At 39.9% G+C, this 115,780-nt stretch overlaps 3 protein-coding genes and 1 pseudogene across 4 annotated transcripts; 3 read left to right on the top strand and 1 right to left on the bottom strand.

The window, feature by feature from the left end:
* The first annotated feature begins 4,871 nt into the window (after positions 1 to 4,871).
* On the top strand, positions 4,872 to 51,130 carry TSTD3 (thiosulfate sulfurtransferase like domain containing 3). Its single transcript, XM_030928709.1, has 3 exons — positions 4,872 to 4,974; positions 15,650 to 15,809; positions 51,081 to 51,130. The coding sequence occupies exons 1-3, from the start codon at positions 4,902 to 4,904 to the stop codon at positions 51,118 to 51,120; spliced, it is 273 nt and encodes a 90-aa protein (XP_030784569.1). The 5' UTR covers positions 4,872 to 4,901; the 3' UTR covers positions 51,121 to 51,130.
* On the bottom strand, positions 26,446 to 52,952 carry CCNC (cyclin C). 2 transcript variants are annotated; one of them, XM_030928708.1, is made up of 13 exons: positions 52,613 to 52,952; positions 46,907 to 47,013; positions 45,667 to 45,751; positions 45,428 to 45,497; positions 42,590 to 42,641; positions 35,941 to 35,996; positions 35,115 to 35,150; positions 34,338 to 34,429; positions 33,633 to 33,700; positions 30,457 to 30,536; positions 29,184 to 29,302; positions 28,228 to 28,322; positions 26,446 to 27,671 (listed from the first exon to the last, which is right to left on the bottom strand). In XM_030928708.1, exons 1-12 carry the CDS (start codon positions 52,642 to 52,644, stop codon positions 28,271 to 28,273), a joined length of 849 nt encoding a protein of 282 aa, XP_030784568.1. In that variant the 5' UTR covers positions 52,645 to 52,952; the 3' UTR covers positions 26,446 to 27,671; positions 28,228 to 28,270. The 2 variants fall into 2 exon arrangements, with proteins under 2 accessions (XP_030784568.1, XP_010365990.1); XM_010367688.1 differs by lacking the exon at positions 28,228 to 28,322.
* A 6,253-nt stretch (positions 52,953 to 59,205) lies between these two features.
* Positions 59,206 to 59,932, top strand: LOC104665780 (annotated as a pseudogene).
* A 27,260-nt stretch (positions 59,933 to 87,192) lies between these two features.
* PRDM13 (PR/SET domain 13) lies at positions 87,193 to 96,106 on the top strand. Its single transcript, XM_010367691.1, has 4 exons — positions 87,193 to 87,597; positions 89,187 to 89,318; positions 89,632 to 89,752; positions 93,571 to 96,106. The coding sequence occupies exons 1-4, from the start codon at positions 87,454 to 87,456 to the stop codon at positions 95,295 to 95,297; spliced, it is 2,124 nt and encodes a 707-aa protein (XP_010365993.1). The 5' UTR covers positions 87,193 to 87,453; the 3' UTR covers positions 95,298 to 96,106.
* The last annotated feature ends 19,674 nt before the right edge of the window (positions 96,107 to 115,780 follow it).

The following is a 115,780-nucleotide window of genomic DNA, read 5'->3' as shown; positions in this document are numbered from 1 at the left end:
TTAAATACTAAATTTTGCTTTAAAAACTCTTTTTTTATAACAGTATTTACCTGTGGAGAATTTGGCAAAGAAGGTTGGTATTTGCTTATATCGTACTTACAAGGACCATTCATTTAACAAATATAATTGAGCACAGATATGCCAGGTGCTGTTATAGGTATAGAGGTACACTATCATTTGGGGGGTTAGGATAATTTTTTTCCCTAGGGAAAAAGAAAATATTCCTCAAATAAGAATAGGTTGTGTGGTGTAATTTTGAAGGCAAAAGTGTCTACTTCATAAATCAAAAGCTTTCATATATTTTATCATTGAATTTGATCTAGAACTTGGAGGAATAAGAACAAGCAAACTTGAGTAAATCTAAATAATTTGCATCTTAATTGTGTCACTGTAAAAGATTTTTTAAAATGTATTATATGTGGAAACCCAGTTTATGGTTGATTTTTTAAAAGGGATTGAATTAGATTATGAAAATTTAGGTTATTTTCTTCATAAGAAAAAATTTAGAAATTATCAAATACCATACAATACTTAAATTTTCTTGGGAACGACAAATTTCAAATATTGATTTCCAGTGGATGTACCCTTAGCATAACCAAAATCTCCAGAGATTTCAACCTTTGTTTCAAAACTTGGCATAAATTAAGGAAAATTCTGTAACACTTAAGTTTTTATTTCTGATGTTCCTCATTTATCTTTTCACTTAATTGAATGTAAAATTTACTACTTGATGGATTATTCAAAGAAAGGAAATTATTTTTAAATGTTAGACAGTAAGTATGTTTTAGTGCTATTACAATGACGTTATAAGAAAACATCAAATAAAAATATAGATTACCTTAAGATTATCTAACCATGTATTTTCCAAATAATGCTAAATATCTTAAATTTACCGTCATGTTCTGTTTGGAAATATGTGGAATACTTTGTTAAGATGTAGGCTATATATATTCCTCTTATATTTCTATCAAGTGTATTTTTTTCATTTTTTTCTTTTTTTGAGACAGATTCTCTCTCTGTTGTCCAGGCTGGAGTGCAGTGGCATGGTTTTGGTTCACTGCAACCTCCACCTCCTGGGTTCAAGCAATTCTGCCTCAGCCTCCCTAGTAGCTGGGATTACAAACGCCTGCCACCATGCCTAGCTAATTTTTTTTTTTTGTATTTTAGTAGAGACAAGGTTTCATCATGTTGGCCAGGCTGGTCTTGAACTCCTGACCTCAAGCAATACATTTGCCTCGGCCTCCCGAAGTTCTGGGATTACAGGCGTGAGCCACTGCGCCCAGCTCCTTTTTATCAAACACCAAATTGAACCAGATATCAAGTATATTTAAGATACACTCTTTATTGTCAAAGTAATGCCTGCTAGTTTCTCATCTTCCTCCCCTCCTTCCCACACTCCCATTTCCTCCTCTGTTTGCTGTTTTCTGATATATAGTTTTAGGCACTGTCTTTGTGTGTACACCATGCATTTGTACCATGTTTTTATGTGACTGCCTTTATGCTAAAAGATAACACAGCTTAGATTACAGTCTACATTCTCTTCTATTACTTGAATTTTTCACTTAACAGTATATGGCAGACATATTTTCATATTAACCTCATTTTTTTTTTTTTTTTTTGAGACAGAGTCTTGCTCTGTCACCCAGGCTAGAATACAGTGGCACGATCTCGGCTCACTGCAACCTCTGCCTCCCGGGTGCAAGCGATTCTCCTGCCTCAGCATCCCGAGTAGCTGGGGCAATGGGCATGTGCTGCCACACTCGGCTAATTTTTGTATTTTTAGTAGAGACAGGGTTTCACCATGTTCGCCAGTCTGGTCTTGAACTCCTGACCTCAGGTGATCTGCCTGCCTCGGCCTCCCAAAGTGCTGGGATTACAGGCGTGAACTACCGTGCTGGGCCATATTAGTCTCATTTTTTTGACCAGTTGCTTAAGTCTCTTGTGAATGAATGTATCTATTTTTTCATCAGTCTCTTGTTAGTGTACATTTGTCTTTGCTTATTAACGCAAATATTCTCAGTAAATAAACTATTCACTGTAGAAATGCGGAGTCAACAGATGTTCATTTAAAGTTTTGATAGAAATTCTTAAAAAAACAGACTCACATGAAAGGCCATATATTTCCTAATTTTTCATTTTATTATGTTAGTCTATTATATGGGGACTTAAAGTTGATTTTAAAAGAAATGGGTGTGAAATGACTTTATTGGTCAAAAATAAAAGAAAAAGAAATGGGAAAAATCCCAAGTCTCTTAAAAATTGTCTTCTTTCTGCCAGGTGTGGTGGCTCATGCCTGTAATCCCAGCACTTTGAGAGGCCGAGGCGGGTGGATCACTTGAGATCAGGAGTTCAAGACCAGCCTGGCCAACATGGTGAAACCCCGTCTCTTTTTTTTTTTTTTTTTTTTTTTTTTTTTGAGACGGAGTCTTGCTCTGCCGCCCAGGCTGGAGTGCAGTGGCCGGCTCTCAGCTCACTGCAAGCTCCACCTCCCGGGTTCACGCCATTCTCCTGTCTCAGCCTCCCGAGTAGCTGGGACTACAGGAGCCCGCCTCGTCGCCCGGCTAGTTTTTTGTTTTTTTTAGTAGAGACGGGGTTTCACCGTATTAGCCAGGATGGTCTCGATCTCCTGACCTCATGATCCGCCCGTCTCGGCCTCCCAAAGTGCTGGGATTACAGGCTTGAGCCACCGCGCCCGGCCCCCCGTCTCTACTAAAAACATAAAAATTAGCCAGGTGTGGTGGCTACTGGGGAGGCTGAGGCAGGAGAATCGCTTGAACTGGGAGCCAGAGGTTGCAGTGAGCTGAGATCGTGTCAGCGTACTCCAGCCTGGGCAACGGAGTGAGACTCTGCCTCAAAAAAAAAAAAAAAAGTCTTCTTTCCAATTCTTTCCAATAGCCTTTCACTAACACATGAGTAACAACAAAAAATTAAATTAGTTGTTTGGGAATTAATGATTCATATCAACTCAGCACTAGTAAATCTTTTTCAGAAAAGTTAACCTATTTCTCCACCTCTTATCCCATTTTAAGTCTTGCTTGAGTTATTCCTTAACAATGATGGAATAACTTGGACACAATGATCAAGATCACTAGGAACAACAATCAAGAATCTCTTTTGACAAGATCTTTTTGCTGCAAGGACTCTTAAATAAACTAAGTTTAGCAGTGTGCTATATATGGAAAGACATACTTGTCTCCTCAGAAAAAAAGTCCTACGTAAAAATATTTTTAAAATAATAATTAGTCATGAGCCCTAAAAGAATAAGTGTTTAGTATTACTTCTCCTGCAAAAGCAGAAATCAGGTTAAATATGATTCACTGAGGCCAAGTACATTGTTTCCCTATCTTGTGTTCATACTACCTGTGATTTATGATGTATATTTAGAATGGGGATGTCACAGAGACTATATGAATCTACAGTATATAGTGATATCTTAGTTCAAAGTGAATCCACAAAGTAAATTACACAGAGACTATGATTAAGCTCCAAATTATTTGGAAAATAATTATAAATGATGTCATTGGTCTAGAAATCTGAAATGGCTTATAGCTTATTAAATTATTAATAACTGAATTTTAAAAATGCTTAATGAAATGATTCCTTGGACAGACACTTTAATAATGCCATTTAAACATGAATATTTTAATTTTTTTTTGAGATGGGGTCTCACTAAGTCACCCAGGCTGATCATAGTGCACTATAGCCTCATACTCCTGAGCTCAGGTACTCTCCTGCCTTAGCCTGCTGGTAACTGGGACTACAGGTTGGTGCCACAGCACCTGGCCAAATATTTTAATTTTTAACTGTAAATCTATTTGCAGTTAAATATAGCTTTTATTATGCTTGGGAACCAACCTGAGAATAAATAAAAAATAAGATAATGAGAAACTTTGTGTGGTAGGCTTAATAATGACCTCCTGCCCCAAAGATGTTCGTGTTCTACAAACCTGAAACTTGTGAATATGTTACCTTAACTGGCAAAAGGGACTTCGAAGATGTGATTAAACTAAGTGTCTTGGGTTGAGAAGATTATCATGGATTATCTCTGTGGTCTGAATGTAAAGGTCCTTATAAAAGAGAGGCAGCAGAGTCAGAGGAAGAGAGGGAGATGTGATAACAGAAGCAGGAGTCAGAATCAGGGATTTGAAGCTCAAAGCTGTTGGCTTTGAAGATGGAGGAGGAGGCCATGAGAGCCAAGGAATGCAGGCAACCACTATAAGATAGAAAAGACAAGTCAAGAAATTCTACTCTGGAGCTCAGAAGAAACACAGGCTTGCTGACACTTTGATTTTAGCCAAGTGAGACTTCTAATCTACAGAACTGTAGATAATAAACTTGTGTTGTTTTAAGCTAGTAAATTTGGGGTAATTTGTTACGGTAGCAATAGGAAACTGACACATATTATACAATAGTTGGATGTAACCCTGACAAACCTATAGTCAAATATCATCAGTTCGTGGAGGAACGATGACAATATGACCTTATTTTAATGCCTACATCAGTTGAACCAGCTATTAGAGTTAAGAACAATTCTTAGAAAAGTTATCCATGTAGTCAGTCTGTTTTAAACAAATCCAATGTATGAAAATCATGTTATTAAGGTAAATTGGAAAAGTTTATTTACTTTAAATCTTAAATAATGTGTCACATTTTCTGCTTTCTATTTTTAAACTTTGTGTCTCCTAAAAAATAATAAAAGCAAAAAAAGTAAGCATAACCTTTACTTTCTTTCCAAATGCCTTTAAGTTTTAAAGCAGTAATTACATCTTGCGTCACTACCCGGTTCGGCCGGTGCCTGGCTGGAGGGCGCCGGAGAGCCTGGAGCAGCGCGCCCGGAGGCGGGAGCAGGAGGAGGAAGAGGAGCGGGAGGTGGTCAGTAGCGCGGCGGCCGCCAGCCGGCAATGGTGCTAACCTGGTTGCTGCTCCGGGCTGAGCGCAGGGCTGTCCTCGGGTCCGCGGAGGCTGCGCTCTGCGGTGAGCTTGGTGGTCACTGGGAAAAGGGAGAGGGCCTAACTTTGGATTTCAGGCAAGGGTTAACATTGGTGGGGGTGCTCGCTTCTTTAGACTTCCAGTTAAAAGTCAGACCCATCACTCTTGGCACCTGGGAATGTAACACCCACTAGCAGTTCTTGTTCGAAGATCTCGGGCTACCCGAACCTGTGGGCGCCCTGGGGAAGCAGGGACAGAAGTAAACATTGCTCCAGCCGGGTCGTATGGGGAGGGCGTTTATATTGGTAGTGGTGCTGGACTGAGCAATACATGAAGGCCAATTTTGCAACTCAGGAGCGAGCAAGATGGCCAGTCCCTGCCCGCGAGAGTCGTAATGCCGAGCCCAGCCTTGCGAGTTACATTTGTGACCCGCTAGAGAGCAGCGCTTCGCGCTTCATGAAACAGCCACCTAGAACTATAACGTGTTAGAACTATAAAAATACCACCCCTCATTTTACCGATGAGCCAGCAGAAGCCAGAGAAGTGAAGGTGGTTACCGGAGGCGTTGGGTCTAGAACTCGAAGCGGTCCCTTCTTTTCGCTTTGCATGCTGCCTCTCCAGCACCAACTTTTATCTGTGGATGCAGCTACAGGGACCCAGCATTAACACAGCTTCCCCCCAGCCCCACCTATCTATTTTAACTGTTGGTAAGTCCTCTGTGGTTTAAGAGGTGCTTTTGTATGCATTTTTTTTTTTTCTTTTCTTCCTCTCCCTCTCACTCTCTCTCTCCTTTTCTTTTGTTTTGTTTTTGTAGAGATAGGGTTTTAACTGTGTTTCTCAGACTGGTCTTGAACTCCTGGCCTCAAGTGATCCTCCTGCCTTGGCCTCCCACAGTGTTGGAATTACAGGTGTGAGCTACTGCTCCTGGCCACAGACTGTTTCCTTTCACCTTTATTAAAGAATCATTTGGTGGGGCGCGGTGGCTTTTGCCTGTAATCCTAGCACTGGGAGGCTGAGCTTTTTGAGCTCAGAAGTTCAAGACCAGCCTGGCCAACATGGTGAAACCCTGTCTGTAGAAAAAATTAGCTACTTATGGTGGCACACACCTGTAGTCCCAGCTACTTGGGGGGGCTGAGGCAGGAGGATCACTTGAGCCCAGGAGGTCGAGGCTGCAGTGAGCTGAGATCACATCACTGCACTCCACCCCAGGTGACAAAGTGAGACCCTGTCTTAAAAAAAAAAAAAAAAAGAGAATCATTTATTGAGCTCTGGGACTGGCGTAGTGGCTCACACCTATAATCTCAGCATTTTGGGAAGCCAAGGCAGGAGGACTGCTTGAGCCCAGGGATTCAAGACCAGCCTGGGCAACATAGTGATACCCCATCTCTACTGAAAAAGAAAAAAAAAAAAAAAAACCAGCATGGTAGCACACACATGTAGTCCTGGCTACTGGTGAGGCTTAGGTGGGAGAACTTAACTCAAGTCTGGGAGGTCTAGGATTCAGTGTGTCACGATTGCATCACTGCACTCCAGCCTGGGCCACAGAGCAAGACTCTGTCTCAAACATGAAAAATCAACCATTTATTGAGCTCCTAAACTGCCAGGCTTCCTGCTGATGATACGGCCTCTGTAGCTCAGTTCACCCATTTTTAGGGAAGGCAGACACAATCACCACACACAGCCCAGTCAAGTGACATTGCAGTGGAAAGAACAACTGACTCTGAGTTCTAGAAAGTATTAGAAAAAGGTACCTTTTTCTTTTTTTTTTTTTTTTTTTTTGAGACGGAGTCTTGCTCTGTCACCCAGGCTGGAGTGCAGTGGCCAGATCTCAGCTCACTGCAAGCTCCGCCTCCCGGGTTTAGGCCATTCTCCTGCCTCAGCCTCCCGAGTAGCTGGGACTACAGGCGCCCGCCACCTCACCCAGCTAGTTTTTTGTATTTTTTTTTAGTAGAGACGGGGTTTCACCATGTTAGCCAGGATGGTCTCGATCTCCTGACCTCATGATCCGCCCATCTCAGCCTTCCAAAGTGCTGGGATTACAGGCTTGAGCCACCGTGCCCGGCCGAAAAAGGTACCTTTTTCATTTAAATAATTATGCTGTAATACAAAAATTAGCCAAGCTCTTGTAGTCCCAGCTACTAAGGAGGCTTAGGTGGAAGGATTACTTGAGCCTGGGAGATCATGCCACTTCACTTCAGTCCAGTCGCCAGAGTGAGACCCTGCCTCAAAATAAATAAATAACATATAAAATTATGCTAGTGGTTGGGCACAGTGGCTCACGCCTGTAATCCCAGCACTTTGGGAGGCCGAGGTGGGTGGATCACCTTATGTCAGGAGGTTCAAGACCAGCGTGGCCAACATGGTGAAACCCTACCACTACTAAAAATACAAAAATTAGCCAGGTGTGGTAGCACGTGCCTGTAATCCCAGTTACTCGGGAGGCTGAGGCAGGAGAATTGCTTGAACCTGGGAGGTAGAGGTTGCAGTGAGCCGAGATCGCACTGTTGTACTCCAGCCTGGGTGACAGAAGAAGACACCATCTAAAAAAAAAAAAAAAAAAAAATGCTAGTATTAAATGATTCTATCCTCATATTAAAACAAAACACAACATGTGGCTCCTTTATATATCCTCCCCCTCCCACTCTTCTCCCCAGACATGGCTTGATACACACCCTTCTAAACACTTGTCTATGAATATACATAAATAAAAGTACGTAAAAATACTGTATATACAAATGTGATCTGTGCATACTTTTCTGCAATTTTTTCTTAGGTATTCAGAAGCCTTCCATGGCGGCACATGTAACACTCTTAACTGCCACATATATTCTACCATTTCACCAGTCACCTATTGATGAACACTTTGATTTCCAATTTTTTTGCTATGATAAAGTTGTTCAGTAATTATCATTGTACATACCACTTTGTGTATTTGTACAAATATTTTACTAAAATAGATATCTAGATGCGCAATTGTTAGATTAAAGGGGAGGTGGCAAGGGACATTTAACTGGGCCTTAAAGCAGAGTAAGAGTGTTCCATGGAGAGATGAGGGAGAAAGATATTTCTTTGAGAATGAGCACTATGTATAAATCACGAAGGAAAGGCAGAAATAGATATTGATTGATTGCACTGTATATACATTACCTTACTTAAAGCTCATAGGTTTAAATGATAATAATATTCCTATTTTACAAATAACAAACTACATCCTAAAAATTTTAAGTAATTTCTGTAGGGTTACAGGGGTAAGTGGGTAAGCCAGAATGTGAATCTAGGTTTATCTGAGTCTAAAATCCCTCCTGTTTTCATTATAAAACTGTATTTAGAGTACACATATACTTTTTTGGGGGGGGGAGATGGAGTCTTGCTCTGTTACCCAGGCTGGAGTGCAGTGGTGCAATCTCCATTCACTGCAACCTCTGCCTCATGGGTTCAGTTCTCCTGCCTCAGCCTCCTGAGTAGCTGGGAATACAGGCACGTGCCACCACGCCCAGCTAATTTTTGTATTTTTAGTAGAGACGGGGGTTTCACCATGTTGGTCAGGCTGGTCTCAAACTCCTGACCTCGTGATCCGCCCTCCTTGGCCTCCCGAAGTGCTGGGATTACAGGCATGAGCCACTACGCCCGACCAGGAGCACACATATACTTTTGATGTAGCTGGAGGATAGGGCAATTGGGGCCTAAGAGGAGAAATGGGGGGAGGAGTGGATTTGGTAAACTGCTGGTAAGGGGTTGTTGAAAGGCATTAAGGAACACACTAAGGAGCTTGGATTCTATCCTGTGTTGTAATGCCGCAGTGAATATCCAGGTGATGTTAGGTTTACTAATGTGGAAACTGCAAAACTGGAGGTTATTCAAAGGTTAGGCTGAAAATGTGAAAATCAGGTGCAGTCTGTATTACTCTTGAAAATCCCTCTAGAGATCCACACATCATCTCTCAGTAAATCCTAAATAGCCAGTTTTTCTTCAGTATAGGAACAGATTAGTGTTTCTTTGAGCACAAGATCAAGTGGTTGATTTGCAAGTGGAGCACATGCTGTACATAAAAACACGCACTATTGGCTTTAAATAATTAGTGTGGAATAGAGGCTCATATCATGAGAGGCTTGAGGGAGCTGAAACTCATCAAACAAATAGGCTTGCTTCAGGCTTTTGCTCACTGAGTGGAAGGGCAAGAAATCTAGTGTTCACTGGTTATTTCCCCTATCCTCCACCTCCCAATAGGAGTATAATTGAATTATAGAAAGTTAAATATCAGTTAGATGACTACAAGAAAAACATAACTATCTTTGATCCAGTTAAAGAAGTTACTTGCTGTCACTATCTTTCACAGTGGCTAAGAGCCAGAATCTTGAGTTTAACATAAATTATAAAATTACCATAGTTTTCCAGTTCCTAACAATGAGAAGCAGTAATGAGCATTATTAATTCAGCCTGCTGGCTCTTTATATTCTGGGAATTCAGAAAACAGCTAGCTGGATGAGAAATAGTTTGATTCCAGGTTAAGATCTAATCTTGTAGACACAGTGAATCAACTTTTCAGATCTGAAGGGGGTGAGGAAACCTGTATTTTTAAGTTTTGTTTATTGTGGTAAAATATGTATAAAATGTGATTTTAACTATTTTGGATGTACAATTTAGTAGCATTAATTATATTCACAGTATTGTGCAACCATCGACACTTTTTATTTCAGTACAAAAATTTTCATCACCCCAAACAGAAACTCACCATTCCTCCTCCCTCCAACTCCTGACAACCTCTAACCTACTTTCTGTCTCTATGAATTTGCCTATTCTAAATATTTCATATAAATGGAATCATATAATATTTGTCCTTTTGTGTCTGGCTTATTTAACTCAACATGTTTTCAAGATGCATCCGTATTGTAGCACGTGTCAGTACTTCATTCATTTTTATGACTAACATTCCATTTTATGTATACATCACATTTTATTTATCCATAATCTGTTGATGAACACTTGGGTCGTTTCCACCTTTTGGTTATTGTGAATACATATGAGCATTAGTGTACAAGTATTTGTTTGAGCCCCTGTTTTCATTTGAGCATATACATGGGAGTGGAATAGCTGGAAACCTGTTCGTTTAAACCTTTATAGCTATTTGTCCATTTTTATGTTACTTTGCTAGCCATGAAAATGACAGATGAAAATAGAAAAGTATGGCTGGTCTGAAGGTAGTGAGTTACCTCAATTCATTGTCCAGTCAGTTACAGATCGAACTTGTTCTACTCTTTCCCTCCTTTTCACTACTGCACTTGACTAGTCTTAAAAAAAAAAAAAAGAAATAAAACAAAAGAGTGTCTATTTTTTATAAGAAGATATGTTTTTTTTGTAACTTACTTTTGGCTTTTCTTAACTACTTAATACATGGAACTGCTGTTCATTTCTTTTGGCCTATGAGCCCTGCAAAAAATTACCAAGGCATTAAAAGCATTGTAAACCCAGAACGTTTGGGAACCTTAGGTTTATACACAATGTTCAACAACTAGTTTTTTAAATTCAATACTATTTTGGACAACTTACATTAAATGATGCATATCCCATTGTATAAATGTACCACTTATAACAGTTGCCTTATTGAACTTCCAGCTTATCATAGTTTTCCAATGTTACAAAGAATGCTACCCACAAACATAGTTACACATATATATATATACATCTGTATTAACTCATACTAAGATTCCTGTAGGATAGATTCCTAAAACTAAAATTGTGAGGTAAAAAGGATATGCATACTTACAATGTTATTACAGCTAAATTTCCCTTCAAAAGTTTGTAACATTATACACTACCAGCAATGTAGGAAAGTACCCGTTTCCTCTTTCCCTCACCAATATTTGATATTATAAATTCTTCTAATTTTTACAAACCTGACAAAATAACAAAATTTTGTTTAGATCTTGTATTTCCTTAATTAGTAGTAGATCGGGCACCTTTTCACATTTTATTGGCTATTTATATTTCTCATGTCAATTCCATGTTCATATATTTTGACCATTTTTCTATGGGGATTTTTTTCTTTTTCCTAGTTATTTGTATGAACTCTATTTTATTAACACTAACCCTTTGGTTTTTTTCTGTCACAAGAATTTTCTTCCTACCTGTTACTTGTATTCAAAGTGTTCATTGTTCTTTTTCCATATATAAATTTAGCATTTTTATGAGATCAAACCTTTATGATTTCTGAGTTTTGTCATGTTTAGAATAGCCTTCATATCCTAAGACTGAAATTATCTGCTCATGTTTTCTATGAGTACTTTTAGGATATTAGATTTTAGGGCTGGGTGCTGTGGCTCACACCTGTGGCTCACACCAAGGTGGGCAGATCACGAGGTCAGGAGATTAAGACCATCTCGGCTAACATACATAAAATTAGCTGGCCATGGTGGCAGGTGCCTGTAGTCCCAGCTACTTGGGAGGCTGAGGCAGGAGAATGGCCTGAACCCGGGAGGCACAGCTTGCCGTGAGCCAAGGTTGTGCCACTGCACTCCAGCCTGGGCGACAGAGAGATTCCATCTCAAAAAAAAAAAAAAAGAAAATAGATTTTAGGTTTATATTTGGAATTTAAGCATAAGGAATGAGGTAACAGCCTACTTAGTGTTTTCTCCTACTTAGTTGGCCTGTTTATTGAACATAATGTCATTTCCTTATTAATTTACAGTGTTACTGTTAACAGATACTAAATTCTCGTATAAAGTATACTGTAAGTCTGTTTTCTGGACTCAGACTTTTAAACCTTTTCTTATACCAGCTCTACACTACTTAAATCAATTTTACTATATTTAATACTTTAAACAAAATTTGAAGCATACCTGTATAATGTACCTTTTCTGTTTTTTTTTTTTTTTTTTTTTTTTTTTTTTTTTTTTTTTGAAACAAAGTCTCACTCTGTCACTTAGGCTGGTGGAGTACAGTGGTACCATCACAGCCCCACTGCAGCCTCCACCTCGTGGGCTCAAACGATCGTCCTGCCTCAGCTTCCCTAGTACTGGGACTACAGGCTTGTGCCATCACATCTGGCTAATTTTTTTTAAAAACTTTTAGTAGAGATGGAGTCTCACTGTGTTGCCCAGGCTGTCTCCAACTCCTGGACTCAGGTGATCCTCCCACCTCAGCCTCCCAAAGTGTTGGGATTACAGGCATGAGCCACTGTGCCTGGCCTTATTTACCTTTCTTACAGTGGTCATTTTGTTGTGAAATACGAACATTATTACTTTTTTTGTTATTTTAAAAATCTTTTGGATATTCTTTTTAAAAAATAATTTTAGACCTGTAGAAAAGTTGCAAAAGTAAAACAGTTTCCTTTATTCTTACCAACTTCACATAGTATGACCATCTTACGTAGTGCAATTATTGAAATCAGGAAATTAGTATTGATATAATACTGTTAACTAATCTGCAGACTTTAATCTTTCTTGACATTGACACTTTTAAAAAGGGTACTAGTTATTTTGTAGATTTTTTTGTCTGAGATTTTCTTCTAATTAGATTCAGGACATGAATTTTTTTGCAAGAATACTAAGGAAGTGATATTGTGTGCTCTTCTCAGGGCCTCATATCAGGAGGCACATGTTGTCAACATGTCTTATTACTAGTGAAGTTATATTTGAATAACTAGTTAAAGTGTTATCTTTCAGGTTTCTCCCTTTGTAATTAGTATCTCATGGAAAGATATTATCTCATTTCTCATCACACTTTCACCCACTAGATCTATATTTATCAATGGTTTTTATCTGCAACAATTATTACTGGAGTGTTTGCCTAATGATTTTCTGTTCCCATCATTCCTTCTATATTTATTAGTTGAAAATTCCCATATAAGGAAGATAATCCCTTCTCCCAATTTATTTATTCAATTATATCCTTATATCAGTATGGACCCATGGATTTATTTTATTTTATGGGTTCCAATACCATATTATGTTACAATTGTTATATTATGTTACAATATTATATTACAATACCATATTATGTAACAATATGTTGGCACTCTGTATCTGCAGGTTTAACACCAGAGGATTCAAGTCAACTAGAGAGAAAATATTCAGGAAGAAAAACCCAAAATAACAATACAACAACAACAACAACAATAAAAACCCCAAAAATACAATATAACTACTTACATAGCATTTACATTGTACTAAGGATTATAAGTAAACGAGATGATTTAAAGTACACAGGAGATGAGCATAAGTTATATGCAAATGCTATGCCATTTTATATAAGGGACTTGAGCATCCACAGACTTTGGTATCCAAAGGAGTACTGGAACCAATCCCCTTCAGATACCAAAAGGTGACTATATTTAAGAGATAGAAACAGTGCCAGGCGGGGTGCAGTGTAATCCCAGCACTTTGGGAGGCTAAGGCAGCAGATCGCGAGGTCAAGAGATCAAGACCATCCTGACCAACATGGTGAAACCCCGTCTCTACTAAAAATACAAAAATTAGCTGGGCATGGTGGCACACACCTGTAGTCCCAGCTACTCAGGAGGCTGAGGCAGGAGAATTGCTTGAACCCGAGAGGTGGAGGTTGTAGTGAGCCGAGATTGTGCCATTGCACTCCAGCCTGGTGACAGAGCCAGACTCCATCTCAAAAAAAAAAAAAGAAAGAAAGAATGCCATTAAGTACTTACAATTGTAGTATAAAATGTAAGGTCCCCACATCTAATCTATGTCTTAATATCTTTGCTTGCAAGGGGAAATGAAATAAAAATTTTCTTAATATTGTAACTTAGATTAAGATTTACAAATTATTTCCATAATTCAGTTACCAGATGCTGAATGTGTATTTACAAGCTCCCACCAATTAAGGGGCTTGGAAAGAGCAGAATATGGAACTGACACAAGGCCAATATCAAACATTCAGGGCAGCACAGGCTGCATCCTGATGCTCACAGTCAGGGGATACATGCATACATGGAAAAACTCCTCCTTTTTTTTGAGACAGAGTTTTGCTGTTGTCACCCAGGCTGGAGTGCAATGGCATGATCTTGGCTCACTGCAACCTCCGCCTCCCAGGTTCAAGCAATTCTCCTGCCTCAGTCTCCCAAGTAGCTGGGATTCTAGGCACCTGCCACCACGCCTAATTTTTGTATTTTTAGTGGAGACGGGGTTTCACCATGTTGGTCAGGCTGGTCTTGAACTCCTGACCTCAGGTGATCCACCCCCCTCGGCCTCCCAAAATGCTGGGATTACAGGCATGAGCCACCGCACCTGGCCTTTTTTTTTTTTTTTTTTTTTGAGATAGGTTCTCACTGTGTCCTCCAGACTGGAGTGCAGTGACGTGATCTCAGTTCACTGCAACCCCACCTCCCGGGCTGAAGAGATCCTTCTACCTCGGCCTCCCAAAGTGCTGGGATGACAGGCATAAGCCACCATGCCTGGCTGAAAAATTCTTTTCTATACTCTCACAACACTTTTGATATCAGATGTGTGGGAGATGTGTGGGTTTTCCAAAACCAAGTAATTCTCCAATTCTCTATGGACACTAACTGGATGTTCTAAAATTTTATTTTGAACTAACTACCCAGAGTTAGCACAGACCCCAAAGGCTAAGGGTTCAGTCCCATAAGACTGCCCCTACCTCAGATGCCAGTCACAAGTCCAGGCCTCCCACTCTTCTGACCAACTAGCTGTAAATTGGGGGTTCCCTTGACCCCTTCCTTGGGTTTGATACTTTGCTAGAACTGCTCAAAGAAGTCAGAGAAACAAGTTTATCGATTTATTTGAAAGAATATAATAAAAAATACAGATAAACAGCCAGATGAAGAGGTACACAGTGGGAAGTCTAGAAGGGTCCCATGCACAGGAGCTTCTGTCCCTATGGAGTTGGGGTGTGTTATCCTCCCAGCACTTGAATGTGTTCACCAACCAGAAGCTTTCCGAACCCCATTAGAGATATTTATGGAAACTTCATCATGTAGTCATCAGTTATTAACTCAGTCTCCAGCTGCTCTTACCTCCTGGAGGATGAGAACGGGGCTGAGTTCCAAGCTTCTAATCACAGTTGGGTCTTTCTGGTGACCAGCCCCCATCCTGAAGCTATCCATGAACCTACCAAGAGTCACTTCATTAGAACAAAAGAATCTATCACCCAGGAAATTCCAAGGGATTTGGGAGCTCTGGGTCAGGAAGTGGAGTACAAAACGAAATACATTAAAACAAAAGATGGTCCCAGCACCCCCCCACCACCATCACTCAGGAAATTATAAGGGTTTTAGGAGCTCTTGTATCAGGAACCAGGAGCAGAGACCAAATATATATTTATTATGTCACTGTGCAAAATACATACCTAGAATACATCGTTTATTAAAGCAAAAAAATTGACGATAGTTAACTGACGAACAGGGGGGAAATTCGTTTAACCTATTATTTCCAGCTATTAATAGTGATATCACTTTGAAGTTGCCTAAATTGTTTATTTTTTCCAGGTTTGAAGTAAATAACGGGAAACCACCACAATTTTTATACTGCTATTTCTAATGATGTCACTTATAAGGAACTTGAAAACCTGTTGAATTCTAAAAATATTATGTTAATTGATGTTACAGAGACATGGGGAATTCTGGAGTATTGAAAAATCCCTGGGTCTATCAATATACCATGTAAATGACATGTGTCTTAAATTATTAAAAAACATATAAATAATTTACTATATCTAAAATCTAATTGAAATTCTTAACATTTTCTTTCAGTGGATGAGGTAGGCGAAGCTCTACAGATGAACCCAAGAGACTTCAAAGAGAAGTACAATGAAGTAAAGCCCTCCAAATCTGACCACCTAGTGTTTTCTTGTTTAGCCGGAGTGAAAAGCAAGAAGGCCCTGCACACAGCAGTATCTCTGGGCTTTCACAGGTGTGTAGATGAAGGAAAAAATGGATTCATAAATGTATAATGCAATGTATCATATATATTACATTTTTATATGTCTATTTAAGAATTTCTTGTAATTATTGTCAGTAAGGCAGGATAGCAAAACTAAGGGCTTCTTTTCATCTTACTCAAAAGCAACACAATCTTTTACATAGGTGGAGTCTAAATTGTATGGTGAATAGCCATGGAATTATTTATCTCTAAATTTCCTATCAATCTTCTGTTATAAAGTACAGAAAATGTTTATAGCGGCTGGGCGCGGTGGTTCACGCCTGTAATCCCAGCACTTTGGGAGGCCGAGGCAGGTGGATCACGAGATCAGGAGATCGACACCGTCCCGGCCCACATGGTGAAACCCTGTCACTACTAAAAATACAAAAATTAGCTGGGCATGGTGGTGCACTCCTGTAGTCCCAGTTACTTGGAAGGCTGAGGCAGGAGAATCGCTTGAACCTGGGAAGCAGAGGTTGGAGTGAGCCGAGATCACACCACTGCACTCCAGCCTGGCAACAGAGCGAGACTCTGTCTCAAAAAAAAGTTTATAGCACTATTTGATGTATGTTTTCAGTGCTCAACACTATGCCAGAGGATAGGAAGAATGGGTAACCTATGAATTTTCAGAGAAGAAACAAGGAAATTGAATTTTTGGAATACAAGTTGGCTCTTTCCTTGTGTACATGCAGCCTAGGATAGTGGAATGAGCAAAATAATAAAAATCTAGTCCTGGCACCACTGATTACGGTAAGGGGATTTTTGTGTAAGTCAATTAGTTGTTGAATCATTTTCTCATCTGTAAATTGAAAATGGCACTCTCACCTGAGATAATGCATGTTACTTGTCATGGAAATATAAGGGTTGGGATTCTAGGAATTAATTTTTAAGTAGCTTAGTGTCATTCAATAGTATTCTAAAAGACCAGGTTACTTATATTACCTAATCATGTATGACGTTTGTGTTAGTATACCTTCTATTCATCAAAGGGGCTATGAGCTAGATCTGCAGATTAACACGCAGATGTGGCCTTAAAAAAAAAAATCAATTAATCTGGGATCCAGAGAAGTAGGTGAAATTTGAACAATGCAAATACATCAACAGCTTCTAAAGACTTATAGCAATGTTATGACCAGCATGGTAGTTATGAAATTTGCAATTGAAAAAATTAAAATTGGGCCGGGTGCGGTGGCTCATGCCTATAATCCAAGCACTATGGGAGGCCGAGGAGGGTGGATCACGATGTCAGGAGATCAAGACCATCCTGCCCAACATAGTGAAACCACCCATCTCTACTAAAATACAAAAAATCAGCTGGGCATGGTGGCGGCCGCCTGTAGTCCCAGCTATTCGGGAGGCTGAGGCAGGAGAATTGCTTAAATCCGGGAGGGGGAAGTTGCAGTGAGCCGAGATCGCGCCACTGCACTCCAGCCTGGCAACAGCGTGAGACTGTCTCAAAAATAAATAAATAAAATAAAAATTATGATTAATATGGGGATAATCAGAACAGCGGTTGCTGTTCTAAAGGGAAGAAGATTAACTGGAAAAGGCAAGGAGGAGCCAGGCATGGTGGCTTAGGCCTGTAATCCCAGCACTTTGGGATGCCTAGGCAGGCAGATCGCTTGAGCTCAGGAGTTCAAAACCAGCCTGGGCAACATGGTGAAACCCAGTCTCTACAAAAAAAATACAAAAAATTAGCCAGGCATGGTGGTGCGTGCCACCACTCGGGGGGCTAAAGCAGGAGGATCACTTGAACGCTGGAAGATCACACCACTGCACTCCAGCCTGGGTGACAGAGTGAGATCCTGTCTCAGAACAACAACAACAACAAAATTGAAAAACAAAACAAAAAACAAAAGGCAAGGAGAGAACTTTCTAGGGTGATGGAAATGTTCTGTATCTTGACTGAGGTATTGGTACATAGGTATATACATTTGTCAAAACACACTGAACACTTAAATGTACATTTTTGGTAAGTGATTATACCTCAGTTTAAAAATAATGAAAACAGAAATGCATGGTTCTAGCATGGGTATATTCCTTTGGAGTGTTAAGTCCTACACTTATTAGTGTGCTCATGCACTGGTGGCAAAATAAACCTGTTTTATCTTGTCTGTGCCTCTTTAGACCCATGTATTTTTAGACTCACTCATGCAGTCATTCTTGTAGTAACTATAAGGATTTGTTTTTTCCTAAATGAGATGGAAGGCCATTGAAGAATCTGGGGTGGGGATGCAATTTGATCACCTTGAACTTCTATTTCTGACAATGTCATATGTCTGTTGGTGCATGTGTGTGTATGTACATATATATATACACACACATACACACACACATAGAAGAGCCATAATCTCAGGGAGAAGGAAAATTGTGGACAATGAACCAACACTGAAGTACTGGGCCCATCAAGGAATAGGATTCTGGGTAAATACATCAGGCTTTTAGTTGGAATCCCTGAAAAGCTATGCCCTAGAAGTAGAGGTGAACCAGAAATTCACAACCCCCACAAGAACTCAAAACAAGCTTTGAATCAACTAAATCCCTGAACGACTTAAGGTGATCTTCCTAATATCTTAAGGGCCTACCAGAAGTAAATCCTCCCTAGAGAAAGATACCATCATCTAGCTAGAGCAGAGGTTGGCAATAATAAATCTTTTAGTCTTGTGGCCAATTAGGTTTCCGTTGCAACTGCTCAGCTCTGCTGTTGCAGCACAAAAGCAGCCACAGACAATACATAATGTGACTATTCCACTAACTCTACTTATGGTCACTTAGGTTTGAATTTTGTTTCATGTGTTGCCAAATATTATTCTTCATTTGATTATTTTTCAATCATTTAAACATACAGCAAACATTCTTAACTTAAAGCCAGGCAAAAACAGGTAGCAGGTCAGATTTGGTCCATGGGGCATAATTTGTAGATCCCTGAGCTACAGCCACAAATTATCCTTACAATTTTTCACATACAATTTCACCTTACAATTTTCACACACAATTTCAGTATTCTACCAAAAATTACTAAGCACAGCAGTCAATAGGACTTTATGATTGAGAAACAATGAAAAAACAAGACAAGAGAAATGGATCCACAGAAGATCTACAGATTGGGAGTTTTCAGACACAGACTTTAAAGTAACTGTGATTAATATATTCAGTAACTTAGATGACAAAATTAAAATACAGTAACTGAAATTTAACACCCAATAGAAGGTAGACAGGTTTAACGGCAGATTAGACACGCCTGATGACAGGATTAGTGAAAATGGAGAAATCAGAGGTACATGTCTTAACATGGATGACTCTTACAATGTTGAGGGAAAAAAGCAAATTACAGAAACATATACAATATAGTTTTTTTTTTTTTTTTTGGACAAGGTTTTTCACTGTTACCAAGGCTGAAATGCAGTGGCAAGATCACAGCTCATTGCAACCTATACCTCCTGGGCTGAAGCAATCCTCCCATCTCACCCTCCAGAGTAGCTGAGGCTACAGGCACACACTGCCACACCTTGGTAGTTTTTTCACTTTTTGTAGAGACAGGGTCTCGCTATGTTGCCCAGGTTGGTCTCAAACTCCTAGCCTCAGCTGATCCTACTCTTCTGACTCCCAAAGCACTGGGATTACAGGCATGAGCCACCATGCCTGGCCAGTAGTTTTTAAACATACAAAATACTATATTATTATTTAGGCATATGGACATATATAGTGTACATATAAATTATAAAAATAATAAATATCTAATTCTGAATGGTTTCCAATGGGGGAAGGGAGAGGAACACAATAGGCTTTAACATACAGTATTGTTGACAATTTTATTTAACATGTTTGGTAGGTAAGCACTTATTTTTACCTTTTGTATGCATGGGACAGGAACTGTTATCCCCACTTGGCTACACCTGAACAAGACTATACAATTATACCTTTGGATTCCTGGTACCCCCCCCCCTTTTTTTTTTTTAAGAAAAAACTTGATAATGTATTCTATTTACCCAAATAAACAAAGGGTTAATAAATTAGAATAATGTTATCTGTTATCTTCTATATTAGCTCAAACTTATAAAGACAGTTTTAGTTGTCAGTTATTCTATTTAACAAATTTTATGTGTATATATATATGTGTATATATGTGTGTGCATATATGTGTGTGTATATATGTGTGTATGTGTATATATATATATATATATTTTTTTTTAGATGGAGTCTCGCTCTGTCACCCAGGCTGGAGTGCACTGGCAGGATCTTGGCTCACTGCAAGCTCCACCTCCCAAATTCACACTATTCTCCTGCCTCAGCCTCCCGAGTAGCTGGGACTACAGGCACCCGCCACCATGCCCGGCTAATTGTTTTTCTATTTTTAGTAGAGATGGCGTTTTACCGTGTTAGCCGGGATGGTCTCGATCTCCTGATCTCGTGATCTGTCCACCTCGGCCTCCCAAAGTGCTGGATTACAGGCATGAGCCACCGCACCTGGCCTTTTTTTTTTTTTTTTTTTGAGACAGGGAGACAGGTTCTCACTCTTTCTCCCAGGCTGGAGTGCAGTGGTGCAATCTCCTCTCACTGCAATCTCTGGCTCTAGACAAATTATACATTTTTTTTTTTTTTTTTAAACCGGGTCTCACTCTGTCTCCCAACTGGAGTGCAGTGGCATCATCACAGCTCACTGCAGCTTGACTTCCTGGGCAGCTCACGTGATTCTCCTGCCTCAGCCTCCTGAGTAGCTAGGACAACAGGCACATACCACCACACCCAGCTAATTTTTCTAATTTTTGTAGAAGTGGGGTTTCACCATGTTTCCCAGGCTGGTCCCAAAATCCTGGGTTCAAGCAATCACCCTGCCTTGGCCTCCCAAAGTGTTGGGACTACAGGCGTGAGCCACGGCACCTGGCCTTATGCCAACAAAACTCTTAGGAGTAAAACCGTTATTAAGGTCTGTAGTATCAGAGACCTCAAAATGTGAGTATACAGCATATGATTTAATACATCATTTAATAAATGTCTGTTTATTTCAATAATGGGAGAATATCACTTTTACTTTGATAATACAAGGGTAGATCAAAAGTTTTAGATATGTATGAGAAAAGCCAGATTACATTTTTAAATGCTATGTGTACTCTACATCTCTTTCATAATGGAATAGGAGGAAGATGTCCTGAAAAAACTGGCAATAGTGGATAGCCTCAGAGTTCTAAATCAATCAAAGTATCTCAGGTTTCTTTCATTCACATCATCTTTCTTCTCTGCTTATGATCTCAGTGGGGTTTCTTGGATTCTGAGATAATGTGCCCTTTTGCTATCTAGAATGTATATGCCATAGAAATACTGGATAGAGGTAGCAAGATCAGCAGCTAATCTATGAGAAATTTTGTATGATTAGACACAAAAAATTGAATGCTTGTCTTACCATCCAGTAAAAAATATTTTTCAGTGCCCCCAAAAACAGCAATTTATTAATGGAAAAATATAATTTTATCACCACCACTTTTTAATGCTAAAAGTTTCTCCAGGAGCAAAGGATAAGAAGAAAAAAAGAAATTTTAATAAGGTATTATTATTATTATTTTTTTGAGACAGAATCTGGCTCTGTTGTCCAGGCTGGAGTACATTGGCTCGATCTCAGCTCACTGCAACTTCCGCCTCCCAGGTTCAAGCAATTATCCTGCCTCAGCCTCCCAAATAGCTGGGACTACAGGCACACGCTGCCACACCTGGCTAATTTTTTGTTTCTTAGTAGAGATAGGGTTTCACTGTGTTGTCCAGGCTGTTCTCGAACTCCTGAGCTCAGGCAATCCGCTTGTCTCAGCCTCCCAAAGTGCTGGTATTATAGGCGTGAACCACCATGCCTGGCCAATAAGGTATTGTAATGGCAGAATGTGGTTGAAGTGAATCCAAATAAGGATAATAATTGTTCCTACTTCACAGTAAAGTTTTGAAGATTAAATCAGATAACACATGTCAAATATTTAATACTTTGCCACTATTTATTACTGTGTGAGTATGTACAATATGATACCTATTTGTAGGCAGCTGATATTTTGTGTTACTGTTTGCATTAATTTAACATTAATGGGTAAAGATGGCAGGTGAAAACTCCTAAACATATGGGGTAGGAATGGCAGTGACTCCTTACTGAAAACAAGAAGATAAAGTGAAACTGAATACTGAACAGTGAGCTAGCTTCTTGCCTTATTTCGTCTCAGAACTGACAGCCCAGCTCCTATTACCTGAGATAAGCTTTCTCTCCAGAAAAATTGACCCACCCTGAAGAAAAATCTTTAAAAAACCATGTTGGGGGTGTGAGACATGGCTAAGGAAAATGTTTTGCTGTTTTCTTACTTATGATGAAGCTCACCACTGAAAAGTCCTACCCATGTACACAGAGATGTTCCAGTTAGCTTTCTCTGTGTCTCTCAAATATGAAGGATCCTGAGACAATTACGGCCAAGATTCTAACTTGAAAGACTATGACCAAACCAAACAGCAAAAAGGAACTTAAAGGAAATACAGGTTGAACAGCCCTTATCTGAAACAGCTGGGACCAGAAGTGTCTCAAATTTTGAAATATCTGTCTATATATGCGATATCTTGGGGATGGGATCCAAGTCTAAACAAAATTCAGTTATATTTCATGCACACTTAATACAAATAGCCTGAAGTTAATTTTATACAGTATTTTGAAGTAATTGTGTACATGAAACAAAGTTTTGACTGTGACCCATCACATAAAATCAGATAGGGAATTTTCTACTTGTGGCATCATGTTGGCACTCAAAAAGTTTTGGGTTTTGGACAATTTGGATTTCAGATTTTCAGATTATGCATGTTCAACCTGTAGCGTTAATGCAGGGAACAAAGAAAATTTTAAAACAACCAAAAAAACCTAAGTTAATATCCTTAGAATTTTGAGAAGCCATTGCACTCTCCAGAACAAGGTACTACTTAAAAGACTTGGATTACCAGCTAAGTGGAGTGTCTCATGCCTGTAATCCCAGGGCTTTGGGAGATCAAGGTAGGAGGATCACTTGAGGCCAGAAGTTTGAGACCAGCCTGGGAAACACAGTGAGACCCCTATTTCCACAAAAAATTTAAAAATTAGCTGTGCAGCCATAGTCCTAGCTACTGAGGAGACTGAAGTGGAGGACTGCTTGAACTCGAGTTCAAGGTTACAGTGAGCTGTGATGGTACCACTGCGCTACAATCTGGGTGACAGAGGGAGACCTTATCTATGGTGAAAGAAAAAGACTTGGATTCCCCATATCTTAAATGCAAGAGAAAACAAGGGGAAGTCCCAATATGATCAATTCTATTATGAGAACTGTGTTACTTGGACAGTAGTCAGTCCTGACTGAAGGCTGCAGAACTCCAACAAGTCTCCCTGTGATTTGGAGAATAAAAAATGACAAACGATTCTGATGATCAATTAATAGAAGATACAAATGAAGCTGAACAAATTACAACCAAGGCAATTACTACTTGCAGAAATATAAAAATATGATAAAGAAAATGTAATCATGGTATGCTATAGAAGACAATATTATCTATGTATATTTATATATTAGATATGAATTTAACAAAAATTATACAATTAAGTGATGATGGGAGTAGAAGTCCCAGTGTAAGATCAGGTTAGGGAAGGAGAATAGGGGGAGAAGTATGAAAAGCAAAATCTTCATCTTCCATAGCAGGGAGTTAGATAATATTTATATTTAAAAAAAAAAAAGAAAAAAATGACGGGAGTGTAAGCAGAGGCGGCAATATGGTAACATATTTGGAGGTTAGATGCCCAGATTTTTTTTTTTTTTTTTTTTTGAGACGGAGTCTTGCTCTGTCGCCCAGGCTGGAGTGCAGTGGCCGGATCTCAGCTCACTGCAAGCTCCACCTCCCGGGTTTACGCCATTCTCCTGCCTCAGCCTCCCGAGTAGCTGGGACTACAGGCGCCCGCCACCTCGCCTGGCTAGTTTTTTTGTATTTTTTAGTAGAGACGGGGTTTCACCATGTTAGCCAGGATGGTCTCGATCTCCTGACCTCGTGATCCGCCCGTCTCGGCCTCCCAAAGTGCTGGGATTACAGGCTTGAGCCACCGCACCCGGCCAGATGCCCAGATTTTTAAAAATGCTTTATTTTTTAATAAACAGAGACAGAGTCTCGCTTTGTTGCCCAGGCTGGTCTCGAACACCCTACCTCAGTCCTCTTGCCTCAGCCTCCCAAAATGCTGGGATTATAGGCATGAGCCACCACGTCTGATCAAATGCCCAGATACTAAGAATTAGAATCTAATCCAAGCTCTGTCCCTTACTTAATCTGTGACTGGGTAAATTACTTAATATTTCTGCTCCAGAGTTTCATCATCTTTAAAATGATAAGCTTCTAAGAATTTAATTCATAAATGCAGAGAGCTTAGAACATAATTGGCACATTTTTAGTAAGTGTTCAAATAAATGTAATTAAAACCTTGTCACTTGGAAATGTGGAAGTAAACAGCAGAGAAGTGACTAAAAGTTGAAAGTGGCTGCCTCTGGAGAATGGGAATGAGAGGTAGGGAGAATGGGACAGGGATCTAACATTTTCTCTATGTCTTACAGTGACACTGTCCAATAGAATATTTTTTTCTTTTTTTTTTTTTTGTGAGACAGAGTCTCACTCTATTATCCAGGCTGACGAGGCCAGAGTGCAGTGGCATGATCTCAGCTCACCACAGCCTCTGCCTCCCAGGTTCAAGCAATTCTCCCGCCTCAGCCTCCTGAGTAGCTGGGATTACAGGCAACTGCCACCACGCCTAGCTAATTTTTTAATTTTTTAGTAGAGAGGGGGGGTTTACCATGTTGGCCAGGCTGGTCCCGAACTCCTGACCTCAGGTGATCCACCTGCCTTGGTCTCCCAAAGTGCTGGGATTGCAGGCGTGAGCCACTGCACCTGGCCCAATATAATTTTAATGCAAACCATTACATGATTTTAAATCTTACACTTAAAAAATTTAAAAGTAAAGTGAAATTAATTTTATTGTTTTATTTAATCCTATGTATCCAAAATATTTAAAATATGTAATCATTATAAACAAATTAGAGATTTTATATTCTTTTGTTTTGTACTATTTGAAACCCAACATATATTTTTACATTTACAGCACATCTCAATTCACACTAGCCACATTTTAGGCGTTCAATAACCACAAGTGGCTAGTAGCTATCACACTGGGCAATGCAACCTATGGTAATATTTGATTTTTAAAAACAATACATATCATCAATGGCTATTAAATCATAGAGAAACCCAGCCATTTTATGTCTCCTGATTAAAAACTACTACTTCATTTGTACAGTGGTCTACCAAAAAAAAAAAAAAAAAAAAAAGACAGAAAAAAGGAAGCAAGCAAACAAGCAAGCCTGAATCTGATCAAGCCTATAGATTCAATCACCAATTTACAGAAAATATGGAGGAGAAAATAACACAATAAATGGCATGTCAAGGATGCAATCAGCAAAATCCAGATGGTGAGAGACTCTTAGTAGACAAGCAAACCAAAAACAGAAATTTTAAAAATGTGACTGAGAAGGAATTCATGAATTTAAAAAGACATGGCCGGGTGCAGTGGTGCACGCCTGTAATCTCAGCACTTTGGGAGGCTGAAGTGGACAGATCACTTAAGGTCAGGAGTTCCAGACCAGCCTGGCTAACATGGCAAAGCCCCGTCTCTAATAAAAATACAAAATATCAGCCAGGGGTGGTGGCATGTGCCTGTAGACACAGCTACTCTGGAGGCTAAGGCAGGAGAATCACTTGAACCCAGGAGGCAGAGGTTGCAGTGAGCAAGATTGTGCCACTGCACTCCTGCCTGGGTGACACAGAGAGACTCCGTCTAAAAAAAAATAATAAAAATAAAATAATAAAAAGACAAAAGATTTGTCAATAAATTGTAATGTGTGATCCTTATTTAGATCCCGACTAGAACTCTTTAACAATTTTTATACTTGTGAAATAACTGAAAATCCAGTATTATTTTTACTAATTCTTTTTGAGGCACAATAATACTTTTAGTTTTTTAGAAGAAGTATTATTTATTAGGAATACATGCTGAAATATTTATGAGTAAAATTATATGATATCTAGGATTTGCTTCAAAATAAGATGAGGAATGGCAAATTGGGGAAAGTGGGTGCAAGTTTAGATGAAATGAAATTGGTCATAAATTGATAACTACTGAAGCTGGATGATAGATACATGGAGGTTCCTTACACTACTTTACTCCTGTATGTTGTTTTAAATTTTCCACAATAAGAGACTGAAAACAAAACTATGAGGCATGGTATTAATTTTAAAAATAAAAACTTAAAAGACTATAGGTCTTACCTAAGCCCAACATTAATTCCTTCAGACCTGAGGAGAGCTTTTTTTCTTATTAAGCCTAGGAAACCTATATATGTTATCAGTCTTGACTTTACACATAGTCTCCGTTTCCAGCTCTTCTGATACCCTCCATCAGAAATAAATTTTCTATTTAAAATCTGTTTATAAATGATTTGAAATTACCCCCTTGACAACCTATAAAAGGCTTTAACACTTAACTAAAGGAAGAATTCTCAAAAAACAACATCAGGCAAATTCAAACAGATAAATTCAAGACACTAGTCAATACAGCTGGAGAAGTTACTTTTATTCTTGCAGTTTTATACTAGGAAGTCAACATTTAATTTAATAAGCCATCATCCACAATTGATTAAAAATGTTTAATCCTTAAATTGTACATCAATATCCTATGACTCCAAATTTTATTTATTACTCTCCTTCAAGTCTGAAGAAAATGATTAATTTGCTAAGTTCCACAGACAGTACAGTCCCACTGACATAACATTTAGTATGATGTCCTACTCGTATTAGAATTAAGGACAGCCAGTATCAAACTGGCCTGAAACCTGATTGTGTTCCTGGTTCAGAATACCTGTAGTAAATTTGTAAATCCACACCAAGACACAACATTAAACTAGGGTGTATATATCTTATAAAAAACTTTTCACAGTAAAAATCAACATTAAAATTTTACCAAATTCCAACATTATGGGTTTTGAATCCAATTAAGCTTTCAAAATGCCTGATTAGCTGTGAATTAATTATAAATAACTTCATGTAGTTTGCCCAGCATTTCAAAATGGTTATGGACTATAACGTTTAAAATGTCAAAGTATGCTATACATATTGCACTTTTCTGCTAGGCTGGGCTAGTATCTTCCATGGCAAGATCCTCAAACTATTGAGTAAAATATACTTTTAAATCAATATAGGTACTTGATTAATTTCCCTGAAATTATCAACATCATTACCAAAATCTTCCAGGATTTTGTAAGATTTGATTCCTTAAATACAGTTTTAAAGTTAAACTTATGGAGGGAAAAAACCCCTCATATATTGACTGTAAATTTTACGTCCTTTTTTGGTCCCTCAACGACCAAAGAGAATTTTAAACAAATTATGCTTCATGTTTCCTGGCTTAATAAAAAGCTACAATTTTTATTATCCAAATTAAGAAATATTATACTAATCAAAAGCTATTAATTTTGAAATGTCTATGTATGTCTGTCTGTAGGTCCCCTTAGAACCTTTCCAAACATTTATAATCAAGAGATTTTAATCAATTATGTACTAGAATCATATTAAAGAAAAACTTATTTTGCAAAAATAAAATCACTTTCCAATATGCTTGACAGAAACAAGCTATTCATTTTCATTTGTGTTCCACTGAAGACATTACTGAAATCTGTCCAATGGTTTATTTCCAAGTGGTCCACTACGGAATTCTTCGGAATGTTTTAAGATTGGCTGTAGCTAGAGTTCTGACTTCCATTTGGACCCTGCTCTCCTTCACTGTTCAAATGGGGAAGAAAGAGATTTTATACCAATTAAAAGATCCATTTTTACACCCTGATAAGCCTACTGACTTTAAAATTCATTATTCTGTGGCACAGCTATACAAAACAAAGACATTCCTCATTATAAGACACGTGAAAAATTAAAATCCAGAAGACTAACATTTGGTTTTATGTTTTTATTCTTATATAACTTTGTGCCCTCACACATAACAAGCATTCTGGAAGTTAGTGTCCATATATACTCAAAAACTTTAAACCAGGGTATGGGATTTCATTGTTATTACAGGTATCACTCAACATAGAGATTACAGCTTCTTCTAAACAAATTTCCTATAAAATTAAATCTTACATATAAAATCCTATTCCTACTATTTATGAAAAACAAGAAGTGTTCTTCAAAAAAAAAAAAAAAAAAACCAAAGCATAATAAAATCATACATAAATATAGCAAACCTTTATAAGTCAGCAAGAAATATGGTAATTTCCTGGAAAATGCTGAATACTTAAAATAAAAATGCTGAATACTTAAAAATAACTAAAACTGAAAATACCAGTAACTTTGGCAATAGGATTATTGCCTTATCTTGTCCACCATCATCTTGCAGCTTCAGGCCCTGCCACTAGTGGAGAATCACTCAGGGAATTTCTGCAAAAAATGCATCCAAAGGTAGCTGTTTGAATGACTGCCTTCAACAGCTCCTTGAATAAAGTATTAACTGTTTCCAAATTGTGACATTAACTTATCAGTAGCAATCCATAAATCTATCTTGTTATATAACAATCATTTTTCTAAAGAAACAATTAAAATGGATGGCATTTCTTTATTTCCCTTCTGACTTTTTCTCCCTGCCCCAAATGAACTGATACACAGTGAGGGCAGAGAACCACTGAACTAAATGAACAGATCTTACTTAAAACACACACACACACACACACACACACACACATACACACCCAATGACAACAAAAAAAAACCCTCTTAGCACAGGTGATTCATTATTAGCAAAAATATATTTTTATGTGCTGTGGATCTTAGGGTCACTTTAAAACCAAAATTCTTTATCTTTACAATATCAGATCATTCACTGAAATTTTTGAAAATTGCTACTGAAATTTATAAAACAGGACAATAGCTGGCAGTGAAAAAAAAAAAAAAAAGATGGCACAGAGTCAAACTGACATGAAACTACTATAGTTCTGAATTCTGCCCTGAATTTCGGATGAACTTGCCTAATTCTATCAGCTTTAAATTTATGGTATATGACCATATGTTGAGAGATACCTGTAATATACCTTCACTGCATTAGGAAAAGTTACTAATCAGATTAGTGTTTTTTTTTAAATGAGACATTTTCAATCAAATCACAAATTTAAATAATAAAACTAACATGGATCATGAAGTTTTGGAAGAAATGTTTTAAAAACTGTAAAACAACATAACCTATGAAAAATATGGTAAGTATGATATATAATTAAATGATATCAATAATTAAAGTCTACAAAGTACCTGTTTGGAGGTGGTTTTGGTTTCGGCATCTTACTAAGAATGGTTGCCATCTCTTTTCTCTCATCGAAATTCTTCCACTGCTCATATAGTTTTAAAATAACCCTGATTATTTCCAAAATCTAAAAGAAAATATTTGAGAAGTTCTCAGTGGCAAAAACAAGCAACATTTATATAAAGAGCACGCATCACTTACTACACAACCCTCAGAAAAGAGTAGTCTCTGTCCTTAAATCCTGATAAATTTGAAAGCAGTATTTTTCACCACAATGCTGTTTAGGATTTTCCTTCTAGCCTCTCATTTTTCAGCATGTGTGCATTTTCCATTCTTATCTATCTCTGCAGTTGATTTCCTTCCATTTGATGATATCTTTTAAACTGAAACATACTAAGAATAAAGGTTCTAATAATGAGGGAATATACCATTATAGAGTACACTCCTCTAGTATAAATTATTTTAAACAACTTAATGGGGGGTAGTGCACAAAAGATGTTTTGATTCTCTGTTAACTACACATACATTAAGGTGTTCAAAAACTGGCAGCTACAAATTTGAAATAACTAGTTTCTAAATTAGCCGTTTTTTCCCACCTGAGTAGAACCTAACCTTAGGATTAATTTTAATGCATCTAACACTTGGGCACAAAAGCTAGAAACACACCAAAAGCCACTTTGCCAGGAGATAGGCTATGTTACAGAAGTTCACAGTAGTATTCAGTGGTTACCAGGGAGCTTTTAAAATAATCCTGGGAATTAGAGGCTACTTTGCAACCAATCAAACCAAAAGTTTAGCATTCTGTTTAATCCTAAACTGAAAAGAGATACATAGCTTAAATAATCAGCATTAACTCTTCCTACCAAATGGAGTCTTGCTCTGTTGCCCAGGCTCGCATGCAGTGGCATGATCTTGGCTTACTGCAACCTCTGCCTCCCAGGTTCAAGCAATTCTGTCTTAGCCTCCAGAGTAGCTGGGAGTACAGGTGCATGCCACCACACCCGGCTAATTTTTGTATTTTTAGTAGAAATGGGGTTTCACCATATTGGTCAGGCTGGTCTTGAACTCCTGACCTCAGGTGATCCGACCACCTAGGCCTCCCAAAGTGCTGGGATTACAGGGATGAACCACCACACCCAGCCCATATTTCTTAATATTTTGTAACCAATAATCTTCTTAGCCTGGTGGACATCATAAGATTTTAGGCTCATGGTAAGTACATATGACATTAATTTTTAAACATTCAAGTTTACATACAACTAACGGAATTTTACAGAATACCTTTTCCATATCCACAGAAAGCTCAGCAAACCATTGCCTGGCATCTTTCTGCTGTACAACACAGGCTACATGTAGGCAAGCTGAAATGAAAAGGAGAGACAACTATCCATGTTTAACTGCAAACACAGAATATGATCTAACAAAGATTTTTCACTAAAAAATTTCCCGTGTATTTTCCAACACTCTTTAAAAAGAATTAAACAGCTACATATGAGAGTTACCATTGACCACCTCAACAATGTAATCCGAGACAGAAAAAATTACTAGAGTAATTACATCAAGTTCTTGACATCTGGTCCTCACTGCGTGCTATTCACGGTGCAGTTGCCTTGAGAGTCAGGCAAGTTAAAGAGGAAAAACATTCAATGAGGAGAATGGAAAAGGGAAGTTATCCCTTGAGTAGTGTACAAAGCAGCAGTTAAACTGCACCCAGAAGTCAGTGCGACAAAACAAAACAAACAAAAATGTCAATTAATACACTAGGTTTTAACAATGTTGACTATGTTTCCACATTTCAGTTAAAAGCAGTGTTGCCTCGCCTTTTTTCTTCCTTTTCATTATTAGCATATGATCAAGTTATGTGAAAGTTGGGCACATCCTTACAGAATTCAGTGTTGTAATCAAATAAAGGTTAGAAAAAAAAAGGTAATATACTGTATATAAAATTAGTTATATATGTTATATACAATATAAACTAACAAAAGAGAACAATCTACATCACAACTTTGCCTAAAACAATTTCTACTGAGCAGCCTGGATATACTGAACCGACCCCAGCTTAAGTTATACTCCTTGGTCTGGTTATCCATATGTCTTTGCTAAGGATGACATTCTAGGCAAATAGCAACTCAAATGTGAACTGACACAATGGTTGCCCTAAGTCAAGCAAAGCTATGAGTAAGGCTTAGGTCAAGAAGGGGTTAAAAAACTAAAGGACTGAAATGATAAAAACAGGAAATTAAAATACAGTGGACAATGCTATTAACATGGGCATGCATAGAGTACACTGGAGATCGAGAAAGCATCCTAAACCCAGACTGAGGTGATGCCGAAAGGGTGGGGGAGGGTCACTGAAGAGGAGATATCTAAGCCAAGTCCTAACAAAAAATGAGAAGGGAATAGTATGTATATCAATTGGGAGATGAATTCGGCTGGCTCCAGGTTTCTCAAACTTGGCACTACTGACATCTTAGGTTGAACAATTCTCTGACACTGTCTTGAATACTACAAGATGCTTGGCAGCATCCCTGGCTTCTACGCACTAGATGCCAGTAGCACCCTACCCTAGTTATGACAACTAAAACCAAACATTGCCAAATGTCCCCTCGGGGCAAAATTATCCCCAGGTGAAACCACTAGCTTCACAACAGTTTGGAGGATAGATAGGCTCTCTGAGGATGGGAGTGCTGTAGGCTAACAAGCCAGTTAGGAGACTGCTGTGGTAACATGGATAGAAATGAGATGACTATGAGATTACAGAAGGAACAATCGAGATGAAGGCACAAAATGTATTGGTAAACAACTACACGTGGGTATTGAGGGAGATGAAAGGGCCTAACTGCTGGGTTTCCAAGTAAGGTATATAACTCGTGCTATTCACCAAGCTGGCAAAGACATTAAAAGGAGGAACATATTTTGGGGCAAAGTGATGAGCTCAGTCCTCATCATGAGGCTGAGGTGCTGCTGGGATGCCAAGTGGAGCTATGTAAAAGGAAGATGGATATAAAGAACTGAAAAGTGGCAAGATCTTGGCTAAATAAAGAAATTTAAATGTTTCAGCACATAAGTGATAGTAGAAGCCATGAATCACATGGAAAGTACCCAAGAAGAAAACTGCAGGGATGGCAAAGATGTCACACATGTTGTTATCCCTTCCTTCCTACCTATAGAGATCCCAGTATTCGTACCCACTAAACCCAGACACCACTTCAAAAATCCTTTCAAATCCAGTCCTTTCAGGGAGCTGCCAGTAATACAGAAGTGTAAGTATAACCTATTTGTCAGCCCTGATGTAAGAAGGCCTGACAACCTATTTGTCAGCCCTGATGTAAGAAGGCCGAACATTTAAGGAATAATTAACAACTGAACAAAGACAAACCAATGGAAAATAAGACGGGAAAATCAAGAGGATGGAGTTATAAAAATCAATAGAAGGGGCTGGGCACGGTGGCTCATGCCTGTAATCCCAGCACTTTAAGAGGCCAAGGAGGGTGGATCACCTGAGGTCAGGAGTTCAAGACCAGCCTGGCCAACATGGTGAAACCCCATCTCTGCTAAAAACACAAAAATTAGCCAGGTATGGTGGTGCATACCTATAATCCTCCTGTAGCTACTCAGGAGGCTGAAGCAGGAGAATCGCTTGAATCCAGGAGGCAGAGTTTGCAGTGAGCTGAGATCACACCACTGCACTCCAGCCTGGGAGACAGAGCGAGACTCCATCTCAAAAAAACAAAAACAAAAACAAAAACAAAAACAAAACAAAACAAAAAAAACAAAAAACAAAAATCAACAGAAGGAAAAGGAACAAAATTAACAAGTGCCCAATATATAACAGGCATTATTTGGTGCTGTACAAGCTATCTCATTTAATTCTTCAAATGGCTCAGTGGAATTACTAGTATTCTCTCCATTTTACAATTAAGGAAACAAACACGGAAAGGTCAGATAATTTTCCCACAATTGTAAAGGAAGTAAAGTTTAAGCCTAGGACTATCTGACTCCACCCATTACAGCACTGCTTTCCACAGACAGTAGAATGAATGTATCTAACTTCTCCTCCAGCCAAGCATTAGGGACCACAGATGCTCCTTTACACAACCTCTGAGTACTTGTTTGGGCTCAAGATATGAAAGGCCCAATTATTTTACATGCTACAACTAATATTAGCTGGCTTAATTCTGAACTTTTCCCTCTAAAAAACAAATATATTCTATTCAGACACTGATTAAAACTATTTTGAATGGTTTCAAAAAAAAAACTTACCAAAAAAAGGGAGTAGGGGAATAATAATCCTGATTTGTGACAGTTGCAGTTCATATTATTGAAAGTTCACATGCAAGGATTAGTCTATTACTTCATGGAACATAAAAACACAAAGTACAATAGGGTGAAATTTAGGATGACCTAAATAGGTTTATAACTAATTTAACTAATAAAGGCACACCATGCTTACATACCTAAAGCTATCATGAAAGGAGGATACAGTAGGCAAAGATCCGTTCTGTAGGTATCATTCACTATCCTCCTATAGAAATGTAAATCATATTATTACTGAAAGCAGAACTACCTCATCTGGTTGTACATTTCCTCCAGAGAGGGCCAGATTTCCCATCTTTGCACACATTTATTTCCTTTTATATTACTGAAGCACAGCTATAAAAGTGAAAACATCAAGGCAAAAGGATGGATACATGAATGTGACAACAAATAAGCACATATCAATGAATAAAATTACAGCTAAATATATTTTAAATTTCAAAATCTCATAACAAATTATAAACACATTTTTCTAATTTTTTAAAAATCAGGAAAATCAAATTAAAAAAACAGAAATTATACAGTAAATTTATATGTATGTTGCATACTACCAAAAAGTATTCTGATTAAAGATAGCTTCAGTCTTAATTTTTATGTTAACAGTCTGTGTTTTGTATAAAATTAAATTTTAATAGGTATATTTATGGAACAGATAATTTAGGATTGTTTTCATTTTGGCATGTACACCACTATAGTTACTAAAATTCAACAAGTGGTATTTTGCTCAACATAAAATATCTTGGGGCAATAGTTTAATGACTTTAAAAATACTGGACTTCATATTTAATTGTCAACCTTCCTATCTAATAACACGTTACACTATTAATAACTTCTGTTCTAATTACCATGCAAGGGGAAGCAACATGTCTTCTTGGCCCATGTCCTGCACATACTGGAGCAAAGGTCTATAAGGATGATACACTATCAAGCAACAATCCTAGAAACAGTTTAAAAAATGTGTATGTATAAAAAACAGATTTATTACAACACAAAAATGTTATCATTACCCAACTGATTTGTAATTGTGTATTTCAAAGTGAATTTCACTAACTCATGCTTGCTTCCCTTTTATTCTCTTAAGCAAGCAGTATGACAGCCCTAAACTCTACTATAATAGTGAAGGCAGTGCTCTCTCTGGAATATACCTTGATAAATCGGTTGGCAGTCAGTCAGCATCCATTCATTCCCTTAGAGACTCAAAGTGTCACATCTGCAACACACTGAAACCTCTTATTAGCCTATAAATCCATAATTCCCAACTGGAGGAGCAGAATTCTGCCAAAGACATAATCTATCTTTAAATAACACTGCACGCACACACAAATTGTGCACATAATTTACGGTGGTTTAATGTCCTGACTTGTCTGTTTGTAATCCTTTCATTATAGTTACTTACTATAAAACAGAAAAATTTTCTCATCCCTAAGTAGGATATACAAATTATTTTACAGGCATCAGAGAGACTCTAGATGCTAATATAAATAGGCTACCATGATTTCACCATCACATATCAGGTGGATGGTTTTAAAATGTACCTCCCTAAAATACTTTCTTTAAATAATTTCCAACTTCATTAAATTTTAAAAATGTTTTAATCGATTAATCACAGAAGATTTACTTACCATTAGTTCTAAAAGATAGAATTCACATTCTAATATCTGTTGAAAACAAAGATTATCAATGAAATTTTAATATGAAACCAAATTAGATAAGTCCATCCACTTAATCTAACATAAATTACAGACATTATAGTAATTATTAAAAATTTTTACTAAGAAGTTTTAAAAATCCAAACAATAAACACAGTTTATATTAAAATAAATATCTGCAATAAAAAATTACTATATTATACATGCAATTATGATTATAAAGATTTTAATCCTTGTAAGGAAAAGCCAGCTTCTCACAATCATTCTTATTACTCACTTTTATTTAAAATATCCTGTAAAACCATCAGATTTTCCAGTATACTTTGTAATACAATTATTTCTACTTAATTAAAAAAATGTAACTTAAACAAATCCCTTGCAAGGTGGAAAAAGGACATACCTATTAAAATGTCAATGAAAACTCACCTTATATTTCATATTGTTCCATTAGTTTTAAATCCCAGCTGAATAGTAGTATCACCTGGGAGCTTTTACACAGTACCAATGTTGGGAGCCCCAAGCCTGAAAATTCTGATTTTGTTGTTCTGGAAAGGATCCAACATCAGTATTATTTACAAGTTCCCAAGGTGATTTAATGAGCAGCCAGGGTTGATAATCACTACTATGAAGTATTTTTTTAAATGGTAAAAGTTATTTAGCTTTAATTTAGAATAATGTCTGTATTTATGTAATATTTGAAACTGCCATTTCTAGGAAACTACTAAATTTAGTCTAATATAATATAGAGCTAGTTTATATAAAGCTTTGATAAGTGTTCTATTTTATACCATATACTTACATGATTCATCCTATAAGGAAATTCCTTTGGAAAGGCATATGAAAATCTAGTTTTTACTGCAGAAGAAAAACCAAAAAACAATTTAAACTGAGAAAATGGGAAATGCATTAACTCAAAATTCCTTTAACAGAGCAGAATATTAGCGGGTAGAGCAAAATTATTTTCAGTAGGAATTCTTGGCAATACTTAGGGACCCAGATTTTTATTTATTTTCAGGGAAGGGTAAAGATTAGGTGGCATGACACCCTACACAGCTTCAATTTTATATTTACTACCTTGAGAAAGGGTTCTGATGTTTAAAAAAGAAAAAGATCAGGAAAAAAAAAATCACTGGCTTTTATATTTCTAAAATCTTTTTAGCTATAGAATGGTATTCTTCTGTTTTCCAGTGATTGAGCTTAGAAGGAACACGGGGTTACATATGTGTTTACAATATATACAATTGGTAAAAAATATACATATAAAATATCGGGAGGATAGTACACCAAAAAAATGTTAACAGTGGTTATCTGTGAGATTTAAGAACTTTTTACTAATCTGCACTTTCTAAACTTTTTACAATGACCAGGTATTTATCAAAATATATATTTTAATAAAAGCATTAATATATGTGCAAAGGTCTCTAGAGTTTTTTTTAAACTCTAGAGTAACACAAAGTTACTCAAAGTAGTAGTAGTAACACACAAAGTGGTACTCTATTAATCTATTACTTTATTGGTTAGTCACTAAATAAAGTACAAATGAAAAAACAATGTTAACCATCAATCCCCCATCTCTTTAAAATGGTGTGAGCATATACATATAAGTACTATTTGAGAAATTGTATTCAAGCCATTATGACACATTTAATTCAACCAAGTATCTATTGACAGGTCCTAAAAAATGTTTGGTGTCAGCTTCCATTTGTACAAAGCCCAAGTGATCTCACTGAAATTAAAAGAAATTCCATTTCTAGCCAGGCACGGTGGCTCATGTCTGTAATCCTAGCACTTTGGGAGGCCAAGGCAGGTGGATCATCTGAGGTCAGGAGTTCGAGACCAGCCTGGCCAACAGGGTGAAACCCCATCTCTACTAAAAATACAAAAATTAGCCAAGTGTAGTGGTGTGCGCCTGTAGTCCCGGCTACTTGGGAGGCTGAGGCAGGAGAATCCCTTGAACCCAGGAGGTGGAGGGTACAGTGAGCTGAGAACACACCACTGCACTTCAGCCTGGGTGACAGAGTGAGACTCCATCTCAAAAAAAAAGAAAGAAAGAAATTCCATTCCTTCTATGCAGTATATTTTCAAAAAGATTTGTTTTGCAAATTAAGTGCCCTACAGCTAATTTAGATGCATAATATCTGCCAGGATTTGAAACCTAGAAAAATTTAAACTTGACATTAGTAAATTTATAATCTTTCCTTTCTGCTCTCCTTTATTTAAATTAAGACGTACCTATTAAGGTTTCTGAGTTTTACAAATCCTTGTGATGTAAAGTATACCAGCAAAACAGGTTTTTATATAATGGTAGACAATCAACAAAGTAAAATTATCTCTGTATATAAAACAAATCTACATCCCCATCCCCTGGACCTGGACACTAACACCTCTATTGAGAATATATTTACCTGATACTGTCACAACATATCTGTTACTCCAAGCTAAAACTGCTCTGCATTTTTTTCTATCTTTTAATCCTTTTCTTCCAACTTGGAGAAAAATACCTCCCACCTCTCTATTGTTTGTCTTACCACTTATACATTTGTTATCATCTATTCAATAGATAACTCCTACTATTTTTTTTCATCTTTAACCTTTCCTCCTTCAGTAAATCTTCCATCACATACTGATATGCTCAAACTTCCCTTGAAAAAAGCAAAACAAACTCTACCCAATTATATTCCTCTGCCTTTTATTTTTGTGGACTCAAAAACTGAGATCATGCACAGTTCTCTTATACCCACCGTTATAGACTTGCCAGCCTCCAGAAGTGTGAGAAATAAATGTCTGTTGTGAAAGCCACCCAGTCTATGGTACTTTCTCATATTAGCCCAATTGGACTAAGACATGCCTTCACCCAGCTTCCCCTACTACTAACATCTTACGTTAGTATGGTGCATTTGTTACAGTTACTGACCCAATATTGAAATGTTATTATTAACTAAACTCTGTACTTTGTTCAGATCTCCTTAGTTTGTACCAATGTCCCTTTTCTATCCTAGGGTCTCATCCAGGATACCACATTACATTTATTTGTCACATTTCCTTAGACTGTTTGGCTGTGACTGTTTTCTAGCCTTTCCTTGTTTTTGATGACTTTGACAGTTTTTAGGAGTACCAGTCAAGTATTTTGTCGAATGCTCCTCTACTGGAATTTGTCTGAAGTTTTTCTCATTAGACTAGAGAACATGGGTTTTTGACAGGAAGACCACAAAGATAAAGTACCATCTTCATCATATCACATCAAGGATACATGATATTAATGTGATTTATCACTGTTGCTACTGACCTTGATCGCCTGGCTAAGGCAGTATTTGTCAGGTTTCCCCACTGTAAAGTTACTTTTCTTCTCCCTTTCCATAGGTACACACTAGCAGGAAGTTAACATATATAGCCAACACCTTACGAGTGCGAGTTATGCTCCCTCTACTTCAGGGCAGAGTAGCTACATATATCATTTGGAATTCTTCAGCATGGAAGACATGTCTCTTCTCCTTCATTTATTTATATCAGTATGGACTCATGGATATTTAGTTTATACTTTAAGTTATTACCCAATGCTATTTTTAAAATTTTGATGGTCAAATTATTTCAGTTTTGGTCAGTGGGCGCTCTCTTAGTTGGCTCCTATATCCTTTTGACATATCCTCATCAATGTAGGTTTTTGTTTTTCTTGTTTGTTTTGAATACTTCTTTATTACTGGCATTATGAGATGGTCCAGGTCCATCTTGTGTATTTCTTGCCCCAGTCCTAGAATCAGCCATTTTCTCCAAGGAGCCCTGGTACCTTTTATTGGAGAATTTTATTAGAAACCGAGACATGGGTACTAGGTGAGCTCACTGCTACTGGGATGTCATTGCTTATAGACTCTTTCAGCTGAGAAAGCCAAGAAATACACACATTAACCCATTTATATATACATATCTATAAGTATTTCTATATGTAACCATCCATATTGTATTAAGGTACATGAGTTCATGCTGTTTCCAGCCCTTTGTTTATCTGTAAATTCCCACTCCAACAATGAGAAACCTGGCTCTCAAACATTTGCTATTGATTTACATAATTGTTTAATTCCCATATACATGTATAATATTATCAGAATTGTTAACTTGTACACCCATGGGTAACAACTTTATCAACTAGAGTACAGTGCTTATGTGTAGTTCCTTTTGCCTTTACGCTTACACTCTAATCATTTCCAAAGCTACTTATGTCAACACCTTTCCCCCAATTCCTTTCACTGAAGTCGTTTCATATATTTGTAATATAGTTAGACTATTCCTTTCTCAGCACCTACTCACTTCTTAATTCCTTGCAATCTGGGTTCTACCTCTACCCCCACATTGTTAATAACACTATGCTCTCTCTCAAAGATCTGTTTTTTTCTTTGATTCACATCTTTTTCTATGCAGCATAAGACATTGTGCAAGTCTTTTATTTTTATTTTTATTTTTATTTTTAGAGACAGAGTCTTACTCCGTTGCCCAGGCTGGAGTGCAGTGGCATAATCATAGCTTACGGCAACCTTGAACTCCTGGGCTCAGGCAACCCTCCCACTTCAGCCTAGTTGAGTAGACAGGACTACAGGTGAGTAGCTAGGACCACAGGTGTGTGCCACCATGCCCAGTTAGTTTTTCTTTAATTTTTTGCAGAGTTGGAATCTTGCTATGTTGTCTAGGCTGGTCTTGAACTCCTGTTCTAAAGCAATCCTCTTGCTCCAGCCTCCCAAAGTGTTCAGATTATAGGCAGGAACCACCATGCCTGGCCTGTGCAACTCTTAAACGTTATCAAATTCCAAATTTCTACTGCTGGCCTCACATTTTTAAGAGGATGTTCTACTGACATATTTATGGTTATAATGTCAAAGATTAAATTTAATTCTTTTAAGAACTCACTTATTCTCTTTTTCGGTACCACCTACAGCTCCCCAGTCCCCAGGCAAAAAAACCTCAAAACACATTTCTGACTCTTCTTAAATCCCTTCCTTTTACAAGTCCTGCTGACTCTATTGCTCAAATCTGGCTCATTTGTTCTTCTTGCTGGCTGCTAATATTAGTTTAAGCCTTCATTAGTGTTCACTGGGATGACTTCAGCAACTTAAAAATTATTTTTTCCACTTTAAACTTGTTAGGTTTTATTTCTCACAGCACCCTGTGGTAAGTGACAGCACTCAATACAGTTTGCAGTTTCACTGTATTTCAGAAGGTTTTTGTTTATAAATTGTATTAAGATACACAAAACTTTTGCAAAACTGAAACTCTGTACCCATTAAACAATCACTCCCTATACCACCCTTCCTCCAGTCCTATCATTCTACTTTCTATCTCTATTAATTTGACTACTCTTAAGTATTCCACGTAAGTGTAATCACACAATATGTCTTTTTGTTACTGGCTTATTTAACTTACCATAATGTCTGCAAGGTTCATCCATGTTGTGGGATGTAAATAACTTCAAAATTTGTCTAACTCTACCTGCCCTCTCCTCCAATTCATCTTACATAATTCTGTCAGATTTACCTTCCTAATGTACAATGCTAGCATTACCCTCGTGTAAAAATAAATAAAACTGGCCAGGCACAGTGGCTCACGCCTGTAATCTCAGCACTTTGGGAGGCCTGAGGTAAGGAGTTTAAGACCAGCCTGGCCAAAATGGTGAAACCCTATTTCTACTAAAAATACAAAAATTAGCCCGGCGTGGTGGCACACACCTGTAATCCCAGCTGCTAGGGAAGATAAGGCAAGAGAATCGTTTGAACCTGGGAGGCAGAGGTTGCAGTGAGCCAAGATTGTGCCACTGTACTCCAGACTGAGTGGCTGAGCGAGACTCCGTCTCAAATAGCTAACTAACTTTCATTACTGTCAATAGAACAAAGTGCAGATTCCTTCATTTAGCATTGAAGGCCTTCTATTAGCTGATATTAGTCAGGTAAGGATTTTTCCCCACTATTTCCTTACTCAACATACAGTTAATCTAACTCATGAGCTTTCCCTATTTGACTAAACTATTCAATGTTCTTAGACTGTCTATCTTCTGCATTTCCCCAGTTCAACTTTCTTCACCAAATTCTACTTAATCCTTTCTGGATTCATGAAGCAACCTTTTCCCACCCAAAACATTCACAGCATTCTCTCTAACTCTCTTATACTATTTATTTCCTTCTGTATTAATATTTTTATGTGTCTGTCTTATTTTTTTTGTCCTTAAATTCCTTGTATTGTATCTTGGTACCAATGCCACTGCACTGGTACAGTGTTTTCCAGTGATAATGATGTTGTTGTCATTGAAGATGATGATGATAATGATAGCCCCTAAAGTTTACTGAGTATTGTGGACCAATATATGTCCCCCTCCAAAATTCATACATTGAAGCCCTAACTCCTAGTACCTCAGAATGTGACTGTATTTGGAGAGAGGGCCTTTAAAGGGGTAAGATTAAATGAGGACAGGCTGGACGCAGTGGCTCACACCTGTAATCCCAGCACTTTGGGAGGCTGAGGCTAGTGGATCACAGCGTCAGGAGCTCAAGACTAGTCTGGCCAACATGGTGAAACCCATCTCTACTAAAAAATACAAAAATGAGCTGGGCATGGTGGCACATGCCTGTAGTCCCAGCTACTCAGGAGGCTGAGGCAGGAGAGTCACTTGAACCCGGGAGGCGGAAGTTGAAGTGAGCCAAGATGGCAACACTGTACTCCAGCCTGGGCAACAGAGCGAGGCTCCGTCTCAAAAAGAAAAGAAAAAAAAAAAGATTAAATGAGGACATAAGAGTGGCGCTTAATTCTGTAAGACTACTGTCCTCACATGAAGAAGATGGCAAACCAGGAGTGTGTGTGCTCCGAGAAAGATACATGTGAGAATAACCAGACACCTTGATCTTGGATTTCCATGCTCTAAAACTGTGAGAAAATACACTTCTGTTGTTTAAGCCACCTATTCTGTGGCATTTTGTTACAGCAGCCTCAGCAAAGTAACATACTAGGCAAGGCACTGTTCTAAAAGCTTTATAAATATTAACTCATTTGGTCCTCATAACAACCCAACAACACAGGAATGGGTTTGCACATAGATATTAATATCCACCCATAAGAATGACATAATAGTCATTAGAAAACAATATAATAAAATTAGGAAACATAATTTTTTGTTTACTCTTATAAGATAAAAAGCCACCAAGTTGATGTTTTTGGATTGATTATTACTATCCATTTTAACATTAAAAGTATTACTTTATAACTTTTTAAAAAAAAACCTTTTTTAGCTCGATTTTTTGCCAAATACACTAGACACAAAGGTATCCTCAGGAAATTTAATAAAGCCAACCAATCTGTCATATGTCTCATAAACTAAAAAAAAAAAAAAAAAAAAAAAAAAAAAAAAAAAATCTATGTAATCTGGAGCTTTCTTTAGAATTACATCCTTAAAGCAGATATATTTTTGCACTTACATACAGAAGTAGCAGCAGCAATCAATCTTGTATTTGAAACTACTCCAAATTCCTAAAGAAAGAAAAGCAGGTACATGTTAACCCAATGAATCTAAGGGTATCTGAACTCTATTCAAAACAGGATTTCCTTGCTCCCCTGTTTACACTCTGTTCACCTTCTACCCACTTGACGCGTGAAGTACTTAAACCCCTAAATGTACAGGTTGATTACCGCTTATCTGACATTGCTTAGGATCAGAAATTTTTCTGATTTAGGAATATTTTGCATTACACTGGTTGAGCATCCCTAATCTAAAAATCTGAAATCCAAAATGTTCCAATGAGCATTCCTTTGAATGTCATGTTGGCGCTCAAAAAGTTTTAAATTTTGGAGCATTTAGGATTTTCAGATTAGGGATAATCTGCCTGTATTACCTTTCCCCCAAATTGCTACAACTTAAGACAAATTTTAAAGTAATTTTGTAATTTAATAACAATAAAAAGTACCAAATTAGAAACCAAGTCTTAAGATTACAGTGTCAGTTTTAGGACTTAGTTTCCAAGAAGATTATTTACATTCTATACTTAATTGCAAGAATACTAAGTATGTTTCCTATTCAATTCAACCTATACTAACAGATACTTCATGCCATTTTATGATAAAACAGTCGAATCTGTGAATAAGATAAACCTTAATTAATAGAATTCTAAAGTCAGTTCCCGTTTCCTCTTTCAAATGAATAACCACCATTGTGAAAATACTAAAACTTACTGTGATCCACCTTATATATACTATTTCATCTATTGCCTAAGATTCCTAAAGCCTTCACTTCATTTTAAAATAAAAATATCAAGAGTTGGTTTCTTATCCAACAAAAGGAGCTAAACTAAAAATCTATTTAAATACCTTCAGCCTACATCTTTATCCTGTGTAGGGGAAATGTATGTGTAGTAACATATCTGTTTTACATTTAAACCTCCAACTACAGTAACTGAAAAGAAAAAGTAAAAGCCTGAGACATGTTCTTAAATGAGATTTCTATACAATTTCCATAAAACTAGAGAAAATACAGAAAGATTTGGTCACAGAGACTAAAAAAAAAAAAAAAAAAAAAAAAAAAAAAAAAAAAAAAATGCTACCACCAAATCTGAAAGACTACATTCTCTTTCTCAGGAATAATTTTTTTTTTTTCAGATGGAATCTTGCTCTGTTGCCCAGGCTGGAGTATAGTGGCACAGTCTTGGCTCACTGCAACCTCCACCTCCTGGGTTCAAGCAATTCTCGTGCTTCAGCCTCCCTAGTAGCTGGGATTACGGGCATCTGCCACCACATCCGGCTAATTTTTGTATTTTTAGTAAAGACGGGGTTTTGCCATGTTGGTTAGGCTGGTCTCAAACTCCTGACCTCAGGTGATCCACCCGCCTCAGCCTCCCAAAGTGCTGGGATTACAGGTATGAGCCACTACACCCAGCCTAGGAATAATTCTTTATCCAAAACTCAAAGGGAAAACTTTCATTTGGTAAATCACATCACAGAGTTCTACTCAGTAAATCAAATAACAATATTTAACAAATAAGATAGATTAAAATCCTCAAATTAATCTACAAGATTAAATGTTTATAAAGATTTTTTGTCTTGGTCCTCCATACTGCCTGTGCTTAAGAGACTTTAAATTATTACATAGTAATATTTAAATAAAATCAAATATTACGTATTAGAATTATTAGAATCAGAAAACTCAATCCATAAGGACCTTTAATAAACACTTTCTTTTCCATTAAAGAACTTAACAAAAACAAAGCTGATTCTACCATTCACAATTAGAAAACATAAACTTCTAGAAAGCTTGTCTTAATATTATTTCTAACAGAGTCAATTGTCATTATTTAGGTAATAGTTGGGAAAGATGTCATGGATATTCTTAAATCATGGCTAAAACAAAACTAAATCAAAGTAGGTACCAAAAGGAATATAAACTTACTAGGTAAAAATCACATTCAGTATTCAAGAATACAACTCTAAGAATACAACTCTAAGACATTATCCAAAAATAGAAACATAATGCAAAGATTTCACACCACCAAAGACTACATTAATTATTTATGAAAAACAGCCAATATCTGCTATTATTTTCTGGACTTTAGCTGAGCTCTTTTGAAAATACTACAAAAGTAAAAAAATTGAACAGAAATTCAGTCTCTGCTGCAAGTTCCTATCTATCTTCTCTCCCTCACCTAATTTCTCTACGCTCACAACCTCAACTTTTACTTGTTAGAATCTATATAGCTATAGCTTCCCCTAATCCTTGCCTTCCTTCTGGCTTGGTAGGCAGCCAATCATCAGGATGATGGGAGGGAAGACAGGAGAAGATAAGCATATGGGTGAGAAGCATAAGGGACATTCTCAGGTTATGGTAGGCAAGCTGTGGTACTTACTGAATACTACTCAGTGCCAAACAATAAATGTCTCAAAGGCAGCAGAGGAAAGTAGTTAAGCACACAGGATTGCTAAGGAGACTCCCATGGTTCAAACATGGGCTCTGACACTTACTAGGCATATAATCTTAAGCAAGTTCTTCAACTCTCTCTGTCTCAGTTTCCTCATTTATAAAATGGGAATACTACCACTATGCATTCCAGTTTGTTACGAAGATTAAGTCAGTTGGTACACAGTAAGTGCTGTATGTGTCTGTTAAGTGAATATATAAGGATATGTATATATTTCTTTGATTTTGTACAATTTTAGTATTTTGCATACATTACCATTTATTAATTTGACATAGGCAATGTGAAAACTGGGGCAGATTAACCAACATACATTGACTATACTTTGATGAAGAACAGAAAATTGTTTTATACCTCTACTTTGGATGCCAAAAACACACATGTAGGAGCCATTAATACAGGATCTATACTTTTCAGAGAATACCTAAAATATGATAAAACAAAGTTAAATATCATTCACATAGAAAACACACTGGGAAAAAATCAACATAACTCTATGGCAGACACATGATTCATTTACACTGTGCTAAGGTTCATCAATATTAGATAAGAGTTCAAATAAATAAAATAAAATAAAATAAAAATAATCCTACCTGGCATAGAATCTCTTGAAATATACCGTAGCAGTGGCAATAACTTGTTGTCTTAATTTAAGATGTTCACCTAATGCTTGGATAACTAAAAGGTAAATAATGAAATTTTAAATGTATCTTCTGGTATCATTATAATATTAACATTGAACAGTAACTTCCAATTGGTTAAATCATAATTATGTTTATTTTTAACAAATGAAAAAACCTACATATGCTCTATGTGAGTCACAGTGGTCTAACACTAGGATTTGCAAATGTGTTAAGAAATATATAGGTATGCATAAACAATAACAAAACAACAACAAAACAGAAATTGCCCCACAGCAAAAAACTATTCATCCATTAAGGAAGTTGAGTAAGTATTTCCCCTCTATCGTCTAAATATTTTAAATGCTTTTCATATTATGTTTAAAATAAATATAAAAAGAAAATATTAGACACCTGTGAAACTTGTTAATAGCACCACTTTTTTGTTGTTTTGAAACAGAGTCTCATTCTGTCGCCCAGGCTGGAATGCAGTAGTGCGATCTTGGCTCACTACAATCTCCACCTCCCAGGTTCAAGTGATTCTCTTGTGTACCACGTCCAGCTAATTTTTGTATTTTTAGTAGAGTGGGGATTTCACCATGTTAGCCAGGCTCATCTCAAACTCCTGGCCTCAAGTGATCCGCCCACCTCTGCCTCCCAAAGTGCTAAGATTACCACACTTAGCTTTATACGGCTCACAAAAAAAAAAAAAAAAAAAAAAAAAAAAAAAATTCATAATGAATCCTCAAAAAAAACCAGAGATAAGTTTACAAAATAGTTAACTGAAAGTTAAAAAAATTATGTGACAAACCTACTACATGTCAGAGTAAAGATATATCCCTAAATCTTCTTCCCTTCAAAGCAAAGTTCTAAGAGAAATGACCACTACAGGATGCCAATCCAAAGAATCATTTATCCTCAAAGTACTTTGCTTTAACCAACCTTGAACTGGGTCTAATAACTATTACAAAGCCTTAGGGAGATTAGGTAACACTTCTAAATTGTCTTAAGTGCCTGTAATATGTAAAATTCACACAAAAAACTTTATTTGGATCACTAAAAAGAAACAGAAATGAATACGTTGTAAAAAGAACACCTATATAAATAAAAATGTTAGGTATGCACTAAAACAGTTTACAAATTACCACACAAAAACATTTTAATTCAGAGGTAACCAACTATACAATCTCAAACAATTTTTTAAAAAGTTTACCATTTGTAAAAAATATTTGTAACTTCCAATATTCTTCCTCTGAGAGAAACTTTAAATCCTTTTGGCGCTCCTTCAACAGATCTTGTTTATCCAAAATCCATTGCAAACTAGAAAAGACATGTTACAGAAAATCAACAAGCAAGGTCAGGGAAAACACTCTAAGATTGAACACATTGTTCACATTCTGAGAAGTACAAAGAGCAAAAAGTAACCTTAAAGACAATTATTTCTCACATTTCTTGAAATGTGACTAATAAGAATTATCTCACTAATAAATGTAAATATGTCCTGAAAAAAATTCTGCTCTAATCTTTTCCTTCTTCCTCCTTAGTCTGTTACCAGCTTGTATTTCACTGATTCTGACTCTGGTATCAAGATATGTCTTACAATCTGTGATGCCTTCGTGTTTTAATTGGCAGTATGTTTATTCTTTCTTAGTGATATAACGGTGGAATTATTTGGCACCAATTGATGATGGCTTAGATTTGAGGAAGTATATAGTTTTTCAGCTGTTCATGTGTAACTATGGCATTTAATTTCCTTACTTCACAAATCTAATTATATTAAAAACTGCCTCAGAATGTGTTACACTGATAGCCTCCTCCTCTTGCCTAGTCAAGTGTGCTATTTTTAACCAGAGATATGAAACTGACATGACTCAAAGAAAAAACGATCTTGAACCTGTGTTTGTCATTCAATATGTATCCCAAGTCTTATGTCAATTAACTTGTTGTTCAGCATTCTTTCATACAGCTTTATGGATGGATCATTATTTAGCCAATCTCTACTGATGGAAATACAGGTTATCATTTTTCACCCATATTTTCTAATACCCTTAAGGGCTTTTTTCCTTCAATTTATGATCCATCTGGAATTTATTTTGGTACGAAGTAGGGATCCAGCTAAAATTTTGTCAAATGCTTATCCAAATGCGCTGAGGTACTTCCTGATTTATAATTCTATCATTATACTTGGATCTTCTTTATAATTTCCTATTTTTTCTTGTTCATATGCTGTGCTATTTTAAAACACAGAAAAGTAATTAATAGCTGGTATAAAAAAATACTGCCTTGCTACTATTTCCTGAATGACATTCTTCTTAATGAATATCTTTGTAATTCTCCTTGCCATATTTGATTAATAATATATTTGAAATAACTTCCCAGAAGTAGGATTAGTGTTGCCGGTAATTTATTGATACACATTGTCAGTTTACCCTCCGAAAACATTATACCAATTTCCATTTGTATTAACAGTTCATGAGTGAATCTTACAATATTTAATCCTGGCTGGGCACGGTGGCTCATGCCCGTAATTCCAGCACTCTGGGAGGCCGAGGTGGGCCGATCACCTGAGGTCAGGAGTTTGAGACCAGCCTGACCAATATGGTGAAACTCGGTCTCTACTAACATTACAAAAATTAGCTGGACGTGGTGGCGTGTGCCTGCAGTCCCAGCTACTTGGGAGGCTGAGACAGGAGAATTGCTTGAACCCGGGAGGTGGAAGCTGCAGTGAGTTGAGATCATACCATTGCACTCCAGCCTGGTGGACAGAGTGAGACTCTGTCTCAAAAAAAAAAACAAAAAACAAAAAACAAAAAATTAATCCTATGGGTTACTGTCACTTTTAAATATTTTGCAACTTAAAGGCAAAGTAGTATGTCACTGTTTCTTTTCTCTGTAGTTTACTTTTGAGGTTAAACATCTTTCTTGTCTTTATTGGTCATATATAGTTCTTTTGTACAATGTTAATTCTAATATGACCATTTTTCTAATGGTATTACCGGTTTTTTTAATGATTAAGAGATTCTTCTCATCTAAAATTTGTACAGTATGAATAATCACTTGTTTGACAAATAAGTGCAAAATTTCTCCCAAGTTTAAATATCTCTCAGTATTTAATTATTTGTAATACAGAAATCTGAATCACTTACTTAAATCTACCTTTTACTTTCATGTTTGTCAGGCATAGCAAGGTCTTTCCTGATTCAAAATGATAAAAAACAATTCACCCATATTTTCTAATACCCTTAAGGGCTTTTTTCCTTCAATTTATGATCCATCTGGAATTTATTTTGGTACAAAGTATAAAGTTGGGATCCAGCTAAATATTTTGTCAAATGCTTATCCAAATGCACTAAGGTATCTCCTGATTTATAATTCTATCATTATACTTGGATTTCTTTATAATTTCCTATTTTTTTCTTGTTCATATGCTGTGCTATTTTAAAACACAGAAAATTAAGTAATGAATATCTGGTATGAAAAATACTTCCTTGCTACTATTCTCCTGAAAATTTCTGACATTCTATCACAATTATTATTCTAAGACCCACACTTAAGAAGCATTATATCAAGTCCTAAAAAAGAATATCCATTCAAATTTTGTGATTGCATTACATTTAAAGATCAATATAGGGAGAAATGACATCTTACCAAGAATTCAAACTTTATTAAAATCTGTATGTGCCACTATGGACTTTTAAAGTTTTCTTCCTACAGGTTCTGTATATTTCTTTATATTTTTCCCTCTGTATTTTATATTTTCTGTTGCTAATGTAAATTATATTTCCCTATCCATTTTTAAAAAGCTTTTATTTTTGTATTTTATAACTGGTCACCTTATTAAACCTTTATTATTTCTAATAACTTCTCAATTAACTGAGTTTTCTCATTAATTTTATTTCCACATATTGATAATTTTGTCATTGTTTTGTCATTCTTTCTGTATCTCCTTTGTATCAATTGTATTCACTAGTATATTGGTAAAATCTTAAATAGGCACCCTAATTATCTCAATGTTTCACCACTGCTGATGCTTTGATATGTTTTTCATGTTAAGGAAGCATCCTGTTTCTGTTTTAGTAAGAGCTTTAGTCAAGGATAAATGTTGAATTGCATTAGTTTTTTAATACCTTTACTGCTTCATTGACTATATTTCTATAATATAGAAATCCATATATTTCTATATCTATTTCGATAATAAAATCTATATTCTATTCATATCTATATTTCTATAATAAAATCCACTGTCATGTTTTATACTTTCAATGTAAAATGTATTTGGTAATAATTGATTTACAATGTTTGCATCAGTATTCAAAAGTGAGACTGTTTTTAGTGTTCCCTTTGCTAGATTTTTCTGTGTTATCATGGCTTTGTAAAGAGAAAGCTTTTCTTCTTTCTGTATGAAATGGAACAATTTCAAAAGGAGATTCTCTTGAAAGATGGAAAGTATTTACCCATGAAATAAGGCATAGCTCTTGGGTAATATTCTTAACTTGCTTTGGCTTTCAAATTTAAAACCCTGGAGATAACCCAAAAGTACCCCTGGGTTTACTTTTCTCATTCCTAATTTTGTATTTTTGTATCATTCCTTTTTCCCCTGATTTAACTAGCAGTAGTTTGGTCTACTGTTTTTGTTTAAGAATGATCTTTTATAATTTTTTTTCTTTTAATATATTAGCATCAGTGTTATCTATTTTAAGATCTTCTTCCTGTTTCTTTAGGCTTATTTCATGTTTCCTTCTTAATATTATTAAATAGAATATTTCTATTATCTCTCAATTATTCAGGATATTGATTTTGTAATACATTCAAGCTTTGGTTACATTCCATATATGGTAATATTTATGATGTTATTTTATAGATATTAAGTAACTGTATTTTCAGTTTCCTTTTTCACACAATAAAGTATCCACAGTTAGTTTTGTAGTTTTTATTTTTGTTACTCCTTCATTAATGCATTCAATCAACCCAGCAAATACTTAGTCCCCTTCTAGTTCATTCTGGTCACAGACTGTGTTTTGTTCTACTTCAACTACATTGTGGTTTGCTAATTAATTTCATCCCCACAGAGTCATTTTATGTTTTTAAAAAGATAAATTTCATAAATTTCACAAACATTTTATGAGTTTTCCTCACAGAGCTTTGTATGCAGGATAAACTAAAAAAATTTATAAATACTGCATTTCATCAAATTTAAGATTACATCTAGGATTCATCATTATTTCATATGCTATGAAAGAAACTGCCATGCTCATTTCAAAGATGTTAAAGTGTGAAAATATGCATCTTAGAAGCATGAAATATAGCATATTTAATGTCAACTGCCCTCTTTCACCAAATTCAGCTAAAACAATGGCCTCTCATAATCTTTTTGTTTGTTTTTCCAGAATTGTCTTGTCTTCCATACTTGTTACCTTTTCCAGATGAGAAACTCCATGACTGCTCAAGGGATCTGAGCAAGGCAAAGTGATCCCTTCTTTTGGGAGTATTTGAATTGGGAGAAAAGAATAGTTTCAAAGAAGTACACTTAACTTTGTAATAATTTTATATTTGAAAAGTGAAAAAATGTTTTTATAATGCTATGAATAAATGAAAGCATAATGAGAACACCATTGAAAAAAGGTAGGTGCTTTTTTTTAAGTTGAAAAACTGACAAATCAACAGTCAGCTACTTGTCAATTCTCTCAGCTTCTTTCAAAGTTTATCAGAATATCTCTTCTCCACTACCTAAATTTTTTTTTCAGGAGCTCTAACTCCAATACCTAAACTTTCGATACTTTAATTTTGCCCAAACAATATTTCAGTGTGTGAAAACAATGCAACATATATATATACACACACACATATATATACACACACATACACACACATATGATCAGTTGTAAAGCCTCTTTAACATGTCATCTCCACAGAATCACTTTATAGCAAGAGGAAAACCTGCTTTTCCTTAAATAGGTTACCGAGTTCATTGTTTCCTTTTTCTCCTTGCAAAGGGCTAAAAAATGTACATCAGGAACAGATCCTATTCACAGAATCGAAATTTAAATTACTTACTAACGCTTTCTTAGCATAAAAAATTATACTAAGATACCTTCTTTGTCAAGTTCTGTTCATCTTTCAACTATACAGTGGAAAGCCTACTCAATGTTCAATTAACCCCATCACGCACCTTCCTGCCTGCTTAAACAAATGTATTTAGGGATAAATGTTTTCAATATTATTCTAGCTCTCACATAGTCACTGACAGAAACAAAAACTTATTCATGAAAAAGGTTAAATAGGTAAACAAAATCACTGGGAAAATACGCCTTTAAAACAAAATATAAGGCACAGGCTAATGAAATGGATACATTTAGAGGGCACCTGCCTTATACCTTATCAATATAAAACTCCATCCAGACATAAAGTACTGGCAAGAAGAGGTTAGTAGGCAGAAACAAGCCAGACTCCCTCCTCTCCTCAGAATATTAAATCCACTCAAGATACACAGTGAATGACAAAAGACCAGGACGCCGATCACCCGAAGAAATCCCAGGCAAAAGCACGCCACAACTGTCCTGAACAGGTGGCCTCACAGTCTTGAGCTGAGTCACACTTCCCGTACCTGTGCCCACTCTATCCGACCCCCTGCGGCCTAGTTAAACCAAAAATCCGAAATTAAACTCCGAAACGTTCCTTCCTGGGAGACTAAACTCTCTCTCACCCCTCCCCCTCACAGATCCTTCCCTCCCCGAAACGGGCTGGGGGCGGGGAGGGGAGTCGCCTCAGAAAAGCGCATCTTGCTTCTGGCCGCTGCCGTCTCCCGTGAGGACCCCGGCACTCGGAACTGAGCCGGGATCCAGGCCCAGGGGAGTCGGAGGCCCAGTCCTCACAGCCCCCCAATAACCGGCCCCAGGTGAGAAGACGGAAGATCACTTACTAGTGGGAGCTCTGCCAAAAGTTCCCTGCCATGGAACACAGCTTGCCCTGATAAAAAAGCACCAGCCGGCGGAGCGGCCCGCGGAGCGACCATAGACCCAGCCCGTCCGGTAACCGCGCTCCTCGATCAAATCAGCTCGGCTCGACTCCGCTCCGCGGCGGCGACGGCGAAAGGAAGAGGATGGCCCCCTAGTCTCCTTCACGCCGGCCGACAACACTCAACTGTGCAAACCCGTTCCTATCGACAAAAGTTCCGGCCCGCGGTAGCGGAGGGAGCCGGCAAGGAGGTGCCGACCTGTGGGGGCGCTGAGATAGAAGAGAACTAGTGCTCACGAGAGCTCACGGCGGTTGGAAGACTCTCGCGAGAGCGTCTTGCCGGTTCTGGCCGGGGGCCCAGGGCGTTGGGTCTTCTGTCCTCAGCACTGGAGTTGCTGAGTGGGGGTCTAACCTGGGCGAAGTGGCTGAGTTCCGGGGTTCTATTATTACCTCTTCCAGGACTTCAAAAACAGAACAATGGCATTGTAATAAAATATAAGATTTTGTGACTTATTTTACTTGTGATTGGAAAGAGAAATAAATGAAGATGACTTTGTTCTCACGGATCAAGTTTTTTTTTTGTTTTTTTTTTGTTTTTGTTTTTTTACTTTATTTATTTATTTATAGACGGAGCCTTGCTCTGTCGTCCAGGCTGGAGTGCAGTGGCGCGATCTCGGCTCACTGCAAGCTCCGCCTCCAGGAGTTCGAGCGATTCTCCTGCCTCAGCCTCCCTCCCGAGTAGCTGGGACTACAGGCGCGCACCACCACGCCCGGCTAATTTTTGTATTTTTAGTAGAGATAGGGTTTCACGATGTTGGCCAGGATAGTCTCAAACTCCTGACCTCGTCATCCGCCCGCCTCGACCTCCCAAAGTGCTGGGATTACATGCGTGAGCTACCGCGCACGGCCTATTTTTTACTTTTGAGACAGAGTCTGGGTCTGTCACCCAGGATGGAATGCAGTGGCACAATCTCGGCTCACAGCAACCTCTGCCTTTCGAGTTCAAGTGATTCTGCTGCCTCAGCCTCCCAGATAGCTGGGATTACGGGGATTACAGGCGCGCGCCACCACGTCCATCTAATCTTTGTATTTTTAGTAGAGAGGGGATTTCGCCAGGCTGGTCTGGAACTCCTGACCTCAGGTGATCCATTCGCCTCAGCCTCCCAAAATGCTGGGATTAACAAGCGTGAGCTACCAGGCCCGGCCTGGATCAAGCGATTGTTTTTTTTTGAGACAAACTCTTGTTCTGTCGCCCAGGCTGGAGTGCAGTGGCGCTATCTAGGCTCACTGCAACCTCTGCCTCCCAGGTTCAAGCGATTCTCCTGCCTCAGCCCTCCAAGTAGACGGGACTACAGTCGCGCACCACTACGCCCTGCTAACTTTTGTATTTTTAGTAGAGGCAGGGTTTCACCATGTTGGTCAGGATGGTCTGCATCTCCTGACCTCGTCATCCGCCCACCTCTGCCTCCCAAAGTGCTGGGATTACAGGCGTGAGCAACTGCGCCAGGCCGCGATCTTAATGGAGTTCTTTTGGAGTGATAAAAAAAAGTGCAAACTTACAGAGCAGCAGAATCACCGGTTTTGCAGAACATCTAAAAACATTCATGCATATATGTATGCACATGTGTGTATATGTTTGCACCAAATAGAAACATACTGCAAAAACCATAATTTAATTTTACAAGATGAAATGTTTTATATTTTCCATTTCAATTTCATTGTAGCAATGCATTTGTTGTAAAACTTCTAATTATTTTTCTAAATAATTGGACACGCCAGAAACTTGTTTATAGACGATCAGCATCTGAGGCAACTTAATACAGTATTTTTCACATTGTGGATGGAGACCAATTAGGGTGTGGTAAAATTAAGTATAATCATTTTCCTAAATAGAACAGAAAATACTAGGTAAATCAGAAATAGCAAGGATATTATATTAAATTTGGTTCAGTTATATATGTGTGTATATATACATACACACACACATATATACACACACAGTCAAGATGTGAAATGCACTTATTTGTACGTGAGAATTAGTCTGTGCCAGGTGTGGTGGCTCACGCCTGTAATCCCAGCACTTTGGGATGCCGAAGTGGGCAGATCACTTGAGGTCAGGAGCTTGAGACCAGCCTGGCCAACAGTGAAACTCGGTCTCTACTAAAAATACAAAAATTAGCTGGGTGTGGTGGTGTGTGCCTGTAGTCCCAGCTACTTAGGAGACTGCAGCACAAGAATCGTTTGAACCCAGGAGGCGGAGGTTCCGGTGGGCAGAGATTGTGCCACTGAACTCCAGCCTGGGCAACAGAGTGAGACTCCAAATCAAAAAAGAAAAAAGAATGAATTAGTCTGGATAAGCTACACTAGGTGAAATTGTGGTAACACCTCCCCACCCCCACCCCTAATCAGCATAGCTTACCATGAAAGTATTTTACATGTCATAGGTCACTCCCATAAAGTCCCATAAAGTCAGCTTGCTCTCCTTGATGGTTGTCTTCCAGATCTGCAAGAATCTAATATTTATATATCTTTCAATTACTCCATCTTGATGGTCTTTACTTCTAGGCTTAAAATCTTTCTAGAGAGAGCACAGAGGACTCATACTAGCTCTTACCCAGTGTTAAGAGCCTTAAAACAGAAACAACCCAATCACCTTCTCTCATGTGCCATTGACCAGAATAGACACATGCCTCCAGTTTTTAACTGTACTCCCAGCACTTTGGGAGGCTGAGACAGGCGGATCACGAGGTCAGGAGCTCAGACCATCTTAGCCAACATGGTGAAACCCCGTCTCCACTAAAATACAAAAATTAGCTGGGCATGGTGGCGCATGCCTGTAATCCCAGCTACTTGGGAGGCTGAGGCAGGGGAATCGCTTGAACCTGGGAGGTGGAGATTGCAGTGAGCTGAGATCGTGCCACTGCACGCCAGCCTGGGTGTCGGAGTGAGACTCTGTCTCAAAAACAAGAAAGCTGAGAAATGTAGAGGAGTGTGTAGTATACCTGATGAACACTACTGTCTGTTACACTGTAGATCACAATAAAAAATATTTAAAAGGCACTACCTTTAGAAACTCCAGGCCATGGGCTATTTTACAGACTCAGGATTTCTTCAACTCTCTGAGGGTTTGTTTTGTTTGTTTGTTTTTGTCAGCCTGGCATCCAGAAGTTAAGGATACTGCAACGAATTAGTATTACTAATGTTTTATATAAGCGATCCTATTACACTACACTTTGTTACTGTTACTGGACTAGCATTTTTTTTGTTGTTTTTTTTTTGAGACAGAGTCTTGCTCTGTCACCCAGGTTGGAGTGCAATGGCTCAGGCGATTCTCCTGCCTTAGCCTCCCAAGTAGCTGGGATTACAGGTGCCCACCACCATGCCCGGCTAATTTTTTTTTTTTTTTTTTGCATTTTTAGTAGAGATGGGGTTTCACCATGTTGGTCAGGCTTGTCTCGAACTCCGCACCTCAGATAATCCACCCACTTCAGCCTCCCAAAGTGCTGGGATTATAGGCCACTGTGCCCTGCAATTTTCTTTTATACCTAATTCTGCACTCTTCTTCCCACAAAACAGTGAGATCCTTCATCTTTGTATTTCCATTAGTTCAGGGTATAATGCATAGTAGGCATAGCAAATACAGGTGTTTAAATCTCTTGTAGAATTTGGGGGATGTGCTTTGATATAACACAAAGCACATACAAAATTATGCTGAAAAGTGAGTACTACATTTAGAATACAAAAAGAGCCACAACTTACCACAGCTGTGGAAATTCAGGTCCTTTCCTTCTGTGAACTCTTTTAGGCAATTTACCATAAGTGCTACGTAGAACCTCTTCCTGTTTGTGACCTGGTTTCTGCTTCCGCCAAATGCCCTGCAGCTCCCAGTGCTCATGGGGGCTGTGCAAGTCAAAGGCCTGGAGCTTAGGCTTCCTTAGTTTCAGAGTAAATTGCTTTTGAGGGCATTCTATAAATGTAGGTTGAATTAAATTGACTTGATCCAGAAGCTAACTTCATTTAAGGATATCTCTAGTGGAATAGAGAAATTTATAAAAGCTGTTAAAATGCATAGATATCCCAGCTTACCCAGATGCAAAAAGATCATGAGCTATCTAGTAGATTTGCCTTTTTTCACTGATAATTTTTTAAACTTTTCTTTATAATTTTATGAGTATTGTTTTTCAGGCCTCACTACTCACTAATTTAAACTTGATGAAATAAATTAATGTTGTCCCTTCCAATTTTCAACTTACCTTGTGCTTTTCAAACAGGGATGTGTTCAATAAATTCTTTTTAAAATTTTTTATTTTTCATTTTTGTGGATACATAGTAGATGTATATATTTATGGGGTACATGAGCTATTTTGACACAGGCATGCAATGAGTAATAATCACATCAGGGTAAATGGGTATCCATCATCTTAAGCATTTATCCTTTGTGTTACAAACAATTCAATTATGCTCTTTTAATATTTTAAAATGTCAATAAATTCTTGATGCTAGTGTTCACGCTCTTGTGACAAGAAAGCGTTTGTCTTTTTCTTCTTACAGTGCTTTCTCCAGCAGCATGAATACTATTTGTGGTAAACTAGGAGCTAGAAGATTAGTGGCTTTATTAACCTCACTTAGTTAAATAGAGGCAAGAATACCTGGAATCTGATTCTTCTGATTCACAGTGCAATAACTTTTTTACCCAACTAGACAGCTTCAACAAAACTACTATGACTAAACTGCTATAAGCACATTATTCTAAGTTTGTAGTACAAGTTTTTTTTTTCTTGAACACAATTATTAGAGATAATCTCATTTTTTAATTAAAGTATTATCATAATTACTTTGCTTTGCTATTAATAGTCCTTATTGTGAAAAACATCCTCTTCTTTATGTAGTCATCCCCTGTACGTCCCTTTATTTTAGTTCTGGTATACCTGTATTTGTTAAAGATTAATACACTTCTAAATTATGGAAAAGCATCTTTGTTTTGTGCTACAAGAGAATAGCACAGACTGGGTAATTTATAATTGTCAACCTAGATAACAGAGAGAGACTCTCTAAAATAAAATGATCTTTATTCAGGAATAGGGCATTGCAATAGGAGTATGTGCGCCCTTAGTAAACTACATGGGTATTTAAGGAGGTAAGGGAACACAAAGGTTTTTAAAGAAAAAATGAAAAGGATTACATAATTGTTTTAAGATAATTTAGCCATGGCTACAAGGATCAATTACAAAAGTGACACCAGTGATAATACAGAAATGTATTAGCTCATGGGTTCTTGAGGCTGGGAAGTCCAAGACTGAGGGGCTGGCATCTGGTGAGGGCCTTGGGCCTTCTTGCTACATCATCCCATGGCAGAAGGACAAAGAGAAGGTGAGAGAGAGAGAGAGAGACAGAGAGAGAGAGAGAGAGGACAAGATAGGGCCAAACTTATCCTTTTATAAGGAACCCATTTCCAGGGTAACAGCATTAATCCATTCATGAGGGCAGAGGCCTCATAACCTAATCACTTCTCATTAGGCTCCACCTCTCAACATCATGGCATTGGGGATCAAGGTTTCAACATATAAACTTTGAGGGATATATTCAAACAATAGTATAAAGTGTATTCGTTAAGAACTCAGTCTCTAGCCTGACGAGGTTCAAATAATAGCTCTGCCATTTACCAGTTGTCTAACCCTGGTCAAACTACTTAGTCACTCTGAGCCTCAGTTTCTTCATCTGTAAAACAGGGACAATTATTGGTAAGTCATAGGGTTGTGGTGAAGTTTAAATGAACTTAAATGAAATTAGAATAATGCCTGATACATAGTAAGAGCTCAATAACTGTTAGCTTTTTAAATTATTATTATTTAGAACAAATCTAGACTCTGTAACATGGACTCTAAAGAACTGTTTTCAGAGATGAGGAAGATCTCTTTGTATCTAGCTTGATACAAGGAGGAACGTGCTCTGTCTTTTAATACAAGCCTTTGACGCTGTAATGCAGTTGTATTCTGCAGGGAACAATAATCAAATACGTTGGGTTACAATATGCTAGCTTACTCATGCCATTAGATATTTGTTCTGCCCTTTTCACTCTTAGATTTGGTGTCCCCAGACATTTGGAGGGATTCCAGAATTCACCTTTCATTTTTGGTTAGTCTAGAATGACCTTCAAGAGAAGAAAATGTATCAATAAGAAATCTTAGAGCCAGATCTCTGCAATCCTATTGTCTGGAGATTCCCAGGATCAAGAAATGGCCCACAAAAAAGATTTACCAGAACAAGAAGTGTCCAAATAATTGGTGAACACCAATCAAGATGATCCAGCTGGGGAAGCCTGTCTGGATTGTGATGTAACTAAAAGTTTACACCAAGTTATTATATTTGTTTGCTTTAAAAGATGGTATTAAGAAAGGAAAATTTATGGAACCACAAATAGAGGTCAGAAAATCATATTTTGGCAGGGTGTCTGTGTTCATTTCCCATTGTTGCTATAAAAATTTGCCTTATTTTACAGTTCTGGAGGTCAGAAGTCCTAAGTGTCATCCTTTTCTTTCACTGGTGTGCCACAGCAAGATGGTGGTACAGTTTTCCAAGAAGAAGTTTGTCGCTGATGGTGTCTTCAAAGCTGAACTGAATGAAGTTCTCATTCAGGAGCTGGCTGAAGATAGCTACTCTGGAGTCGAGGTCTGAGTTACACCAACTAGGACAGAAATCATTACCTTAGCCACCAGAACACAGAATGTTCTTGATGAGAAGGTCTGGCAGATCAGGGAATTGACTGCTGTAGTTCAGAAGAGGTTTGGCTTTTCAGAGGGTAAAGTAGAGCTTTATGCTGAAAAGGTGTCCACAAGAGATATGTGCCATATACCCAGGCAGAGTCTCTGTGTTACAAACCCCTAGGAGGGCTTGCTGTGCAGAGGGCCTGCTATGGTGTGCTACGGTTCATCATGGAGAGTGGGATCAAAGGCTTCAAGGTCATTGTGTCTGGGAAACTCTGAGGACAGAGGGCTAAATTCATGAAGTTTGTGGATGGCCTGATGATCCATAGCTGGGACCCTGTTAATACTGTGTTGACACCACTGTGCACCATGTGCTGCTCCAACAGGGTGTACTGGGCATCAAGGTGAAGATCATGCTGCCCTGGGAACCAGCTGGTAAGATTAGCCCTAGGAAGCCCCTGTCCGACCACATGAGCATTGTGGAACCCAAAGATGAGATACTCTCCACCACCCCCATCTCAGAACAGAAAAGTAGGAAGCCAGAGCCACCTGCCATGTCCCAGCCAGTCCCCACAGCATAACAGGGTCTCCTTAGAAGCTGTGTCTGGAGTCTGGATGTTGTTCTGTGAGGAACTTTAATAAAATCTTGTACAAAGACAGAAAAAAGTCCTAAAGTCGTAGATGCGTCTCACTATGCTAAAATTAAGGTGTCAGCAGGGCTGTATTCCTCTCTAAAGAATCTAGAGGATAATCTGTATTCTTGCCTTTTCCAGCTTCTAGAGGTTTCCACATTTCTTGGCTCATGGCCCCCTTCATCTTCAAAGCCAGCCATGGCCAGTTGAGTCTTTCTCATATTGCGTCACTCTAAATTGTACCTCCTTCTTCCACATTTAAAGTACCCTTGTGATTACTACCCTGGGCCTACCTGGATAATCTAGGATAATTTTCTTATTTTAAATTCAGCTCACTAGCAACCTAAATTCCATCTGCAACCTTAATTTCTCCCTGCCATGTAACATAACATACTCACAGGTTCTGGAGATTAAGGTGAGGACTTCTTTGGGGACTATTATTTTGACTACTATAGTGTCTTCAGAGTGTTCACCAGCTCTAGCCCACAGACTTAAGTATCTAGGCTCTTCAGCATGTATGTTCTTAAGATACAGTGGATGCATCAGATTGTTATAACTTGATAGCACTAACTTCAACCAACTTCTATTGATCTAATTTTATACTTATGAAGCAATCTTTGAATAATAATTTGGTTTCCCACATTAATTTGCCTATGGAAATATAATGCTATGAGCAATAAAAAAAGTATTTAGTCAACTGGCAATTATCTTTATAAATCAATTAATTTGTATTCTTTTTTCTTTTTTTTTAACTCTAATCCCATGACAGATTATATATTAGGTTTTTTGCAGGTTTTTGTTTTTGTTTTTTTTACAGATGAGGTCTCACTATGTTGCCCAGGCTGGTCTCAAACTCCTAGGTTCAAGTGATCCTCCTGCCTCAGCCTCCAAAAGTGTTGGGATTTATGGGTGTGAGCCACTGCGCCTGGTTGGGTTTTCAATGTATGAGTTTCTATGAGCTTCATCAATGTGTTTACACCCAAGAGGTAGACAAGACTTAGCAATCTGGCAGCTCATGTTTCTGAGTCTGCAAAAATAAAGACCAGATCTGCAAACTCTGGGGAAGTCTATCTGTCTAGTGGTCTTCTGAAATGATTGATTTTGATGTACTTTTCAAACTAAAGCTTAGAATGGATCTCACTTCCTGGCTATAAACTGGATACTCCCCTAACTTCTTTCATTACGTTATTTATCTCTGCAGCATTGGTCAATTCTCTTCCTTGTTTTTATTCATTTTTTTTCACATCTGCATACTATAATTGAACTTTTCTGGCGCAAAGTAACTTCCATAAATTTACAGTTCATTAAAAAAAGAAACGTGGATTGGCGCTAGAATTGTAACTAGAAAACTGTCCGGAATTGAGGCATACTTCTTTTTGTGTATTTCCTGTTTTCCTTTTCCAACTGGCCTATACTATGTCCCCATTCTGTATGTTTTCTGTCTGCTTCATAGTCTCTGCATTGTAACTTTAGTTTGTATGCTCTTAGTTTTTCTCTTCATCGTGAACTTTCAGCCTTAATTCCATTCTGCCTCATTCTCTCCTTATTTCCTTTGTTTATATAGATAGAGGTTTCACACACACACACACACACACACACACACACACACACACACAAAGTGTCTACGGCCCCATACAACTAGGGACAGCCCTGATGAGAACAACCATAATTGGCTTAGGATGGTTGGTGGTCCTCAATCTTGACTGTGCTTTAGACTTACTTGAGGGTGCTCCTAAAACAATCTTTTTCAGACTTGACTTCCAGACCAAATTTCTTCTGTAGAAGAAATACACATACAAACATATTTATATACCTGTGTACTTATTTATATCTAAGGAAGAAGAAATAAGTAGAAGAATATACATCAAGACATTGAAATGATAATGGGAACAACCACATGATAATGAGAAACAACTATATTAGGGTACTCCAGAGAAACAGAACCAATAGGAGATTATATATATAATTGGCTCATTTGATTATAGAAGCCGAGAAATCCCACAACCTGCCATCTTCAAGCTGGAGATCCAGAAAAGCCAGTGGTGTATTTCCAGTTCAAGCCTGAGGACTTGACACCCAGGAGCACTGATGTCCAAGGGCAGGAGGAGATGGATGTCTAGACTCCAGAAGAGAGAGTGAATTGACCCTTCCTCTGTCTTTTTGTTCTGTTTAATCATGCAACAGTTTGGATGATGCCTACCACATTGGTGAGGGCTATCTTCTTTACTCGTTCGACTGATTCAAATCTCTTCCTACTATGTTCTTTTTCTCTTCCAGGAGAAAAAACTTCATAGCCTCACCTAGCGATAATGTTCTACCAGTTACCTGGGCATGCTTAGCCTAGTCAAGTTGACTCCTAAAACTAACTATCCATAACAAACAAACAGTATAGTACTTTAACCCAAATAATAAAACAAATATACCTGGATCTATGCTGACATACATATGTAAATACATGATTAAGTAAATAAATAAATGGGTAAAAGATAAATCTTCCTTACTAAAGAATTCCAAATAATACATGTAGAAGTTTCCCCTCCAGAGATGTAACTTAAAGCTTCACCCCTTGAGTATGGGCTGAATTTAGTGTCTTGCTTCCAAACAATAGATTTTGTAAAGGGAAAAAATAGTAACTTTACAGCAGAGACCCCTGGCACACACTACCTGAACAAAGTGATCAAGGTTAGCCTCAACAGTGATAAGTCATGTTGGTAGTATGTATTCCTGACACAATTGATAAGAAGAGAACTTTACCTTTACCTCTGTGGTCTTCCTCTTAAAAGTCTGTAACCCTATAACTAGTCATGAGAAAAAAAAATCATCAGACAAACCCAAAATTAGGGACATTATATAAAACATCTGACCAGCACTATTAAAAAATATCCAGGTCATCAAAAACAAGTAAAGACTGAGAAACTGTCACAGACCAGAGGAGAATAAGGAGACTTAATGGCTAAATGTAATGTGGTATCCTGCATGGGATCCTGGAACAGAAAAAAGACATAGTAGGAAAAATTGGTGAAATTTGAATTAACTGTGAAAATTGATTAATAGTCATAAACCAATAACACTCTCTCAATTTTAACAAATGTGCCATAGTTATGTTAAGATGTTAATATTAGAGGAAACTGGGTAAAAGACATACAGGCACTCTCTGTGCTATCTTTATAACTTTTCTGTAAATTTAAATTAAATTATTCAAAAATAAAAGGTTTGATATCATTTAGATATTTGTCCCTGCCCAAATCTCATGTTGAAATGTAATCTTCATTGTTGGCGGTGGGGCCTGGTGGGAGGTGTTTGGGTCATGGGGGAGGATCCCTCTTGGCTTGGTGCTGTCCTCATGATAGTGAATGAGTTTTGATGAGATCTATTCCTTGTAAAGCGTGGCCCTCCAGCCTCCACCTCTTGTTGCTGTTCCCGCTATGTAATGTGCAAGCTTCTGCTCCAACTTCTGCCACGAGTAAAATCTCCCTGAAGCCTCCCCATAAACCAAGAGATGCCTGCTCTGTACAGCCTGCAGAACCGTGAGCCAGTTAAACCTATTTTTTAAAATAAATGGTTCAGTCTCAGGTATTTCTTTATAGCAGCACAAGAGTGGCCAATACAAAGTTTACTTTAAAAATATACTCCAGGCCAGGTGTGATGGCTCATGCCTGTAATCCCAGTGCTTTGGGAGGCTGAGGTGGGGAGATCACTTGAGGTCAGGAATTTGAGACCAGCCTGGCCAACATGGTGAAACTAAAAATACTAAAAATACTCTCTACTAAAAATACAAAATTAGGTAGGCGTGGTGGCATGCACCTGTAATCCCAGCTACTTTGGGAGCCTGAGGCAGTAGAATCGCTTGAACCTGGGAGGCAGAGATTGAACCGGGATCATGCCACTGCACTCCAGCCGGTGACAGAGTGAGACTCTGTCTCAAAAAAAATTTTATATATATATGTGTGTGTGTGTGTATGTGTATATGTGTGTATATATATGCATATATATGTGTCTGTGTGTGTATGTGTGTTTATATATTTATATATGTATGGAATATAGATACATATCTACATTTATTTATATCTATATTTATATATATGGAATATATATATCTATATTTATTTATATATATTTTTATATATATGGAATATAGATATATATCTATATTTATTTATATATATATATTTATATATATGGAATATAGATTATATATCTATATTCCAAAGATGCTGAGGTGTGGGTTGGTACAGCATCTCACTTGCCTGAGTCTGAGGGCTGCATTGATTCCCATTTAATTTAGGCATGGGCAAGTGACAATTCTAGCCAATGCCATAGAGGGGAAGTCTGCTGAGAATGTATGAGCAAGGTCTTAAAGTATTTGGAGGAAAAAAAAATCAGTCTGTTTTCTGCTACTGATTGTTGTGTCTATAGTGAGCAGTTCTGGGGGTGATTTTGCCCCCACTCTCCATGGGACTTTTGGCAATGACTAAAGAGTGAAGACACTTTTGCTTTGTGTAACTGTGGGGAGAGTGCTATGGGCATCTACTGGGTAGAAAATAGGGATGTTGCTAAACATTCCACAATGCACAGAACAGGCCCCCATCACAATGAATGATTCAGCCCCAAATACCAACTTCCAAAGTTGAGAAACTGCTGTATGTGATCACTGTTGTGTGGCAGATGTGCTATGACTGTGAAGACAAGGCTGAGGATGACAGAACCAAAGCCCTCGAAAAAAATTAGTTCATGGTGACAATGTTGAGGAATCATTGAATTAAACAACCTCTCACATGCCTACACCTGGACTTTTTTTTTTTTTTTTTTTAGTTGATTTGGCAGGTGAGTTGTTACACACTCCTTAGTGGATTCCAACTTCCATGGTCACTGTCCTGCTTGGACTCTTTTTAGGTGAAAATAAATCTCTTTATTGTTTAAAAACGCTGTTGGCATTTATTTGCAGACAAGAGCATTCTGTAAAAGCAAATTTTCTGTAGCTATGCTGTTTGATAGCTTTTTACTCAGTAGAACTGCTTTCAAAATTGTAGTCAGTCCTCTCAGGCCTTGCCAATACTTTATCAACTAAGTTTATGGAGTATTGTAATTCCTTTGTTGTCATTTAAACAATGTTCACAGCATCTTCACTAGGAATAGATTCCATCTCAAGAAACCACTTTCTTTGAGCATTTATAAGAGGTAACTCCTTATCTGTTCAAGTCTGATCATGAGTTGCAGCAATTCAGTCACATTTTTAAGCTGCATTTTTAGTTCTCTTGCTAGTTCCACCACACCTGCACTTCCTTCCTCTACTGAAGTCTTGAACCCCTTGAAGTCATATATGATGGTTGGAATCAACTTTTTCCAAACTCCTGTGAATAACATGTTGATATTTTAGCCTCCTCCCATGAGTTACATTTTTTTTTTAACACTTTAACTTTTTTTTTTTTTTTTTTTTTGAGACAGAGTCTTGTTCTATTGCTCAGGCTAGAGTGTAGTGGCACAATCCCAGCTCCTGCAACTTCCACCTCTTGGGCTAAAATGATCCTCCCAACTCAGCCTCTGAGTAGCTGAGACTACCGGTGCATGCCACCATGACCAGCGAATTTTTGTATTTTTTGTAGAGATGGGGTTTCACTATTTTGCTCAGGCTGGTCTCGAACTTCTGTGCTCAAGCGATCCATCCACCTTGGCCTCCCAAAGTGCTGGGATTACAGGTGTGAGCTACCATACCCAGCCCACAAATGTTCTTAATGGCTATGACAAATGATGAATCCTTTCTAGAAGATTTTCAATTTACACTGCCACTGATCCATCAGAGGAATCACTATTTATGGCAGCTACAGCCTTAAGAAATATAGTTCTTAAAAAATATGACTTGAAAGTAAAAATTAACTGTGTGATCCATGGGCTGCAAAATAGATGTTGTATTAGCAGGCATGAAAACAACATTAATCTCCTTATACATCTTCATCAGAGCTCTTGGGTGACCAGGTACATTGTCACAATGAGCACTAATATTTTGAAACAAATCTTTTTTTTTAAACAGGAGGTCTCAACATGGGCATAAAATATTCAGTAAACTATGCTGTAAATAAACGTGCAGTCATCCAAGCTTTGTTGTTTCATTTATAGAGCACAGGCAGAGTAGATTTAGCTAATTGTTAAGGGCCTTAGGATTTTCAGAATGGTCAGTGAGCATTGGCTTCCACCTAAAGTTAGCTGCATTAACCACTAACAAGGGAGTCAGCCTGTCCTTTCAAGTTTGAAGCCAGGCATTGATTTCTCTCTAGCTATGAATATCCTAGATGGCATCTTCTTCCAACAGAAGCTGTTTCACCTACATAGAAAATCTATTGTTGAGTACAGTTACCTTCATCAGCAATCTTAGGTAGATCTTCTGGATAGCTTCCTGCAGCTTCTACATCAGCACTTACTGCTTCACCTTGCACGTTTATGTTTTGGAGGCCACATCTTTCCTTAAATCTCATGAGCCAACCTCTGCTAGCTTCAAACTTTTCTTCTGCAGCTTCCTCACCTCTCTCACCCTTCACAGAATTAAAGAGAGTTAGGGCTTTGCTCTGGAGTAAGCTTTGGTTTAAGGGAATATTGTGGCTAGTATGATTTTCTATTCAGACCACTCAAACTTTCTCTGCATCAGTAATAAGGCTGTTCTGCTTTCCCATCATTTGTATGGTCACAGGAACAACACTTTTAGTTTTCTTCAAGAACTTTTCCTTTGCATTCACAACTTGGCTAATGGTTTGGTGTAGGAGGCCAAGCTTTGGGCCTGTCTTGGCTTTCCACATGCCTTCCTCACTAAGCTTACCATTTCTAGCTTTTCATATAAAGTGAGAGACTTGCAACTTTTCTTTTCATTTGAACACTTTCACTTTTCACCCTACACTTAAGAGGCCATTGTAGGGTGTAGCTGACCTAATTTCAACATTGTTTTGTCTCAGGGAATAGGGAGGCCAGAGGAGAGAGAAAGTGATGGGGACTGCCAATTTGCAGAGCAGTCAGAACACACACATTTATCGATTGTGTTTGCTGACTTATATGAATATGGTTCACGGAGCCCTCAAACAATTACAACAATAACACCACAGATTACTGATCGCAGATCACCATAACAGATAAATGGCACCAATAGACGTACTCAATGCAGAGTTGCCACACACTTTCCATAGTAAACAGCACAATATCTCTGAAGCACAATAAAATGAAGTGTGGCTGTAGAATGCTGGAGCCAGGAAGTAATTCCAGACTGTGTGCCTAGAGTGTGTATGTCTTCTATATTATACTGATAGTGCCAAGAAGGAACAAAGGGGGTATGTGTCAACATTGAATATATTAAGGACCAGCAAATAGCACACTTCCACAGGCCTTCCTACTGTGCTGAGCTACTAATAGGTCCTCAATAGATATTTATTGGTTAAGTTTAAAAATTTTTTTCCTGTTGCGGAATGGTGCGCAGAACGCTGAGCTGAGTATCAGACCCAGATGCTAACAAGGGCTCCTCTATTAACCAACTATGTGGCTTTGGATAAGTAACTTATCTGAGGCTCATTTAAAAAATTAGAATAATAACTGCTAGGCCTACTTCCTAATATTGGGATTACATATGGAATTCTTCAGAAAATGTGATTTTTTAAAAAAACAAATGAAAAGCTTTACAGACTCAAATTCTAAGTTCAAAGAGGCCCACTAGACAGGGTACCACACTTCTGAAAAAAACAGCTCAACCTCTTAATCACAGACTGTAAACCTAATTCCATATCCAAGTAAAAGTCTGGCTAACAACTCAGGAATCTTTCACTTGGTCTTACTTCTCTGAACTTATTTTCCTGACTTTTTCATCTGACTCCATCATCCCTCCACCCAAACTAATCAGTTTCCTTTACAAAGTCATTTTCAGCAGCTGAAGTGAAAAAGTGTGCCTCCCAGAGGTTAGACTCTCAGGGGCATTCTGTTCAAAGAACATAGGAAGAAACACTTTGTCCTTTTTCTGTTACCTCAGGCCTCACAGGTCTTTTTCAAAGCCAGAAGCTAAAGTGGCTTAAGAGAAAGCTAGAAGTATTGGGGTAGTAGTATTCCCACTTCAGTGTGAGGTTGTCAGGATGTACCTGTTTTATGATTCTAATTCGTTTGATTGGCAGTCCTTGAACTAAATTGAAAACAGATAAAAGTTCATATGATTTAAACTCATGATACTTCTTTGTGAAAAGGGAAAATGGGACATGTCGTTAGCCCTAGCATATTTTTTGGGATGAGGCTTTTACTATGTTGCCCAGGCTGGCCTCAAACTCCTGGATTCAAACTATCCTTCCCTGTAGGTGGAATTACAGATGCATGCTACCATGCTTGGCTATGGGCTTGTTTTTAATCGTTGGACGGTCTGGGTGCCCCTTTCACTTTATTCTTTTTTTCTCTCTCACTTTTTTTTCTCTCTCACTTATTAAGTCTTTGTCCTCTTGGAGTCCTCTTCCAAAAGACTGAAATTGCAGGTTACATTTATACCTAAAAGATCTTCCTGCCTAGGCAAAGAGAAAATATACTAAATTCCATAGAAAGCAGGTAATTTGTCCACAGGACACAGAGCTGATCACTGTGGAAAATCCCTGCAATCACACCTTCCGTTCTCTCTCCCTCTTTCTCTCCTTTGCCCTTACTCTCTCCATGTGAGGTGCCTGCTCCCCCTTCACCCTCCATCATGATTGTAAGATTCCTGAGGCCTCCCTAGAAGCTGAGCAGATGCCAGCACCATGCTTCCTGTAAAAACTGAAGAACTGTGAGTCAACTATACCTCTTTCCTTTATAAATTACCCGGTCTCAGGTATTTCTTTATAGCAATGCAAGAACAGTACCTTATTCTTTTCCCATCCATCCAAACAACTGGAAATTAAGCTTCCTGAGGCCAGAGGTCTTGCGGTGTTTAGGATATAGTGAGCGCTCAACAGACACATACATGTTAAATGAAAGAACCAATACTTTACTGTGCGCTGCTGTGTGCCCGGTATCGCTCTAGGAGCTGAGAGTAGAGGGGTAACGACTACACTGCGCTTCCTTTGGAGAGAGACACTGGAGAACTAAAACCGACCCCAGCGCTAAGCGATTTGCCTAATAGAGGGAACGCCGGCTGAGACCAGCGCAAGGCGGGCGCTGGGTGGCGTGCGCGACTGCAAAGTCTGGCGTGCCCAGGTTCTGCTCTTTGGGCTCCTGCTGCGTGAGCCGATCTGCAGATCCAGCAAAAGACCCGAGAGCGGCCAGATGATTGAACGCCAGATGATTCCTCCCTGAGGATGTGCCCCGGGCGTTCTGCCCTGGCTCCCAGCCGCCTCTCGGTGCTCCCGGGTTAGGCCTCACACACCTGTCGACCGCGTCGGCCCAGCTGCGGCCCAGGCCTGTGGGACTTGGGGGAGCGAGGCGGCCCCGGCCCCAGGCTGGGAACCAGAAATGTAGCAGGGCCTCAAAAAGAAACAAAATTCTTTCCCTTGGGGTTGCTGCTGCCGCACAACCTCGCCCAGCCAGCTCTGCGTATGGAGTGTAGATTCGGGTTGGAAGCCGGAGGTAGTGCATAGAGGGCAGCTTCAAAAGCCGAGGCTGCGCTGCTCCGCGCAGGGCGTCTTCCCTCGCGTGCCCGTGCCGGGTGCCGAAGGAACCTCCGCAAGCTGCTTTCATCTCGGTGGGCCGGGGCAGGGTCGAATCGCAGCTGTGGGGGCTTCTCTCCAAGCTTCGATTTGAGCTGGATGGAGACAGAAGAGCCTGAGGTGCCCAGAGGCCAGTCTCACAGAGTCGGGGGCGGGTGGGGTGGGATCAGAAAAAGCTTGAAATTCCTCCCGTACCTTAAACCTAAACAGCTGCGAGAGCCCCAGAGGAGGAAGCTCAGCTGCGGCAGAGAAGCTGGAGGAGGGCTGGGGCGGGGAGGAGCAGCCCTAGCAGCAACAGCAGCCAGCCCTGGGGTGTCCTCTCCCAGTGGTGTCCAGGGTCAGTCTTTGCCAGCCTACCCGTCCTCGGACGCTTCGGGAACGTACACACACCCTTTTGCTTAAGCAAGGCGCTCTGAAGCCGAGTTACGTCTGCCTGGCATCCCCAAACACGAACGGCCCTGCCATGGCTGTGGGCAAATTCAGGGGTGGGGGTATGAGGGGGGGACTAGCAGAGAAAGAGTTAATCTCCCAAGAGGAATATACATCAGTACTCTCCTGTCACTTGCGTTTTATTTAATGGTAATGCTAGACTTCACCAGATATTTCAACTGACCAATTTCAACATTTTCACCTACAGAATTTCCTGGAAGGAAAATAAAACCTTCCTAACAAACATGTTTTCCTGTTTGTACTTGATAATATTGTCCACTATGGACACAAGAAACCAGTCAACCATTTATAATCACAGTCATCATTTTGTGGTGCTTTTTCTTAGGGTATGAATACTTATATTGACTACAGGTTTAGTTGAGCTATAACTGTAACTCTTTGACTAAATAGAATTGATTTTACATGATTAAACCTTGTTAAACAAAAGTAATTGGGCACGATGGCACTCGCAGCTGTCGGGAGGCTGAGGCAGGAGGATCGCTTGAGCCAAGGAGTTTGACTCTCGCCTGGGCAACATAGGAAGATCATGTCTTTAAAAAAAAAAAAAAAGGTAAACGGTAAGCATGAGAAAAAGAGTCTTTCAGTCTTCCTAGTCTTCCCCAAGGCAGTGACTGACGTCCTTCAAACCATCGACTTTGGTACATTTTCTCCAGAGGATCAAAACCTAGGCCTGACTCTGGCATGGAGCCTGGAACAATGCAAATAAATTAGACATCCTTTTCCTATGTATGACTGTGCCTTTCTTTGTCGTGGTCACCAGGTTCTCCAGACCTTTTGAAAACTACATAACAGTTACCTTGCAGTACTCCTGAAAACACGGGGGAAGTTCATGTTTGAGAGGCCTGGGAGGGGCTAGGATAATCCTAGTCAAGCCGGAGCAGAGCTGCCGCACAGTAAGTGCTCATTGCGTGTTCATGGAAAGCATGAATGATGCTGACACCAAGAGATCTGCTACCAAACTCTTACAGACGAATGTGAGCGCCAGGATCTCTTTTATTATTATTGATGTCATTATCATCAGTAAAAAAACATTTAATGAAATTATTTTAAAAGGCTTCCTGCCTAGGGAGTCCAATACCAGATTGGTATGGTCACAGCGGGCACCTGCCTTCCTTCCCCTCCTCGTCTTCCTCCCGCTGTGTGAGCTTCGGAACCCTAAGGCCAGCTCACTGTGCATTGCCCCCGGCAAGTTAGCGGCGCTCCCCGAGGGGTGTGAGGCGGGTCGGAGGCACCAGGTAGGGTGTAGGGCTCGAGCGCGGGGCGGTGGTGCCCAGCGGGGGCGGGGTGCCCACGGACGCAGCAGCCTAGCTCCACCGGCTGTTGCGAGGCAGCTGCTGGCGCCCGCCAGGAGGCGAGTGGCCACTCGCACTTCAGCGCGCGGTTCTCTCTTCTCAGACTGCTTTCTAGAATTTGATATCCCAGGGCCACAGTGACAGAAGCCGATCTCTAAGAAGGCATAAGCTCGGCCTGAGACGTAGTGGGGAGACAGTGCAGGAAAGAGGTGAAATTCCAGCGCAGAATGGGGGCTCCGCGGGGCCCCGGGATTGAGGAGACAGGAGCGAGGCTTCCCTTTCCGTCCTCGCAGGAAAACAGCCTGACCTGCTGGCACGTCCACCCCCAAGAGGAGAGGGACCCTGGCGCGGCGTCCTTACCATCCCCATCCCCCACTACCCCCCAACTCCCCACCAGCAAGACAGGGCTCTTTTCTTTCCCTGGGTGCCTGGCACAGGGGGAGAGGCCGGGCCTCGAGCTTTTCTGCACGCGAGCTCGGTAGTCCAGCAGAGTCTTCTGGCTTCCGGGTAAGCAGCGTGGCGCCGCCCCAGCACCCAGTCCCCAGATTAGGGATTGGGACGTCAGTCATTGCCTCCAGGGTACTGACCTGGGATGGAGCCGCATATGTCCCAAGCGTTCCTCTGTCCGTGCTTCCTCAGCGTCTGCGTTTCCACAGATGCCCGAGGTCAGTTTCGCAAGGGGGCTGAAGAACCAAATGGGGAAACTGAAGGAGTCTCACAAGTTTATTCCTTTCCCACGTCTGTGTTAGTCTAAGGGTGCTTTCTGTGCAGCTTTCTGAACTTGAGCATCACTTTGATGGAATGAAGTACAATCTTATGCCCTGAGCAATAATTTCTTGTCGGCGACGACCCATTTAATCACTGGAAAATCTAATTGCATTGCTCCAGAGAGAGAAGTCTTTTTGAGATTCCAGCGTTCATTGTAACATTTCTTGTATCAAGAATGTTGAATTGATTGTTCGCATTTACTTTCGGAAAAGGAGATAGAGTTGTAATGTCCTTACAAGTTTCTAACCAGTTTTAAAAAGACCAAACAATACTGAAAGGTAAATTAATTGCAAGCATAGGAGGCAAAGCATTAATTAGAAAAATTAATCAAAACACCCTCTCATTTCAATTCCCAATGTGCAAGAGAAAGAAGCAAAGCAAAATATCCACATCTCACATTTAGGTTACAGAAACTATTGCCTATTTATTCAACTAAACACCTAACATTTCTTTACTCTTTGATGTGGATGTTGGTTTCTGTCCTCAGGTTTGTTTCCTCACAATTGATTACTGCTTTTCTAAGACGGTTATTCTCACAAAACATGAAAAGACAGAAATAATGGAGACGGTTTTCTTTTAGACACCCCTTTTAAGATGAAAGAAAACGGTTCCCATGTACCTCCAAAACACTTGCTCTCACATTTTCTTTTTTTCTCCAGAATTGTTTCACATTCCTGTTCCTAAACTAGTCAAAAATGAGCGTAAAGGAACTACCATGACTGACTTAAGTTAATCAAGATTCACCTCTTGGAGTTTGGAGGGACTTTGCATTCCCTAAAGCACCTGACCACTTTATACACAAACTCAGAGTTCTGCTAGCAAAAAACGTATGGGGATGATGGTTGTTGGGTTGATATCTTGATATCTTCCATACTTGTGATCAGTCACAATCCCCAATTTGTTGGCTATCTCTTGTCTAAATAGTTTACCTTCTCACATTTCTAGACCGCTGATCATAATGAATCAAGGCAGTCTCCCCCACATTTATCTTTGTTGTGTTTAACTATATTCATTCAGAGGAGGTGTACCTATCTATTATCTGTCACTGAATAACTAATTGGTTATTAAAACTTAGTGACATAAAACAACACTTTATTTGTTCACCATTCTGCAATTTGGGTTGGGCTTACCTGGATGGATCTTTCTCTAGTCTTACCTGGGCTCACTAAAGTGGCTATAATCATTTGATGGGGAGCTGAGGGCTGGACCTCTTGCTCTGAGTGGTCTTTTAAGAAGACTAGATCAGGCTTCTTCATATGGCAATCAATAGTATATTAAAAGGGGATAATGCAAATGTGCAAGTACTGAAACTTCTGCTTGTGTCACATTTGCTAATGTCCCATTGACCAGAGCAAGTCGTATGGCAAAGCCTAGGATCATTGTGAAAGGAGATTATACAAGAGCATGAATACCAGGAGGTCTGATTCACTGGGGATGATTATGTAACAGTTTAATACAGGAAATTAACCCCTGAAGACAGAAAAAACAGTCACTGGAAAAATTATGTGGAAATCAAAGTAGTCATTCTTATTGGCAATATTACACAACTTCTCTAAGCTGTGACTGAGTGAAATGTAAAAATGAGAGAATGAGAGTATCAATTCTACAGAATAAAACTTTTGCTATGCATGATTTGTTATATACTTTAAAAATTAAAAATAAGTAATTAAAAACTGAATTCATGTATGCTATGAGGGTAACAGAATTAGGTAAAGGATAAAGATAAAGCGTCTTTCTAGATATTTTTCATATTCAGATGCAACCAAGTCCTGTCCTGACTTATTCTCTGTCAATTGTTTTATTTTACCCAACATCATTGGGTTATAAAAAACAAAGTTAAGTTGTTGTTAAAACAAGAACCAGAAAATTGCCTTCAACTTGTCAACTTCATTAATTACTCGGCAACATATTCTAAAAAACATGTCCTTTCCTTTCTGGTCTAATGATGGAAGAGTAAGTAGCTTCTGATTGCTGCTCTGTGTCAAGTTTCTCTTTTTGAGGCAAGTAGGCACTGAAATGTCTGTCATTTTATCACAGAAGAGAAAGACTTTTGCTGAATTATATTTTTTCTTATAAAGTATTTAATCCAGATGCTGTCCTGCAGAATCCACCCCTCCCCATATTTTCAGTTATACTAATCAGCAAATCATTCCATCTTTATCTGTTGCTCAAGTATAGAAACTTGTTTCTAATAGCTTCTCACTTCTTCCTTTTACTTTTTTTCTCTCCCACCCCTTTATTATTTATTTCTCTCTACTGAATTCTCTTATTATTTCTTTATATCAAATCATCTCAACCCTCACATGACTCAAGATGAATCAGCTTAATTTTTTCTTTTAAGTCCTCTGCATCATCATCAGTGATAAAATGAAGAACCATATAATGATAGCCTTTGGTTTGACCTTGGAAACATGTATGGGTATCTCTTTCATGTTTAGTGACATGAACCTACTTCTTCTCCCTGCACTTGAAATATTTTTGCATTTGTTACTTTTCCCTTAGAAGCCTAAAATATATCACACAGTTGGTTTAAGATTAGGAATGAATAAATTTATCAATTCTGAAGAAGACAGATGCTATATGAATAGTTTAATATCCTTCATTATTATAAATATATAATATAATTCATAAAATATAATTAAATGTTGGGGTTGACAATATCCAGAATTCATACCACAGACCATGCTATTGGTTTGACTGTGTTCCCCAAAGTTCATGGGTTGGAAAGTTAACCCCCAATACAATAGTTCTGGGAGATGGGGCCTGATAAGAGGTGATTAGGTCACAAGGGCTCTGCTCTTATAAATGGATTAACGTTGTTATCGTTATCCTGAGAGTGGCTTAGTTATTGGGGGAAAGGTCTTGTTGTAAAAGTGAGTTCTGCCCCCTCTGTCTCTCTTGCTCTCTTGAGAGCACTTTCTTGTCCTTCCACTTTCTTAACAACTAGAAGGTGCTTGCCAGATGCCAGTGCCATGCTCTTGGACTTTCCAGCCTCCAGAACTGTAAGAAATAAATATATTTTCTTTGTAAATTACTCAGTCTGTGGTATTCTGTTATAGCAACACAAAATGAATCAAGACAGACTGCAAATTCATAAATGCACAGCAATGATGTCCTGGATTCAAAGGATGTCTTATTTTTAAACATTAAACAGCAATTTTTGGAAGAATGTTCCTATGTTAATGACTTAAACATTTTTTATTCTCCAAATATTTTTGGTGAAATAAAATCAATAGTATCTCATTTTAAAAGGTATATTTATATATAAGCCTCTTAAATATAAAAATGAATACAAATTATAAGGAAATCTAAAAAGTTAATTCATTGATAACACACACAAAGCCAAAGCCCAAAAGGAAACAAACCAGTATCTTCCATATATTAGTAGTACCACTTCAGGATTGCTATCAGCCTTGAGTAAAAGAACTTTCTCACTCCCCCTGCCAAGTAGTGGTTTAGACACCAGAGTTTATTTTCACCTAAAAGAAGTCCAGCCATACGTAATCCAGGGTTGGTGTTGTTGTTCCATTAAGTCATCTGGGATCCTACTTCCTTCTGTCTTTCTGTTTGGCCATCCTCAGTACATGGCTTCTATACACAGGATCATATCATGGACCAAGATGGCTTCTGTAGCCCCAGCCATCATGTCTGCATTTCAAGCATGAGGAAAGTCAAAAGAGGGCTGAGATGTCTCCTTAGTCTTAAAAGACACTTCTTTTTACATTATATTGACCAGGACTTACATAGCCACAAAGAGGCTGGGACACGCAGTCTTTGTTCTAGACAGCAATGCAGCTAGCAGTAATATAATACAATCAGCGTTCTATTAAAAGATGGAAAAAATGAATACTTGGGAAGCTAATAGAAGACTTTGTTACAGCGACTAAGGCAGTGTAGTGAAATTGTATCATGCTTATGAAGACCTTTCAGCTATGACTGGGAATATCCTACCTTATGGCTCCATCCTTTCCCTATTTATAAATCAGATGCTCATTTTCTCAGCTTTCTTATTGCATATAGGACATAGCAATGTGGCTTAGGTTCTAAGTCAGAAACTAACACCCGAGACTTTGATTTGGAAATAAGTAATGTGAAAAAGCAAACGCCTGTGTGGAATCCCTTTTTGTGAGGTCAGCAGCAGAGTATCAAACTTCTTGAGGTGGTAGGGGCAGACAGCCATTCTCAGAGACAGTCGGGTCTGTGTCCTGTGCCTTGGCTGTGGTGTCTCCAGTTGAGCCATCTTATGGCTTAATTTGGGTTTTCTTGGGGAAGTAGCCTTGAAGCCAGTATTTCTTACATTTGGATAGAATCAGAACCACCTCTTATCCCTTTCTGCTTCAACCCTTCACAGAGTTTTTGGTGTTTGTACTTGTATCAGTTTGCTAGAGTTGCCGTAACAAAGTACCACAAAACAGGGTGGCTTAAATAACAAAAATTTATTGTCTCACAGTTCTGGAGGCCAGAAGTTCAAAATCAAGGTTTTGATAAGATTGATTTCTTCTGAGGACTGTGAAGGAAAGATCTATTCCAGGCCTCTCTCTTTGCTTATAGGTGGCTGTCTTCATGTTCACATGACATTCTTCCTATATGCATGTCTGAATCCAAATGCCTCTTCTTATGAGGACACCAGTTATATTAGATTAGGAGTCACCCTAATAAATTCATTTTAATTTGGTTATCTTTTTAAGAACCCTATCTCCAAATAAGGTCACATTCTGAGTGAGATACCTACTGGTGGGTAGGACTTCAACATGTGAATTTTGGGAGGAGAAAGTTCCACATTACCTCAGAACACTCACTGATCCAGACATGTCTTAGGATATTAAGTTAGGAGCACAGTATCCCCAAACCGAGGGATAATACTGAAGACTCTTCTCTTCCATGCTATGTTCCAAACATGACTTTGAGGCTCGAAGGTCAAGGATGAATGTGGAATAACCACCGATTTTTTTTTTTTAACAGGGAAGGTATTTGCACAAATAAAATGAATTCAGGCCATTATAATTGATTTAAGTGCAGACCACTTTTGGTGGTTCCTATCCCAACTGAGAAGAGTAGAAAGAGTTTTATTCAATGCCACAGAAGTACCGTTTTTTCAAAATTGTGAAGCCTGTGGATTTCTTAGGTCTAGCAAGGTACCGCTGTAGCTTTGAAGATTCCAGGCAGCTATTTAGATTGTACACCCTGCAACTCAGCACATTCTCTCTAGCCCATCCCTGGTATAGCTTCTTAAAAGATCACAGAAGCAAAGAACCTGTTTTTGCTTTTTTTTACCTCTCAGATTTGAGAGCATGTACACATACCCACTGACTGTCTCACATCTCTTCTCCCCTACTGGACTTTAAAAAAAAATCTTATTTTTGAATAACATTTTATTTTGAAAAGTTCCAACACATACAAAAATAGACAGAATATTGTAACGAATTCCCATGTACTTATCACTCACTCAATTGGATAATTATCAACTTGTGGCCAATTTTGTTTCATCTATACACAGTGGTTCTCAACGGAGGGTAATTTTCTCCCTCAGGAACATTTGTCAATGTCTTGCACCACAATGGGGGAGGGATATTACTGGCATCTAGTGGGTAGAGACAAGGATGCTGCTAAATATCATACAATGACAGGACAGCCTCTACAACAAAGTCCAAAATGTCATTAGTGCTTAGGTTGAAAAATCCTGATCTATACCTCTACTCATTGCCCTGTCACCTTAGAATTATGTGAAGCAAATCCCAGACATCATATTTCTTCTGTGAATATTTCAGTATGTATCTGAAAAATACGGATTTAAAAAACATAACCATACTAAAATTATTTCATTTAAAATTAACATTAATTCCTAATACCATTGAATATCTAGTCAGTGTTGTAGAGATATCAAGGAGGAATGTATAATGACCTAGTCTCAAAAATCACACACCGTCACTTGTGCCATATTCTCTTTGTTACAAGCAAGTGATTAAATTTTGCCCACACTCAAGGTTCTGCTTTTTGAGGTGTGAATTGTTAAATAATACGTGGACATATTTTTAAACCACCACACTCTTTAAATGTCTTTAAATGTATTGGTCCCCCCTCCCTCTCCCTTTCACCTTGCAACTTACTTGTTAAAAATAAAAATGATTTGTCCAGTAGAAGGTCCCACAATCTGTTTTTGTTTTGTTTTGTTTTTGCTGATCAGGTCCCACTGATTTGTTTATCATGTTCATCTGTCCTCTCTATTTCCTATTATGAGAACAATCAGATTCAGGTTTGATTTCATTTATTTGCTTGCTTGCTTGTTTTGGCAAGATTGTTTCACAGGAGGTGTTGTCTTCTTCCATTCAGAGGCACATAATATGTAGTTGTCTTGCTTTTTGTGCTGCTAGCCGTCACTGATGATCATTGCCTGGATTCATTATTTCACTAAGGGTTCTAAAACAATAATACTTGAATTCCCAAACTCTTTATTCATTTATGAGATAGAATATGTCTATAAAGAGAGGCTTTCCTTCATCAATTATTTGTTGCCCTGAGCTATGCATGACTGTATCTTATGTGACTGCCCAAGTAGCCTCTGGTGCCAGAAGTCCTGCTCCATTTAATTTATCATATACAATTCCTAGCCTAACAGTACAAATACATTATCATAGGGCTCGGTAAATGGTGGGCATAGTATCATTATAAGAATATTATTAAGTAACATTTCTGAGTATGTCCTACGTCTTTGCTCTGCTGAGCACTTGAGAAGTAGGTCTTTTTTATTACTCATATTTTACAGATAAGGAAACCGGAGAATAGAAAGGTTACCCTTGCTCAAGTTCACGTGGCTAAGTGTTAGAAGAAGGATTTGAATCTAGGCACTCTGACTGCAGAGCCCACTCTCTCAACTACTTGGATGTCCTGTGGTAACTTAATCATTTGCATAGAGAAGAACAGATATGTGACATCAAGTAAGCCCCTTAACGCAGTGAGGTCAAGTGTAAATGGCCTGGATTTTAAACCCAGAATGACGTGAAAGGAATTCTGTCTCCATTGTTTACTGTATGACCCCAATAAGCTTCTCAACCTCTTTGAAATTTTCTCATTGGTAAAAAGTAGATAAAAAATTCTACCTCATAGTGTTGTATGATCATTCAACCTAATAGCCTGTTATGTGTTGGGCATTTAAAAAGTTATAAAAAATGTGTGTGCTCAATAATTAAAAGACAAATAACCCAACTGAAACATGGGCAAAGGACCTAGATAGACATTTCCCTAAAAAGGATATATGAATGGCAGAAAGCACACGAAAGTATGTCTGAGCATTATTCATTTAGTCATTAGGGAAATGCAAATCAAAACTACAGTGAGACACCACTTCATCCCTACTAGGATGGCGATAATTAAAAAGACAGATAATAAGTGTTGGCAAGGATGTGGAGAAGCTGAAGCCCTTATACACTCCTGGTGGGAATGTAGAATGGTGCAGCTGCTTTGGAAGACAGCTTGACAATCCCCCCAAAATTAAACACAGTTATTATATGGCCAACCAATTCTACTCCTAGGTATACATCCAAAAGAAATAAAAAACAGCTGGGTGCAGTGGCTCATGTCTGTAATCCTAGCACTTTGGGAGGCTGAGGTGGGTGGATCACATGAGGTCAGGAGTTCGAGACCAGCCCGGCCAACATGGCGAAACCCCGTCTCTACTGAAAATACAAAAATTAGCTGGGCATGGTGATGCACACCTGTAATCCCAGGTACTTCGGAGGCTGAGGCAAGAGAATCTCTTGAACCCAGGAGGTGGAGGTTGCAGTGAGTCGAGATCGTGCCATTGCACTTCAGCCTGGGCAACAGAGCAAGGCTCCATCTCAATAAAATAAAATAAAACAAAACATATATATATGTGTGTGTGTGTATATATATATACACACACACGCACACACATACACACACACAGAGACACATACACACAAACACGTATACCAATGTTCAAAACAGCATTACTCATAATAGCAAAGGCCTATCAAGTAATGAATGGAAAAATAAAATTTGAGATATCTCTACAATGGAATATTATTTATCCACAAAAAGGAATGAACTCTTATAAATGGATGAACCCTGAAAACATACTAAGTAAAAAACCTCAAAAGACCACATGTTGTATGATTTCATTTAGATAATGTCCAGAATAAGCAAATCTTTAGAGACTGAAAAACGCTGGTAGTTGCCTAGAACTGGAGAGGTTGGGGATGAATGGGGAGTGGTAGCTACTGGGTACGAGCTTTCTTTGAGTGAGGGAGATGAAAATGTTCCAAAATTAGCTTGTGGTAATGGTTGTACAACCATGTGAACTGTGAATATGCTAAAAAAATTTGTACACTTTAAATGGGTGAATTTTATGGCTTGTGAATCTCAATAAAACTATTTAAACAATATCTTTGTGTGTATGTACATAAAATTTACCTTTTGTAACCTTACCAAAATTTTAGATTGTGATTATTTATGTGTTGGAAAGGTTATCTGAATGTTCATCCTACCGTAAAATGAAGGATATATAAAATTCAACTATACTTTCAAGAAATTGAAATGTATCCTCATTTGCTCACGCATATAAATAACATGAGTATGGATAACATGAGTGATAGCGTTGCATCAGACACATAATTAGTGGTGACAGTAGAAGAACACACAGATCCTACTAGTGAACTTTCTAATTGCTATTTGAAGATGCTGGCTATGAACATAAATTTGGCTCTTAGTTGTGACAGAAGCAGAAAATTTTTATTGTTTGTTTATTTTGCTATCATGGTGATCACTGGATCAACTTCAACTGCTCACAGGTTCTCCCAGGGACTACCAAGGTATCTGCCAGGCCAGCTTCCTCTGATAATGCACTACTTTCCAAAAAGTTTAAAACTAGATTTGGGGGTAAAGGAAAATCCTGTGCCTCCTGAACACAGATTCACAAGTTCTTTCTTTATGAGGCGGGCTAGCCTGGGGGAGAAAGAAGGTTTTAGGAATTGAAGGAGAAAGAAAACATTCCACTCATGGCTTGACATGGTTGTGGGGTGGGGGGATCTTGTCACTCTGTCACATGGTCATCCCCTTTATCCAGAATCTCCTTTGTAGTTGGAGAACACAGCTTCTCACCATGGCTAAGCCCGTGGTTAGCAGGTGTTTCTAGAGTGAGTTTGGGAGACTAATTTTGCATAGGAATTTATTATAAAAATTGCTGGTTGTCATCTCTTTTTCATATTTCCACATTACCATCCTTTTATTTCTTCCTTCTTTTCCCCTTGCCCTCATACAGATTTTAAAAATGTAATATCAAGAATAACTTATTATTAAAATTTTTTTGTAGACACAGGGTCTCATTATGTTACCCAGGCTGGTCTCAAACTCTCAAGCAATACCCCAGCCTCAGCCTCCTAAAGTGTTGGGTTTATAGGTGAGAACCACCACATCCAGCAAGAATAACTTTTAATTGGAAATATACTCTTATGGTACCAAATCCAAAATGATACCAAAAGTGTATAGTGAGAAGTCTCTCTCCTATCCTGAGCTCAGACAACCAGAGTCTGTCACTTTTCCTGGGAACCAATGTTTGCAGATGAATCAGAAAGAAAGAAAGAAAGAAAAGAAAGAAAGAGAGAGAGAGAGAGAGAGAGAAAGAAAGAAAGAAAGAAAGAAAGAAAGAAAGAAAGAAAGAAAGAAAGAAAGAAAGAAAGAAAGAAAAGAAGAAAAGAAGTATCTGCTTTCCCCCTCATTCTTTTGTTCAGTGTTCATCTGTCCTTTCTGGCTTCTCTGCTCCTCAAGGACTAAAAGAGGCTGTCACTTCTCTTTGCTTAGACAACTGTCCCAGCCTCAGTTCCATGTTGATTTTCAGGTTTTAAAAGGCCTTGTGGGCCGAGCACCATGGTTTACGCCTGTAATCCCAGCACTTTGGAAAGCTGACTTGAGCCCAGAAGTTCCATACCAGCCTGGCTGGAATCTCCAAAACATAAATAATAATAAAAAAAATAGCCAAGTGTCATGGCTCACACCTGTAGCTTCAGCTACTCTGGAAGCTGAGATGGGAAGATCGCTTCAGCCCAGGTGATCAAGGCTGCAGTGAACCATGATGGACCACTGAGCCATGTGAGCCATGATTACTCCACTGCCCTCCAGCTTGGGTGACAGAGCAGGAGGTTGGGGGAAGCTTTGTCAGTTCAGCTCAGAAACCCAGCAGCTACTTCCAGGTGGAGATCTACCACACTATATATCTACACATAGTCTTAATTATATAAATACATATTATGATCGTGTTTAACATAGCATGTGTATACTTTACACACACATTCATATGTCAAAATACTTTCATTGATTTATTTGGGTGTGAAGTCTTCAACATACAAAAAATTTCTTTTGTGACTTTTCCCCTCTCTAATTCGAGTACCAAATTGTTCTTATTATTGCTCCAAGAGAGGGTATGTTATTTAGGGTGGGTGTGGGAGGGTAGAGATAAAAAGAAATGCATTCAGGCTCTTTAAGGAAAAGAAAAAAGAAAAGAAGAAAAGGGGGAAACACCGTCTGGGAATCTCCAGAACATCTTTATTTCGCCTTTTAACTCTCCGCCTTTCTGATTAAAGAGTTCAGACCTGCTCCCCCGCCCGCGTTCAATTATTCCCCAGCATCTTTTCTCAGAAGCTGTCACCACCACTTGCAGAACCGCAGCCCCATCGTGAGCCATTAGCCCGGTTGTTTCCCTTTTCGCTTTTCTTTCCTCAGTTTCTCCTAGAAATCTCTATAAATCTCCCCTGAAGGAGGAGCGTCCGAGCGGGTGGAAGTCCGAACACAATGCAACCTGAGAATTTCTGTCACTCTCTGCATATGCTCCTAAGTGCTTTAATCCCAATTAGGGGCGGCTGACACACGGTCCTATTCATTCCCATCAGCTCTTGAATACATTTGCCTAGAAATGAACTTCACAAATAGAGGCGCTCCTAAATGTGCCCAACAGCAAGGAAAATCGAATTGAGTGCGGGCTCATTCGGCAGCGGCCGGCAGAGAAGCGCTGAATGTGGAGGTGCCCCGAGACATTGCAATTCAGCAACACGCTCGCTGACTTTTCTTTGCACCATGTCAACCGAAAGAACCAAGAAATAAGTTGGAGAACTCCGGTTAAAAGGCAACTTGAGAGGGATTCTGAATACTTTTATTGAGCCGTTTCCAACGGAGGACTTAAAAAACAACAAAAAAGGCACCACAAAACCCACCAGCGGCGTCCGGGCTGCGTGCTGGCTGCCACTTTGGAGACTCCCGGTCGCCGCTCATCCACCGGCCACGCAATTAAGGGGAAAATGGCCTCATCGCCGGCGTGTCATCTGGTGGCGTTCCCAGAGCCCATCGCCGCCGCCCTATTCAGACCCGGCCTTAATGTCCCACCCGCGCCTCGGGGGCCGCGCAGCTGGTCAGAGCTGACCCGACCGCCCGGCCCGCGCGGACACTGTCGGGAGATGCAGCCTAGGCCACCCCCGCCCAACATTCGGCTACTGAAAGCGGGGCTTGCAGGCCTCTCTCCGCTTTCCCCAACCTCCATCGTCTCGGGTCGCTGACCCCGAGCTGCTCTCTGCATCCCCGGGTTCAGGACTCCTCCGGGCCCAGTTTCGGGATTCCGTGCCGACCGGGGAGGGAGGGGTGTTTGGTGAGTCACCAGCACCAGGGTCTCCAAGACTCAGCCCTCCCCACCCCCGCCACCCCTCAGGACAGCTCACTCGGTCCCCGTGGGGACCTGAAACTCAAAGCCTATGAACAACGGTGACGAGCAGCGCAGGAGAAGTGTGGTCTGAAAGAAGCCGCTTGTCTCAGCGCCAAAGTCTTAAGGGGCTCCTTTCCTCTAGGCGGAGTCCAGTCAGGTCACACGTGCTCGGCGCCGGCAGCATTCCCAGCTCTTCGCTCATTCGCGACTATGCACCGGGCGGGGCCGCCCCCTATCACTGCCGGGTCCGAAAGGCGCGCGCTGGTGGGACTTAGCTCTTCGCAGCCTGCCGCTCGGAGGGCCGGCGGCTGCTGGTGAGCATTCCAGCCTTGTTAGGGCAACCTGTTACCGGAGCGGGAGCCTTGCCCGAGCGGTTCCACTGTGGGCAGGGAGCAGGACCGCCCCTAAACCGCTTTTCCCCCGCACCTCGGTGTAGGAGAGATTTCGCTTTAACAGGGCCTCTGGACGCCCATTTCAAGTCGATGAAAAAAAAAAAAAAAAAAAGCCGAGTGGAATGTTTTGATTGAGTCTCAACATTGTCTTTGAATAAGGCTGAGACCATGTAATTAATGTGTCTTTTTAATAAGGGACAATACGGCCGTTCAAGCTATTTAATTTCATTTAATTTTCCATCCCATTTGCTGCACAGCCCGCTTTTACTTTTAACACCCAGCCTTTCACGGCCCATCTTGCTCCACTGGGCACATTAGATTGGTTTCACCCTTGCTTTTTAGGGGAGGAAAAATAAAAGAAAATGTGTTCCTTTTCTCTTTTGTGGACAATTTATTTCACTTGGGGAACTTCAACTCTGAGCCACAGGACAGAATAAAACTCGGCGAGCTGGTTTGAATGCCTCTGGCGCAGTCTCTTTCTTCTCGCGGGGCTGGGAACCAGTCACAATTGGCTATATTAATAAATAACTTTCCTCACAGTCGGCCTTTACATGGTCCTATTGATAAAATTGTTCGCGTGTCGTTCACGCTTTTTCACTCATTAAGGAGGGCCGGGGAGGCGCCCCGAACCCAGGCCCAGCGCTCGCCCCTTCCCGTTTGCAGTGCTGGTAATTTAAACTGGGTGTCATCCCGGAGTCGCCAGGCCAGAGGTTAGAGGGACATGTTCATGGCTTAAATTTATTGCCCTGACTCTTCGGAGAGGCTTCCTCTCCTCCTTCCCTCCCCCCGGCTTTTGCCATTCATGGGCCGCTGGATCAAAGGCTCCCTCTTCTCCGTCGAGGGCAGTCTTCGCAGCCCTCAGAGGCGCAATTGGAGGCTTCTGAGGAAAAATCAGTGGCAGCTCCCTCAGAAAGTGACCTGGGCATAGTGTGGCTGCACGGTCCCAGAGGCCACAGTGTGTGGCCCTCCAGACCTTTCTTTTTTTTTTTTTTTGGAGACGGAGTCTCCCTCTGTCGCCCTGGCTGGAGTGCAGTGGCCGGATCTCAGCTCATCGCAAGCTCCGCCTCCCGAGTTTATATGCCATTCTCCTGCCTCAGCCTCCCGAGTAGCTGGGACTACAGGCGCCCGCCACCTCGCCCGGCTAGTTTTTTGTATTTTTTAGTAGAGACGGGATTTCACCTTTCAAGCGACTCTTCTCTGCCTCAGCAGCCATGTATACACAGGCTCTGGAGTTGGCCCGAGGCCAGCCATCCGTGTGTCCTCTCAGGGTCTGACTTGAGACGTTAGACTTGAAACCTTTGGCCTGACCTGAATTCTCCCATTGGGCAAACAACCAGTTTTGGAGCTTCCAGAATGCACTCACTCTACAGATTGTTGTTACAAACGGAAGTGAACCGCGGAGAGGGAGTAAAGGGTCTGTTTGTATCCATCATTCCCATTTTACAGAGGAGGAGGCCGAACCTCCGAAGCAATCCACTAAAGGTTCCCTGAGTCTTGAGTGGGAGAGCACAGAGTGAATGATCCTGAGTGTCCCGGACCTGCCCAGTGTGGTGAACATAGGTTTCGAGTGAGGGGCACCACACGGAGCTTCTCTGAAGACCTCCTCAGATAAACTGCTGAGTTGCAGGTGTCGCCACCTTGCGTCCTGCCACCCTTGCTAACCACAATCGCTCCAGCACCTTCAGCCCACAAAGCTTCGAGAAGCTAGCAGCGTGGGCACTGCTGAGGGCCCTCCGCCCTTTTGTGCAGTGGCTGGGCCTCTGGCGCTAGGCTTGGAAATACACCACCACTCAGGCCTCTCTTGGAAGAACTACATCGGGCTCGGGTGCTGGCTGCATAGGATTGGGGGAGCTGTGCCCAGAACTAGCAGCACGCGGCAGGTGCCGGCAAGAGTCACAAATATCTGATGAATTTGATTACTTGGCTACTATTTATGAAAATAAATGTCCACACGCTAATTGGAGGTTTCCCTAAAAGAAAACGGGGAGCTTTCCGGTTTAACTCTGAAGTACAACGTCTTGTTAGTTCACAAAGTAGCTGTAAGAAAGAGTTGTCCCAAACGCCCACCTCGCCCCCTTCTCTACAACCTTTAACAGATTGCGATGATTTCGTTTTTATTTTAGTATTATTTTTTAATAGAAAAGTCCAGGTTGTTGGTTTTAGGGGAGTTAGTCCAAGGACCTCTTCCAGGGGACGTGATCAATAATAACCCACTGTTAGAACTTCTTCTTCAACCCTGGGCCGCGGACCGGGGGGCAGGATCCCCTTTCGAAACTGTTGGTTTTGGGGTCGTTTCCCATTCTCCAGAGAAAGTGCAGGCCCGGGGTGTGCCCGAGAAAAGTGATGCACAGTTGACCTCGCCTTCTCAACTTGATCTGGAGGTTTCATCATATTTTGGGACGAAATGGGACAGAAGTGACAATTCAAGCAGTTCTAAATAGACGACTGGCCTGAACCCATTCCCCTGAAATGGTAATATGGTCGTTATTTAAAAAGTGTAGGTATTTTCTGGTGTTTTCCCATCAAGTACCTGCCTAATTTCTGTATGGCACACGCCAGAAATCAATAGAAGTTAACAAGTCCTCCAAACAGTCTCCATCTCTTTGTTTAATCTCCTTTACAATAAAGCCAAGGGGAGAGAATTAAAAATCTTTGAAGTAGACCAAGGCTCAAAGGAATCAGCCAAGTAGACTTAAAGTAGTCACTTATTTCCCAAAACTGGTTTGTCGGGGAACAATAAAAGGAAGTAAAATTTATGGAGAAATTATACAGTGGATTTGTCACTTAAAATATCGTAACTGTCTCGAGGACAATACCCCATGCTGAGGATTAATGGTCCCGCCGGACCTTTGATTCACCAGTGCCTTTTCTTCGCCCTTGACAAATTGGATTTTTAGGAATGGGAAGGTCGCCTGGACCATTGTGTGCTAGCCATTCAGAGGCCTCGATTATGCAGGGGGCTGAGGGAACCACTCCATGTGACCCTCTCGGGTAGGACTCTGCAGCTGCTTCGCAGCGCAACTCTCTCACCAAACTACGCGCCCTTGCGCTTGCGGTGCCAAAAGGCTCCCGCCCGGATTGAAAAGGCGCAGTGCATGCCCGCCCGCGTCACTCCGCGGGCGGAGGACGCACGTCGGGGCGCGGCTCCCTGGCTAGCGCGCAGCTCCAGCTCTGTCACTCGCTCCCTTCCGAGGACCTGGCGCACCCGAGCGCCTGCCTGGGGGCGGCGACAACAATGCACGGAGCCGCCAGAGCTCCAGCCACCAGCGTGAGTGCCGACTGCTGCATCCCGGCCGGCTTGCGCCTCGGACCGGTTCCTGGTACCTTCAAGCTGGGCAAGTACCTGTCAGACCGCAGGGAGCCCGGGCCCAAGAAAAAGGTATTGACCATTCAGACCTCCGCCCACTACTGTTCGCCTCTCAGTGCCCTGACCCGGGAAAGGGCTAGAGAGAGAAAGTGGAGGAAGGGAGTGATTGAGTCGTTACCTGCTAATTCTGCCGGGTGGAAGGGGACTCCTGTTATTCTGAGCAAGTAGCCTCTTTAACTGTGAGAGCTGGACGGGTCGGGTTGAGAGGAGGGGATGTGGCCGAGAGGGTACAGCCCTGGGTGGGGTGCACTGAGGGCTGTAGGTGCCGGGACCATCCGCAGCTTGTGTTTTCCCTCGCGCTCTCGGGTCTCCTCAGAACCCAGAAGCCCACCCCCGCACCCTGACCTCAGCTCTCTCTGCAAAAGCACCCTCTTTTTGGGGGTGCAGGGCATCGAGAACCTTTCTTCCCTTCTGCCCTTCAATATGTTAATTTGAGGCGTAATTTCGCCTTAAAATAATTTAATTTTTTTTTTCCCGGAAAAAAAAAATCTTTGGGAGGCTCTCAATTCCCAGAATCTCCTCAGATATATATTTTTTTCCCTTGCCGATGTCGGCTTGTGGGTTTGGGGTATATGGAGAGAGGATGAGCAAGGTGCTGGCTCTGACGCGGGCTCCAAGGGCGAGGGGCGCCCATCCGCGCGGAGCACAGGATCAGAGCGCCTGCAGCCGGGCTCTGAGAGTTCAGAGTCCCAACCAGCAGGCGCCAGGGCCAAACCACTAGCTTTGACTCCCACACCCCACACACCGTTGCGACCCCTGACCAGGAGACTTAAAGCACTCGCCCGCTTTGGGGGCGTCCCAGGAGCCAAAAGTCGGCAAACAGCGACCAGGAAATGAAGGCAGAAGTCTGGGGTAGAAGGAAGGACTTTGGCTTCCTTGGCTTTAGCTTGCTTTGCTTGGAGATTTCTAGTAAGAAAAAGCTCCGGTGTCCAGCCAGCGGGACTTGCACCTCGCTCCTCCTGCAATCACGCCCCACCCCCCCCCTCGCCCCACTACAGTCTAAAGCAGGGTTTGGTGCCCACCGCGCATTCCTCTTTAAACGCGCTTTAATTGCTTTTAAATGGCCTGCCAACTGCAGGCAAGCTTTTCCCCGCTTGGGCTTTGTTCTGAGACTTTCGCTGCAAGGCTCACAGGCACCTAGCTAGGTGCGATGCACACAGAATAGAGGAGGCATGAGAGAATTTTTTTGTTTGTTGGGGGACGCTCTGGGTCCTGGGACTGACCTAGAAACGTCTCTAACCTGGTGTTAGGGCTGCTCTCAGAACTGCCAGTGGGAGAGGTGGGGTAATGTGTGGGGCACAACTTGGTACAAGATGTGCTTAAGCACTAAGGGAGGATGTTCTCAACATCCCTCCCCCCTCCCCGTGTTGCCAAGGTGGGGCGCAGGAAAGTGGTGGTACTGTTAGCATAGGTAGACTTTCCTCTTTCTCCCTCCCCCAAGCCAAGTCCTAAAGAATTCTCCTCCTTCCATAGCCCCTAGTGGTCTGGCCAAACCAAAAACAACCACTTTCCTGTGTTGGGTGGGGGTGGAGGATAAACTTTCTGTCTGGGTTGTGGGCCTGGCCAAGGTGTGGGAAGAACGACCGCTGCTTGTGTTGCAGGTGCGCATGGTGAGAGGGGAGCTGGTGGACGAGTCGGGGGGCTCCCCTCTGGAGTGGATAGGGTTAATCCGGGCAGCCAGAAACTCCCAGGAACAGACTCTGGAAGCTATTGCAGACTTACCCGGAGGACAGGTACTGCGGGCTTCTCTCCACACCCCCTACTCCCCACCACCAATTCAATCTACCTAACCATCCCTGCAGTGGCCAACAATATTAAGAGCAAAGTGCTTTAGCTAGACGTCTCATTTAAATGTCTTGACAACCCTATAAAGTAGATACTATTATTTTTCCGTTTGAAGGGTGAGGGAAGTGAAGTTCAGAGAGCTCCAGTAGCTTCTCCAGGGTCACACAGCATCAGAATTGGGATTTGAACCTTTCTTCTCAGTTGCTTTTTGACCAATTACCCAGGAAATGACAGAGAACTGTTCCATTCCTTGCATCCCAGATCTTCTACCGAGCATTGCGAGACGTCCAGCCAGGGGAGGAGCTCACAGTGTGGTATTCTAACTCCTTGGCTCAGTGGTTCGACATCCCCACCACGGCGACTCCGACTCACGATGAGAAAGGTACCCACTCCAAAAGCGTGGATGGGCAAGAGTCCAGCCCTCCTCCTCCTGTCTTGAAGCAAGTCCCTAGATATAGCTCGACCTATGTAAAATGGAATCCACATTCCCTGTATTTCAAGGCAAAGAGGAGAGGTCGCCACTACCTCCTTAAAATCAACCATAAACGATAACAGTGATAGTAATCTGGCTCACAATGGCAGGGGAAAAAGTACACATTATGAACTTAATGGGGCCATCCTTTTTCTGATGCCTATTCAAAGAGACCATTATTTACTCAATTAAGATAAAAAAAATTAGGCGGGGTAGTTCATGCCTGTAATCCCAGACTTTGGGAGGCCGAGGTAGGAGGATCACTTGAGGCTAGGAGTTTGAGACCAGCCTGGGCAACATGGTGAGACCTCTGTCTCTACAACAAAAAAATAAGTAGCCAGGTGTGGTGGTACATGCCTGTAGTCTTAGCTACTTAGGATGCTGAGGCAAGAGGATCACTTGAGCCCAGGAGGTCAAGGCTCCAGTGAGCTGTAATGTTACCACGGCATGCCAGCCTGGGTGACAAGTGAGACCCTGTCTCAAAAAATAAATAAATAAATAATAAAAAAAGGAGCCTTAAATTGTTGTTACAGTAATTACATGGTGAGTTCCACAGAATATAACTCAAACCTGGAAAGCTTTTACAAAGTCCAAGGACATTTCTTCTCCACTGGCTTTCCAGGAGAACAGTGCATTTCTACAGCATTTTAGAAGTATTACGGTACTTACAGCTGGTCAGTTGGCAGGTACTGAGACCCTTCCATTTAAGTGGCATTTATTCATTTCCCTTTGCCTACTTAAATTGAATCTGGGATGTATCCCAGTTTCTTCTCAGATTTATTTGATCCCTTCAAAGCCAAGAGCGGATTTATGCAAATTAAGGTGCAGTAACTAAACAGAAAAACATTTTTAAACCTACCCTTGAACACTGAAGAACACTTCCTGTGGAAAGAAGTCTAGGAGGTGCTAGAATAGTTAAGGTCTTGGAGACTTCCTTTTCACACACAAAGCTTCCATGGCTTTTTTTCCATGACAATTGTCTGTAATTTCTCCTAAAGACACATTTATTATTTAACATCAAAATAATGAATGCTGTGAAATATTCGAACACGCTGTCTTCCTGAATTGCCTGCTCAATCACATCCCTTTAGAAATAGGTTTAGAGAAATTAATACAAGTATGTGAATTAGGAAACACTTCATGAATAAGACAGAATGAAGTTTATTCAAAACAATGAGTCACTTTGCTTTAAAGTATCATCGTCCTCTGCAAGTTAATTGTTTATTTTGCATGTATAGTATTCAAATTATCCTAAGATAGTTTGTTCCTTGCATCACATTATATTACATTCTCTTGTCAACTTCTTCCAGTAAAAAGAAACATATAATAAAAGCCGCATAGTGGAGAACTCTCAAATCCGCCACTACAGAATTTGGAGGACCACTAACCTTGAGGAGCCAGCCATTTCCACACAGAACACCCTTTCTTAGGTAGCCCCAAATAGTACAAAAGCAACTGGAATAGTGGTCCTTGTGTTTTCCTTTCAGCCAATTGAGCTTATAAACATCATATGGTAACAGGTGTCCAAATAAACACCTTTTTTTTTTTTTTTTTTTTTTTTTTTCCTGGATGTGAGAAGGCATGGGTGATTTTGAACCCTGACTTCCCCAGCTTGGAGAAGTTTGAACTCTTGACTACCTTAGAGTTACACGAAGAGGAGGCAGTCACTTGTTAAATGTGTTTGGTACTCTTGGCATGATTTAGATCTGAGAGTCTGGAGAACATGTCAGTTGGTTAGGATAACTGAAAAAAAGTATATATTAAACGTATGCTGCTTAAAGCTTGGAAAGAGGAAGAAATAAATAGGGATGGCTGCTATTCTCCTAATTCTAGCTAACGTCAGTGGGTTTCAATTTTGTAGTAAGATGGAGGAAAATACTGCCCCTTCACATTAAGAAAAAAAGTGTATTTGGCTTTGCATTAAGCTGAGTCATTCTGCGGCAGACTCGGAAAACTCCCTCCTTCAAAAGGGGTGATGAGAGACAGAAAGGCTCTGAAGTTAGATGGAAGGTTATTTAAGAGAACATACCCACCAAGAGAACCCAGGAGGTCTATTCTTTCTTTTTTTCAAGATTTCTTTTACATGAATGTTCAGTACAAAGTAACAGAACATTGAAATGGTTTTATCTAAGACTTCTATAAAAAATTAGGATAGGGTCTCCATCCTGGCTAACACGGTGAAACCCCGTCTCTACTAAAAAATACAAAAAAAAAAAAAAAAAAAAAAAAAAATTAGGATAGGGTCTCATAGGGAAATACTACTCTCCCACTTTTCTTTCTGCTCTCCTTGGAATATAGTGCTTATCACTTGAGTTTTCACAGGTGTTTCACAGGGGTGGAGGTGGGAGCTACTTGTGTTATGCAAACCCAGCAGTTAATATACATAAAGGGAAGAAGATCTGGAATTTTTCCCTATTGCTATTTCTGTAGTAATATTCCAGAAGTTTGAGCTGCTTGTATATGCAGAGGGGGAATTTAACTTTCCTGTTAAATTTTATGAGACTGATGTATATTTTGGATATTTCCTTGCGGTTCAACTAACTTCTTTCTCACAGACATCTTTCCCTTCAGTATTATCAACCAACCACGTTTTAAAAGAAACCCAACTGCAAGATCATTTCTCTCTACAGCAGCAATATGAACCTTTTAAGTGGAAATTAACTTCTAGTATGTGATCATATATGTGTCTCTCGGTTGTGTTCACAAACTCGGGCAAAATGAAAAAACTAATGCTAATAATACTAAACACAAAAAAAGATTTGACACCAAACACATATGTAGTGCTTGGTAGAGAATTCTGCACTTATTAAAAGCTGAGTATCTATATTTATTTATCGATCTATATCATTTATATATATTCATATAATAAAAAACTAATATATTTTCTCCAAAGACTTTACTAAGCTTGGATTTGTGCAGCTATCTAGGAGTTAATTAATTACCAAGTGGCAGACAAGACAATGCAACATCATCCTTCTTAGATTATCATCATTCTTTATAGAGTATCATGGCATAAGATTTTTTTCTTTTCTTCCAGCAAATTAAATGGGGTTAAAGAGGAAATAAAGATACAAATAATTTTGAAGAATGGCAAATCATAGTCCCTATGTGGTCCTTCAGTTGGTCACGCTCCAGGAAAACCTCAGGCAAAGTGTTTAAGGCTGGAAGGGGGTGGAATGGGTGGGTAGGGGACACAAAAGACATTGTTCTATGAAAAGGAATGATTACATATGGCCTATACATACAGGATATTGTCTCGCCTGGTAATGAGGCGCTCACGACCATTAGATTGGTCTTTGTTCAGTTTATCCAAACTCCTTGACATACGCTACCTATTCTGCAAACGCCAACAGATGGGCCCAGGCACTGCACAGCCTCAACACTTGATTTAAAGCAACAGCTGCTCTTTGCTCTTACCCCATCAGCCTGCCTGAGTGCTGCCCTTCCAACGAAGATTTTGCTCGGAAGGCCTGGAGGAAGTCTTCGTTGGAAAGGTCCCGTCACCTTTTTTGGCCTCTGAGTAGTTCCAGAGGATGGAGACACTGATAAGGATTGGCCATTTGAGGTTTTTCGGGGTCCTTGATACAGTAGGGCTACCGAACTTATATTTCGCCCCCTCCCGATACCGCTGGTCGAAACTTGGCCTTTGCCTTGGGTGCACTGGCGCTTTCTTTTTGTCTCGCTTGTTCGCCTCTCACCGGGTCGCTTTTCCATTCTTTCTTGCCCAGGGGAGGAGCGCTACATCTGCTGGTACTGCTGGAGGACGTTTAGATACCCCAACAGCCTTAAGGCACACCTGCGTTTCCACTGCGTGTTCAGCGGCGGTGGAGGCGGCGCCTTCCTGCACCACGAACACGCGGCTCGCCAAGGCGCCGTCCCAGCAGCTGATGGCCTCGGTCTCTCCCCGAAACCCTCCGCGTCCGATTTCGCCGCGCCTTCCCAGGCAGGAACTTTGCGACCCCACCCGCAGGGCCCGCCACCAGCTCAGGCCTGCGGTGCGCGGGAGGGCATCAAGCGTGAGGCCTCTTCTGCGCCCTCGGCCACCTCGCCGACCCCAGGCAAGTGGGGGCAGCTCAAGAAAGGCAAGGAGCAGCTGGACCGTGCCTTGGACATGAGCGGGGCCGCCAGAGGACAAGGGCACTTCCTCGGCATCGTGGGCGGCTCCTCGGCGGGGGTCGGCAGCCTGGCCTTCTACCCCGGCGTGCGCTCCGCTTTCAAGCCCGCCGGCCTAGCCAAGGCGGCGGCGGCCGCCCACGGCGACCCCTACCGGGAGGAGAGCGGCAGCAAGCAGGGGGCCGGCCTCACCTTGGGCAGGCTGCTGGGCGGGGGCCGGGCGTGCGGGCGCCCCGGGAGCGGGGAGAACTCGGTGGCGGGCGGCGCGGGTCACCACCATCACCACCACGCGCACCACCACCACCATCCGAAGTGCCTGCTCGCGGGGGACCCGCCGCCGCCACCGCCCCATGGCCTGCCGTGCTCTGGGGCCCTGCGCGGCTTCCCTCTGCTATCGGTCCCCCCGGAAGAGGCGTCGGCCTTCAAGCACGTGGAGCGCGCCCCGCCCGCCTCCGCCGCGATGCCAGGAGCGCGTTACGCGCAGCTGCCTCCAGCGCCCGGGCTGCCCCTCGAGCGCTGTGCGCTGCCGCCCCTCGACACGGGCGGTCCCAAAGCCTATCCAGGTGGTGAATGTAGTCACCTGCCTGCCGTCATGCCGGCCTTTACAGTCTACAACGGGGAGCTGCTCTACGGCTCACCGGCCACTACCGCTTATTACCCGCTCAAATTGCACTTCAGCGGGCTGCTGAAGTATCCGGAGTCCATCTCCTACTTCAGCGCGCCAGCAGCGGCCGCCCTAAGCTCCGCCGAGCTGGGCTCGCTGGCCAGCATCGACCGAGAGATCGCCATGCACAATCAGCAGCTGTCCGAGATGGCTGCCGGGAAGGGTCGCGGACGCCTGGACTCGGGGACGTTGCCACCGGCCGTCGCGGCTGCGGGAGGCACCGGGGGAGGCGGCAGCGGAGGCAGCGGCGCAGGTAAGCCCAAGACCGGCCACCTGTGCCTCTACTGCGGCAAGCTGTACTCGCGCAAGTATGGGCTCAAGATCCACATGCGGACGCACACGGGCTACAAGCCACTCAAGTGCAAAGTCTGTCTGCGGCCCTTCGGCGACCCCAGCAATCTCAACAAGCACATCCGGCTGCACGCCGAGGGCAACACGCCCTACCGCTGCGAGTTCTGCGGCAAGGTACTTGTGCGCCGCCGGGACCTGGAGCGACATGTCAAGTCCCGCCACCCTGGCCAGAGTCTGCTCGCCAAAGCGGGCGACGGCCCGGGTGCCGAGCCCGGCTATCCCCCGGAGCCTGGGGATCCCAAGAGCGACGACAGTGACGTGGACGTCTGCTTCACAGACGACCAGAGCGACCCCGAGGCTGCGGGCGGCGGCGAGCGCGACTTGTAATAAGTCTTCCCGGGAAGGGGCGGGGCGAGGACAGAGGAATCGAGGGTCTATTCTTGTAGAAGAGGAACTCCTGGTGGTGGGAAGAGGGACCCAATGGGCAAAACTGTTTTTGTTTTTGAGAGGGCGCCAGATTTGGAACAGTGAGAGGTCCCAGATCTGGTGCTGAAACTCAGAGCAACAGTTCAGAGGTGGCGTAAATCCGGCCACCTGGACAGCTCGAGGGCGACCAGTACCTCCGTACCCCGGGCCTCTGGACTTCTTGAATGAGCTCACCCTGAACCGCCCAGGCGGTCTGCTCTTGGTGTTCAGGATCACATCAATGCGAACGTCACAGCGCCCTCGAGGGCGCACATTTTAACTGCCACGTATTTTTAAGTTGTACTTTTCTGTGGAGGAAATTGTGCCTTTTGAAACGACGTTTTGTGTGTGTATTTTACATTAGCATTTCATTTCTTAGGCAAAACACTAGTCACAATTGGGTAGATGTGACATCCATATACTGATTTCCATTTTATCTGTTCTCATGTCAAAGACTACGCCTTGCCCTATTGAATATAGTGGTAGCAGGTGTACAAATTGGTCAGTTGCAATTATTTATGAGAGAATAATGATAAATGTAAAATAAAGCATGAATCTAAGAGCACGCAATATATAATTTTAAAGAAAATATTCTATTTGGTAGAATACAAATGTGGTGTGTGTTGTTTTATAATGACTGCTGTACAGTGGATATAGTATTTTGGTTTTGGTTCCAGATTGTGCAATCTTTAAGAAAAATAAAGATACAAACGAGAGTTTGTTCACTTAGTGATTTCAGCAGATATTTTAAACAAGTAGTTTAATTTGAAAACAACTTGCGAGGAGACTGCATAATAAAATAAATCATTGGAGACTTGAATAGTTTGACTATTCATAAAATAATGTTAAACAGTGTTGTATTATAAGAGGGAAATATGCCATTTTCAATATGTGCATTTTACAGGCTCCCAAACATCAGGCAAAAGAATTGTTTCCTAAAACCATTGTTAATCATGCTAAATGTTTTCATGTTTACTGAAAGAAGTTCATGACCTTCAAGAAGAAAAACCCCACATATTGTCAAAGTATGGAACAGTAGAATCACTATTTCTTGTCGTGTTCCATTTTGACAGAACTTTCCTTGGGAAGCAAAAAAGGAAACTTGCTCAGTGTCTTTTATGATTCATATATTTTATTAATTCAACAAATACTAAAGGAGGGTCTGTTTTGTTGGAAGTGCTGATCTATTTGCTTTACTCATAAGTTTCTTTTTCCCATGTCCTTCTTCCAATGGTCTTCTGCTGTCAGTATTGGTCTTATCTTACAGAAAAGAAAGCATACTCTTTAAGGTCACGGGGATGCCCATAATTAGAACAGCAAAATTAGAAGCAATGACTATATTTACTGGTTTTTTAAAAAATGCTAGCTAATGGGCAGATATCATAAAGAATATAATTTTGTTGACTAAAATTAGAAAGCACCCATCTTCATCCCCATATACACTCTGGGGAGGATTTCCCTGTGGAAAGTGGAGGCTCAGTTAACCCCTTAGCTAAGGGCAGGTATCTGAAGGGCCCATGTCCGCAGCACTTTTTCAGAGATCAGTTTGAAGATTCTGGTGAGTCACCCAAGGGTCTGGATGTGACGCTAATAATTTAACTCAGTTAAAAATGCCCTTTATTTTCTGAATCCTGAATGATTTGCAAGTCTTTACCTTGTCTTCCTGTTGGCAACACTGCCTTAGTTGCCTGGTGGCTGGCAGAAACATGTTCTGGCACATCACAGCAGGAGGGCATGGGTAGGGGAGGGCATGTGATTTCTATTGGTGGTGATCTGCAAGATTTCTTCTATGAGAAAATGTATGCTAGGAATTATAGGTTTTTAGTGGCAGCTGACCAGAAAATGTTTTGCTTTGTAAAAGAAAGCTAACAGAGAGAGAGAGAGAGAGAGAGAGAGAGAGAGAGAGAGAGAGAATCAACATGAAAATATGGTGACAAAGATACCATCATTTTTTGAGGACCTATACTGTGCCAGGTTCTTATGCTACTTTCAGCTCTTTCCATTCCATAGAAGAGGACCATTGACTTGCCCCACCAGGTTCACAGTTCGTCACACAGAACTAGAAGTGAATTCAAGCATCTGCCTGCTAAATCGGCTCCAAGAGCCCAGAGCTTCTTGGTGTCTGTTTAGTATTGTGGTCCTGCCCTTTGAAGCGATTATTGCTTCAAACCAAATCCACCACTATAGAAGAATATTGGAAAAGCTTTTCTGAAATCAGAGCATGTGAGTTCTCAAGGAAAGTGAGAAAGGCTGCCCAGATTTGAAACATGGGAAACATTTTATCAGCTATCACAGTATTGCCCCCGTCTCCCATTTTCTGGCTCAGTACCAACTCCTGTAACTTATGAAAATGCTCCTAAAAATAAATTGAAAATAAGCCGGTGGCAGTGGCTCATGTCTGTAGTTTCAGCAACTCAGGAGGCTGAGGCAGAGGGCTAGCTTAAGCCCAGGAATTCAAGGCTGCGGTGTGCTGTGATCCTGTCTGTGAATAACCACTGTACTCCAGCCTGGGCAACACAGTGAGACCCCCCTCTCAAAAAATAAAACTAAAATTAGTTTGGTTAAAGGATATACATTTAGAATTTAATAAAACAAAGGACCCAATATTCTGTTTCCCCTTTGTGAATTGATATCTTCTAGACGTTGTTAAAATAGATTCCAATACGAAAAAATTGAACAAAGAGTCTCTTAATCAAAAGTCATGTGTAATTCTCCATAGGTTGCCTCAAATAACTCATATATTTGTTCATGTCTGTGCATACTATCATACGTAATGCCATTATTCATTTTAATGACAAAGTCATATCAGCGATATACAATCAGGAACAATAGTATTGTTTATTTTAAGTGCCTCAGTTGAATTAGTGTTTCTCAGATTACTTCTTTCTGTCTCCTATCACCTTTTCTCTTCTCCCTGTCACCCACCATTCAATTCTTCTTATCTTGGTGACCACAACTGACTTAGAGCGTTATGCTAACGCCACTGGAAGTTTCTGGGATTCTAACGGAATATTTTGTACCAAAAAAATTAAAAAAAAAAAAAAAGATAGGAGGCGTATTCATTTTCTTTAGAAGTGAAAGACTCTAGATTGCTTGAACCTAGTTCGTTTGGGCATTAAACTGTTTTGTTAAGCTAAATACCTCAGACAGACCTGGGTTCTAGTCCTGCCTCTGTCACTTACTAGCTTTGCATCTTGGGCCATTTTCTCTATTGCCTCAATTTCCTCACTTGTAAAACAGGGTGAAATAAGCAATAGGATAGTTGTGAACATCAAATGAGTTAATGCAGGCCAGCAGCTTAGATCACACCTGACGCATAGTGAGTTATCAAACGATATATATATATTTGAAAACCCTAAACTCTAACAACTCTTTGTGTTTTCATTTGGAAGATATCAACCTAAGGAGATAAGGGTTGACGACCTTGTATAACACTAGCATCTTTTTGCAGAACACTCTCCTTGGTTTACTTCTAACCCCCAACTCGCACCAGCTTCAGTAAAAAAAGGCTTTCCATCCTTTTGCTAAGGAGAGACTTCTTTCAGAACTCTTCCTTCTCAGGCCATCTTTCCATTTTAAGCTGAGACAACGGTTCAAATAGTTCTTAGCGGTCAACTGCGTGGTAAAAAGAATTCTCGTTTGTTTTCACTAAATTTTGAAAAGCTTGGCTGGGCATTGAGAGATGAGCTTAAGCAGAAGAACGCAGCGGAGGTGAAAGCGTGTGCATGTCTTCCTGAGCCAAGCATAAGCTGCAACTCCGCAGGATTCTACTCTGGGGAAAGTATATTTAATATTTAGACTCTGAGGGAAGGACGGGAGTGGCTAGAACTACCGTTTGGCGGAGTTACAGGAGTAGTGATGACACTGCTGGTGGGAGTCCCAGAGCCGAGAGGGCGGTGATTGGTTGAGTCTCGTTACTCCGAACGCTCCCATTGGTGCATTCCTTGGAGCCAGGGTTGCTATTGGTGGCGAGTTGGCCACAGCGAAAGAAACCCGGGCCCCGTGACGGCCTCGCCGCTTGGGCTAGTGCGGCGGCGGCCATGCGGAGCGGGAGGTGAGAGTGAGGGCAGCATTCTGTGGCGCGGAACTCCCTGCTCACAGCCCCCGGGGCTCACAGCCCCCTGGTAGCGCTCCCTGGGAACAGGGTTTCTGGGGTCTGGTTGGGTCAGAGGTGCGGGAGTCTCGCCGCGCTTAGGCGGACGGTCCAGGCGTCCTGCTGGAGAGAAGGACCGGGGAAGACCCGCGGTGCCCGGCAGGAGGACGGGAGAGTTTCAGGCCTAACTGGTCCTTGTGGAAACCGCCCGACCCCGCTGTGGAGGGGAGCTGCGGCACCCGCGCGGTGCGCTCTCGCCATCTGCCGCTTTCCAAACGGGAAGAGGGCAGAGGCGCTGGCGCCTACGCGAGGTCAAGAGTGACCCTTGGCCACCCAGGTGTGAGTTGTGAAGAGAAGACTCAACAGACGGCGGGGCCAACGTGTTTAGTTCCAGAAGGAAGCGTGGCGCTCGCTCTGGGCTCGGAGGCCTCCCTACAAAAGATGAAAGGAGGGCTTCTGTCATCTGCGACTGTAGTTTAATTCAAATTAAGCCGTTGTACCACAGACAACTTGTTAATGCCCTTAGCTTGCAAACTCTCCCAAGAGTCCTTCAAAAAGGGACCGAAAGTGGGTGGACTACACGTATACATATAACTCCTCTGAAGACACTAACTTTGTTTCAAGTACATTTTAATTATTTAAAGTTTAACGTTTCATGTAAATGGCCAATAAAGACGAAATCTTGAGTTCATTAAAGAATATAAAAGTCATAGATTTTTTGGTAATTTGAGTTAAACAGATTAAGAAAAATGTTTTCAAGTAGAGCGAGGAAATAAATATCCAAATGTCATGAGCGTTCTCTACTTTTTTCTATCCATATATACTTTTGCATAATTTGATATTGCAAGAAATGGCTATAAATACGAATTTTCTATTCTTAATGCTGGTAGTGCAGCAGTTTTCCTAGAAGTTACTTTAAGTAGAGAATGATTTAAAATCCAGCGTTTCATGGCAAGTTGTATTTGAGTGGGAGACACTTAAATCTAGTGATTTGAGTAGAAAGCCTTAGGTGGAAATGTCTTATGTGACAGGAGATATAGTGAAGATAGATGCAATAGCAGATGGCTTTACATAAGAACACAGCGAAGGTCAAAGATTGTTTTTAATCTTTTTTAAATTCCTGGAAAAAAAAAAGGCAGAAAGATAAGATTCTATACTTGACACTGAGCAGTTGATTCTTGAATTGTCACCTTAAGGGAAATGGAGACGTGACCAGGTCAGATTCAAGCTCTCTTGAGGGCATTGGACTGTAGCAGCACACATGTGTGAGCAACAAAGTGCTTTCAGGTATGCTAAAAGTCAATCCAATGAGAAACAAGTCAACGTAGGATGTCGCATTTTATAAGCTGATTTGTGATTTTTCAGAAAGCATGAGAAAGAAATGCCTTAGCAACCAAGAGAATGTAGAGAAAAAAAAATACATCAGAGGGTTTATGGGATAGGCTTTCGGAATTATTTAAAGCTAACGTGCTGAAATGTGATCTCAGGGTACTGGCGTTGCCATCTATAGGTGTTTGTATATATTCTATGCCCTACATTGGTTTCTAAATCAATTTGTATATTATTGTCTTGAATTAGTAGTTTGAGACTTCATGATATTTATATGGGCTGATATTCTCCTCATAAAGTGGGAAAAAATAGCTTTGCCTCAAGGTTTCCTTGACAGCACTCATTTAATTGAATCTTCATTATCTCATTTAATCTTTATGATAATCTATTTTATAGATAAGGGAAATGGGGCTTGTTTCAATACCAAGCTATAAGTATTCCTAAGATTCATTCCTAAGTCTACCGTCTCCACTCCACAGCCTCATTCTCAACATACTATTAATGTATGTCCTCTTGTTCTATTTATTTATTTATTTATTTAGGGCTCTGTTGTTGTTGTTTGTTTGTTTTTGAGATGGGTTCTCAATATGTTGCCTAGGCTGGTATGGAACTCCTGCGCTTGAGGCATCCTCTGGTCTCAGCCTCCTGAGTAGCTGAGATTACTAGGCACATGATACAACACCCAGCCAAATGACCTCTTTAGAACAGTGTCACCTGATGAAAGAAGTTTCCAGAAATTCAATTTGAATCCTTTGTAACTAGATCCAGTGAATGTTTTATAGGGTGATGATAAGGTGAAATGAAAGATAAGTGGGTTTCCAGGCTTTTTTAGCTGGAACCAGAGTTAAGTTAGAGAACATCTTTGGCTTGTTATGTATTTGAAGTCATTTGAATTCTGGTAAATCCCTGCAAGGCTGTATCCAATCTAGTCTAGGCTTACTTGGTTTTATTAAACAAAAAGATGTGTATAAGGATAGATCTAAAATGGCCCACCTGTGATCCTGAGGACCCTAGGAAGGAAGGTGTAATAGTTTGATTCTGTTGAGAATTTCAGGACTATGGTGCACAGCCAGAGAATCACCGAATTTCCAAGTCAGTACTTTAAAAAGTTCCCAGTTTCCTAGTATCCCGTAGTATTGGAGATCATTTGTGGTGTGGTTTATTCAATGTTCAAACTCTTTTCACATGTAGCAGTCTGTATTCCTGGAAATCTGGGCCAGGCAGGGGGCAGAGGTGGGGCTGGGGTGTCTGAAGCTGCTCTGTTGATGACAGAGCTGAGGGTGATCAGAAAGAGGGAAACACAAGGGCAAACTCAAAACAGGATGCTAGGCACACTGTCATCAGGAAAAAGCCAGGCTGAGGGAGAATCCCTGCAGACACAAGGTTGCAGAATGGAGCCAAACTTGAATAAGATGGTTGAGATGCTCAGATGTAGTGGTTCATGCCCATAATTCCAGCACTTTGGGAGGCCAAAGCAGAAAGATCACTTTGAGGCCAGGAGTTCAAGACCAACCTTGGCAACATAACGAGACTCTTGTATCTACCAAAAAAAAAAAAAAAAAGGTTGGTTTTGCATTCTAAATAAGAAATATATTCACATTTTCAAAGACCAAAACTGTCTAAATAGGTATCTATCTAGGAGTCTTAATCCAATCTCATTTCTGTGCACTGCTGTCGACTCAGGTAGTCACCACGGGTAGATGTACCATGAAGCTCACTGTCATGAAATCCTTATATAAGACCTTGATATGGTCTGCCTGTGTTCCTATCCAAATCTCAACTTGAATTGTGTCTCCCAGAATTCCCAAGTGTTGTAGGTGGGACCCAGGGGGAGGTAATTGAATCATGGGGGCCTGTTTTGCCCATGCTAGTCTTATGATACTGAATAAGTTTCAAGAGAGCTGATGGTTTATCAGGGGTTTCTGCTTTTGCTTCTTCCTCATTTTTTCTCTTGCTGCTGCCATATAAGAAGTGCCTTTTGCCTCCCGCCATGATTCTGAGTCCTCCTCAGCAATGTGAAACTGTAAGTCCAATTAAACCTTTTTTTCTTCCCAGTCTCAGTTATCAGCAGCATGAAAATGGACTAATACAGAACTGTACCTAATTCTGTGTTTTATTTCTTAAAGTAGGTCACCCAAATTCTATGAATTTCAAAACCAAAAAATCTGGATCTATACTTGTAATCACTTACTTTAGTTTCTTGTATACATCTAATTTTCTTTTTATAAATACAAATATCCAAGAATGAATGTATTTTTATTTTCTTCCCTGTCTTAAATATTTAATATTCACTCTTTTGTATCCTGTTTTTTATTCAAATTAATATACTCTGGAGAAATTTTCCATGATAATTCAAAGAGAGCCTCCTCACTTTTTTTTTTTTCTTTTATTGCTACATAATACTGTATTGTGTAGAGGTAGAAAGATAGATTTTACCAATTCTCCTGTTGATGACCTTTGTTTGGGTTGTTTTCAATCTTTTATTACCTTAAAGACACTTCAATGAATAACTTGTGTTAGGTGATTTTGTAGGTGGGGTGCAGGTGTGTTTCAGAAGGTGTTACCACTTTGATTGCAGTGAGGAAAGAGCTATTGAGGACACTGAGCTGGCCAGGACAGTGTCAGAATCAGACCAACCTCTGGGAGAAGCATGACTGGCTGACTGTTCAACTGGTCCTTCTCTCCATAGTTGGAAAACTCAGAGTTACCTTTAGCTCTTGATCATACTCTGTACATAGGGAGACAACAACGGGGCCTTCACCCATTCTTTTGTTCTCTTCAGAATTTAGCAAAGGATCCTTGGGAGGCCTTAGCTATAGAATTTTAGTTCTCCACACCTAGCAATATAGAAGTCCTAATGTTGGGCTCACATGGGAAAAGAGTATGTTTTCGTGCACCTGCATTTGAACTTTTAAAGTTTTTTCCTGTGAACACTATCACCAAATTTTGATTTCCCAATGATGCATATTATTTAAAAATACCTCATGTAAAACCATCTTTGGGATCATGATTCAGACTTGTAACTGGATGACTGGAGCCTGGGCCTATGGTAAGTAGCAGGTACTGAGCACAACCCACATCAGCTGTAGAATAGTGACAAGCACTCCAGTAGGGAAACAAATGAATGCAAATGAGATGTACTTGGCCATGGAACAAAGATGAAAATGACATTCACTTGTAAATGAGTTTTCTGTGTTTGATGTAAACAGAATGACATGTATTTTGCAGGAAGACCTCTATGACCTTCAGACAGTTGTTGAATTCATTACATGGAGCTGCACATGTTTCTGGCATTTCATCATTATTAATGTATCTCATGATCTAACAGTCTCTAGGTTTTTAATTTATTTAGAAATATTTCCACAATTTTCTGTCCTAGGAGATGATCTGAGAGTTAAGGTGAGATACTTATCATTGAAAGATTAAATGCCCTGGAACAAAACTTGAATCTGACACTTTGCTCTTGGATAAGGAAACAGCTGATCTGACAGAATTCAAGAGCAAGAGGAAGATGATCAACTTCTCAGCTTTGCCATTTATAGCTAACCATGGTCCCCAGCCTAAGCATTTGCTCAAACATTAGATTTAGATTATTGATATGTGGCTTTCCTTTCTGAGCCTTGTACATCTTTTGACCCCATTTAAAATCTTCCCTTTTCTCTATAGCCTTCCCTGACTGTCCCGGCCCAATACTTCAATACATACATTAGAAATAGTAGTTATTCAACAAATATTTGAGAATTAGTTGATTAAACACTCTTTATTTCTTATTCTGAACATTGATGAAGCACTGAGAACCCACTACATGCCAGGCACAACACTGGCTGGGGACATATGTATGATTAAGATGGTCTCAAGCCAGGTGCAGTGGCTCACGCCTGTAATCCCAGCACTTCGGGAGGACAAGATGGGCTGATCCGTTGAACTCAGGAGTTTGAGGCCAGCCTGGGCAACATGGCAAGACCCCATCTTTATCAAAAATAGAAAAAGTTAGTCGGGCATTGTTGTGTGTGCTTGTGGTGCCAGCTACTCAGGAGGCTGAGGTGGGAGCATTTCTTCAGCCCAGGAGGTGGAGGTCACACTCTAGCCTGGGTGACAAAGTGAGACCCTGTCTAAAAACAAAACAAAACAGAAAGATTGTCTCAAGCTGCTCATGGTCTAGTGGAGGAGGCAAACATAAGAACAGAAATTGATAACACAATGTGGTGGGTGTAGTAATGGAGGTGAAGACAGAGGAAGGGTACCTCCTCAGTCAGAGAGAGAAAGGTGAGGGCAGGGAAGTTGTTATATAGGAAAAGTCTTCCTAGAGGATGCAACACCTGAGCTGAGTCTTAAACAAGATGGATAAGAGTCATGTAGGTCATGGTTAAAAGGAGAAGGAAGGACATTTCCAAGAGACAGAATAGCATGAGCACAGTGAGTGGGGAAGCAGCGTGTATGTATTTGAGGAATTCCAGGCATTGCAGTGTTGCTATGGGGCAGAATGGCAAAGAGGCAGTATTGCTGAGAGATGAAGATCCACCTGTGAGGAAGTATGATGCAGTGGTTAAGAGAGTATGTGGGTTTTGGAGTTCAGTAGAGCTGAGTTTGCATCCTGTCTCTGCATCTTTCTAGCTGTGAGAACTTGGTGAAACTACTTAGCCTCTATATGCTTCAGTTTACTCATCTGTAAAATGGGAACAACAATGGCATTGTATTTAAAACATTCTTATGAGGGGTAATTGAAGTAATGTTTGCAAAGTGCTTAACTCAGGTGAACATTAAAAGCATGTTGGCTAATTGTTACTGAGAGACTGGAGAGTTGTGGGGGAGGGTGCAAGGGGATGAGGGGACATAAAGGGAGGGACTCTGGAAGGGTAAAGTTGGCACTAATGGCAGTTTTGCATTGCAAGAGGACTATTTTGGAGACGGGGACTAGTTAGAAGACAGTTAAATTCAGCATTTCAGGTGACAGATGATGATGGATAGTGGTAACAGGGATGGAGAGGAGAGGACAGAGTTAAATATTTAGGAGGTAACATTGATGGGATTTTGTTACTGTGTGGAGGAATGTGAGAAAGAGCATGGAGTCTAGCATATTAATGATAAGACAGGTATAATGTTCTCAGTAGTTTTGCACTGTGTTGATCACTATTGGCAAATGCACTGTGGGTCAAGATAATCTTAGAGGCGTTTGGTCTTGTTGGGAAATAAAACCTTAAAAAGAAATAGAAAGACCAATATATTTAAATGTATAGACAACAAAAGCTTATATTATCCCTCCATACAAACAAAACAAAAGTGAAATAATGATAATACAGCCTAAGAAAAAATAATAGCTTTGCCAAGAATAGAAGGTAATAGCGATATGTAAATAGTTCGTTAAAATTTATGAGAAGGTGTCATGATTCCAATAGATAAATAGCAAATTACAAGAATTAACCATTTTAATTATACTTTCAAATTCTGGCTCTCTAAGATCAGCCAGCTAGGTTTCATGTTCAAATATCATTGTCAAGTACTTCCTGTGATTTTGTTTGAAAAAAAAAAATCCTGAGGCTGGGTGTAGTGGCTCACGCTTGTAATCCTAGTACTTTGGGAGGATCACATGAGGTCAGGAGTTCAGGACCAGCCTGACCAACATGGCAAAACTCTGTCTCTACTAAAAATACAACAATTAGCCAGGCATGGTGGCGTGTGTCTATAGTCCCAGCTACTTGGGAGGCTGAGGCAGGAGAATAGCTTCAACCTGGAGGCAGAAGTTGCAGTGAGCCGAGATCACACCATTGCATTCCAGCCTGGGTGACAGAGCAAGAAAATAAAAATCCACTCAAAAAAAAAAAAAAAAAAAAATCCTGAATAAGCTTAAAAAAAGTTAACCAAGTTGCCAATAAACAAAGATGTAAATATCCCTATATATAAAAATTTGATAAAAATATAAGAAAATGCTAGTAATGTTCTGAAATTGACACAAACACATTTTGCTGATGTCACTAAAACCATTTGTCCAGCAACGTAGAAAACTTTTGCCAGGGACATATATATATACACATATATTTTTTTGTTTGCTGTGAAATTATAGTACTGTGGTCATGGAAGAAAATGTCCTTGAGGCACACTACACTATTAAAGGATAATATGTCATAATGACTAAGATGTACTTTAAAAGATTTCAGCAAAGAAAAAACACTGCTCAAGGAAGTAAGAGAGGACACAAACAAATGGAAAAACATTCCATACTCATGGATAGGAACAATCAATATTGTGAAAATGGCCATACTGCCCAAAGTAATTTATAGATTCAATGCTATCCCCATCAAGCTATCATTGACTTTCTTCACAGAATTAGAAAAAACTCCTCTAAATTTCATATGGAACTGAAAAAGAGTCCGTGTAGCCAAGACAATCCTAAGCAAAAACAACAAAGCTGGAGGCATGATGCTACCTGACTTCAAACTACACTACAAGGCTGCAGTAACCAAAACAACATGGTACTGGTACCAAAACAGATATATAGACCAATGGAACAGAACAAAGGCCTCAGAAATAATGCTGCACATCTACAATCATCTGATGTTTGACAAACCTGACAAAAAAGCAATGGAGAAAGGATTTCCTATTTAATAAATGGCATTGGGAAAACTGGCTAGCCATATGCAGAAAACTGAAACTGGATCCCTTCCTTACACCTTATACAAAAATTAATTCAAGATGGATTAAAGACTTAAATGTAAGACCTAAAACCAAAAAAACCCTAGAAGAAAACCTAGGCAATACCATTCAGGACATAGGCATGGGCAGAGACTTCATGACTAAAACACGAAAAGCAATGGCAAGAAAAGTCAAAATTGACAAATGGGATCTAATTAAACTAAAGAGCTTCTGCACAGCAAAAGAAACTATCATCAGAGTGAACGGGCAATACAGAATGGGAGAAAATGTTTACAATCTATCCATCTGACAAAGGGCTAATATCCAGAATCTACAAAGAACTTAAACAAATTTACAAGAAAAAAACAAACAACCCCATCAAAAAGTGGGCAAAGGATATGAACAGACACTTCTCAAAAGAAGACATTTATGTGATCAACAAACATCTTAAAAATAGTTCATCATCACTGGTCATTAGAGAAATGCAAATCAAAACCACAATGACATATCATCTAATGCCATGTAGAATGGCGATCATTAAAAAGTCAGGAAGCAACAGATGCTGGAGAGGATGTGGAGAAATACAGATGTTTTTACACTGTTGGTGGGAGTGTAAACTAGTTCAACCATTGTGAAAGACAGTGTGACGATTCCTCAAGGATCTAGAACCAGAAATACCATTTGACCCAGCAATCCCATTACTGGGTATATACCCAAAAGATTATAAATCATTCTGCTATAAAGACACATGCACACGTATGTTTATTGCAGCACTGTTCACAATAGCAAAGACTTGAAACCAACCCAAATCCCCTTCAGTGATAGACTGGATAAAGAAAATGTGGCACACAGACACCATGGAATATATGTAGTCATAAAAAGGATGAGTTCCTTCCCTTTGCAGGGACATGGATGAAGCTGGAAACCATCATCCTCAGCAAACTAACACAGGAACAGAAAACCAAACACTGCATATCCTCTACTTCTAAGTGGGAGTTGAACAATGAGAACACATGGACACAGGGAGGGGAGCATCACACACTGAGGTCTGTCGGGTGTTGGGGACTAGGAGAGGGATAGCATTAGAAGAAATACCTAATGTAGATGACGGATTGATGGGTGCAGCAAACCATCATGGCACGTGCATACCTATGTAACAAACCCGCATGTTCTGCACAGATATCCCAGAACTTAAGGTATAATAATAAAAAAAGCAAAAAAAATTGTTAATAATTACTGAACACAGGTGACAAAACTAGACTTACTGAAGTAAAAACAAAAAGGGCAATGTAGTGCGCATGAGAATATGCATAGTCTAGTACAACTACTTTCATGTTTTGCATATTATTTTCCCGTCATAAATAAAAACATATTTATGTTTATATATAATATATTTATACATTTTTATTGTATTATATATTTTATTATACATATTTATATACTTTTATTATATAACCATAATATGTAATAAAATTATGTAACTATAAATATGTACATATTTGTGCTCCATTCTTATAGTTCTGAGGATTTATTTTAGTGAAACAATTTAACAAAAGCATAAAGCTATATATACATGATTTTTCTCTGCAACATTAAATCATACAGCAAAAAAGCGGGGGGCCAACTCAAGTATTCAAAATTAAAGTAGTGTTCTTTAGGGAGTATCAATATTATGGCACATTATAAAGTATTGTTAAAAATAATTATTAAGACAAAACAATGGAAAATTGAAAATATTAAATGAGAACAACTGACCAAAATGATTGTCTATTATGATTGTAGTTACTTAAGCATACATATTTGTATAGATTAAGACTGGAAAATAATATGCAAAACACGAAAGTAGTTGTACTAGACTATGCATATTCTCATGCACACTATATTGCTCTTTTTGTTTTTACTTTAGTAAGTCTAGTTTTGTCACCTGTATTTAGTAATTATTAACATTTTTCTATTTTTCTTTGCTGAAGTATTTTCAAGTACATCTTAGTCATCATGACATATTACCCTTCAATAGTGTAGTGTACCTCAAGGACATTTTCTTCCATGACCATAGCACTATAATTTCACAGCAAACAAAACGAATAGTTTTTAATATGATCTAGTACTCAGGCTACAATTAAATTTGTCCAATTTACATTTTCTTTCCAAAAATGAAATGATTTGATAAATCTGCCCTGTCCAGTGGGATTGTTTACTGCTGGGTAGAGTACTGCTGACTGGATCGCAGCCCCTGGTGCCATGGTGGTGAGTGTCCCTGGGCTGGTGGCCTGGGAGTGATCGGCCATTCGCCCTCTGGACCTCTCAGCATGGAGCCCTAAGAGGAGGAGAACAGCTGACTCTGAGATGGTCAGTTTCATCTGCAAGTAGAGTTGCCTTTTTTCTTCTGCCCTCTGCTCCTGGGAGCTGGGGGCACAGGCTGAGACCCTTGGAGCCAGCTGGCAGTGAGGAGTGGGAAACCAGCCAGCAGGTCTGTATTTGGGCTGAGTAACTTTGGAACGTTGTCTTTGTCAAGTCAGTTGTGGAAGATCCCAAGATTTCACACAACCCTCCCTACTCTGCTTGGTGCTCCTAAACACCTGGCCTTTTTTTTTTTTTTTAAATGTCAATTTACCTTCTTTATGGTTTGTACAAAGAACTGTCTCTTCTTTTGATTAGTTGGATCTTCTGTATTAAATCAGGCCTTAAAAAGAATCTTCAATGCAGGATGTGACTAACCAAGTTATTAAGTCTGTGTTGTAAAAACAAACAAGCAAAACCAAAGCAAAACAAAAGCTAACCCAAAAATATTTTAATACGAAAGTTTTCCAAAACTACAAAAGCGGAAAAAATGGCAAGATGAGTCGCCCAATGTTTTACCAGTCTCATTTCATTTACTTTTGCTTAAGTATAAATTCCTAGAATTGTATCATTTCACCTGTTAATAGATTACACCTGACAAAAAATTGACAGTTATTCTGATATCATCTAATACCTAGTCCATGTTGAAATTTCTCAAGTTATCTAAAAAATGTCTTTTATAGTTGAATTTGTTTGAATTTCAGTCTGAACGAGGGACACTCATTTGCATTGATTCATGTTTCTAAAGGTTTTTTTTTACGTTTATAATGGCTCTCCTCCTTCCACCTCTCTTTTATGTGTTTAAGAAACCAGGTCATTTGTCCTTTAGAATTTCCATAATCTGAATCTGCTTCTCCACAGTGTTTATCATATTCCTCTACCCTTCACATTTTCTGTAAACTGGTGGTTACAACTAGATGATTGATTAGATTAAGATTTAGTTTCCCTTTTTTTTTTTTGGAGGGACAAGAATACTTCATAGGTGGTGCTGCATACTTTACATTGTATCCTTTCAGGAGGCATGTCATGTGTGTATGCTCCACTTTTAAGATGATTAAGATTGATATTGGATTCAGGTATAATTATCATTGTTTCAACTAATGGTTTTGGCAACCATTGATGAAACTTGCTTAGATCTATTCTTTCATTAGGGGTGCAAAATAGTGGTTTTCAAATTCTAATATTTCTCTGCATTTGTTATTTCTTTGTGTTATCTTTTAAACTTCAGGCCTCTGTGGCTAGTTGCATTACCCAGTTCACTCACACTTCCCCTAGAAATGGGCTATGGTTAAGTTCTTGGCACAGTTGGAAGTTGGCGTCTATAAATTTCCCTTCTTCAGCTGTAAACTTTTGAGGTAATGACAATTTAGACAGTGTCAGATTTATGCTTTGGCATAGTTTTGATGTCTGTGTAATATGATTTGAGAAAAGCTGAAAGATTGGCCTATAACAATATTTTCCTCTTCTTCAGCAATGGTGTTTGACACCCCAACACTGGTATTCTCTCTCAAGGGCCTTCAGCTGACTTGTAAATTTTAACCAGGGTAAGGTATAATTTTATCTGGAAGAAGGGATGGGAGGAGCAAAGATCAGCACATTAATGAACACATTAAAAAGCAATTTAAAAAATGTGATTTTTAGTTGGTTACCACCAGTTCACTCCACATAGTAAGGCCTGGAACACACAACTGAAATGTGTAGCTGGGAATGGAACATGGGTGTGTATTAGCTTGGATGAGGGAAGAGGGTTGCAATTGATACAGATAATGTGCATACTTGGGGCTTGGTTCAGCTTTTTATGTAGTGATTTCCAAGAATGAGGACTGTTGAGTGGGTAGAAAGCAGAGAAAGAAAATGTTAAAAGATGTGGGGGAACAAATTACCTCCTTAATACTTTCATTGAGGACTCCTACTTAAGCTCTCAAAGTAGCACAGATAGGAAAAACAGTAATCCATTTCCTATTTTTTTCTCTACTACTATGTTGGTTGGGGAGCACAAAACAGTGCTATACTCTAAGTCCTAGTGGAGTTTTCATTAGAGATCAGCAGTCATAAAGAACAAAATGTTCAAAGGAGGAATTTAAGCAAGACAGAGGGCTTATAACAGTATGAGGGAAATAGGAGGAATCACTTTTTAAAGGCAAAGGATGACAGATTGATCCCTTTTGACAAAGAAGTTCAGTTTGCTGTTTTACAGAAATAGACCATTTTCTCTTCCCACCTACTCAACAACCAGTTCTAATAAGGAAGTTTCAGTATTTTTATCTTTATGATAATTTCAGAAACAGTAGTCCATTTATTCCTAATAATGTTACTGAAAAATACCAGTAATTATATAATGACTGCAGAAATCACATTTTTAAGTAAATGAAGAAGGAAATGATTTTTTTTCTTATTAGATGTCCCCAATTTACATGTAATTACCAGGTATAAAAGAACCTTCCTGGTATGCTTAATAACTGCCTTTTGTCCTTGCATGAAAAGTCGAGGTTTTTTGATTCAAGGTTTTGTTCTGCTCAGCTTTTTTCTGGCTGGTTGGGGAGATAGAGGCAGCTGTTTTATGACATGTCTCACAGGCCTTCCTCAGACCAGGAAGCATATTGCTTTGGAAACCAGCTGGCCATGTTCTTCGCCTGTCAGACCCGATGCAAGCAAACAGAATTCAGGCAAACCAGTGGAAATCCGCCAGTACAGGGAGAAGTGGCTCTTGATCAAAAAACGTGATCACTTTAAGCCAACAATTTCTAATTACCTGCAACTCCTCCACTGGTAGATAATAACATATAATATATAAACATGTATGGTTTTTTCCCCATTAACTTTGACTTCATTGGTTATTTCCTCCTTTATGAAACATCCTTTGAAAACAAGGCAGAAAATTGAAGACTGAAAAAAAAAAAAAAAAAAAAAAAACCCAGAGCTTTCTTTTTCTATTTAGTGATGGGATCAGGTGGTTGTATGTCTGCTGTCTATACATTGCAAGAAAAATAATACATAGAATAATACTTTTCCTCTTAACTAAAAAAAATTTTACTTTTTTCTCTTTTCATAAATTTATTATACATTCCAGTCCAGAGTGAGATGCTGTCTCAAAAATAAAAGTCAAATAAAAGAAGAAAAAAATAAAATTTATTATAGATCTATAGTTATATTAGCTAACATTTTATTTTTGCATTTAGTATGTTCAAATCATATATCACAGCATTTTTATTAAATTCTAATATTTTAAAATATTTCACATGAAATAATGTGAAATCATGACATATAGATAATAGAATAGATAATAGACTGTAATATCTTTGCAGATGTATATAAGAATTACTTATAAAAATCATTACAAATTATAAAGTCTTATTTATTCATTTGCAGGTTATTTTTATTTATCAGGTTAATGTCAGGTACTGTGCAGTTATTAGAGCTACAAAGACATGGATGGCCAAGAGATGACTTTAGCTATTGGGCAGAGAAGTTATTGTGGAGTGAGGCAAGAGTGGAGTCAGAAATGCTATTGGAGAGGTTGTTAAGGAGTACAGTTTGGGAGAGGAACCAGGCAGGTAAACACGGATTTTAGAAATACAAAGTTCAATGGGAGTGCAAAAGAAAAAGTGAATAACCAGTTTTCAACTCTGATTTATTATCAGAGTAAGATGAGAGAGGCTTTCATTTGTTCTGTGTGTGAGATGGCAAGATGGATGAATCCTAGAAATTCAGCATGCTTGTGCAGGCAGTGCTTGGGAGCATGCCTACCTGATTCAGTGTGAAATGAATAGGTGACCCAGAAAGAGAATCTTAGCTCTACTTGGTCTGTTGTGACCTTGGATACATCATGTATCACAGAGTCACCTTGGAGCTGGGGGAGGATTGGGTTCATAGGTAGGAAGATGAGGGGGTGCTGATGAGGGTGTAGCAGGACAGAGGCATGGACTGTTATTTCCCACGCTATTACCTCTGCTTAGAATTTTTCTTATTTCCTCAGTGTGAAAGAAAGGTCTAGCTCAAATGTCATCTTTGGTGAAGTCTTCCTGGATTTTCCCTGCAGTAGTAATTATTCCCAATGTATTTTGTACATACATATATTATAGTATTTATATCACATCTTAAATATTCATTTATGAAACTGTCATCTGTACTGAAATGTGAAAGTCTTCTAGGACTGAAACTCTGTATTGTTTTTAATATCTGCAGTGCCACTTATAGCAATAGGAATATAGTAAGAAATTAATATATATCTGTTAAGTGAAATTAATGAATCAGTATGTAGTTGTTCTCACAAAGTTTTTTTCTACTGGATGGTGACCTTTTTGTTTAGTTATTTCTTTAACAAATAATAATAATGGCAATTGATGTTGTAGATACTGTTCTATGCCCTTTGTACACTATTAACTACTTTGATCCTCATCATTAATCCTGCGAGATAGGTAACACTATTATTCCCAATATTGTTGATGAGAACAATAAAGCTATAGAGAAAGTAAGCTATAAATTTATATTTGTTTCCAGTCTGCACTGTATTTATTCAACCAACAATTTTTGAGTGTCTGCTTTGTGCCAGGTACCATTTTAGGTGTTAGTAGGTACAGAGGTGAACAAAGTCCCTGCCTTCCTGGAGCTTACATTCTAGTGGCAGAAGACAAACAGGAACAAATACATACATAAGCAAAATACTTCAACTAAGTGTTATGCAGGTAAAATTAAGCGATGTGACAGGAGGGACTGGGGAACTTCTATGAATCAGATGGTAGGAGGGGCCTTTCTGAGGATGTGACACCTAACATGAAGTCTGATTGACCAGAGGAGCCAGACATTGGATATCAAGGGGAGGTTCTCTGTGGCAAAGGGCAAAGCTCATGCAGCAATGCTTATGGCAGCAACGAGTCTGGTGCTCCTAAGAGAGAATGGCCAGTGTGATGAGGAGAAAAGTAGGATGAGCTGAGGCACCTGAGGTAAACAGAGTGAGGAAAGTTAGGGCTCGCTCTATAAGTCAAGGCAAGAATAATGATTTTTGTTTTGAGTGTGGTGGGAAGCCATTAGAAGGCTTAAAGGAGGGTGGTGGTGTTTTAAGAAGATCATGATGGCTGCTGGGAGGAGAAGGTGTTGTGGAATGAGGCAAGAGTAGAATCAGAAAGGTTGCAGCCTTTGAAGGGAAAGATGATGGTGGCAGTAGAGATTGTAACCAGTGGTTGGATACTGGTGTATATTTTGGAGACAGAGTCTTAAGCACTTGTAGATGGATTTCATGTAGAAGGAGAAGGAAAGAGATGAATCAGTGTTGATTCTGGGTGGCTGGTGGTGGTGTTACTAAGAAGAAGAAGGCTTGGGGACGAGCAGCTGGGGAAATGGGCAAACAGGAGCTCTGTGTGATTCGTGATTTTTTTCCTGAAGGGCTCAGCAACAGCTCAGAATTAAGAGAATGTCAGTGAATGGATTATTCGACAGTTCAGTTTGCAAAGGGAGTTGAGGAGTTGACAACTTTGCAGGTGCATGGGAAAAGAGTTTACCAAAGTGGTGGAGAAGAGGAAAGAGTTCTGGTGCTGAAAGTCATGATGCATTTAAAGATTGCATTTACAGTAAGGTGGGAAGAAGATTGAAAGATGTGGGGGACTAAGACATGGGAGTTTGAGATTTCAGATGTGAAACTTTTCTGGGTGTTGATAAGGTCCAAGCTGTGATCATGGATATGGATTGCTGAAATGGAGCAGAGGTCTTTAGGGTATAAATGTTAAGAAAATGTGGTATTGTAGAAAAAAGTTGTTTTTATTTTTTAAATGGAGATTGAAGTCCCAAAGAGTAATGGAAGAAACCAACGTAGAGGGAAGAAAGTAAACAAGTGCCAAGATCACGAGAGGCAAGATTTGGAGGCTGGTAGATGACAATCATGAGAAGATTTAGAGGGTGCAGAGGCATGGCATGCTTTTCAAAGACTTGTGTGCAAGTGGGGTTGCTTTGATGCAGAGGAGTGTAGGAGAATGTTGTTCCTAGATTCCTTATTAGAGGAAAGGGATTGTTCTTCAAT

The sequence above is a fragment of the Rhinopithecus roxellana genome, chromosome 4, assembly GCF_007565055.1.
Source record: "Rhinopithecus roxellana isolate Shanxi Qingling chromosome 4, ASM756505v1, whole genome shotgun sequence".
Taxonomy (NCBI): Eukaryota; Metazoa; Chordata; class Mammalia; order Primates; family Cercopithecidae; genus Rhinopithecus; species Rhinopithecus roxellana.
The sequence above is the reverse complement of the archived record's forward strand: the minus strand, read 5'-3'. Positions and strand labels throughout refer to the sequence as shown.

What these genes read in the sequence shown, in the direction of transcription:
- TSTD3 (XM_030928709.1), top strand. Translation starts at nt 4,902, where the DNA reads ATGGTGCTAACCTGGTTGCTGCTCCGGGCTGAGCGCAGGGCTGTCCTC. An exon ending in CGCGGAGGCTGCGCTCTGCG is followed by an intron (nt 4,975 to 15,649) that starts GTGAGCTTGGTG and finishes ATTTTCTTTCAG; the next exon opens with TGGATGAGGTAGGCGAAGCT. An exon ending in GTATCTCTGGGCTTTCACAG is followed by an intron (nt 15,810 to 51,080) that starts GTGTGTAGATGA and finishes TTGTTTTTCCAG; the next exon opens with AATTGTCTTGTCTTCCATAC.
- CCNC (XM_010367688.1), bottom strand. Translation starts at nt 52,644, where the DNA reads ATGGCAGGGAACTTTTGGCAGAGCTCCCACTA. An exon ending in TTTTGGCAGAGCTCCCACTA is followed by an intron (nt 47,014 to 52,612) that starts GTAAGTGATCTT and finishes TGTCTTTTCTAG; the next exon opens with TTTGCAATGGATTTTGGATA. An exon ending in ACAAATATTTTTTACAAATG is followed by an intron (nt 45,752 to 46,906) that starts GTAAACTTTTTA and finishes TTTACCTTTTAG; the next exon opens with TTATCCAAGCATTAGGTGAA.
- PRDM13 (XM_010367691.1), top strand. Translation starts at nt 87,454, where the DNA reads ATGCACGGAGCCGCCAGAGCTCCAGCCACCAGCGTGAGTGCCGACTGC. An exon ending in AGCCCGGGCCCAAGAAAAAG is followed by an intron (nt 87,598 to 89,186) that starts GTATTGACCATT and finishes CTTGTGTTGCAG; the next exon opens with GTGCGCATGGTGAGAGGGGA. An exon ending in CAGACTTACCCGGAGGACAG is followed by an intron (nt 89,319 to 89,631) that starts GTACTGCGGGCT and finishes CTTGCATCCCAG; the next exon opens with ATCTTCTACCGAGCATTGCG.